The 138529-nt window shown below is 48.9% G+C and overlaps 5 protein-coding genes across 5 annotated transcripts; 3 read left to right on the plus strand and 2 right to left on the minus strand.

Annotated features, from left to right (window-relative positions):
• Positions 1 to 15358: 15358 nt before the first annotated feature.
• FZD9 (frizzled class receptor 9) lies at positions 15359 to 17729 on the plus strand. Its single transcript, XM_026110916.2, has one exon. It carries the CDS (start codon positions 15466 to 15468, stop codon positions 17215 to 17217), a length of 1752 nt encoding a protein of 583 aa, XP_025966701.2. The 5' UTR covers positions 15359 to 15465; the 3' UTR covers positions 17218 to 17729.
• A 7147-nt stretch (positions 17730 to 24876) lies between these two features.
• BAZ1B (bromodomain adjacent to zinc finger domain 1B) lies at positions 24877 to 80327 on the minus strand. Its single transcript, XM_026110915.2, has 19 exons — positions 80038 to 80327; positions 73375 to 73491; positions 71090 to 71234; positions 69976 to 70174; positions 65251 to 65372; positions 64120 to 64317; positions 60340 to 62035; positions 55029 to 55167; positions 54385 to 54515; positions 49862 to 49973; positions 42183 to 42281; positions 41579 to 41756; positions 40361 to 40546; positions 35728 to 35875; positions 33979 to 34126; positions 31987 to 32105; positions 29139 to 29290; positions 27338 to 27441; positions 24877 to 26703 (listed from the first exon to the last, which is right to left on the minus strand). The coding sequence occupies exons 1-19, from the start codon at positions 80148 to 80150 to the stop codon at positions 26337 to 26339; spliced, it is 4473 nt and encodes a 1490-aa protein (XP_025966700.2). The 5' UTR covers positions 80151 to 80327; the 3' UTR covers positions 24877 to 26336.
• A 29881-nt stretch (positions 80328 to 110208) lies between these two features.
• LOC135330342 (fibrinogen-like protein 1-like protein) lies at positions 110209 to 114856 on the plus strand. The gene is made up of 4 exons (XM_064523500.1): positions 110209 to 110266; positions 111973 to 112116; positions 113190 to 113498; positions 113650 to 114856. Exons 1-4 carry the CDS (start codon positions 110263 to 110265, stop codon positions 114276 to 114278), a joined length of 1086 nt encoding a protein of 361 aa, XP_064379570.1. The 5' UTR covers positions 110209 to 110262; the 3' UTR covers positions 114279 to 114856.
• A 1434-nt stretch (positions 114857 to 116290) lies between these two features.
• On the minus strand, positions 116291 to 118946 carry LOC112989632 (fibrinogen-like protein 1-like protein). The gene is made up of 3 exons (XM_064523502.1): positions 118854 to 118946; positions 118076 to 118189; positions 116291 to 117349 (listed from the first exon to the last, which is right to left on the minus strand). Exons 1-3 carry the CDS (start codon positions 118855 to 118857, stop codon positions 116715 to 116717), a joined length of 753 nt encoding a protein of 250 aa, XP_064379572.1. The 5' UTR covers positions 118858 to 118946; the 3' UTR covers positions 116291 to 116714.
• A 3190-nt stretch (positions 118947 to 122136) lies between these two features.
• LOC112989633 (fibrinogen-like protein 1-like protein) lies at positions 122137 to 126762 on the plus strand. Its single transcript, XM_064523501.1, has 4 exons — positions 122137 to 122255; positions 123594 to 123737; positions 124731 to 124793; positions 125627 to 126762. Exons 1-4 carry the CDS (start codon positions 122252 to 122254, stop codon positions 126253 to 126255), a joined length of 840 nt encoding a protein of 279 aa, XP_064379571.1. The 5' UTR covers positions 122137 to 122251; the 3' UTR covers positions 126256 to 126762.
• Positions 126763 to 138529: the final 11767 nt, after the last annotated feature.

A 138529-nucleotide genomic window follows, 5' to 3' on the forward strand; every position in this document is an offset into this window, starting at 1 on the left:
CTCCACTCAGCAGTTAGCTCATGAGAAGGCACAGAAACGCCGTTGGAGCCAGACCCACTTATGCTTTGGTGGACCCTAGGGACCTCTCCTCCATCACTAGTTCATGTTTTGGCTATGAAGTTCCCTCATCTTCCTTGTAGGCCAGTTGGTGGGAGTTTTAGATAAGATGCTGCTTTGAGTCAACAGGACACTAAGGACGAGGCCCTTAACAGGGAAGGAGATACAGAAGGACCTGTGCATTGAGGAATGGCGGGACCTGGCCCTCTGCTCGGCCGGGGGCGAGTGCATCCGACCATTTCAGGCAGAAGTTGTCTCACAGAAGAGTGCTTTGGGCAGCGGGCTGCTTCCCTTTCAAGGAGCTCATAACCTGGTTGTTGATCTAGGCCGCTCTGCTGTGCCAGTCCAAGCCCAGGAGCTGCAGGAGTGAGTGATGCTCCACAGGGCACCAGGGAACACCGGGCTTTGCGCTGGCATCGTCCTCCGCCTTGCTGCAGAGCTAACTATCCTTGCCCTCTGCTGATGTCACCAGAGAAGCAGGCATGTGAAGTTCCTAGACTTTTTTTTTGTGTTTTTTTTCCTCTTCTTCAAGCTTTTGGGAAAGGGCAAATCAGTCTTAATCTGTGCTTTCCAAGGCCCGTGCTGGTCTGCTCCCCCTGCCCTTTCCACGCGCTCCTCTTGACCAGTTCTCCCCAGTTTCTCCCTCCCTGCTCCCCCATTGAGGATTATCCTCTAGCAGAAGGCCACGTGGGAGTCACATCAAGCAGAAAGGAAGGTTCAGGGAGCAGTTTGGGTTTGTAGTCGAGAAGGCTGTGGAGTGGGTGGGGAAGAAGGAGGATCTGAATTAGATTTTTAAAATAGGACTGAAAGTTAAGGCTGGAATCCTTCCCCAACCCTGGAATAACAAGTGCTTGACGCACTGCCTGGCTTGGCTGATCGTAGGGGAAAGAAAGATTTACAGCAGTACCTTCGAGCAGCAGGGTAGGAGAGGGAAGAAATGCCAGAACTTCCCGAGCGTTTAGTGGCACAGAGCAAACCTTGTGTTAGCCGGGGCTGGCTTCGGAGGTTCCTGCATTCATTTGTCAAAGGGCTGATCCCGCTGGGAATTACTTGCTCCAGCCAAGAGCATGGAGGTAATTAAGACTGGACCTAATGTACCTACATATAACGGTCTTGGAGCGGTGTTTGGGAAGGGCAGGCTCACAGTCACAAGGCAATTACAGTCACCTCTATCATAGCTGTTTCTTGGAAGGACTAACAGGAAAGTGTGGCATGCCAAAGAGACCAGGGGAAATCGCAGAGGCTTTCCAGGCAGCTTTGGGCCTTCGTTCTTGGTCTCTTGCTTCCTTGCCTGCCTCAGGTCTTGGTAGGAGGACCGGCTCCTTCAGGAAAGCCTCAGGGAGTGCTAAAACCGGTTCTCAGCGAGTGTTGCCAGCGCTGGGGGCTCCGAGTCCTGGTAGTGGTGAGAGGCGGTGAGCAGCGGTGCAGAGGGAACGGCCAAGGTGTCTGAGCCCTTCACAGCCCGGTCGGGGAGGGACACAGGTCCAGCATCCCTCAGGGTCAGGGGCGGCTGGGGAGCTGGACAAAACGTTAGAAATCTGTGAGCTGCAAGGTGAAGTGCAGGGGCTGAGGAAGAAGGTGGCACGGTTGCTTGGGAACAGCTTGATTTTTCCATGCCATCACGTTTTCCTGTTTTAAAGCACTTGCGGGGAAGGTGGAAAATGTGGAGGCCAAAAGGGGATAGAGGGTGGAAGGGGAGGGGAGGGAGGACAGCAAATATCCTGCTTCCTCAGGATATTTGGGGTGCTAAATGATTTCTGCAACCAAGGAGAGTCCAGTCTGGCCATCCTTTGTAGCACAGGGAGGGTGAAGGTGTCCCCTGCTGAATCCGTGCGTGGGTTTTGGGTGGCAGAGGGAGGCACGAGTGGAAAGCAGTGCTGCAGCCCGCAGCAGAGAGGCGGCTGGACCAGGGCCCTGAGCAGCCCTGCGAGACCAGAGCCCCGGCTGGCTCGACACAGGCATGAGAAAGCCAGGCTGGAAGGAGGACGTGCCGCTGCACTTCGAGCAGCTCACATGGCCCAGCGTGCCCCATCCCCTGGCGCAGGACCCACGCGGGTCCCCGTCCCCCTGTGCGTGCCGCGATGGATTGGGGAACTGCCAGGCCATGCAGCACGGGGTTGGGTTCAGGTCTAATGTGCTGCTCCCCACATCCCCTGGGCCTCGGGTCAGCAGTGAGCTTCCAGGTGGAGAAGAGGGACTATCTTTCTATCTTGCTCCTGCTGGCATGGGCATTTGGGCCTCACGCAGGCCTGGCCCTAGGAAGCAAGATGCTTTGCTGGGCAACAGCCCTTCTGCGAGAGCAGCCATCGCCCATCCATCTCCACTGAGCATCTGATGCAAACACCCAAAATCCTGCTTGGGCATCTCATTGCTGCTCCTGGGGGGTTGCGGCAAAACCAGTTCCTGCTGGGAGCTGGGTGCAAAGTGGCTCATACCCATCCCAGAGGCCACCCTCTTCCCCTGGCATGGCTGGACATGGCTTGCAGGCAGTTGTGGCAGTGCCGTGGGCTGTGCAGTCACTTGGGCAGCTCCAGCTCCCAGAGCCTGTGCCACCTGCCTGGAGCCACATTTGTTTTCCAGTTCTGCTTCCCAGAAGTATCAAGTGCTGCTGGGACCTGCTGACTTTGCCTGTCATCATCAGCTCCAGGACACATCCCTGCCCTTATTTCTTTGACCTTTGGACAGAGCAAAAAGGTTACAGATGGAGAAGGAAAAAAAAGAGCTCTCAGGCTGGGTAGAAACCTCTTTTCCCCATTGCTGGTGCCTCTAGGAGCATTTGGAAAAGCCAGTCTGAGCAGGCGTGGGAAAGGGCTGGCAAAGCTCCTGCCTTTCCCAGGACCAGGCCTGACCAGCCTGTGCTAGCCAAGGTGTGGGAAGCACCCTGGATCAAGGCTAAGGGCAGAAACACTTAGGCTGAATATCAGGAGAAGTCTCGAGTCATTTTTCACTCTCTGCGTATACTTCCATGAACTTCTTTTGCTAAGATCTTTCAGTAGAGCGAGGGATCTCCCTGTCTGTAATCCTTTCACTCTTTCCTCTTCTCTCCTTTTTTATTTCCATGGCACCCTCCATCTCTTCTCGGATGGGAGCTGTGACCTCGAGCTGGGCAGCAGCTCTCCTGGCAGAAGTGAGCATTTCACACCGGTTGGCAAGAGCCCTCAGCACCCAGGGGCCCTTGGCCAGCCCCATGCTGGGACAGGGGTGTCTCCAGTACACTTACCTCTCCGGGACATTCCCCACCCCAGGGCATCTGCATCTCCTCCAGTGCTTATGATGTTCACTTGGATGGTTGGTGCCATTTACAGATGGGAGAGCAGAGGCACAAGGGGGGGCCAGCTCGGGCAGGCAGCAGTGGTGGGGACAGAGAAGAGCCATCCCCCAGCCTGCTTCCAGCACGGGAACGGGCTGGATCAGTGCGGGAGGGCAAGCCACACACGGTGCCTGTGCCGTGTTGCTCTCCCACGTGGTAGTCAAGCCTCACGGACTCGGTGATGAGTCAGAGGGTACTTTTCCTTAAATTAGGAATCATGCCCAATTGCCAGCAGTTGCCAGATTGGGGTCAAAGCCTTCCCTTCTTCTAACCTTTAAAGAAAGGTTGTTGGAGAGATGAAGGGAGGAGGGATCCCCCAAAAGATGATTTGTTTCTCATGAGCTATATTTAGGCATCGCTGGCAGAACCCAGACCTTCTGAGTTCTGTTAAATAAATGTGGGAGTTTTGTGTTTCTTTTTCCAGAGGAGAACAGGATTAGTAAGTAAATAGTATTTGGTTTAACATACCTGAGGGTTTCCATTCCAAGTTCCTGACTTGAGTGCTTGATGCTACGGGGAGAATATGTGTCCTAAGGAGGCACTGCCCCATCTTGTGAAAATATTTTTGGAAAGGAAAAGAGGTCTGATTACCACCACCACCACCCCACGCACACTGTGCTTTTGTTAAACTTCATGTTCTTGAGTATTTTCATAAATTTTTGCATATTAGGACATTTTTAAGCTGGAGGTATGACACACTGCTGCCAGTCCGTTAACAAAGTCTTTCCCAGGTGTGTTGTATGCTCCCAGGCTCTCCCTGGGCCTGGTTGCAAGTGCCGGTGCTTCCAGGAGGGACGGGGAGGGGGTCAGCATGGCTGTGTGGGGCTCCGGGTGGCTGGGCCATGGGGCAGCGCTTGCTTGGGGGTCCGGCTAAGGTGACAGGGGATGGCGAAGGAGCACGTTCACCTCACTGTTGCAGAACACAGTTGATTCATCTTGAACTTCATTCTTCGCTGCTTTGGATTCACCAAGCCTAAACCCTGTCCCACGGGGGTAAGTCTGACTGCTTGGATCAGGTCAGGATTTCTCAGAGAAGTGTTTCCAGTGGGCTACGGCTGCTGCCAACGGGTGCTTATGCAGGCGATTGGTGTTTGTTGATCACTCATGAGTGCAAGAGCTTGTCTGACCAGACATGATAAGGACCAAAGTGACAGATTACGACAGCAAAACAGTCTCTTTGACGTAAAGTCCAAACGCCCTCAGGCATTGCAAGGCAGCAGCCGAGAAGGGCTCTGATTTCAGCATGAATGGAGCAGAAAATCCGTTGCCCCAAAGTCTGCAAAATTCAGTGTCCCTCCACTCAGCTCTGCCTGGCGAGGTGGGAAGCCGGGACGGTGCTGGCTGTCCCTGGCCTTCCAGAATTACCCTGGGGTAATTCAGGTCCTTGTTGCAGCAGCTCATCTGCAGCTCTCTTCCAAGGACAACGTGATAAAGATCAGGTGCTGCTTTTTCCCCACGTACCACCGGGGGAGATCACAACGGGAAACCGTTGAATGACTGTGGCACCCTGCTAAGGGGATTAAAGACACAACTGAAGAACTTCCCCCTGGAACTGCTTCGCTGGACAGATTAGAGATTGTGCTCTCATAGCACACTCCACATGGAGAAGAGAAGATGAGGGAAGTATTGAAGGAAAAAACAGGCCAGGGAGGAGGATGTTAGTATGAGCTAATTTGTCAAAAGCAAGAAGTGACCCAACAGTGCATAGGGACCATCAGAAAGAGGACTGTGACCTGAACATGGGGTGATTTGGGTCCTGGAAAGAGAAGAAGAAGAAAAGCAGCAGTGTTCCCCAGTGCTGAAGAACTGTCCCGTAACAAGGTTGGGGGGGGAATGATGACATCTCAGATAAATGTGAATATTCAAGTGGAGATCGCAAGGATGAGAGGATTTCAGTCTCAGCTGCTGCCGTTTAGCTCACTAGTCTCAATCTGAACCTTGCTGAAGAAGTTAAAGCCAGCTCTAAAGTACTGGGAGGAAGGGTCGAAACTCCTCCCAGACCACCCCTGCCTCGTGGCCGTGCCTGCGAGAGGCGGGTGCTGCCCTTGCTCCCCAACGCGGCCGCGCAATTTGGAGGAAGGCCTTTGCCTCCAGCCACCACAGGTATGTTGAAATTTGCCGTGAGCACAAGGAGGAGTTTGATCAAAGCACAGCAGGCATTTCGGGCATGTGCACATGGGGCTGGCGAAAGGCCCTGCGCTTACGGGACGCCCAAGGGAGGTTGCAAGGGCTCTGCAGGGACAGAAAGTTGATGTCTCACTGGACACCTGTTTGACTTAGTGATCAAAGGGGCAGTTTGGCCCTTTCAGTAGTAAGTTAAAAAAACATTTCCAGCAATTTACAGTCCTTGCTGCTGTCTCCTCTCCTGGGAGCAGCACCATGCGGGCTTGGGCTTGGCTCTGCAGTGGCCTGACCCTCGTCTCCTTCCTCCTGCTTAGCTGGGAGAACTTTTGTCGTGGCCCTGCTCTGTTCCAGCCCCGCTGTCCTGCCCGTGGGCCCATGCATGGCCGGCTTTTATGATGCAGATTTTCTTGGCGCACGGCTCTGTGCAGAGAGGGCAAAGCGACCCACGCACGCACGGAGGGCAGGGAGCTGCAAGCCGTGCCAGCCGCAGGAGCAGGCTGGGGACATGGGAAGAGCAAGCTTCCCAATGGGAAGATGACCATGATGGCACTGGCCTTGGCGACAACAGGTCTGGCAGCAGCTGGCCAGGACAGGTAGATGCTTCCACACTTTCCCAACTGTTGGGAGGTTTCTACTCTGGCTGAGCAGAGGTGCTTCTGGCCAGGCTTCATGCCATGGGAGCTGCCCTGGCGCTACACTGGGTGCTCACTGGGGCCCTGGGGACTCGAGCCACCTCATGGACTGGATTTGCTTGGGTGCCACTTGGAGAGACATGAAACCTCGGTGCAGACCTGGGGTAGCATCCTGTTAAAGAGGGTGACAGGCGGGTGCTTGCTGCAGCCTGGCTGGGACAGAGGAGTCCCCGAGCGCTGGTGGCGTGTGGCTGTTTGGTGGCTTTGCCATGGTGGGTGACCCGGCCTGGCTTAGGCAGCCAGTGCAGCATCTGCTGTCCTCGGCTCTGTGAAGAGCTCGGCCGGAGGACAGAGCCAGCACGGGCATCCTGATGGCACCAGGATCGGTTGGTGGGAGCTGCGGAAGCAAGGATGGTCTTGGGGACCAGCGGAAGGGAGGGACACCTCGGATGGCCTGGACTGCTGCTTGGGCAGGGGGGAATGGGCAGCACCCCAGCACAGGGGAGCCTGGCCATGGGGCTGGGAGGCAGTGGGGCAGGGTTATCCCAGCCCCATGGCCGGGGTGCTCCCATGGTGGACCGAGCAGGCGTTGGCGTGCCGTGGCCTGGCGTGCTCCCCGGTGCCCTGCTCTGCCCCGCAGCACGGAGCGGTGGCGGGGGCCGCAGGGCTCGGCCCCAACCCATGTCCTGCCAGGCTCCAGGCTGCTCTGTGGTTCTCCTCTTCTTCTCTGTATTGTATTTATTTATTTATACGGAGAATGTAATAAAACTCCAGCAGGAAACGGAGGCGATTCCCTGCCATTCCCCGCAAGCTGGCCCGGGGACGGGATGAACAAGGAGGTGCTTTGTGCAGCGGAGGCCTGCCTGCCAGCGCCGGGTTGCGTGCGGGGCCGAGGGGCCCAGAGCTGGGCGAAGAAAGAGCCGTGTGTGTGCACGCACCGGGGCCGGTGCCGGCACGGGGGCGTGGGGAGCATGTGGCGTCCCAGTGCCGCGGCGCTGGGAGCTGGGGCATCCCAGAGGCTGCAGCTTCATGTTGGCAAAACGGCCATGTCCGAGCACCGGCACAGGTAGCGGGGCTGGGAATGAAAGGGCTTCTGTGCTAGCTTGGGCTGTCATCGGGGGAGTGTGCCAGTGCCACAGAGCAAACTGCAAACGCAGCGCTCCTCCTCTGCCCTGTCTCAGGCGAGCGGGAAGTGTGGGGAGGGCTGAAGGTCAGCTGGGGGGCAGGCATTCTCCCCTGTTTTTCTTCCCAAGGCTCAGCCAGCCAGGAGGGAGCTCCAGGCTTTCCCTGTCTCAGCGAGGCAGTGACTGTGAGCTGCTGCTGTTGCCATCAGTAGGGTTCAGAGTGAACACCAGCTGATGAGGCCTACCTCTGTCCTGTCCTCCCCCAAGCAGCCAAGCACAGGGACTGCTGAGGTGTGTGGAGCGGGCTTGGGGCTGGTCAGGGCTTGGTCTGGCTTTCCCCACAATGGAGACTAGATAAGGTTGAGGTTCCCAGGGCCGGAGATGCGGGTCCCAGGCCTGCTGTGAAGGCTACAAGCAGCCAGTCAGGCTGCCGGCATGGCCCAGTGTTATCAGCAGCACTCGCCAGCTAAAAATACTGTGTCCAGGAAAGGGAGCAGGGGGAGATGGCGGGGGAACTGCGTAACGCCCGGACCGCACAGACGTATGCCATCCCCGCACAGACGTATGCCATCCCCGCACAGACGTATGCCATCCTCCCGGGGCCCCCAGGAGCCCAGGGCTGTGCCCAGCGCCACGTGCCAGCTGCTTTACAGCCGTGGGGGGCAATGACTGTGCTAACGGGGGCTTCAGGCCCCGGGGAACCTGTTGCCAGGGAAATGGGCCGGTCAGAAGTAGGGCTGTTTGCCTCGCTGCCGTCCCGTCGTGCTCTGGAAGGAGGTTGCTGCTGACGGCACGGCCTGCCCTCCTCAGCAAGGCACGGCGGAGCTGGGGAGCCGTCTCTGGTGGGGATAAATCTCGTCCCTCCATCCCTATTCCCTCCTGGGGACAAGAGCGGGATGTGCACGCCACCCCTTGAGGGAGACATCAGCGCGGGGCCAAGGACGCCTGGATCTGCAGCCATGGGTTGCTCGGAGACGGAGGAGATGAGGAGGGAACAGCTCCACGCTGTGTTCCCCATCCTGCAGGGCCCTGTCCCCACAGCAGGCACTCCTGTACGGCTGTGCGATGCCCGAACCCCGCTGCGTCCCTTGGTGGGACGAGGCCAGCGGGGCAGCGTGACCATGGCCACGAGGTTGGGATCATTTGCACCAAAATCGGGGCCAAGCCTTGGGGCCGCGCAGCCTTGGTGGCACGTGCCGAGGCTGGAGGGCAGCACCGGGTGCCCTTTTCTGCACGTTTTGCCAACAACAGATCTTGGAGTTGCCAAGAGAATGGCCTTGACACCCTCCAAGTCCCATGGACAGTGCCAGCCCGTGGGGACACTGGCGTCACCCAACAGCTGGGGGTGGCCAGGGCACCCAACAGAAGGTGTGGAGGTGCCGGGAGGTGCCGGTGGCTGTGCAGTCGCCCAGGACCCCCGTCGCAGCGGTCCCCAGCCGGCGTGTGCGGCCGCAGGAGCAGCCTGCACAGAGGCCCCATTCACCGCCCCGCGGGCTGCCCGCGCCTCCCGCCAGCGCTCCAGCAGCACCTTTTATTGCCCGGAGCCGCACAATCGCCCTTTCAGGCAGGGGAATGCAAACACGGAGCCGGCGGGGAACAGCCGACCGCATTTTCCAGCCGGGGAGGGAGCGGAGGCTCCTCTCGCAAGGTGTGGGCGCGCAGGACGGCCAGCGCGGGCGGACACGTGGGGCACGGCCGCAGGCACCCTCGCCTTGTCCGCCCCGGCCAGCCTGCTCCGTCTCGGGTTTAGGAAAAAGCACTGGTTTGCCTGGGATCGCTCGGTGCCCGGAGACGTTTATAAGGGAATGGTGCCTTTTGATCTTCTCGACTGCAGCTCTTGCAGCTGCTAGGATTACCAAAACCACACGGCAAAGGGAAAGGGGGGGGGAAAACCCCAATCCTCCAGGCAGTGTCTTTGCAAAACCCCCCCCAGCGCAGCGTTACGGAGAAGCCAACGCTGCTGCCCAAGACCAGGCAGGTTGTGTCCAGCGTGGGCCAAGTTCATGCTGGCTGATCGGGCAGGGACGGCCTCCTGCTCGCCGCAGCATCTGCCACGCTACGGGCAGCACTTCGGGCCGAGGAGCACACGTGGGCAGAGGCATTTGGAAAGATGCCTCCTTCCCTAGGATGGGGGATCAGGTCAGTCCCTGACCCTCAGCTGGGAAGACATGGACTGGGGGGGTCCGTAGCTCCTCAGGGATCCCACCTACCATGCCCGCTGCCCACACACCGGTTCTGCCGTGCCCGCGATGCCCTTCCTGAAATGGGTTGCCTGCCCGGTGACACGCGGTTCAAACAGTCCCGTGGAGCCATAAAAATAGCTGCAGCTTAGGTGTATGATTAGTGTGGCTGTTAATTCCCCCCGCTGGGGTTCTCGTTGAGTTGCTATAATTAATGCCTGAGTCAGGGAAGAAACGGCTTTTCTCTTCCGCTCGCCCTGGCTGCCAGCTGGGGTTGAGGCAGGGCCAGCGCTGCGACGGCCCCTCCGGCTAGCCCATCTCCTCCTGCCGGTGTCAGGTTCCTCCGCCCGTTTGTTTGGTGTCTGTCCCCGAAAATCCTCCTCTTCCCACGGCACGCAGCTGCACGCCCACGGCAGGGAGCCCAGCGCTGAGCTGGGCCTGGTCATGGTGGCCACCAGGGCACAGAGCCCTTAGCTTGCCCCACGGCATGTCCCGGTCAAGGGCACGTGCATCGCGTGGGAGCGCGCTTGGTGGGTGGGAAGGGTTTTGGCCTGAGGAGCATTCATGGCCATCAACACTGGTGCATGGGAGGGGACATGGGCATGAGCATGCCAGGCCCTGGTGGGCCCAGGGGCAGATGCCTGGGAGATGTCTCCTGCGGGAGGCAAGTGGCTACTCTTTGGGGCATGCTGGTGCCAGGCGCAGCTGGCCGGGCTGGGTGTCCCCCCACTGCGGTCACGCACGATACCTGCTATGGCAGGCGGCCTGGGAGGAGATGGTCCCAGGATGGACCCCTCCACCTGCTCGCCTGCCCATCCGGCCCTGGTGCCGGCATCCCTTTGAAACCGACCCAGCTGGCCTTTCGCGCCAGCTATTCCTGTGAAATTCTTCGGGAAGGAAAATTATCTCCCCAGATTCCTGCTGGGCTCTGCCTTTGCCCTCCCTCTGGGACTGGCATGGTGTGTCCCTCTGAGCCGAGGGTCAGTCCTGGGCATGGCCGGTGGCTGTCCTTGCTCTTCGGGCTTTATCTCTCTGCCACGGCCCCGGTCTGGGAACCTGGCACTGGGCAGAGCCAGGATTGCTGAAGGTCCACAGCCTTGTCTTGGCAGAGCAGACCCCACCGGGGAAGGCAGGGGCTGCATGGAGCCAGCATGTGGTCCCTCATCTCCCTGCACCACGGTCCCACCTGCCCCTTGCCCAGACACGATGGTACGGCACCCATGGCTCCCTCTCCAGCTCCATCCCCCCCATGCCAGCAGAAGCTGGCTCCATCGCTGGTGCCAAGGGGAGTCTCCCAGACCCTGTGACCCCAGGGAGGATCCATGCTGGGTGGGGGCATCTCGCAGCTTCTCTTTGCACCCAGGCAGCAGCGGGAGGGCTTTTTCTCAACCCATGGCCTTCCTGCTCTCCTTCCCCCCCTCTCCTTGCCGAGGATCTCGCACAGGTTTGCAAGCACTGTTGACGGGAAGAAAGGAAATGGGGCAAAGCTGCTGCCAGGAACCACAGGCTCCCAGGCTCCTGTGATACGGCCTCGCGCTCATCTGGCTCCACCGGCCTGGATGCTTCCCGGGCAGGTTTTCTGTGCAGCCTCTGTGATTTCTTTATTCGAGCTATTGATATTGGATTCCTAGCCCAGGGACACTTCCAAAGCCATAAATCTGCTGTGTTGCTCTACCTGGTGTTCTTGTTTTCACTGCAAGGCTTCCAGACCTGCTGGAGATCTCGGCTTCTGTGCATGGCTGTGCCGCCGGCTGTCCCAGCCGCAGCGGACATGGTGCTCCCAGCCGCGCTGTCCCCTCCTCGGCCGCCGCAGCAGGCCACTGCACCGCCCTGAGCGGGAGCCATGCTGTGGGGCAGTGCTGCAGAGCTGTGCCATGCAACACTGTGCCAGTACAACCGGCAGGTAGGTTGCTCACCACGGGGCACAGCGGGTTGCTGTTGACCAACATCACACCGGGAGAGGAAGACTTGGCCAAGGGCTTCGATGCCGGCAGCACTCCCTGCTACCCACCCGTCCCCAAGCACATCAGGCCTGGACTGAGCGGCCACCACCACGGATGGGACAAGGCTGTGGCTCTGGGAAGGGCTCCTTGGGTCCTCTGTTGTCCCCACTGGTGGTCCCCAACCCTTTAGGCCCATTGGGCAGGATGTGGACACCCCACGAAGTGTCAAAGAGGGGTCAAGGAGGGTGTTGGGGGTGGGAAGGAGTCCCCCAGGATGCCACCCCATGGCGCAGGGTGGAGGTGAGGGAGGGCTGCTCCTCTGCGCTAGAAGGAGCCCCTTGACTCTGAAAATCCACGTGTTGCTCTTGGCTGGCTTGCGGCACCTCCTGCCAAGACCAACAGTTTTACATATTAAAGCAAAATTAAATTAAAAGACATTTATTTGTGCATTTGCCTCCCGTTAACCCTTCGTGGCTCCAGCAGTGGGCTCTGGGGCTGTGGGGGCAACCACTGGAGCCAGCTCATGGCTCCCAGTCACACCAGGGCAAGCCGGGACAGTGGGGCACAGCCGAGGCCTCCATCTCCGCGGCTGGGCGCCGGCGGGTGAGAGGCACAGCGCTGTGACGGGGCCATTCCCCGGGCACCCCGAGCTGGGGGAGCCGGGAGGGCGCTGCGAGGCTGGCGTGCTCAGGCGGAGGGGAGGCCAGGCGGGCAGCAAGCGGGGGCTGCCTGAATTTTCCCTTGGTGCAGCCCTGCTGGATAAATACACGGGAGAAGCCAACATCAACGGAACGGGAGGCCGGCTCGGGCAGGATAAAAGCATCTTTGAGAGCTGCGAGTTGGGGCAGAAGTGGTGGGTGCTGGGTGCCAGCTGCTCCTTCTTCTCTCTCGCCCACGCTGAAGCCCCACTGCCCATGGGGCTGAGCACCACGGCACAGAGGAGGTGCTGGCACTGTGAGATCCCTCCCAGCTTCTGCCCATGGGCTCCGTTGCACCCGTTGCCCACCCAGAGCCTTTGCTGTGTGGTTGGAGCTCTTTTCTGAGACATTCGGGTGTTTCTGGGTTATACTTCCAAGCTTTTCTCAGCAAACATGTCTCCAAAAAGAAAATTCCAATTCACTTTGGTCCCGGGATGCCAGGTGCTGGGCTTTAGGGTGGCGAGCTGCCCCTGGAGTGGTGGCAATGGCAGCCCTCGCCCCACGCAAGACGCACAGCCTGGTGACAGGGCCCCATCCTGGAGCGGGATGGATGGGAGGATGGCGTGAGGGATTAAGGACAGGTCTCAGCACCCCAGTGCACAGATGCCACCCCTATCCCAGCTGTGGCTGAGGCACCCTGGCAGCACGGCTGCATCCGTGGGGACTTGCGGATGGTGGCAGAGGGCTGGGGTGGGGGGGGGGGTTGTTTGTGGATACCCTGAGGACATGATGGTTCCATGCGGGGATGGGAGTGGAGATGTTCATCCCAAAGTCTGTCCCCGAAGCAGCTCTGGTCACCCTGCTCTGCCCCAGCGATGGCTGCATTTCGGAGGCAGGCGGGGTGTGCGTGCCCTTGAACTCAGGGCAAGGTTGTCACTCACTGCCTGTGAGCGAGATGTGTTGGTCTTCAGCACCGAGGGGACAGAGAAGCAAGGGCAAAGCTGCTGCAGCGCGGCAAGAAACTCCACCAGCCTGGAACCCTGGGGAGCCCACCCTGGGCAGGGCTGTGGCCCGGAGAAGCATGGTGAACGTGGCACGCAGCCAGAGGAGCTGTCGGGGCGGTTAGATGAGCATGAACCACAAGAACATCCACTCTTTGGTGTGCCCCCAGCACGGCTCGCCTCACCTAGGGCTCAGATTCCCCCAAACCTGGTCGCTGTCGCATGTCACCTGGGTGCGTGGGAAGGCGGTTTCTGGGAGCATCCCGCGTTGGCGGCTGGCCGGGACAAAGCCCCTGTGACCGAGTACCCCAAATAGCACTTTTCCCTAAGCGTTATCTCCCGTGGCACCAGAGCCAGGCGAGCAGGCAGCCTGCGATACAAGGAAATTCCAGCGCGACTGCTTATCTTGTACGCTGTTATAATAACTGATAAGCAGCTCCCATGGAATTTCCTTATATCACAGAATTGGGTATGTTTAAATAATATATGGCTTGAGTGTCTGTATGGGGCTGGCGATTAGGAGCCGTGTTGACAGCCTGTTATGTTGTTACTAAATAAATAACAGGGCTCAGGCCGGCCTGCAGGAATGCTTGGGAACAGCGCTGCACCCACACCTAAAGGCGCCGGCCGTGGGCCCCGACGGCGCCCTACGCGGGGTGCTGTGGCCGCACAGCCCGGCCCTGTCCCTGGCAAGGTGTCCCGGGCACCGCGTCCCGGTTCCCCTGGCTGCGCTGGCCCCGCGTGCCCTGTCGGCCGGCCCCTGCCCCGGGACAAGGCCTTGCGCTCCCGGAGGGGCACGGGGGAGGCCTGGTCCCCAGGCCCGCCACCCCCTCGATGGCTGCTCCGCCTGCACCCACCCCAAATGTGCGCCGGGCATGGAGCATCCTGCTGTGGTGTCTTGTGGGGGGAAAACACAGGAACCCCCCCCCCCCGCCCAGGTGCTGTGGGTCACCCAGCCACCTGCGCCACACGCGTAACGCTGCCCCGAAGCGCCCCGCCAGCGCGCCCCACTGAAGGAGCTGCTGCCGCTGCCCCGCGCTGCTTCCCACCCGCCATTTCGACCAGGGTTTGGGGCCGCAGGGCTGACCCCACGGGCCGGGCCCAGGGGCGGCGGTGTGGCCCTCTCCGAGGGGCCCCGAGCCCCGGCAGCAGCGCGGGGGCCTGCGTGTGTGGGGCTGGGCTGGGAGGGGGGCGTGGGGGGTGTGGGTGTGGGGCTGTGAGTGGGGGGGGGTGGTACATAGGGGTGTTGGGGTGAGGGGTGTGAGAGAGGGGGTGCCTGGGTGTGTGTGTGGCGGGGGGGGATGTCTGAGGGGACATGTGTGCATGGGGGGGTGTTGGTGTGTGCCCCCACATTTGTGTGTGAGTGGCGTTGGGGCAGTGCGTGTGTGTGTGTATGGGTGTGGGGGGGGTGCCTGTGTGCACCCCCCGCCCATGTGAGTGTGCGAGAGGCCATGGGTGTGTGTGCGTGCGTGTGTGTGTGTGTGAAGGGTATGGGAGTCCTCGTGTGAGAGTTGTGTACATGTGCCTCCACACCTGTGTGTGAGCGGCGTGTGTGTGTGTGTGAAGAGGGGCTCTGTGTGTGTATGTGCATGTGAGGGAGGCTCTGTGTGTGTGTGTATGTGTGTATCTCTGTGTGAAGGAGGGCTCTGTGTGTGTGCATGCACACGTGTGTGTGAGCATGTGCGCACGTGTGTGTGTGTGTGTGTGTGCGCACACGGAGGGCTCTGTGTGTGTGTGTGTGTGTGTGTGTGTGTGTGTGTCAAGAGGGGCTCTGTGTGCGCATGGGTGTGTATGTGCACCTGACGGAGGCTCTGTGTGTGTGTGTGCAGGTGTGAGTGTGTGAAGAGGGGCTCTGTGTGTGCGTGTGCGTGCGTGTGCGAGCACATGCATGCGTGTGTGTGTGTGTATGTATGTGCGTGTGTGTGCACGTGTCTCTGTGTGTGCGTGTGCGTGTGTGTGTGTGTGCGTCTGTGCGTGTGTGTGTGTGTGTGTGCGTGTGTGTGCATGTGCGTGTGTGCGTGTGCGTGTGTGTGTGCATGTGCTGCGTGTGTCTGTGTGTGCGTGTGTGTGTGCATGTGCTGCGTGCCCCCAGCGCGGCACCGCCCCGCCCGGCCCGGCGCTGGGCCCGCCCGCGGCCCGCCCCGGGGGTGTCGCCGGGCGCCGACTGCGGCGGCGGCGGCGGCGGCCGGCGCTGTGCCGCTGCCCGCGCTCCGCGGCGCCGCGCTCCGCTCCGCCGGGCTCGGGCTCGCATGGCGCGCGGCGCGGCGCGGCGCGGCCGGGCCGCCGGCGGGGGGAGCCGCCGCGGCGCCGCGCCGCCGCAGCCAGCGCCCGCCCCGGGGGCGGCGGGGCGGCCCTAGGCGCGGGCGGCGGCGGGGCGGGCGGGCCCCGCCATGGCGGCGCTGTAGCCGCGCCGAGCGGAGCCGAGCGGCGCCGAGGCGGGCGGCGGGGCGCCGGCCATGGCCGCGCTGCGCCTGCGGCTCGCCCTCTCGCTGCTGTGGCAGCTGGCGGCGGCGGGCCGCGGCCTGGAGATCGGCGCCTACGACGCGGAGCGCGGCCGGGCGGCGCGCTGCCAGCCCATCGACATCCCCATGTGCCAGGGCATCGGCTACAACCTCACCCGCATGCCCAACTTCATGGGCCACGAGAACCAGCGCGAGGCCGCCCTCAAGCTGCACGAGTTCGCCCCGCTGGTGGAGTACGGCTGCCACGTCCACCTGCGCTTCTTCCTCTGCTCCCTCTACGCGCCCATGTGCACCGACCAGGTGAGCACCAGCATCCACGCCTGCCGCCCCATGTGCGAGCAGGCCCGCCACAAGTGCGTCCCCATCATGGAGCAGTTCAACTTCGGCTGGCCGGAGTCGCTCGACTGCGGCAAGCTGCCCACCAAGAACGACCCCAACGCTCTGTGCATGGAGGCCCCCGAGAACGCCTCGGCCGGCGAGCCCCACAAGGGCCAGGGCATGCTGCCCGTGGCGCCCCGGCCCTGGCCGGCGGGCGCCGCCGAGGGTCGGGGACCCAACGGCCTGGGGGCCTGCGACAACCCCGAGAAGTTCCAGTACGTGGAGAAGAGCCTCTCCTGTGCACCCAAGTGCTCCCCCGGGGTGGACGTCTACTGGTCCCGGGAAGACAAAGACTTTGCCTTCATCTGGATGGCCGTGTGGTCGACCCTGTGCTTCGTCTCCACCGCCTTCACGGTGCTCACCTTCCTGCTCGACCCGCATCGCTTCCAGTACCCGGAGAGACCCATCATTTTCCTCTCCATGTGCTACAACGTTTACTCTGTGGCCTTCATCATCCGCTCGGTGGCAGGGGCCGAGAACATCGCCTGTGACCGGGAGAACGGGGAGTTGTATATCATCCAGGAGGGGCTGGAGAGCACGGGCTGCACCATCGTGTTCCTCATCCTCTACTACTTTGGCATGGCCAGCTCGCTCTGGTGGGTTATCCTGACTCTCACTTGGTTCCTAGCTGCTGGGAAGAAGTGGGGACATGAGGCTATTGAAGCCCACAGCAGCTACTTCCACATGGCCGCCTGGGGCATCCCAGCCATGAAGACCATTGTCATCCTCACCATGAGGAAGGTGGCAGGGGACGAGCTCACGGGGCTGTGCTATGTGGGGAGCATGGATGTCAGCGCCCTGACTGGCTTCGTCCTCATCCCGCTCTCCTGCTACCTGGTCATCGGCACCTCCTTCATCCTTACGGGCTTCGTTGCCCTCTTCCACATCCGGAAGATCATGAAGACGGGAGGCACCAATACAGAGAAGCTGGAGAAGCTGATGGTGAAGATCGGGGTCTTCTCTATTCTCTACACTGTCCCGGCCACCTGTGTCATCGTCTGCTACTTCTACGAGCGGCTGAACATGGATTACTGGAACCTCAGGGCCCTGGAGCGTGGCTGCGTGCCCCTGCCTGGCAGGCGCGCCGCCAACTGCTCCTTGGAGGCCTCGGTGCCCACGGTGGCTGTCTTTATGCTAAAGATTTTCATGTCCCTGGTGGTGGGTATCACCAGCGGAGTGTGGGTCTGGAGCTCCAAGACGCTGCAGACCTGGCAGAGCCTGTGCAACAGAAAGCTGGGCATGAGGACTAGGGGGAAGCCGTGCAGCGGGGTCACCTGCAGCGGAGTGCACTGTCACTACAAAGCCCCCACGGTCATGCTGCATATGACCAAAACAGACCCTTATCTGGACAACCCGACGCACGTCTAGAGCGGGGTCTGCCTCTCCCTGGGGACGACGCGCCGGGAGAGCAAGTGTGACGGGTAAGGGACTAGGAGAGCGTGGCGAGAGCCTCCCGGGACTGGGGAGCGGCCCCAGCGAGCGGGGGCTGCTCTGGAGCGGGGCTGGCCCGCGGCGGGGGGCTGCCGCGAGGCGCGGGGAAGGGGCGCGAGCGGAGAGCGACCGGCAGGAGGGTGAACGCACACTGGTTTGGGGGTTACGAGCCCCGCGGGGCCCGGAGGGAGCTCCCCCGGCACCGCTCGACCCTGACAAGTAGCTGCTTTTTCCTAGAGATTGTTTTGTTGTTGTTGCTGTTGCCAAATTCAGTGACTGTCCTCCTGCTTTCTTTTGGGGGTTGGTGGGGGGGGATGGAGGGGCAGGAAGGGGAATAATCCAGTACGTGTTTATTTAATTCTGTAATTTATTTTAGATTTTTTTTTTTTAATCATTAGCTGCAAGGAATGGAAAAAAAAACCCAATAAACCCTGGATGTGTTATTTCAACTGAGGCTCGTGCTGTTTGGAGGAGTCGGAGAGCAGCCGCGCAGGTGCCCCCCCAGCTCAGAGGGTGCTGCACCGGGGTGGGGGGGAGCGAGGCAGATGGGTTTGGGACGGTGCCGGCTGCGCAGGGCAGCAGTAAGGGGCTCGTCCCAGTTCGGGGTGCTTTCGTGCCGGTGCAGGACGTGGAGGGGGCCAGGCGAGCGTGTCCCCTCTGCCGGGTGTCAGGGCTCGGCCCCGTCAGCTCCGTGGCTCCGTGGTTTTGGCGCCCGGCTCACCCCCCCGCCGGCCGCGGGAGGCAGGTTTTCGTGCCGAGCGTCCAGCTAACGAATAATCTTTTCCACTCCGCTCTCCGTAGGTGATTTGTGGCGGTCCCTCGTGTCGCTGGCGCCTCGGTGCCCCCCGCCGCGCGAGGGGGGAGCTCGGCGCTTGGACACGGAGCGGGGAGCGAGCGGGACGGTGCCAGCGGGGCCGTGGCCAGGCAGGGCGGTGTCCGGGGAGCCCGCCGCAGGCCGGGAACTGGGATGATGGGCTGAGCGGTGCTGGACCTTGCCGGAGGGAGAGAGGGCTCAGCTCTCGGCTTTGATGTCTCCAAACAGAGGCCCGAGGTGCGGGTAATGGAAACTTTTGGGCAGCTTTATTTATCCCCCGCTCCGGTTACAATCCCATCTCGCCTTCCCCATTGTCCGCAGGGAAACTCAAGCCTCGGCTGGTGCTTCCCGGGGGCTGGCAGGGAGGGAGCCGGCGCTGGCCTCGCCGTGGGCCGACGGTGCGGCGTGTGGCCCCCCCGGGGGCTCCCGCGCGCCCTGGGGCTGCCGCTGCACCCAGCGAGCACAGCGCTGCCTGCCCGCTCCGGGGGCTCTCCCGGTGCCCTTGCCCGGCTGCTCTGCGGCGACTTTGGTGACACTGGCCACTGCCCCGAATCGTAGCCAAGAAACCGGGGTGTGGGAAAAGCTTGTCTCCGCGTTGCTCCAGGTCTGCTTCGCTCTTTTGTCTGGTCTTCCCTTGGGAGCTCTCTGTAACGGGCTTCCCGGTGCTGGGGGGCAGGACGGGCCCCGGGGTGGGCCGGGGGCTGTGGCCAGGCCCCCGCAGGCAAGGGCAAGGCCCGCCTGGGTCCCAGGGCTGCCGGCGGGCTCTGGGGCCTGGCTTTGTGGCTCTGTCTGGAGCTGCGGCCTTGGCACAGAGGGGTCCAAACTGATGGGGTCGGTGGCCTACAGCACCAGAGCAGGCATGGCGGACAACATCCGGGCGTGCCCGTCACCTAATTGCCTGTCAATTAGCCAGCACAGGCTGGGGTGGTGCTGGGCCTCCCGTCCCTCCCCCCGGGAAGGGGCAGGGGAGTAACGAGCCACCGAGAGACCCTCGTTACACCACCTGCGTTAGCAGCCTCCATCAGTCCCCACCGGGCAGAGCTGCTGTTGGCACCAGCCGCTGGTGAAGGCCTCCCGGAGCAGAGACCAGGTGGCTGTGGGCGCAGAGTGACCACAACCTCCTTTTGGGGCTGCGGGGACGGGCGCCGGAGGCATGGCACGGCTCAGGGCTCGCTTGGGTGGCCGGCCGTGTCCCCTCCAAACACAGAGCCCCTGGGCCTGGGGTGGTGCCCTCCACCCCAACCATGGTCCCCCCCAAGTGCAGAGCAGGGCCTGCCTGTCCCATGTCACCCTGTGGCTGCTGCTGCTGCCTTGCCCGCGGGAAAGCCAAGGGCTCGGTTTGGCCAGGCCAGGTTTTCATGCACCTTCAGCTTCCACCTGGCCTTGTCTCCTTCAACCGGTCGCTTGGGCCGCGTGAGCTGGCCCAGTTTGAAGGGGAAGGTCCAGCTGGCCCCCTGCTCCCTCAGCCACCAGCTTCTGGGCATCCTCAAGCACATGGGCAGCCGCCGGGCCAGGCCCACGGGCATCCTGATCTGTCCATCCCCGCTCACTAGCCGTCCTGTAGCCTTGCGGCTCACAACCGCGGGGCTGGAAGAGGCGGCGAGAGAGCTGCTGGACCTTCCCCAGCTGGGCCGACGGAGCTGAGAGCACCCCGGGGCCGTGGCTCCTGCTGGTGTCCTGGGCCGGGCGAGTGCCACGGGCCCCGTGGCGTGGTGCGGATCGCCGGCTGCCACCCCCGGCCACCCATGACCCGGGTGCCACCGGGGACGCGGCAGGCAGGAAGGGCCGGGGGAGCGAGGCGGCGGCAGGGGAAGGGTTAAGCTGCCTTGCGCCGGCTGCTGAGCTGAGCGCGGCTTTGTGCACCAGCTCCGCTCTGCTGTGATTGATGTTGCAAGGGCCTTTAATCCACCCGCCCCATCCGCCCCCCGCCGCTGCCCTCGGGGGTGCTGGGACACCGGGAGAAGTCAAGCGACTGATCTGAGAAAACATCCGCATCCCATGGGAGGCCGCGCGGTCGAAGCGAGCGGGAGCTGCACTCTGCCAAGAGCCGCTCACGCCACGCTTAACCCGGCTGCCGCCCGCCGGGGCCCCGCGCTCGAGGGCCCAGCAATGGGAGGCCGTGGACGCGCGTGGCCAGACGTCCGAGCCCGCGAGCCCTGCTCCGCCGGCCAGGAGGGGACACCTGCATGGGCGCGCGTTGGCACGTGAGCCCAGGTGGCCCTTGGATGGCCGGTGGGGACAGCAAGGTGAGGACAGCAAGGCGAGCGTACTGGGGCAGGCACGGGGGACGGTGCATCCGACACGCCAGCGATGCTGCTCCGGATGCTAGGCCGGTCCCCATGTGCAGGATGCGACCTGGTGGCCTTTGCCAAAAGCCGATGTGCTCACAGTGTCCTCTGCAGAGGGGACAAATGGTGCTGGGCGTTTACCTTGCCCTGGCGGGGTGTATGGCAGGGTATCAGCACCCTCTGGCCCCTTGGGCCACTGCCCAGGGCCTGCAGGTGGGCACCCAGCTCCCTGTCCCCGTGACCAAGAGTGGTGGGTGTCACCTGGCCAGTGGCTCCCGTAGCCAGCGCCACCCTCCCGCCAAGCAGCGCCCGCTTGCCCAATGTACCCCCCGTCTCCCCGTGCCATGGGTGATATCTGGGTGCTGCCTGAGCGTGGCTCTGCTCAAGGGCCAGCGCTGGTGACGCCGGGGGACCGGCCAGGTTGCGTGGCCACGTGGCTGCACCCTCGTTGGCTGAGCCGAGCGTGTGGGTCCCCCTGCTCCGGGGCTGGGAGGGGAGGTAGGGAGCCCCTCGTGGGCTCCTCCTGGCCTGCCCCGGGGAGGTTTATTTGGGCAGATAAAAGGGGCACGACCTGGGGCAGGAGAGTCAATACTGGCTCCGGGGACAAGCTCCAAAGTTCAGTGCGTGGGGCCGGGTTGTCCCGGGGAGCTCTGCGTGGCACAGGGCAGGGGGACACGCGGCGGAGGGCACCTTGTAATCATGTTTATAATGCCCCAATACCCCTCTGGAGCACTGCCCACGGGTCGGGGGCCTGTGTACCGGCCTTTTTACGGGTTCCCCGCGTGGCTGGCTCCCACCTCTGCCAGGCAGGGCCCAGACCGCACAGCGCTGCTGACACGGGAGGGACGGGCCACCACTGGGGCCAGCCCAGCAGCAAGGAGAGCAGAGGCTGTGCTGGGCCCTGTGACCTGGCCACCTTGTGTCCCGCAGGCCCTGCCAGGCCCCCCCCCCCCGCCCAAGGCTGCTCGGGGCCTGGTATGGGGGAGCCTTGTGGGGCTAAGCCCCGAGGCAACTCGGTGCACCTTCCGCCTCCCTCCACCCCCTAGAATGAAGGTGATGCTGGGGGAGCCCGGGACGGAGATGGCACCAGCCCGTTGTCCTGGCTCCCCCGGGCGGCTGGTGGAGTTGACCTGCCCTCGAGCAACCCCTGCACAGGCCAAGCAACTTGCTGCCTCTCAAGCAGTCACCCAGATAAGCAGGTCCCGCCGGGCCCCAGCTATCGGGCAGCGTTTGGGGCCTGCTGGCGTCCTACCACCTCGCGCTATCAGCCCGGCAGCCCCGCTGGCTCCGCTGGAGGAAGCCAGCTCTCCCGGCCCTGCCGTGCCGGGCCGTGAAGGGCCCGGAGGGGCTTGGGGCAGCCAGCCCCGCTGTGAGCACAGAGCGTCCCGGCAGAGCCGGCCCCGGACCGGGGGTGCCCCTCTGTCCTGCCCTGTGCCGAGGGCACCTCCTGGCCCAGCATCGCAGCAGCTTTCAGCACCTCATGGGCCGCTCCGGTGGCACGGCCCCTCTCAAAGTGCCACCAGGTTCTGCCACATCCGTGCCCCTGTTGCCCGGCTCACGCTGGGGAGGGCCAGCCGTTCCCTGCTACGCTCACACCACCGAGCTTGTCCCAGACCCAGCACAACGTCTCCCCTCCATCCTAATTGGAGCAATCCTCAAAAACGCAGCCAAAATCCAGCAGCCGAGAGCACCAGCCCGGCCGCTGCAGCACAGACTGTGCACCAGCGCACACAGCCGCTGCTAAGCCCCTGGCTGGGCCGAGCAGCCCTCCCGCAGGGTCTGCCCCAGCTTGCCCTCACCAAGGCTAGCAGACGTACCCTGCCCGGGCAGGATTTGGGCCCGGTGACCCAGAAGCCTGTTTTTAAAGGGCCACCAGGCCAGCTGAGCAGGACTCCACGCAGCCATGTTGCTGCCGAGGTGGCCTTCCCGGGTGGTCACAGCCTCTGCAGACACCCATCACCAGTGCAATAAAAACAGCAACAAGGAGGCCGGAAAGAAGACCACAGAGGCTGAATGTGGGCTGCTGCCGGGGTACGAGCTGATTCGGGATGCCCCGAGGCCTTGGTCCAGCTGGCTCCGTGCGGAAGACAAGCCTCGCACTCCAGCCATTCACTCACGCACTGCGCTGGAGACGTTACTTCCCTCGCTGGAAAGATCCCTCCAGGTTTTCAGCAGCAGAAGGAAATCTGTTCTGCTCTGGGAATGTGCTAAAAATCCCAAGTCACCAAGAACATTAATTGGTTGATGTTAATCATTAAGCCGTGAAGAAGCCAAAGGGGGGGACCCAGCCACAGAAGCAGTGGTTGCTGGTGGCTGGTCCTGGCAGCTTTGTTGTCCTCCTCCTCAGGTCAGGTCAGAGGGCCAGAAAATAGAGGTGCGCCCAGCATGGGTTTGTCACATCAGCCCCACCAAAGTGGCAAGTGCAGCTGGATCCCACTATGACCCGCCGGCCCGCAGTGCCAACAGTCTGGGCTCTCAAGCAGCAAGGCCACTGCTGCCAGCCAGCCCCGCGCACTCGCCTGCGAGAAGTGGGGTGGCTATTTATAGCCCTTGCACAGGACACCAATGCCATGCAGGGGCTGCTATAAAAAGCAAGTCTCAGAAAAGGTCTCGGAGCAGATGCTGGTGTGAGGTCTCCAAGCTGAAGGCTGGAAACATCCCAGCTTGAGTCACGCTCTGATTCACCCAGGTCCTGTTGCATGCCCAGCAAGCAAAAACTCAGTTGTGGCTAGGGGATGAGGCTGCTCTGGGAGGAGGAGTGTTTGTCCATGGTGTTTCAGGGGCTGTGACACCATCACAGACCCAGCACCATGCATACCAGGCATCCCGGGAGACCAAGCCCAGCGAACACCCTGGGACCATCCTCCCACCTTGCAAGCAGTTAAGCTTTGCCCTGTTACACAGAGATTTTCATCACAGGATGCAAATGCAGTCAGAGACTGGTAAGAACTGCTAGACCCACAGGAACAGATGCACCTTGGGTCAGCTCCAGGAGTGCTGCCCAGCTCGGTTTCTGTGCAAGAACTATAAAGATACTTGGGAAAGTATCACAGTCCTGGCACTGTTAAAAACGCAGACATTAAACTTTGGCCAATACACTAGTTCCATCAGTGACTGGTTGCACATCACTATCGGTCTGTCCCTCCCAAATCGGTGCTGCCTTGGCCTGGCTTTGGGGCTCGGTACATTAGTGTCCCTGTTACACTGTTAGAGACCAGCACAGTCTGGGAGTTGTGCTCTTGGGAGACACAGCGCGACCAGTCCTCGCTGCTCTCTGAACTGAAGCAAACAAGTCTGCGATTGCAAAATACACATTGACAAAACTAGGGAGGAAGTTTTGATGGTCATCCAGCCAAGTGGCACTGAGGTGAAAGAGCAAAGACATTTCAACTGCCCCCATCGCTCCTTCATATTCCCTTCAGGAGAGCAACCCAGAGCACCACCCTGCAGTCGAGAAGTGGTGCATGTTGTGGCAGGAGCAGGGCAAGTGTCACGCTGGCAGTCCAAGGGAGGCAAGGGATCAAGAAGGGTGACCAGCTCAAGGGTTGCTCCCTCATGCTGGTCAACCTCCACTGTCCAGGGGCAGGAAGAGCAGAGCCCCTTTGTCTCTGGGGAAGACGATGGCCAGGGCCAAGCTTGGAGCATGGAACACGCACGTCCATGTCAGCAGCCACCTTCTACCCAACAAGGCTTAGGAGAGGTGTTGGGTGAAAGCAGCCCTGCTGCGGAGCCGATTACAGCAGTGTAATGCAGCGGCCCACGCAGTGAGCAGCCACACTACCTGGCACCACGAGCAGCACGCCCCAGGGGCTGGTATAACCAACCCTGAGCAAAGCTTGGCTTAAAGAGTGTTCTTCACAGAGCTGCAAGATGCCTGAACCCAGACTCACCGTTCCTCTGATGCCTTGCTTTGTGGCCCCGTTCTCCCTCAAGAAATCAGGCAGTGACATCCCTGACACAGGCTCGGAGGAAGGGAGAGCCCTGCAAGTGGCAAGGTGTCCCAGCCAGTCCTGCACAAAGAGAGAGCACCGCAAAGGATCTGCTGTAAGCTGATTTTACAAACACAAGTACATAATGTTTATTTTTCAGTTTTCCAATTTATTACAAGTACAGCCCTTAGCAGAAACCCCCTCCCCCCACAAATGACATTTATTTTTAAAAAATGTACAGTTCCAAAGGTTTCACCATGTAGGACCTGCAGAAAATGTTCTATATTAATGGGACAAAACAAAGCCTCTGAAGGGGACGTGCGAAATACAAATGTCAGTGCTATTCTGTGGGGCAGGGAGTTGGGGCTGGGGAGAGAAGAGGGAAGTGGCTGGAAAACTGAAATAGTCTTTTCAGCCAATAACAGTCCAGAACTGAAACAGATGCCTGGAATCGTTAAATAATTAAAAAGTCCATGAAACCAGGTTGCAATTTAATTGATTTTTTTTTTTAATTCGAAAATCACAGGAGCTGCAACAGCGGTTTTTTTATTTTCTGTTTTTAAAAAAAAAAAAAATTGGATGGAACAGCCTTGTTATCCTTTTGTTCCAAATTAAAGATCTATATAATAATAAAAAGTTCAAACCCTGATTGTATGATCAAAACGTGTCATGACAGAGAGGGAGAAGTGATTAAAAAACATCTTTTCTTCGAGAAAAGTCAGTATCTTGAGCGGCAGAACCCACGGCTGGGGTCACGACAGAGCAGCTTCATACTCTTCCCAGCAAGACTGGGCTTCCCTGCTGGCTGGCCGGTGTGAGATGGTCCTTGCTGTGCTGAAGGAGGGCGAGGGAGGTGAGTTAGGGAAGGTATTACTATAAAAGGAGATAAGAGCATGGCTAGAGAGGGACTGGGAGACCCCCATCACCAAGTCTCCCTGTGTAACTCCAGCTACTGAGAGGAAAATGAGTGTTTGAGAGGGGGAAAATATAAAGCAAACACGATTTCATATAAACTGTACATGTGCCAAAGCAAGACAATGGTATCTTACAGATGTTCTTTATACAGGATCACTGCTAGAAACAAGCCACTTTTAATAACTAGAAAATTAATTTAAAAAGTTACACAGAGCATGTTTCTGCCACTCCCTTTGCCCTGGACTTCCCTACAGGGCGTGCAGAAAACCATGCCTTCAATATGCCTCTGGCACTCGGTTCATCCACTCAAAGGGCTACATGATCGTGTGCTGTTAAAGGTGAGCAGGAAAACCAACTGTCTGCTCTTTGCCATGTACAAGTGAAGTGCTGAACTCAGAAGAAGTCTCTCTTCAGAGCACAACCTCCAGAGATCGCTCCCCCAGAAGAGAGAGCGAGGAAAAAAGCAAGAGCACCTTGAAGCCAATTGTATTATGATGCTGGTGAAAGCTTTATCTCCATAAATGTAAGTGCTTGCTCGCCCTATGCAGCCCTTCATTGGGGGCTCAAAATTAACACCATATAAATATATACATACAAGAACTAGCAGCCCATTGGCCTGATCGCACCCAGTCCTTCTGTGAAGCAATATGATCCCTCCCCATGCCAGCTCAAGGCTGGTTTCACATCACAGGCAGCAGACAGCAGAGGTCCCACCATGCTCCAGCGCTGGTTGTTCACAGGGAGGGGAGGAAGCGGCTCGTTCCGAGGAAGCCAACGGTGCCCAAACGGGAGTAGGCATCATGCTCCCTGCCCAGCCAGGCTTTGGCCAGGCCTTCCCCTCGCCCTCCCACCTTCCCCTCCTAGCAGGACAGTCTCATAAGAGCTTTGTCTACTTTGCAGGAAGCAGCAAGTCATCTCTGCTCACTCAGTGAATGTCCAAATACTTCAGGAAATTGCAGAAAAATTAGAACTAGGATGGGCCAAAGGAAAGGCTGGATTAATAGAGAAGTGCCTGCTGCTTCCTAACTCCCTCCAGACAGCCCATCCTGCTGCCCAGCAGCACCAGAAGACCTGCTCCAGCTCTGACTCTCCCCCTAACCTCCCCATCTCTCATTTCTTCCTCTTCCGCCCCCGGGAATGTTCAAGGGACTCTGGCTCACTGTCCCCTTCCTGTTCCTCCAGTCCCTGGCACGTGGCAGAGAGCTTCCTGCGTTTCCTCCGTGCATATGTGTGGCCAGGCAGATGTTTGTGCACCATGTCGATCAAACACTGTTCTGTCTTCTCCAGGCAGGACAGTACGTGACTCCCGTTCTGGTTGTAGCGCTCAGCATTGGAGAACACCTGTTTGATGTCAGAGAGGAACTCTTGCACCGAGCGGTAGTTGCCACAAGAACACTTGCTCTGCATAGTCTGGAAGTCCATAGGGTTGCTGATGACCTCAAAGTAATCTTCAGCTTCCTCCGTGGTCACTGGCTCCCTGCCGAAGGAAGGGCCACAAAGATAGGAGGAAAATGACCGTCAGGCCCTGCCAACTACACAGTTCAGAGCTGTAGAGAAGTGTGAATCACCCCCCCCCACCCCCTTTGCACAAGCAGTAGCCCTAGCCTGCACATCCCAGCAGTGCTGTAATAAAATCAAGTATCCTGACAATGCCTAAGATGGGTTAAGCCCAGAGGTGGCCAGCAGCACCGATGGCAGGAAGGCCACCAGCCTGTCCTTCTGCTCAGAAAGCTGGCATGAGCACAGGGACCGGCACCGGCAGGTCAGAGCTATGTTCTTTCAGTCATGCAGCTTGGGGAGCATTCTGCACACCCTGAGGGCTGCAGAAAGCACTGATCCCATCCTCCCCTCTTCAGCCCATGGCCCACCACCCTTGCTGTTACGCTACCTCAAAAGAGCCCCGCTTCCTAAGCTCAGCAGAGAACTGAGAGCGTGGTGGTTTCTACTGGAGCAGATTTGCTCCCTTCCTTCCCTTCTGTAACTTGCTTTTGAAGCCCAGGTCTCTCAGCCAGTAAGTGGATCCAGCGGGCCCACAGCATGGCCAGCCCACCTCCACACACAGCCTGGGGACAGCCCAGCACACACAGAGAAGGAGGTTGATCTGCCCTCACCTGAAGGGCCAGCTAAAGCGATACTTGATCAATTTGCTGAGGATTTCCTCACATTTCTGCAATTCCAGGCTTTGGCGACGTGCCGTCTTCTTCGTTTGAAGGACCTGGCCACACAAAGGAGGGATGCTGTTAAAAGGAGGGGAATCACTATAGGGCTTAGTGTTCAGCAAACAGTTCCTAGGCCAAAGAAGCTGGTTCCTAGCAGTTTTCTTTTTCAATCCTCTCACTTACAAGCTAGTGTCTCAAGGGGTGGGGAGAAGTAGTACTGCTGCAAAAACAAAGTTTAAGTCTTTCAAACGCAGCCCTCCCTCCCAGTAATCAAGGGCAAACTGCCGCGGGACCTTTGATGGTAACAGCCAAGGCATGCTGCGGCAGCTTGAGTTACAGAATGGGAACCCCATTCAGAAGCTCTGACGGGAATAGTTTACATGCAGCCTGTCTTTTCTCCGGGGGCAGCAAGCTTTTTCAAGATAGGTTCAAAGGCAACATGGTCAAAACAAGCAGCCAAAGAATAAATGACAGCAAATGGAGTGTGTAAATTCCCTCTCCCTTCTCTGAGCCCCTGGCGGACAGCACGCGAGAGGCAGAGGGAGAAAGCACTTGTGCTGCCGTATCAACAGGCCCACTGCAGAGACTACCACGCCTTTTTAAACACCAAACAGCTGCTGATGCCTTGAGTGCTGCTGTCCTGGAGAAATACAAAAGCAGAACACAAGGTCAGCCACTTGCCTAGGGATCTGCCCAGGGTCAGCCCCCACTAGGGGGGCATCCATCCCAGCTCTGACCACACAGCTTGAGAGGCATCGCTGCTTGTGATACGTCAGATGACAGGAAGACTCCACAACACAGGGCACTACTGAGCCAGCTCTGTTTTTTCCCAGAGCACAGAAAAAGTGGAAGAGCTCTGGCAGAGCCCTCTTTCCCAGGTCAGTGTTTTGTCAAAGTTCCTGAGCCAGCTGCTCCAAGAAGACTGTTCCCACTTGAATATCCCTCTAAGTTGGCTGTGGCAGCCCATGCTCGACTTGCTCATTTGGTTGGCCTCCAATTTGTAACACAGACCAGCTAAAAGGACACTGCAGAACCACTAACCAGCCCACACACCCTACGCAAGAAGCAAAGGCTGTGATCAAGGGCAACCAAGAAAAGTGACAGGATACACCAGCAGCGCTATTAGTGCTGACCAGACACATGGCAGACCTAGCAGAAGCTTGTGACGTCGCCATGGAGTATCCTCACGTATCCCCTGTGGTGTGTCCCTCTCCAGGACAAATAGCACAGAACTCTGCAGCTCCACCCCGCCTAGCACGCACGCACAAGATTGCTCTGTTCATGAGCATAAGGTTTTATTCTTTAAATGTCAAGTGAAACCTAAACCAGCTGAATTATGTCCTGGAGGTTGGGGAGTGAGCGTACGGACAACAACTGTCAGAAAACGGCCAAGGCTGGAGAGCAATGGTCCTGCATTGCTGGCATTCTCTGACTGTCCAGGACCCCCTCAGCCCCCCACCTCTCTGCAGAGACATATGGATACTATTTAAAACCCTTTAACAAGCTGCAGGCTGCCTGCTAATCAAGCAGGACAATGTGTGAAAGCGGCTGGGGAAAGATGCCTAGCATATCTGCGCTCCGTTTGCGCCGGGCCCTTAAGGATATGCCTCCTTTGTTAACCGACCTCAGCCCAGCATGGGTTTCACAATACAATTCAGGGTATTTCTCCGGGAAGGGGAGGGAGGAAGTGTGACACCTGTTTCGTTTATAACTCATGATGTGAGCAGCCTCCTGGGAGCAATTTGGCTCTTACCAGCTCATCAATGTCTGCTCCGTTGACAGGTGCAGCCCGCTGCCGGGGTCCCCTGGCAGAGTGCAGTGACTGCTTCTTCCTTTGGTGCCTTCCCTGCCTCGAGGAGTACATGGTTGTGCTCTGCTTGCCCCGGGCTGGCTTTCTGGGTCTCACTGAAACATATAAGCCATGGGCTTAGAGGAATGGGTTAACTTGGAAGGGAAGTGCAGGGATGTTTCTCAACTGCACAAATCAAATCAAAGACAGAGAAAGTAGGTAGCATTAGCTTCACCTCTTCTTACTTGGTTGTGGGAAGCTGACTCAAGCAACACTACCTCTCTGAGGCAGGGAGCACTGTCTGCACACACACACACACACACAGACCCACGCTCGAAGAGTCAAATACAAAACACAGACCTTCTAGATCCAATACCTGAAGCAGAGATCACGAGTCCTTTGCCCAGCCATGTACACCAGACTGACCCACAGCACAGAAGAGCTAGTGAACCCAAAGATGACTGGAATGACCCAGCCTCTTGTCAGTCCCTCCTCACTCAGCACATGCTCATGTCAGCTGTGCTGCTGATACTCTCTCCAGATGAGATATGCGAGTAAACACCTCCTGTCCAAAAAAAGGCCATTGCTGTCTGGCAACAGCCTTCTGTTCAAGAGTGATCGCACATACCAGCCTACAGTGCTGGCAGATCCTCTACTTTTGGAGAGATCTGGAGGCTTCTGGCTACTCTGCCACAGTTGAAGCTTGCTTGCTCTCTGTGTCATAATAGAAAGCCCCTCAGCCTGCAGAATAAAGTGATGAAATCCAGACATATCAAGACTTGAGGCAGGGTGGGGAAAGTAATGTGGGGACATAATTAAGTCCTGAACATAACTGCAACATCCTTTCTGAAAGCACTGGAAGCAGCAACCTGCACAAGTACTCCAGTTTCCTGCTGTCCACTTGCTCCTCACCAGTTCGCGGATGGGTGCTTTTCCAAGCATTTACAAGTGGCCCACACAGTGGGATAAGCCAGTTGTTAAGCCCCCCTGAAGAGCAAACTGTGCAGAGGGAGTGTCGAGTTACTGCAGCAGGGAGCTGCTCCATGTGCTGCAAGTGGGAAACAATGGAATTTTATTTGCCAGGACTGAGGCTGCTGCATTATGCTCCGCAGAAATGCTTTTGCCCGTTTTTCAGTCTCCTGTCAGGGTTTTAAACTGATGGAAATGCAAATGTGCTGACGAACTCTCTTAAGTTTCTCTCATGACCCCCCGGAACTGGGGGAATACGTTGGTCTTCTTCCCCAGCCACGCTCCTTCCACCTGGTCACGAGCGCTTAAGCAAGCCGCATCCAGCGAGCTGTAGCACTTTCATTTGTGGCTTCTAATCCAGCCCTGTCCAATAAATCATCTTGCCAGGCTCCCCTGCAGGAGGAGTGTGTGTCAGGGCAGTGGGACGTCTGTCTGCTGTCACTCCTGCTTGTGTGTCAAGCGGGTGGCATGTGCTGAATGTTTGACAATCCAACATTCTAGGTTATATCCCTCAGGATAAACGCCACGAGGATTAATGGGACTTCTCTACTAAAACAAAAGTTTTCCACAATGACCTTTCCACACTAATGCTCTTTAAAACCAGGGGTTGCATTTAGTGCTTTATTTTTAGTGACTGTAACCCTCTTTTGCTATTGTTTGGAAACCTTGGCTTTGCTCCTGACTTGGCCACTCAATATGGGCTGAACACACTCCAAGTGTGGACATGGATATGCTGCAGAACAACAAGCAGCATATATAGCCAGGGTATCAGTGAACATCCCTGAAACTAGAAAAAAAAGTAGGGGAATCCAGACTGACAGTCTTGGATGGAAACCCTTGAAAGAACATGGGAAAAACCTTCAGGTCTCAGTCTCTGAATTCCACCATCTGCCCTGGTAAAGACAGCCTAAAGCTAATTTAATGCCAATCAAGGACATTTTGACAGAAAGCAAATGCTGCCTGTGTGCAATCTCAAGATTGATCTTTTCAGTGCATTAAGCTACCCCAAATGACATAGAGTCAAATTCCCCTAAAAAAAGTGAATACAGATACCAGAAAGTGATAAGTAGTTATACTGTATCTTGGGGTGGAGAAACATCCATTTTGAGTCTAGAAAATGCTGGTTTATTCCATTCAGCTGCTCAGGAATGAGTCAACTATGTATTCTGAGTGGTCTCTGTATGCAGACAAAGGGTGCTGGCAGTCCAGGTCATGTTACACCTTGAGTACTGTGCCTTCCCACAGGAATGGAAAGACAAAGTCCTAGTTCTACTAATTGCAAATGCCACTTTTCTAGCCAAATTGCTAGAATGCCACTTTTCTAGCCAAATCGCTAGAAACCCTCCATTTAAGAGGTTATGAGCTGGTGGGAAGGGAAAGAGTGAGGAGAGGGGGCAGTGGTTAAAGCTTTGGAAAGATCTATTAACAGTGCCCAGTTTACCAACAAACTCTGAAGGCACAGAGACTACCAATACCAATAACTAATAACGCTGTTCCCTAACCCTTCCCTGCTGCAGCCTCTGCTGACTGCCTGGCAGCAGTCTTAACGGTCTCAGCAGCAGCCCCAGGGTAGCGACTGGTCAGCGAGCAGGAGGTGATTGCAGTTTCAATCTCTGCTAGTGCTGTCTCAGTCACAGAAGAAAGATATGAAGACAATTCATTCCAGCTACCCAGATATATATCAGGCGACCACAGCATTCCCTTGTGAAATCTCCCACTGATTCAAAGTAAGAACCTGTTCTGTGAGAGGGAAAGCGCAAGCCTGAAATCGGATCAGTACTCTGGACAGTGAAGGCAGAGCCTTAACATTTTCTATTACTTTCCTGCATGGTCAAAGGCTTACATTTCAGTCCAGCAACTTCATAATCTTCCTCCTCCTCTTCTTCCTCCTCAGCATCTTGTTCATCAGAAGCTTCCTCACCTTCTTCAGCTTCATCTTCAGCAGAATCCTCTGCATAGTTCCTAGAGCAAGGCATGTAAACACATATGCTGTACCAGAGCCTGGGTGTCAGAGGCCCTGGGAGTTTCTCTGTTCTGTTTGTTCACAGAGACTTGCTGACCACCTCACTGTAAAATAAACATTGAGTTTCAAACTGAAGCAATCTAGTGTATTCCAGAGAGTATCACGTTGTGGGTATGGCTAAAAGGGCACTTCCCAGACTATCATCTGGAATATCTGGGTTGAAATCCCCAACAGCTGAACTTGTGCAGTAGAAGAGCATTTTTTCCTGTTCTAGACACCCTGGCCATGTGATAATGGTGACTGCTGTGCAATAATTCCTCACTGAGAGGAAGTGCTGTTATTTTAGCTAGGTCTAAAGGCCTGGTCCAAGGAGTTTCAGAACTGGGATTTCTCTGTTTCTGCTGGAATGCTTCCCCATTCATCCCCTTCCACTGTCATGCCACTTGTGCGTGTGCTGTAGGAAACAGAGCTCATTTAGTGTTGTTTGAAACTAAGCTTCTACTTATTACTGAGCAGAGCATCAATTCAGGCTTCTTATGTACAGATGTCAGAAACCACAAAGATTCCCAGCCCAGGACAGTTCCAATTTTCTGCATGTGTCCGTTAAAGTACTCAAAATATAACAGAAACAGGAAAACAAAGTAGCATGTAGAGGCAGAAGGGGACAAAGGCAAAACTGTTGTGGCTGTCCCAGTCCTCTGTCCTGCAGAAAGACAGTTTTGAGCACTAAATGGAATAAGCACAAGCTCCTACAGCACAGAGGGCAAAAGCGTTCCAAGGCCAACACTTTCTTCCTGCCTCAGCTAGGAAGACAAGAGCACAAGGCAGATAAGACAGGTGTTACCCCACCTGATGGCTCTCATCCAGGAGCCAAACAGCTTGCAGGTGACTCTGCCACATCAAAGTAACTATGATCTCAGGCTAGAACAGCTGCGTTGAAGCCCCGTCATTTTTGTACAAGCCTCATGAACTCTTTTAGACAGTGCCCAGTGAGTAACTAATACTTTTAAGGCCATACACCACCTGCATATTACAAGCTAGTACACCTCTTATTGTGCCTCCGCTCTAGAAGGGAGGATCTGTTGACTGCTTACGCTTCAGACGCCATTTGATAGCCTCACCTTCCTGACAAGCAGGTAGATGCGGCACTGAGTTGCAATTAGCAGAGGACATACATTACCCACTGTGAGCAGAAAAATATATTTTGTATAAATTTAACTTCCAGCCTGCAATTCACAATACAGTTCAACCTTCTTGCTGTCAGAATGCAAATACTGAATTTGGCTGCATTCTGCTGCAACTTTCATTTCTCCTCAAATCATGCTCTCTCTGTGCCTTTATAAAGGTTCCTGCCTTATTAAGGTGCCAATGCCTATCAGGTCCGAACAACTAGCAGAGTGGCATTTCATAACCTGCTCTTTTGTAGCAGAGTCAGGACTAAGCAACAGCCTGGAGTAATATCTGCTTTAACGTCACAAGGACACAGCAGTAACTTAACTCAGTGGAATACAGCAAGACCTGCAGTGCTACCAACTACATTCCCAAGAAAAAGCAACCCAACTCACTGCTCAGTCAAACAAAACAGCAGCCCTTAGCACACAGGACTTTGGTTGATGTTTTGTGTGTGTGTTTTCACTGCTGCACTGAAGTTATTTATTAAAACCCCTGAAGTTGTCATGGGTCAGTACTACACCGGTGCGCTAAACTTACAGCCTGAAAAAATTGCTTGTCTATTGTTCAAGTGCCATTGAGTTAACTTGGCTATTTCAATTCTGTAAAAGCAGCTCTGTTTATGGCTTTTTTGTCTCATTGTGAAAGTATGGATAGAACTCTGCATCTGCAATAGCTCAAAAGGAATGGAGGGTCACTCACCTGCCCCGTGAGCTGCGTCTGGCAGTAGAAGGCTGACAAGCTGGGCACTGCCATTCACCATCTGGTATCTCATAGAGCGCCGGTCTCAGACAAAACAGGTGGAAGGCTTTGTTACACTCGTCACACAGGATCAGCTTGTCATCCTCACCTAAGAGAGGACAACTTATTTGTAACCGAGTGTCTCGGCCTTGCTCAACCTGAGAAGCAGAAGCTGCCGCAGCACTGGAGGTCAGGACAAAGGAAGAGAATGATGCAAAGTGCCTTCTGATGGCAGAGACTCTTCCTTCTCAGTCCTACTACTGCTGCAAAAACCAGCAGCATTTTAAATTCCCACACAGCAAAATCCCCGATCCCCAAAGCAAAGCGAAGTCCACAACCCTGCAGGGATTTCCTTTGAGACAGAAACCTGCGAAATGGGTTCCACTCGGGCTAAATCCCAGATGAAACACAGGACAAGAGATGTTTGCTGCAGAGATGCTCGGGACCCTAGCAAGAAGTTACAAATGCAGCTATTCTGATTCTAGCCTCAAGCTGGTCAACCTGCACAGCATCCCCCTTCTACTCAAGGTAGCAAGGCCACAGAAAACCAGTATGCAGCAGAGCTAGTCTCTCTGTGCTCTTCACTGATGCAGGGGAAAAAGGAAATAGTTCTGAACCAGCTACTTCATCTATTAAAAGAAAGTGCTGGTTTTCCCAGCATGTCTCTTTCTCTGACAACTCAGTTTGCTAGATCTGTGAAACTATAATCTATTAGTCTCAGGTGAACCCCCTCTTACATTTGCCTGGAATACCATCTTGACAGCATACAAGGAAGTTTTTGCATTGATTTGGAAGAAAGATGTTACACATATTCAGCCCTCATTTCTTTAAAGAGGTGAACAGCACAGCCTTTTGGTAAACAAAAGTGGCCCAGAATTCCCCCAGAGGTCGGTCTGTCCTCATTTCCCATTAGTGTTCCCACAAATAGAAAATGAGACAAAAAACACATGATGAGGAAGTTTGTGCTACCAAGCTCTTCTCTCCAGGCTTTCATCTGGAAGGAGATGTTATGATAGAACGATTACTAGAAGTCTGTTACTGGTTGCTTCTACTTACCCCTCCACCTAAAACCCTCTAAAACCCTTCATCATATAGTGCATAAAAAGAAGATGGCCTCTTGTTACTGGCTGGTTACTTCCCCAGCTCTACCAGAGCAGCAGCAGATGGCATAGAGCCTCTTCTCTCTGCTCTCCCACAAAAGTTTGCTTCTTCCCGCTCATCAAGCAGTTCTGCTCCCACTCTTGCCTCAAACTAGCATCATCCCACCTTGCTCTCTCCCCTTCAGTCACAGAGTGTTAAGCTCTGCAACCTCCTCTTGTTTGTTCCTTTTGTAAGAGATAGGATTAACTCACAAGGCTCAGAGACCCCAAGACGATTCCAACCCAAAAATGCAACCAGGAAACGGATAGTGGCATAAATGTACCCAGAAGGATTTGAAGATGACTTGTGTCCAAGTACCCTAAATATCCAGGGAACAGCAGCTCTGCAATGTTCTGCAAGACTGTGAATTGGTTTCATAAGAATGGTTCATTGCAGTCAGGGCCAAATGCTTCTGTGAGATCAGTGCTTCTGACTGTGTAAATCCTGATGCTCAAACCTCAAAATATAGCCAAAGACAGAGTGGCAGACTACAAGGGCATGTTGCCTAAGCAGGGCATGGAGAGGTGACAGTGTCCACCTGTTACGTAGGCTTGGGGCAGGAATGCATACCTTTCTTGCGACACACTTTGCATCTTGCATTCTCTGCCGACATATCCCACTTGATACAGGCATCCAGCATCCCGAGCAGCACATGCATACGGGAGAAGGTCTGGGCCTCACGGATTGCTGTCTTCCACTTCTCCATGGCCGAAGCAACCTGCAGACAGACCTAACAGCTTACAACGAAGCATACAGACACAGCTTGCCAGAGTCTGAAGATGTTTTTATGTCATTTAACTGGGCCCTTAACAACCAAAACTCAACTGCTGTACTTCTTTCTTTCTATATAGCCTCAGTCTTATTTGTGGTTTACCCTTTAACCAGCCTCATCGGTCCAGACAGCTCGTTCGTAACACTACAGCTTTTTTGCACTTCATGGCCAGGCTGAAACAACCTATGAGAACTCCACTACATTCTTTACTCAGAAAGTCTAACCCAAATACTTGTCAGTCTAAGAAAATAAAAGGCAGAAATTTAGCACTGCAAAATGTAGGACGAAAGTTAGGAGACAGCTGGCCGCACCATTTGACTGTGGTTGGTTAGAGCAGCCTGTACTGCCCTCCAGTGGGTACTGGAGAGACACTCAAGTCCATCAGCGAGATCTGCACACGCTTGGTCCTCCAAGCTGTTCAGCTGGCAAAGGGGACTGTGACATTAGCTGCAACTAGACTTGACAGGCAAAACATTCTGAGCCCCAGATATGAAACTAGCCCCCTTTCTGAGACATGATGACCTCAACACATGTGAAATCCCAGATTTAGCTGCAAGTGAGGATGAAAAGCATTAAACATGAGATTTGCATGAAGGCGACTGCTGGAGTCTACATATAGCTACATGTGAAATCTCCAATTCAGCTCTGGAGGTGTAGAAACAAAGTTACGGTAAATCGGAAATGCACCAGAACAGAGAAGTAATCCAGGGCCACCGCATGTTCAACGAAAACATTAATCCTTTGCTTTACAACAATGAGGTGATGGCCTAGACATGACAGGGACATAATAGGACTCAAGTTAATGTTCTTCTACCCCAGGAGAGTGAAAAAACAAACAGTGAAGTGTCAGATGGGAAAAACTCAACTCTGCAGCTGACAGCAATTCGAGAGCCAAACAAAACCCAGGGTTTTTGCAGAGTTGCACATTCCCCTCCCACTGAATTTGAGGAATCGCAGTGTATATTAGATGCTTGGAAAAACACACAAAGTGTTCTATATCCTTGCTGTCAATATCCTTGCTGTCATTGCTAGCGTGGAACCTGGAGCTGGAGACATCCAAGACAAATGGAAACCTGCACTGCATGTTGTGGCAGATTACATGGCCTTGTGCTATTTTTTTGCAGAACATTGTTGAGGTGCTTCACATACTGTGTAATTGATTTTCCAAGTAACTGTTCCATGGTTTTTGCTGTTAACATACTGGATAACTGCTGGGCCAAGATAAATCTGCAAAAGCTGTTGGCAAGTTTTGCTTAGATTTTTCTCCCCAAGTCTGTGGAATTTAACAGATTTTTAGCCTTGCTTCCCAAGCATCATGAGACTGTGGCATTTTAGCAATAACATTATCAAGGGAGTTCAGATTGCCAACCAGGCAAAACAGGAGACTGAAAGAAGCTACTTGAATACTCTCCTGACTAGAGAGGAGCGGTCTAGCAGGGAAAACAAAACAAGGAAACAAAAATATACCAAAGGTGGCAGTCCCAGTCACATTTCAACTCCAGTGTGACCAAAAATGTCTGCTTTGGTAAGGAGGGACAAAACTCGAGCTAGGAAGCCTCTCATCTGGTATCCTAAGACTACAGAGATCCCTCTGAACCACTGAAACTCTAATTTCTTGGTTGTGAAGCTGTGCTTTGAAACATTGTCTGCAATCAGGGACTTGTGCAGTCCAGTGCTATAAGTGAAAATCGGGCCCTCAGCCTTTTCCCTTGCAAACATCTCTGACCAGCAACAGGGATGGACAACCTGCCCGTGCTCTCTGACTGTGTTCAGGCAGTTGTGCTACATATCATGCTGCAGAGGACATATAGCTAATTTCCCATCCTATTCTGCGATATTCCAGAGTTCTAATACTACAAGGCAACATTTTCATAAAAACAGAGGCAAAAGAATGGTTTTTCAGAGAGAGCCATATGCCAGGTCGGCAACGCAATCTTTTGCCGCTCAGCAGCGTGATCTCCAACTATGTAGCTGAGCCAGCAGAAACCCTTAGTATAGACAATTATGTCAGCATACGGGTGCCTACTAAGCCATAACTTGTTTCTCCCAGGGAGAATGAGACAGAACCATACTGCAAGGCTGCAACTTTGCAGGTATAGTCTGCAAGCACACTAAGTGTGTTTTGCCAATACGGCTATGCTATATTTTACCTGCTATGCACTCTTAGTGCACGTCTGGCTCTAAAAGACTTCATAATGCTTGGCCTATGCAGGAGATTTGTTTTTAAAAGCCAAACAGTCAGGTTTCCTTATCAGATAAATATATCTAAAATTTGGGCTGCTCTTTCAAGGTCATCTGAAAAGATTTCCCCCTTTGGCAAAAAGAAAGCATATTCTAGACAAACTTAGGTCAAAAAAACCCCATGAATTTAAACATTCCTTGTACTACCATGTATGTCTAGGAAACTCTGAGCCAGATAAAGAAGGCACTGCGCTACATAAAAAAAAAAAAAAATGCTCCAGAGACATAGGCACAACACAAAAGCCAGCGCTCGGTAAGGAGATCTGCAACACCACAGTCAATTAGACTGCCGTGCTCTGTCAATGCTGAAATCTATGTCCATACCCCTATAAGCCTAAGCTGTATATCAAAGTTTTTCTAATATTACCTAATTTGTCTAATGTGACTACAAAGAATTTCAAAAGCATTTATGTTTACATGTCCAGCAACATTCAGAAATCCTACTGCCCCAGCTGGTTTTCAGAGGAAGAAAGTACAAATTAAGATGTTCCAGTCACAACGAACACTTTCAACTATATTAACCTGGTTTGAAAACAGGATGTCCAAATCTCTCATTTCCAGTTCTGATGAGATCAGGGTCAGCCAAGTTCAACACATGCTGGAGTGAAGTGTGTTAGACAAACCTGGCTTTGCTATAATGAATGATGCTCTGTAACCATGCCCCTCTGTAGGAGGGCAATGCTCTAAGGTGGAATGGAGAAACCAATCAAACACTCATGATCAAAAGTGGCTCACGTTTCAGGCAGATAAAAGCTTAGTTTTGAAATCTGATATAGCTTTAGCATTAGTAGGGAAGTAACCAGTGCTCAAATAGGAAGTTTGTACTGCTAAATTGCTATCCATTTAGTTATCATAGTAAAGCTGATATTATTTTCAAGTGTGAACAGTTATACCGGTAAGACATACTTCTGAAAGCAAGGTAAGATCTAGTGTTGCTGTAGATATATGAAATATGGTGATCCAGAGAAATGTGATTCTGTCCCAGAGAAAACTGATTTTTACAGCTTTATTTTCTGCTGATAGCTTTTAGGATAAGATAGTGTCCCATTCCCAGTGGGCTATGGACTGGAGGGTTCAAAATCTATTTTTAAAAGAGCTCATAAAATTCAAGTACAGAAAGACAAATGAGTGAAAATTTCTAGTGCCTCTAATTATCCTGCTAATGTGGCAATGTCACAACCTAACAAAGAGTTGATGCTCAAATGACAAGGGTCTAGCATATGCTGACAAGAGCTTAACCCCCCTCCCCCCTCTGCCCCAAGCCCCCTAAACAAAAAAACCCAAACCCACATCAATCAAGCATCTACTCTTTCTTTTCAAAGTTGGAAATTTCAAATACATCTGTTGATCCAGTTCTGGTCTTGCTACTTTTACTGAAGTCAGTGGTCAATCAGGGCAGGGCACTTTGAAGGCAAAGGAAAAAAAAGAATCATATCATGCGTCACTAACATCCTATTCAACTTGGTATATAGAAAATACCCTAAGCATCAGTGTTCCTCTTGGGATGAAACACTGTTGCAACTCAACTACCTGTTGTACTCTACCAAAACCTCTGCAGCTCTTCTCCATGCCTTCTGAGCTTTGATTTGGGACACACACAACAAAGCTTTTCTACTGCAGGAACACACAACTCAGATGTCCAGACAAACTGTATGCAACCCACAGTTTAGCATCCTCTGTGGGCATCACTATCCAGATGATTTGTGTCCTCTTGAACACCACCTATCTTTATCTGAACCTTACTCCCTCGCAGTCCCCAAAACCTCTACAAGTCTCTCTTCCTCTTTATGGATAAAAGGCGTTAAGAATAATTTGTCACTGATTTTACTAGTCAGTACTCTCCAATGGATACAATTTCTTCTGTTAAGTTCTCTAAAAATGTTCCTTATAAAAAGCTTTTATTCAAGTATCCAACTTGTGTAAGGAACTGCACAAAATGAAATACACCACCTCATTTCCTGCTTAAAGAGAGAAAATTAACTGTAACGTCACAGCGTGATTTTTATTTTGACACTATCTTTACTCTTCAAAATAGCTGGGGAACATCTGGCCCCATATCCCCAAATCGATCGCATTCAAAACTTGGAATGGGGAAAAGCTATGTAGCATTTAGTACTAGATGAAATGTACTGTCCCTGCCCAAAGAAGAGTTATATTATAGGACTAAAATGGAGCCCTGAAGACCAATACCTTAGCTTCTTCTGCCATTTTCTTTTCTTCATCTACCTCCTCAGCCTTGGCAATGCAGTCCTCTCCTTGATGTTTCCTTCTCTTCTGCTTGGGAGCCATGAAGCCTTGCAGAAACTTCTTAATAACACCAGCTTGGAGTGCAACCACACACTCTCCAAAATCCTTCAAGCTCTCCAGTGAGTATATCTGTTAGGAAGAGCATATGACCATGTAACAGTTGAACATCACCTTCCACTCTGTTTTAGGTAAGCCTGTCCTGCAAATGGATACATCTGATGCTTAATGTATTATTGCTATCCACCATATTCCACATATAGTTATGAATTCAATTCAGCATATTGCTGCTCTTTCTGCTAGAGCTAACACACTGCTGATGATCATGCATAGCACTTTAATGTTTATGTCAGTTCAGAAAAAAAACCATGATGCGTTAAAAAAAAAATCCATGATGACCAAGCACTAAGCAATTCTTCCTTCAGTCACTTCACTTTTCCTCTCCTTCTCTTAAAATTATGGTCTCATCTACACAGGAAAGTCACCACAGTGACTGAGATGGAGATTAACAGAACATGAACCGCTCCAAACCAGAAAACGTTGCCCTTTGGTAGGAGGAGCATACACTAACCAAAGGAGTGTACGCTCTACCTGTACCCTGCAGGTTTATCCCTTCTTAAAGGCATTCAGTGCACCAAGGCTGCTCAGGTGAATTAGGCTGAAGTAGCTAGAACACTGAAAATTCATACTTTAGTTCACTGCACAACAGCTTCCTTGGGCTGACAAAACCATGAACAGAACACCCTTTAGCTCCTGGAAGTGGAGTGCAATCATTACCCTGAGCCTAAAGTGGTTTGAATTTATGGAAAACCCCAAAATGGAAAACTGCTGTCTCGTCACAAAACATGCTGGCTCTGACACAGAAGCTGAAAGTCAGCTACAAAGAGCTCTGCTAAGGCTCAGTAAAGAAGTCTGCCATCAGATGTGGGAGGCAGGACATGCAAGACACCTAGCTCCAAAGCTATGACCCACCTATACCAAAAGGATCTTAAGCCAGCAGCTACGTAATCTTGAAATACCAATTTGGAAAGAGGACATGCACAAGAAAAAACTACTGATTTTCCCAATCCTCTCATTTGAGGAGAACCAAAGACTCAAGAGCTTCCACAAAAGGTATCAACTCATGTTTTGTCTTTCTTGGTACTACTTTGCCTCTTCACTCACTCTGGCTTCAAATTCTGGTGTCACATCAACATATCCCAGCCCTCCTTTCTGCAGCCGGGTTGCAACCTCAATTAGATCACTTCGGAGGTAGTTCAGCAGTTCCTGGTTACCATCACAGGATTTAAGGCCCAGGTTCTGTTTCCGAGCCAAATGGATAGAATGTGTGATGTCCTGATACCTGCAAAATCAAGAACAACCTTTGAACACGTGCAGGCCAGTGCCTTGTGTGTTGTGAGGACACTGGGGCAACAACAGCATCCAGTGTGATCTGCATGCTCCACTAGTGCAGAATATTCTTTGAAAATACCCCAAAAAGTATGCAGTAGTCCTGCCTCAGTGGATGAAACAACATTGCCTTTGTTTCCAGTTGCAAGGAGCAATTAAAAAACTGACAGAACCTCTTCACAGTTTAGACCATTACTGATCAAAAACTTCCAGTTATTGTCTAAAAAGAATAATTTCTCATTCTAAATAACTTCTCCTCTCCAGCACATGCACAAAGCAAAGCATGGAACATGTGCCCCAGGAATGGAAAGACTTGCTATGAAGTGGATATACTTTGACTTTGAAAAGGCACATAGAAGAAAAGAAACAGCGGGCTCACTTTTTCTGCAGACGCTCCTTTAGTTGACTCTCTCTTACTCCTTGTGAGTGCAGGCAATCCAGCAGCTCATCCAACTCCTTCTGACTGTCACAGAGAAACCTGAAAGATATAACATGCACCAACATCAGCTCAAGTTTATCTGTGGCAGAACAGATTTTCCTCCTAAATTGTTCACAAATACTAGCAGGCAGGGATGACAACTAACCTATATCCCAACACCATGGAGCAAGGTGAAACACTTCTAGTTATGCTGGTATAAGAATTTTGACTAAGACTGGCTTCATTTCAAGGTCCCCAAATGCAGCCAAATTCAGAGTAAGAAAAATAGAAGCAAAATAAACACAGAACTGATTTACAGATTTCCCCCCAATAAGTCTATTAAAACATTGGCATTTGAGTTTAGTCATCTACCCTAGGGATTAGATTCATTAAATTGTAGTCATCTTAAGTAATCTGAATATCATTTTTAATGCAATAGAAAAAGATTGGCATGTTATATACTGCATAGCATGGCAATTTCATCATTCTTTCTGCAGAGCCTTCAACTTATTTCATTAACCCAAGAAGTCCTTAGATTAAAAAAGGGTATGTCCTAGTTTATACCATAATTGCTGAAGTTGTAGATTTGTGCCTGTGAAGGCTATGACCTCTGCCAGTGCAGAAGCTCTCATTTGTAAGAAGCTAGCATCAACTTGAAGCTCAAATGAAGTATGTGAAAACCATATTCATTAGCTTTAAACCTTTTTCCTCAGAAAGCCTTTAAGGAGAGCAATGGTAGTCTGCCATTATTTGAATCTAAAAGGGCAGAACTTTTGAAGACTTCTCTACACAAGGCACTACAAGCAATTCCAGAGTACAATTCAATACGATCTACCTACTGTCTTTAACGCTGGGCTGTAGATTTAAACTAGCTTTAAGACAGTCTCGAATTTTGCACTTTTCCTACCAATGTTTTCTATAATGCCATGGAGCTTTGTCACCTGGGAGGGAGGGAGGCAGAATTCAGCTTGAGCTTCAGAGTTCATTTATATAAACTGATGCTGATTATATAACTTCTAGAAGAGAATTGCTCCTTAAAAAGGGAAGTGAGGGAATGGCAAAATTGACCCTAAATGGAAACTGCAAGGAACCACTATGTGATCCTTATGGGCCAAAGTGAAGACTCCAGACCTAATTTTAATTCTTGGGCACAAGCTCAGGAGAGCCAAGCAAAAGCTAAAGAAAGATTCTGTCCTAGCTCCTCTTAGAATAACAGTATTTGGAATATTTTCCTTTTCCAGCAGAAATACTAAGTGAAACATATCTAAAATCTAAACTATTTCAGAGGTCTGATGTGCTCAAATTAGAGGAATGGGCTTACTTTGCATTTATTTAGTAAATTAATTACACTAATAAAACAGGATTAATTGTTTAAAAACTAGGAATTAAAGGAAGAATTGTTTCTTGCCACACCTGCTTCAGCATACTTCAACGCTGCAGAGCACCCTCACTTTGCACACAGATATCTAATCTTTTAGCCATCTGTATCCTCTGCACACCCTCCCTAGGACAAATAGGACAGAGCAGCTCCAAACATCTTTCACTCACTAGAGCCTAGTATAGGCACTTCAGAAGTGGCAGGGATTGAGGACTGGTCATGGGATCCAACAGACATTCACACAAACTCATTACAACCCTAGAGTCAAGCAGCAATACAACTTGTGTCTTTTTCTTATAGATGCTACTTATGCTGACTAACTAGCGTTCCTACGTTCACTGAAAGGTCTACAAACAGACTACTGCAAGGTCTGGCATTTCTAAGTTTACTAGACTTCTCCTAAATAAAGAGAAATTTCTCTAGAATATTTGGTATCAAATTAGTTTCCAAAATCTTGGGACAAACCTCAGTATTGATCCTAAAACATTATTTCAAGCATGAAAAATCTGTCACAATATGGGAATTGCATAAACTGAACCTCAAAACAGTTGCCCTGCAGATACCCAGTAGCGGACTACTCAGGCATGTTGAGAAGGTTGTCTAGGTCAGAATGAAACAGCATTAATCGCTGCTGGTGGAACACCAAGGAATCCAGGTGGAAAATAGCTGAGAAGACATTGCCTGAGCTTTCTCAGCTTTCCCCACTGCTGCAAACATAAAGATAGAATTGCCAGCACTGTTTTGTCCTATTGTAAAAATGAAAGGCCACTGGAAAGAGTTAAGGTATGGTGCTTGGATTCACCAGTGTTATGTGATTTGGGGAAGAAAACACAGGCTGCTGGCCAGGTTTAGAGTGAGAAAGCAGGTATCATCCTTGAAAGAAAGCTAGAGGGAAGTTCTAGTACAAATTGGTTCCCACTGAAAAGGAAATGGGAAGCGGATGGGAGAGCATCTACAACCAGCACATGGGTCTTGCCAGCTCTCCTTGGGAGCAAGAACTGGGACTTGAGGGAGTGGGAACTGTTCTATATCAGCTTGAACTCAAATGTGTGACATTAGTTTGACTGGCAGCACCTTGCTGCTCTGTGCAGCCACAGCTCCTGGTTCTCAATCCAGTTCCATGGGCTCCCTACTACCTGAAGGAACCACCCACGCTTCCAACTAGGGTCTCAACCGGCATGAGACTGGGAGCATGGATGTGATAAAACAGTGCTGGCATTTTAAATGGGGAGAGGCAATAGGGTCATTAGCTTGCGGGGCTTGGTAAGAAGGAGCAGAAAATAACTGGTGCCATTCATGTGGCCTGACACAGAGCTTATGCACACTAAAATTATCCAAAGTGATGGGAAAAGAAACCTGTGGGAGAGCTGAGACCTTACTGTCACGCTCAGATGGAGGACTTCAAATTGATCTTATAGTGGGAATGCCTGCATCCCTAAACAACAACCAAGATTTTTTTCTCACAATTCTGGCAGCACAAGCCAGCAGACTGGTCAGCAATCATAACAGATGGAACAACTGACACAAGCATCGAGTCAAAGGAGCTATCAGCATTCACTCATGTTGAATATTCCTTCCTGTTCTCAGGCTATAGACTGTGAGGGACAGAAAGAAAGGTATAAAACCTGGACTGCAGACTAGGGAATGAAGAAATCAAGAGGACAACATCTAGAGGAGCCCAGGATCAGTACCTGCTCTGGAGGGTTGGTGGCAAACAGGGGAACTCCATCTGTAGAATATAGGCGTGAGAATGGAGTCTTTCAGCACTCACTCATGGTTAACTCAAATTGTCTGCTGAGGGGACTCGCCATATCATGGTGTATTCCTAATAGATGAAGAACAACGGGAGTTACTCTGTAGAGATGCCACTATTTCCAAAATTCAACTGCTTTCTGGCCAGGATGAGTGAGAAGTCTGCATACTGCAAAGGTTTTGGTTAACCTGTGGTTCTTGCAGGAAAGACAAGTACGTACATAGCTTATAAAGCACTACAGTATGGACAAAAGATTTTTTTCAGGGACCACGTACGTGCCCAGAAGGTTTTAATGGGGAGTTTTTTTAATAAGCATCAACATTGGTGAAAGTGATGAACAATGTTAGAAATGGGACTGGCACATCTGTCTGGAGAAGACAGGAGCTAAGACAAATAACCAAGGATTTATCATTCTGACAGACAGAACATCTAGCCCTCTTCTTTTTGAAGGCAAAGTACTGAAAGCAGAACCACTTCCATGAGATACAGCTTCTGTAGCTCTTGGCAGAGGAATGGAATCTTTCTCCCTCTTATCTGTGAGCTCCCATCCTCAAGGAAAAAAGGGGCAGGACCGTGAAATACAACTATTTATGGGGTTAACTCGGTAGTCACTTCCAAGACTTATAGATCTTGGGTAAAGGGTAAAAACAGGCTAAAGCCAAAGATGTTCTACTGTCACCGTGAAGCTACTCTTAATCTCACCTTAGATGTACAACTAGGAAAAAGAAACAGATGGAAGGAGTTAAAGCAGAACACAAAGAAATGAAATTTCCTAAGCACCACATGCTAACACTTTTGAGTTACAGCTGAACCAGCTCTGGTATCCAAACAATAAGGGTGTAGCTATCCTATGACTTCAGTGTGATCTTAGAGCTTCTCAGGGTGTGCAAGGACAATGTGCAAAAAGCGGCCAAGGAGGAGACTCTTCTGTAACTATCTATTGCTTGTGGGAGTCCTTGAGACTGGAGACATCAATGGCAATGGCCATAGAGCAAAATATTGTAATAGGAACACAGATTTCCTCAGACAGAAGTTCTGGTTACTGGCTATCCTCTGAAATACCATATCTCTGTTTGTCCCTTTTTTCTTTTCCTTTTTTTTCCCCCCCTTGGTGGAAGCTTACCTGTGAATGCTGATAGCTGTCAGACAGGTATTTAGCAAACAGGCTCTTTGCAGTTCTAAAGCTTTAAAGAAAAGTCTTTCAGCTGAAGACACTTACTGCTTATCTGTAGGAACGGCTTAAGGAGGCCCTGTCAGTTTGGAGAAAGTCATGCAGACAGCACAGAAGAAGGCTAAGTTAGAAGTGGTTATCTTTGAAAAGTGGCTGTTGTGCCTCCTGCTCACTTTAAGAGCATGAAAGCCCAAGTATGGCTCAGATCCTTCACTTGCATTGCTTTACCTTGACATCCTAACACGGCCAACTTCCTTGGGAGAACAACGCACAGGGGCATGATACTCTCTTCCAGTAAAAATCAGCAGTGATTGTTAGCAGTCCTTCCCAAGTCCCAAGATGGAAAGAAATCAAAGACCATGTGGCATAAGAGCCAGGCCAAAAAACAAAAACAACAACAAAAAAAACCCTATACAGTTCAGTATCTTATTTCTGAATGGCAGAAGGGCAGAGCAGGCATGTAGTGACATTTTCTCAACCTGCCCATGCAGATTTCAGCATGTATTGTTTGAGAACTTTGTGTCACGACTAGAATCTTTGTGCTTAATACTCGATAAACTTTTTTCAGTGATTTGTCCAACTGGTGTTCTGATCCTGTACAGATCTGAAGATCCACAGCAGCTGGTAGCAGTGAGCTGCACGTACCAACTGCAGGATGTGAAGTACTTTCCTTTCTCTCTCAAAACTGCCATTTGCTAGTTTAATTTGCTGACCCCTTGTTTTTGCATTGAGAGAAAATACTCTTTCTTTAGGAGACTTCTCCTTTCCTCTCTAGCATTACAGACCTTCTCATCCCATTGAACACAAAAGTGACTCATTACTTCTGTAATTTGTTTCCTATTTCTTAACCAATTATTCACTCATGAGATATTCCCTCTTATCCAAGGCAGTTTAGCTTCTCTCAGGTCCTGTAGCAACAGATCTAATAAAACAGATTTTTCCTCAAGGAAAAAAAAATTGCTTTGCCTTCACTTTGTACTTTGGTTTATGTTCTTTATCTCCTTCATTTAGGTCTGTTAAAAAACAATCATTGTTTTTAAGCAGGCCTTTTTTCTTTTAACTTCTTTACCCTGACATGAACCATACTGACATTGTTTTTGTTGTTTTATTTCCAAGTTTCCTCAAATCTTTTTTTCAAACATAAGAGGCACTTGCTTTGAACAACTAGTATGGAAACTTCAAGACAATCTTCTTTGAAAGCATTTTAGGCCTCTGGCTGCAACTTCCATGGGTTCCCCCCCGCTTCTTTTTAGAAATCATCTTAATTTTTTATGTAGCTCTCATTTTCAAAATAAGCATGACTGTAGCAAATCTGTTGTCTCTTGTGCTCTTGTGAGAATACTGGATCTAAGCACATTATGGTCACTTCTTACAAAGCAACTCTTCAATAATAAAATATAATCCAGTCTTGAGAGTGTACTGGACCTGATTCAAAGAGCTGCTTCTCCTCTTCTGGGTTTTGTGACTAGTTACTCTATTAAGCACTCCCACCTTTTTAACCTCTCTGATCTCTCTCAGTCTGTCATTGAGAGTTGCCAACTTGATCAAGCTATTCAAATATCAAATGTGATGTTCTTCCATCTTAGCCCTGGAATTCCAAATCACAGGAAGTGTTGCTTAACTCATCTGATTTGACTGCACTGTTCTCAATTTATAGCATCATCCACCATTAATATAAGCTACCTTTTCCCTTATATAATTTGTCCTTCTGGTGCACATCTTGCCATCTCTGCTAAATGAAGACCAAGTATTAGAACAGGTAGTTAGAGAGAACAAAGAGGATTTCCCTGTGGATCTTACCGTCCTCTTCCTCTAACACCTCCAGTTTAAACACCCACTCCTTAAGAATACCTGATTGGTATGAATTTTGAATTTTGGCCATGTGACGAGATGTGCAAAAGACTAGACTGAGGAAGGGGTTGAGGTCTGGCATGGCAATGTTAGACAGGGTGAGGGCATGCAGAAGAAACTGCTGTCTCCCAAGACTTGCTGGCAGTGAAAGAGTATGGGTAGAGCAATCCAAAGAATCAGCACTCAATGCTGATCGCTTAGATGAGTCAAGAGGTCCACAGATTTCAGTCTCTGACACTTCTTGGTTGCAGAAGCAGGAATGTTTTTAGTAAAGTAGCTCTGACTTATTGTGGCAGCAGTGGAACTATGTTTTGGAGCTAAGCTTACAACTGGTGATATTTAGCAAAGATGCTGTAATCCCACTTTGTTTGTCAGCAGCGGAAAACTCTGTGGAAGAGCCAGTGCTAACAGGGGAGCTGCAGAAATGAGTACTTTGTGACAGTTACTTTTTGGAATTATCTAAATGTAGAGTCCCTCATAGGCAGTCTAGTAAGTAAAGCTATAGCAAATTTTTCTGGCACAGGGACACTGTCGATCACTCCTTACCATGTACAGCAATGGTCCACATAGGGAATTTTCTTTAAAGAGAAGAGACACCGGTAGGGCCAATCACTGGAGTGAGTCATAACCAGATTTGCTTGAAGGTACAGAATTTAGATTTGATTCATTTAGTTAAAAGACATGTTGGTGGCTACTGCTTGGCATAAGGGAGGAATTACAGACATAACAGGCTGTCTACATAGAAGAGTAATTTTGCTAAGCTATAATAACTATCAGTAGCTACACAAATCGATTCCACGGTGTAGTGTTATAGGAGAACAAATAGACACCACCACAGTCCATTTTGAAACCTAGGAAGAAAGAAGACACTGAGGAAGAGTGGGAGGACGGCTCTGTATGTCTCACGTACCACAAGGACATACAGGGCACAGACCTGACTCCAAAGATCTCAATGAAGACTTCAATTTCATGTGCTCAGGGACCACATGTGCCACAACTCAGATCTGCTGAGATGAGACATGAAAAAAACTAGACACTGCTAGCTAGGTCATGGCTTTTTGTTGTCATTGTTGTTTTGTTTATCGGTACATAAAAAAAGCCCACAGCAATTACAAAAGAATTAACATTTCTTGAGTATAAAAAAACCAATACATCAAAGCAGTTTTCCTAGGTTAATTTACATTGGCTTTAAGTCAGATTAATTAGGCTGACTAGAATGGTTCTACTGACTCTTAGATCAGCTGCCCTATTACCCATTCACTACCAGTAATGGTATCAATAATAGAGGCCCAGCAGGCTGCTCAATGAAGTTATGTACTGAAAGAGTAATAGGATTCAAGGTGGCCATCAGGTATCAGGAGGAATAGAAAGTACATGTTCAAGAGATATTACTGATTATTCTGTACTGCATCAAATGAAATCTCTATATAGTTTCCTTGAGCTCTATATGCTTTTGAGTACTTCACAGCTATAAAAGCATGTATTACCACAAGTTCTGTCCCTGTTTGGGTGTAGTGGTCTCTGCAGGAATGTCTGCAACATGCACAGACCTATGAAGTATGCTCACTCTGCCATCCGTGGCTGTGCTCTTCCGCTTATCTGTAAAAGAAAGGCACAAGCTCAAATGTATTTTCACTCACATTTCTCCTCAATCAGCATTTTTATTTTGCAAAAACTAAACTGTCTCCAGTTAAAGTGTTTATATTCATCATGTAGTTCAGCAGTCTGTCAGAGAAGACTAATCTAGCATTACTTCGCTAAACTCAACATAGTATATCCATTTACAGAAACATCAAAAGAAACATCAAAAAGATAATCTTTAAAGAAAATACTACTGCATCGTAAATGTACATACACAAAATTAAAGAATTGCTACTATATCAAATACATGCAACTAATTTCATTCTTCAGCTATATACTGACAAAGTACTCTTAGATTTGTATGTGTTATAAATAGAATTAATTTGCATTTCTGAGCATCTTCCCCCCCAAAAAAACTTGAATACCAGTAAATTGTTAGTGGATATTTTAATATAGCGCCTATTATTCCAAGTGTGTATTTCTACACTGCAAAAAAATCCATGCAGCAGTTCCTGCTTGTCACACAGCTAAGGATTCATATACGAAATTAACTGTTTAAAGAAAGCATCTCCCTCCTCCTCCACTTCTTAAATGTCTTTCATGTTATAGGATTTCCAGCTGTCATATCCCTTACTCTGGAACATTGGTTAGTCCTAGAGCAATCATTTAGAAGAAAGTAACTGGAAGCTGTTGTTTGTTTTTTTTAAAAAATAAATAATGCACAATATATACGTGTTTGCATGCGTGTGTGTGTGTGTGCGCGCGTGCATGCACTTGTGCACCCATCATTGTGGGGTGGGGGTAAATCAATTAAAAGCAACTAGAGGGCCATGGTGTACCCTAACAAAGATCTAACCCTACAATCACAAAAGAACTTCTTTGATAACAACTGCATTTTTGCAGTTCTGACCAGAGAAAAGGTAACAGTGAATATTCTTAGTGGAAGAGAAGTAAACCAGAGGTAGCTAACAGGGTGTCCTGTCAACAGCTAAAGGAAACCTGTAAGCATTGTGAAAGGGACATTTATGCCAAGAAAAGCATTTCCTCTACAGGGAATTATTTAAATCCAGAAAACATAAGAGCTGGGTGAATGAAATTCAGTTCAACTTCTGCAGTACTGCAATAAAGATTTTCTCTGAAGGCAAATGGCAGCAATTCTCTCTCCATACCTTGTGGTCATAATACGGCTCCTTCAAATACCCTGCCTTTCAGCAGTCCAGCTTTGGCCGTTGTAAAGAGCAATATCTGTAACAGTATAAGCTGTTGCCAGAACAGAGAGAATGTAGACTATTCTCTTTAAGACAACATGAAAGTACTTTGAATTTCCCTTCAGTTCAGAGTCCAAAAAAAGAAAAGAAAAAAGAAAAACCCACAACTCCAGATCACTTCATTAGAACCACAAGTGACCTAAAGGGTAACCTCTTATTCTGCTCTGAACTGTGGCTTGGGCAGCACAGATTTGCCTTTTCCTTTTTTGCCAGGGAGAGCCTACACATGGATCACCAGCTGGTAACTGCGGCTGGCAAAGGCAGGCAGTCATCCCACGCAAATGGGCATGTCCCCAACGAAGTAAACCTGCCTCTCCTCAAGCCTAATGCGTTCAGCACTCTGAAAAGTAGATGTGGAGGTTGACCCACAGCATTGGCACCTTCATCTTGAAGGGCAGGTAAATCGCCTGTTATCTCCTTCTTCAGGTACGTGCTAAAGTGAACTCACTGCAGGCAACTGGCAAGCAGGCTCTGCTCTGCAGGGCTGGATAGAAGGGGCACCAGCTGCAGCGATTGTATGATATAGGTAACAGATCTAAAGCTTGCCTAAAGCTTGGCATCAAATCTAGCTACCATATTGAGGGCACGACATTTAACAAAATCAGCAGCTTGTGCTACACTGCTGCCTTTAGATCTCACATGCTGTGTCAAACACTTTGGAGAATAAAGTTGCCTCAAAAAATGAATATTGATCTAGGAAAAAAGTAGAGCAATTCAATGCATGAGGCAGACTTCTAAACTTAAGCAGGAGTAAAATCCATGGCAGATAGAGGGTAAGGAACAAAACTTCACCAAAAGTGCTGTTCAAATGGTAGCTGGGTGTTTCAGCGCATCGAAAAGTGAAAATCAGTCACATTGGTTAAAAGATGCTGCCTCCACACTGATGCAAAGCAAACAGCAATATATAATTTATGGAGACATGAAACAGTCTTGCGCTACTCTCCTTGCTATTGAAGCCTTGAGTTCCTCATGCAGTTTTGGAAACTCCACTTCAGAAGAGATAATGGATCAGCTGGAGAGAGTTTAACTTGACCAGAGGGGTCTTAAAAACTGTAAGCTATGGAAAACAATTAGAGAGGCTGGCATACAATAGAGGGACTACAGACTTGGGGGAGAGGGAGTAGGGAAATGAGGGTGGATGTAACTACTCATAAATATGTAGGAGGGTGATGGCAGAGAAAGGAAGCAAATCAGTTTTCCCAGGTCTGCAAGGAAGAAGTTCAGAGAGTTGAATGCAGCCGATGACTGCTTAGGCTAGACATTAAGGAAGATCAGAACAGACAAGTACAAGACTGACTGCTTAGCAGGGATGCACTCTCTGCTGTTGAAGAACTTCAAGCTTAGGTTGCTCAAAAGCCTGCCAAGGATGTTTATATCTAGCGTTCCTCTTGCTTTGGACAGAAAGGACCCTTCCGGCCCTGCTTTCTAGGATGCTAGGCTCCTAACGCAGGCTTAAGTGCTGTGTGCTCTACTGATGCAAGTTTTGAAAGAAGCTCACCAGCTTGTTACAGAGAATCTCCCTGCAGTTGCTCAAGGAGACAGCTTTGCCTGTCAATGCAGTGGATACAACCACAAGGCAATGCAAAATAGCATAATGCTGTTAACAAACTAGCGTCACACAAAATATATGCATCACCTCACCTGTCATCACAAATGGCTATGGGAGAGATTGGAAAGTTTATTAGCTTATAGAACTTGTAGCTACACCTTTTAGTGAGGTCTCAGTCACACTGTGCTTGTAACTCTACCTGGAGTTCATTAATCTTCTGTGAAAAGGAAGCTGCAAGTCCAGCACACACATACACACAGGCATTTACCCCAGCCTGCACAACGTACACACATAGCTGCACAATTAGAAGGAGACAGATCCAACAGTCTGACATAAGTTTAAACAAAGGCTCATGAAATTTCAAAAGGAAGAAATCCTGCTGAAATCTTGCGTAGTAGCTGGGTAAATACTTAGACAGCACTTGAAGAATTAATAATTGCCGGAAACAAGTTGATACATAGCAACATGACTGGTCAATATTTGAACAAATTCACACAATAAAAAAATATCCGTTGAAGGCTGCTGAATGATACCGCCTCTGGTTCAACAATTCCACAAGATGCAAGTGGCTGGAAAGATACACACTAGAAGAAGTATCACTATATGTTTGCTGTGGTCTACTCTTCCAGAGATGTCTACTCTGACTGTTGTCTAAGACAGACTACCAAGTGAGGGCCCTCTGATTTAACTTAGTGCAACCTCTTCTGTGCAGTATTGCTGTAGGCGGACTCAATGTGAACCTATGATGTTTCAAACGCAGCAAAGGAACAGCACTGAAATTGCAACTGTAATCAGATTACAGCATGGTCTTCTGTAACACAGAAGCATTAAGTTTACCTCCCCGCAAAAGGATTTTTGTATATGTTTATGTTCTGCTTGCAGTGCTTGACCACCCAGCCTCCAAGTCCCCAAGGCAAAACTACAGAAGAGGTACTAGACTTCCAGCTAGTCATTGCACCTCATCTGCACATTTAGTACAAGGTGAAGAGCAGGCTGAAAGGACACGAGCGAAGGGGATGTCTGCCAAAATGGCCTCAACCAACACAGACATCTAGAAGACCGCCCTGCTTGACACAATTTAGTGCTAGGGACTATGGGAAGGTGCTGAAAAGGCCTTGAGATCTCTACAGTATGAAAGCATCTGGTGAGCAGCTCAGCTTATTGCACCTCCACAGCAAAAGCAGCATACTTGTCCTCTGTGGCAAGTACATTAATCTGGAAGTTCCCCCACCGATAGAGTGTTAGCATTATGATGGATATCCTCACTCACTGCAGTAGATAACTGATCACTTGTCTAAGAAGTCTGGCACATTGTACCCCAGAAGGTATGTAGTAAATAGTATGGTTACTCCACAGCTGACACCACATTGACTGCTTTAAAGTGAGGAATGATCTTATCCCATGTCCCTTATGTGTCTCAAGATCTGCGGCAGCAGCAAGATCATCACGAGTGTTAAGCTCTTCTGCACACAGGTTTCCTGAGTTTACAGCAGACTCAGATTGGAGGACCCACAGTAAGACATTCAGACTAACCAGCTCTCTCTCACATTCATGAACTCATCCTAACAGTCAGATAGCAAAGGAAGTACACAAATAAGCTAGCTGATCATACCTACTGGGCTGTAGTCCTTTTTTGCATCCTCCTTCTTCTGATGGGGAAGGATGAATCTGTAGTCTATGCTGTCATGTACCCAGCCTTTTTCAATGAACAAGCCAGGAACCTCATCTGAAAACAGCCAATACCTGTAAAGAACACATATACATTAACAGGTACCCGTCTCCACTTCTGACTACAGTCACACACCATCCAGCTTTATTTGCATAAGGTGTGTCTGTGGGGGGGGGAAAAAAACCTGTGTGCTTGACTCAATAAAAAGTGAGTTTACATCATTAGTACAACCACAATTCAGAAACAGGAGAAGTCTTCATTATAATCCATTCTAAGAGCATTCCTATGCAACGAACACAAAAAGCGGAAGACAGTAAGTAGACTCTTGAGTACTGATGCAAGCACTTGAAGCTCCACTGGCTAGCAGATACTGACCTCCATGGGAAGGCCAGAAAAACCTGATCTGTAAACCAGTGAAGGGTTATTATACTCTAGATAAACTAAAAACTCACTTCTGCTCTCCTCCACAGTTGAAAGCTGACACGGAGTATTCTAAATAACCTGAATTATAAATACTTCTCGGGGGCTGCTCTCTAAGAAAGCCCCATACCAGAGATCCGGGGGCAGGGGACGATTGCCTTTCCTACCTGTTATGATTACGATCAGTACCAATTGGGGTCCTGCGCATCACCAGCTTTGCTTTGGCAATTCCATCCTGGAAAGTTTTCTCAGCTGCAGCCTTATGCTTCCGGATTCTTTCTTCCTCTGCTTCTTTCTCCATTTTTACTGTTGGAATTAGCACAGAGAAGCGATAGTCTTCTTTTACTGTATCTAGAGATCAATATTCTCTTATTTTATTAGATTGTGTGTGGGGGGGAGGAAATGTAATAATTTATTCATGACTATGGTTAATATTCTTTTAGCACAGCCATCCATCCTTTATCTCATCTTCCACCCACCATTCTAGAAGAAAAATCACCAAAAATGAGGAAAAAAAAGTCAAGGCATAAGGATGAACTGGGCTGGGAAAAGGGGAAAGTTTGGATGACAGTGGACTGGAGAAATTGTTCCTCATTATAGATCAATGAAGTGGTATCCATCATTTTTCAACCCCATATAGTAAAGAGCTGAAGGTCTTTCTTAAACTACAGCACAATGTACCACAAGGACAGTTCAAACTTTGGGAACAGCCCAGATATGACAGCATGGAAGTCAGCATGGATGATCGATACCTGCATTTCCATGATTGCAGCTGTGGGGAATGCTGTCCCCAGAAGCTTACCTACTAAATGAACAGATTTGTGGCACACTGCTCAACTGTGCCAGCTTCCAGACAGGAACGTCTCACACTAGTGACAAAAGGTCACATATCCTAACTCCTCATGGAGTTACATGCATGCAGACATGTTATCATGTGGGAGAACCTTATGAGTGAGGTGGGACAGGACAGGTAAAAGCTAGCATATAAAGGTCTCATGCTGGCTGTCTGAAGGAGAAATCTAACTTCTTGCTAGGACTTTTCCCAGGGCTACTACTTACTCTTTCTCTTGCAGCCATTTTCTGTATCAAGATAGGTTTGATAATAGTTGACTAGTAAATACCTGGTAAGTCTCTGAAGTCCTGCCAATGTAACCAATCCTGACTGATTAGAAGAGAAATGCTGAAAAACAGACCCTTGCATTTGTTACAACAGCTTTATATACCAACTTTTATGTAATAATATAGCAACAATGTAACAACTTAAGTACAGCATGGGAAAATTGTTCTATTAAACCACACCTGCAGGCCATCTATAAGCAGGTGCAAAACCTGTATGTTCGTAATTGCCAGCTCCTCCCTAAACTTATCCCTACATTAAGGTACTGAAATTAGAACAAGTAGTAACAACCATTCTCATGGGACTGAATGCTGTCTATCACCGACATCTGAGCACTTCAAACTGCAACAGGAGGCCCATACTACAGGAAGTACTGTTCTCACCTTTTACGAGAGAGGAAACGGAGAGATGAAGTGATTTCCCCGTGATTTCTCTTCTTGGCTCCTTCTCAAGGCTTGTTAAGGTCATTCGATTTCCCCACTCATACTGCCTTTCTTTTTTTTTTTTTTGATGGTGTTTTTATTTGGTGGTGATTTTGGCCAGGATATAGTTGAGTGTTCTTAAATGAATTGCTCGCTTTAGCGATCTGATCTTTGGAATTTCATTAATCCTTACTATTAGGTTGCACAGAAGAATGGGTAAGGGAGAGAAGAGACAGAAATGCACTGGAGCAGTACGCCTCTACCAAAACCAAGAAAAATGAAAAACAATCCTCTCTTAAGCTGACAAAAGAGATCTCTTCCATAGGGGGCCAAATGACATAATGAGGACCTCCTGGCTGACGGCAACAGCTTGAACCTCAAACAGATCATGCATGAAGAGAAAGCAAGGAGTTAGTTTGGAGGGAAAAAAAAAAAAAAAAAAAAGCTTTCACCTGCATTATTGCTATTGCTGCTGAAAACTAGTCTCAAGAAGCACAGCCTGGTGCTATCAGAATTGCTATAGAGTTATGATGAACAGTTTGTAAGATGGTGTAAAGCTATGAAAGTTTTACACAGTCACATACTTAGGGAAAAGAGGATCGAGGCAAAACTAACTCAGTGAACTTCCTAAGCAGAAATTTACCCCACATCCGTAACACCCTTTTTACAGACATTTCAAAGCCAGACAAACAATAGCCCTTGACTTGCTTTACTATAAAGGTTTAAGCCTAACCAGAGCTACAATACAACAGCATCTCTTCACACAGAATGGCAAGGTGGGAGAAACAGCACAGAGGAAAAAAAAAACCCACCATACTTTCTGGGTACAAATTAAGCTGCAAAGAACACAGAAACATCATCTACATGAGTGTCAATGACCTTGGAGAAGGAATCAGAGATAGTATTCTGGAAACAGTACTAGTAAGGCACCCTTGGCTTTCATGGTCAAGAGGTCTTGAAGAAACCCACCATTCTAGCCAGGATATTAAACCAGTTCCAATCATATTCTAAATTCGCACTGCTTGTTTTCATGCTTTTCTCTGTAAAATTTCCAATTTTGTATTCAATTTTTCCAGAACCCACACCCCCTACATTAAGCATGGCTGATGGTAAGAGTACTCTGCGATTCTAGCAAGCACAAAGTACACTTTCTTCCTCACCACCCTCCCTTCAAGAGCAAAGAATCCAGTCAAAACAAGCCACACTGCCAGCAAACTCTTGAATGCCTACAACATGAGACACAGGTCTTTTTCCTATCCAACTGCAAAGATCAGTTGTAGCAGGTATTATCAAGTGCCAGAATAAGAAATGAAGGGAAGAATACAAACTTCCTTTTTCTCACGTGCCCAAATTGCTTGGTCAAGATGGGAACAACAACAACTAAAAAACAACTTAAACTCCCTGCCTGCCTGTCATTTTCATTTATGACTGCAAGCTAGTCTTGGTTGGTACTCTCCTCTCTAGCAGGCCTCTTTTAGGCATACAAACTTCCATTTCTCCATTCTCCTCCAACAGATTTGCAGGAAATATCCTATTGCTTCATGGAGTGATAAGGCAAAGAACAATTAGCAAGCGCGAGAATAACATGGCAATGGAAGCGACGAGGCTTTTACTGTCAGGAAAACAGATATTAACTTCCTGTATTGATACATGACTAGCATTAACTACAAAAGAAGTCAAGAAAGAACAAAAAAATATATTTATGCTTTCTTACACTGGGTTCTTCTCTGAGAATAGCTTGGAAGAATTGGCCACAAACTTTGTAGGTTTAACTGAAAAGAGGTTAGCGCTCTAAGTGTTACTGATACTACCAGAGTGGTGACAACGGCATCCTCTGACTGTGATATATACGCACACATACATACATATACATATATTACACACCAGCTGAACCACTGCACAATCAGTGTTTTGTCAGCAACTGCTCTGTTACTCCCCCAGAGATGTTGTTATCCAAAGAAAATGCAAATGAAATGGCCTGAAAGCCTGTACACAGAAAAAGGGCCACCAAAAGCCCTGTCATAGAACTGTCTTGTAGGCTATTGCTAACTGTGGTTTTCTGTTTTTCTGAACTGTTTCTAATATACCGAAACCACATCAGCCCCCAAGCCTGAAGTCCTGAACAGACTAGTTCAGAGCTGCTAACCCTGCAGCCCTAACTACTGCACTCATTGACATCCACCAAGATCTGCTAATGTATTTATGCCTTGGTATCAGCTGCTTAACAGATAAAATGAGGTTTGGGTGGCTGAAATGTTAGGGTTTGCTATGTGGAAAGGAAGCAATACAAGTTCAAACCTTAATGGAAGGCTGAATCCTTCCTTCCCTGCCAGAGACATCTCTTTTTCCTTGTGGAGTCCCCCGAAATCGCATTTCCACAGCACCCAAAACAAATGATTTGTAATCATCTCCATCAACTCAATGTTTCTCTCCTTCCTATTTGAACTTGCTGTCAAACAACTGGAGAACTATGCGAATCAGGGCCTAGAGACAATCCAGCTACAGCACATTAAATACTTGGTACTTTGTTTTTCTGGAGAAATAGTACAGCACACCAGATCTTCAGCTACTCCAGCATGGAAGGGGAATCAGGACAGCACCAAAAGGAAATCAGTCAGTGAGAAGCCAGTTGTATGAAATGCAACCAGAAAACTCAGGAATAGTAAGAATTTCCTCTTTGCTTTAGTTTGGGTGTGGTAAATACAGCTCACGGCACAGGACAGCAAGGAACCAGCTCACAGAAAAAAAAGATTCAGGTCTGGGCAAAAGGAAGCAGGTCAGACACTAGTAAAAATCAAGAATCTTGCACTGTAGTATTAATAAGGGGCTCCTGGACAGATGGAAACTAATCTGTGGTGGGAACAGCGCAAGATATGGCACAAGTAAACAAGCATCTACCAAACACCCTTTGGATGAGAATCAAGTGAACAAAGTTTTACCTGCTTTAGAGATTTTTGATACTTCTGAGACTCACTGCTCTTAACATAATATCTGAAAAGTCTAATTATTTTTAATGTGAGGCATGGCTCTAACCACTCCACTCCCTGAGGAGCCTTAGGGAAGTCCACGTTACTTAGCTATTCTGGGTCTCCCTGAACAAATACTTCCAGATTCCAGCTAAGGCACAGAAGCCAGGCTTCATGTGGGAAGCTTTTCCCTCAACTGTTTCAGAAGGGAAATAACAACCTAGATGAGTTATACTGTCCGTTTCCATATGCCCAGTACCCACATTTACAATGAAAACAACCCCCTGTAGTGTAATTCTGTCAAAGTGTTCTGTGCTTCATGTTGCATATTCCTTAGCAAAAAGCACCACACATGCAGAGGCATACACAATTTGGTAATAAAATTGGTGACTTGAAGAGGTCTGAGTGAACAGTTTATATTTATAAGCTTCCATAACTAGTTCTTTAAAATGAGAAACTAGAAACTGAAATTTATAGCCCATGCCCTCCTCTGGCAAGAGGGCTGCTAGTATCAATCTGACTGCGTGCATAGCAGCAGGGCCAGCAGTAGCTGCAGGAACTTATTGTTGGTCAGGAAATATCTCCTCTGTACATAAAAGGGGCAAGAGATATTTGGGCACGGACAAACATGGTTTCCTGCCCCCAAAACATTTTGTTCTCCAGCTTTCCTGAGCCTGACAGAATTAGAAAGTCCCTGTGCAGAAGATGCCCACAGATACAAAATAGAAAACTGTTATTGCTTTTTTTTTCCTAACATTCTCAATTTTGAGCCACCATAGGAACATCTAAAAATCTTTCCCAAGCTGTCATTCATAAAGCCCTACAGCAGCTGAACCATACTCCTCTAGCCAGGAAATTCCTTGAACCCAGTTAACACTCCTGGAAATAGACTTGTCAGTTTTCACCATTAGTTCATTTATTCTCACCTACTCCGTGACACACAAATGCTCTGCTGCCCTGGTAATTTTCTTACCTCTCATTTGTCTTTCTTGTTGCTCCCTCTCTTTCTTGGCTTGGATGGCAAGAAGGCGTCTGCTCTTCACAGCACTGATCATATCATCAGCTTCTATTTCTACCCGGTGCTCTATTTTCACAATCTCATTTTTTTTCTTTTCATTTCTTCCCATTGTATTCTCATCCTTCCCATTCTCCTTGTTCTTGGCCACCATTTCTTTTCGCTTCTGTTTTTCTGCTCTCTTCTTGTCGTTCTCTTCTTTCAGGACAGCGAGGCGCTCCTTCCATAGCTCAGCTGATGTCTGCTGCTTGGCCTCCACATGGTCCTGCACTGAATAAGTCATTAGAATCCGGTGGCATAGTGCTGCCAGTATCTGCAGTTTCTCTTCAGGAGTCAGCTCAAAGAACTCCGATGTCTCCAGTTTCTCCAAAAATTCATCCTGTACTTCATTATCCTCAAAATTTGCTGAATCCTTGCTTTCGTCTACATTATCCGAGACCTCGCTTTCCTCCTGCACATCTGACTTGCGTAAACATAGGCGGACCAACTCAGAAGCAGAATGCAAAGTAAGTGGTATTTCGGAAAGCTTCATTCCCAATTCGGCATAATCTTCAGCTATTTCATCTTGCAGCAGGGTCTGCAGAAGAATGACCAGTACCCGGTTCAAGTAAAGAAAGCCACCTTTCTCTGCACAAAGCGCTTCCATCAGAGAAACTGCTGTAATAGGATACTGAGCATCTGGCATCAATAACCCCGAATAACAGCTCAGGAATTCTACCACCATGGCTACATCCCCAAAGAGAGTATTAGGAAGACCTTCTGGAGTATCAACCAGTTTAAAACTAGGCAAGGTCTTCCCTTTAATATCCTGGTCCTCAAATCTTTTCTGTTTTTCCAGTTTTTCTTTCATCTCCTTCTCCTTCCGCTCCTTCGCTCTCTCCTTCAGTTTCTCTTTCAGCTTCTCCCTTTTCTTCTTCAGATATTCCTTTCGCTGCTCCTCTGTCATGGTGGCCCATTTCTTCCTGTGCTCTAGAAGCTCATAGCGTTTCTGTACTATTCCTCGCAAATCTTCAGGGAGACGGGCACGATCCTCGTTTGAGAGTAACCTGGCTGTTTTGGAGATTATGCAGGAAAGGGCGCTTTTTTTGTCTTCCCGGTCTTTGTTTTCTTTGTAATAGGCAATGAGATGGAGTGCTGCAGGAGGCAGATGTTTCTGGGGTTTGCTGGAAGACCTAGGGGTGCCTCCTGAATTTCTGGGAGCCCTGGACACCTTAGTGGTACCTTTTGCCATGTCCAGTAGTGTCATTTGTTTCATCTTCATCTTTGGAGTCTTCAAGCCTTTTCTAGGAGACTTTGATTTCCCAGATGATTTCTGCCCATTTAAAACCCTTTTGCCTCTCTGCTTTTTGTCGAGGGATTTGTTGCTGCCCTTTCCCAATCGGCTCCTCTTTGGAATGTGAAAGTTAGAGCCAAGTTTACCAGGTGACACTATTTTCATCACCTCTTCCAACTCTTCTTTGGGACATTTTGAGTTCTTAGAGTTTTTCACTTTGAGTGGAGACCCAATAATAGATTTCTCCAAATGTACATGACACCACAGAGTAGGGCTCAGTGGCTGACCCAGGGATGATCCATCAGCTTTGGATTTCTTGGAAGGTTTTCTGTCCGGTGATCCAGAGCTCTTCCTCTTGGTTGATGGGTTGAGAGTCATATACTAAAATTAAAGAAAGAATAATTTTATATTAATATTTGAAGGTAAAGAAAGTGATGGATAACGGGAATCTACTTCTTACATCAAATTTGAGCAGTCTGGTTTCAGTCCTGATGAGGATTCAATTCTCAAGTAATGTCACTGAATATCTGATTGTTTTTAAATAAACCACCTGTTAGCCTACTTTCAGCATAAAAAAGGTTGACTCAGAGCCAAACAGAGACTGACTTCAGAAGTATCTCAGCACCTCAAATTCAGGTTCAGAGTGCATCCAGAATATTAATTCATTTCAAAAAGTGAAAAATAAAGTATAGTATACTTGCAGAAATATAGTCTTTAGGTTATGAATAAAATTACCAGAAATTAGGAGCCGAAAAAGTTAAGATTATTAGCAATAAAAAAAAATCTGCAGCAGAAAGCATAGTAAAAAAATGCAGCCATCAAAGAAGTACTTACTTACAAACAGATATACGCAATGTGATCAAGTTAAGATTGTCATAGAAATATTTCTGTCTTCTGGATTTTCACTGTTAGAGGCTTTACCCCCTGATTTAAGAGCCTTCATTACTCCGACAGAGAAATCTATACTGAAGATAGGCATACTATCTGAATCTACTGTCTGTTTAACTTCACTCTGCAAAAATTCTGTGTTGACATTTTTGCTGAAGAGAATTATTTAAGCTGAAAACATTCAGCACTGATATGAATCATGATAATTACAAATATTAGATCTACAGCTTATACCATATATTAAACTGTCACATGTACAAAGTTATTTTACCAGAACACTAATTCTAGATTACTAAATTCTTCAGCCACTTCTCACTGTTTAAAATTCAATGCAAATTCAAGCGGAAAATGTGCCATGGAAAGTGCCAGCCCTAAACATAAAGCTAAGCTTATAGAAGTCACACCTGAAATGTTACAGGTGCATATTTTTTCTTCTACTGCAAGCATGCCTCCATCTACCAGTGCTCTGAATAAAAGAAAAGTTGACCACCACCACAAAATACCTTCTAGTAAGAGAGTGACCCCAAACACTATAGCAGGGTAAACACACTCATGTATGAAGAATTAAGTTTTTGCTTTAAGCAAATTTACAAATTTGCAGAAAAGCCCATGGAAGCATGAGAAAAAGTGATATATCAGATACTTCTGTTCTAGTTTTACAACAAAACTTGACAAACGTTGAGTCCACGTGAAAGCGAGTTTACTAAATGGGGGGGGGGAAAAAAAAAAGTGCTTTCTACACCGAAAGATGGGATTCTAAAACAGCAGAACGGTATGGCATTTACTCCTTTAACAGCATATTTGGATGATCACTACAAAGGGCGGGGGACAAAAGTGTCCCAGCTATTTAGAGCATTAAGTACAAAGATTTGCAGTATCTGCCATGCAGTTATCCAAGCAGTTCTGAAATTGATGGAAATCACACAGTGGAATTTATGCACAGAACAAGATTAGGTTCCTATATACAATGTGCACAAATAAATAAAAAATAGGAGCATCTTTTGGGTCCAAGATGTGATCCACAGTTGTGCTTCAATTTTTAGTGATCTGATACACGATCCAAAACAAGCGACACCATTTGTTGCAATTTACTTGTGCGTATATTTTTATAATTAACTTAATTCGTAGAGCATCCAGCCATCTCTCAATCCAGCACCACAGATGAAGCAAGTATCAAAGTCAGAGACATCCAGCTCTTCCAGTGTGACCATGAAAACGGTCCAATAATTGATATTACCAAGTAAGGACTATAGCTCTTCTATTTGTCTCACATAAGGAAATCCTGACTGTTATTTGGAGAGAAGTAATGAAATCACCAGTGGAAAAGCTAAGAAAACACTGTCACATTACATTGCAGCTCATAGTTTCAAAATGGATCACCATTTCAGATATTTAAGTTGTTTAACCTCACAAAGAGTCACTTTTCAAAAGAGCAGACTTCCCTGCTCTGCATCTCTCTGAATTAATCTAAGCTCAAGAGCACCAAAACCCAACTGGCCCACAAAAGTCTTAGCCAAGACTGCTTTCTCACCTATTCCCCACCATTAAATCCAGAAGATATTTATAGGAATTCTTACCTTATGTGGATCAAGTAGGAAGTCACTAAATTTACTGGGGAGAGAGTATTTCTTCACTAACTCATCCTCCACTACCCACGGGGCATTCTCGCCGGTGCCAGCTCGTAGCGCATTATGACGGATGAAGTACCTCAGGATCTCCTTGTTGGGAGGACGCTCTGTACGGACTAAGCTATCTGCTGGTACATTACTGATGATCTTGTAGACAATATAAAAAGACAGACTGTTAATATTCAACTTTTAGTGACATTATAGATGCATGTTATATAGCAAAAAGGAGCAAGGACCATTACAATGCTTCAGGTCTGCAAACTCTCTACTCTTTCAAAGCTCTCTTGCAAAAAAAAAAAAAAAAAAACAAAAAAAAACCACAAAAAAAACAAACAAAGCAAATAGAACTTGCAATTGACATATGTAAGACAGGTTGGTAGAAGATTCAGTTAGCCAAAAAGGTTACCAAAAAACATTAATTTATGTTGCAGTTTTCTTGACAAAGTGTTTGTAGTATTGTTGCTTTATTTGGCAACAATAGAAACTTCTGATCTTCCCTTGGCACCTGCTTGCTACTAACTTAACATATTAGTGTTAGGTTTTTTTTCTCCTGAGACCAGAGGAGTAGCTCTGCAAGCTGTACTCATTAAGTTGAGGTCAGCACTGCCTTTCTATCAAATTAGCAAACAGATGACAAAAAGCATGTAGCAGTACTGCAGCCACACAGAGCTTCCTGAAGAGCAATTACTCATGACTCTTAGAGAATTTCAGTTAGAACGAGAGCAGCAGCTCCTGGTCATAATTACTAATCTACCTCTGACCAACCTTCATTAACTGCCTGACCAGAGATTAGCAAGTTAACAGTGACAACTCTCACACTAACCATATCATTGTGACTCAGCTTCCCTGGGAAGTGTCAGGAAATTGTCAGGTGTTTCTATAGTGCAAAACAATTACTTGTAGAAATAGCCAAGCTAATCAGCCTAGCAGACAACTGCACAAATGCAGGAAACCCACTTCCAATCCCTTGACTCTTTCAGAAAGTCCTATGTTGTGCTGTGTAAACATACTGATGGTGATTATTTAAATCAAACTTATATGCTCATGTTATACCAGAAAGGACTCAAGCAGTCACCTCACCTTATCTTCGTTTTTCAGCTTCACATCATATTTGTGTGGCAGGAATTTAGGTGGAACCCACTTCTTTTCTTCCTTCTTCAAAGAAGTAGGAAGCTTCCGAGGAGACCTACGTGCTCGATCATCTGATAAACCAAGGTAAGATATTAGGTGTCTTAGTGTTAAGGGCTACAAAAGTTAAATCCACATCGCGACTGGAGCAAAATCTCCCCCAGTTGCTATGCATAGAGTATTTGGTTAAACTAGAACATCAGGAAAGATTCCCGAATCCGGTTTTAGAAACATTCTAATGACGCAGGCTGGGAACAGAGTCCCCACAAAGGTCTGAAGTAGAAGGTAACACCAATCTTTAAGGAGTAGAAAGGACCAGTTGAACTATTTAAACCCATCTTTTTATGGAAAGAAAGCGGCAACTAGCTATACGAACAGAGAAAATTTCTACGAGGTTCATAGAGGAAAAAGGTTTTTAATCACCTAAATCTCCCTAAGCAGATTATTGGTTATTTAAACAATCCAGAGTTGTCTGCTATAGCACATCTGAAATAATTCTTAATGAAAATAACTTTTCAAATCATTTAACTTCAGTGGCTCTAAAGTGTCATACAATTATTACAAGTGCCTTACTATTATTAGCCCCTGTGCACATGAGCTAGTTAAGCTGCAGATTTTAAGCTTACTTAGACAAGCTTGGGTTTTTTATTCTTAAGATAGAAGTAACCAAAAGGAGTACAAGGGGATCATTTGACAGCAAATATTGAGTCTATTATTTCTATATTCAGGCCGCAAATATTAATCGCCTATAAAAAAAGAACAAGCTTACTGAAGACACTGATCCTCAAACCTTTATGTTTGTGGGTATAACTTAAAGAAAACACTAAAGTAAGCATGATGGATGGAAATAATTATTTACTAAGTGTACACAGAATGCAAGCCATAAGATGCTAGACCTAAGTCCAACATCATTTTAAAATATATATACATCAGCCACTTAAAAGGCATTAAAGCAAATCTCTCAAAGCAGATCTCTTATAGACCTTGAAGTGTCTTGTAAGCAACTTCCACTGTGCTGTTAAGCAGAAAAACATAGTATACAGTATGTATGTGTGTGTGCGTGTGTATTTTTTTATATATATATATGTATGTATGTGTGTATATACACACATACATACACACACGTGCGTAAGTCCTACACAGTTTAAGTCCTACAGCATTTAAGCTTCAGCAGCAGCAGCTCTGGCTTCCAGAATGATGAGAGCAATGGATTTCTTTGATAGAAGTTATTTCACGTCATTAATATCTGTCAAAATTTTAAAACTGGGAACAGCTCCTCGAACAGAAAGGAGAAAAACTGATGTGGCAGACTGCTAAGTAGGCCACCAAGGAGGAAGTACCACAGTTAAAAGCATGACAGTGGTCCTTTCCTTTTTAAAGCAGAGAAACATATGAATAATTTCAACATATTTCTACCTACGACATAACCAAATGATAACAAAATTAGTCTTCAAGTAAGGTCAACACACTTTATAGCTTAAATAAAGTTCTAACACCCCTCCCTCCCCCAAATCAGCAGTCTCAGGTAGGTAAGCAATCACAGATGCCACAGGCTGCGTGCACCATACGCATAATTGTGCAGTTAGGTTCCACATTAATGCTATATTCTAGATAACATGGAAGTTTCTGTTCCAAGCATCACTCTTTATGGAAGTTTTGCATTGAAGTCAAAGATCCTGAATTTCGTAACAAGAGCTACAGTGCACGTGAGAGGAGACTAACCCTCTCATTGCAAGTCAGGCTGAGAGTTAACTTTTGCCTGCTTTTGTTCCACATTTCTTTTAAAAAATCTTGGTACATTAACAAATATTATACTATGTTTTTCTGCTCAACAGCACAATGGAAGTTGCTTACAGGATACTCCAAGGCCTATAAGACATCGGCTTTGAGAGATTTACTTTAATGCCTTTTAAGTGGCTGAGTGTTACCTTTACTGGATTTGAGTGCCTTCCATGGCAGGTTTACATTTAAGAAATAACAATGTGTTGCTTAGACTTAAAGGACACGAGTTATAAAGCCACCTCTGTGATAGGCTAGTGACCTGTCCTTTAGCAACGATTTACTTCTTAGATTCTAGAAATAGGGATGACCATATTGAATTCCATTAAACAGCAACTTGATATCTGATAAAAAAACAAAAACAAAAACTATGCATTCTTTTCTGAAATTATTTTTATAAAACATATGCTTCAAGTAAATTTTTGGTTGCATTGTACTATAACAAAACTTACATTAACTACACCACTGGAACCTCATAAAGCATCCAAATGATGTTGCTCCTTCTGTTCACCGATTGTTTTGGATTTTCCAAAGCAGTATTAATTCCAATTACAGCTCAAGCTGTAGAACCTGCCTTCAGTAGCTGACCATCAATGTGCAGGAAAAACTAGCCTTTTCTCTCACTTCTGCAGATTTTCCAGAGTTCACTCCCTAAGCAACTAAAAATACAAAGCCACTTCAGACTGCACATATGATGCAATAACTCTTGTATAAAGCCTTACTCTTAATTTCTGAAGCACAGTAGACTATAAACCCAAGAGACTGAAGTTCTTCTCCCTCTCTTTGCCTCTTTCCTCCTCCAAAAAACCCCAGCAAGTTTGACCCAAGTGCTGCGTTATTAAAAATGCTAAGGTTAGCTCTGCCCCCGTGTGTGTGCACAGAAAGATGCAGCTTTTTACATCACACTTTCATATACAAGGTCTGCTATTTCTTTTAAATACTTCTTATGCACTGACCTCAACCCGTATTACAGTGGCCAAGCATACAACTTATTAGAAAGAAAAAGCCAAAGAAATAAGTGCAACTAGGTGACCTCCAGATACTGCGTACAATCTCCTGCAGGCGCATTCAGAGTCTGAACCCACTAAACAAAGGTTTTTAATGCCATTAAGTCTTTGCTACTTCTTCTGTAGTATGCTGTATTCATATACCAAATGTTACAAAGTTATTTTAATGGACTCTGGAATATAGACAGTACTAGATAACGAGTTTTTACATCTATAAACCATGTTCTATTATAATCAAGGATATAAAAGCATTAGCAATAAAATATCCTCTGAATAAATGCACACACAAGGGAAAGAGCTAAAAGAATCTGAGTGCTTACTGCTTTAACGGATAATCTTATGACTCAGCTGCTAACACCTTTGATTTGAAAAGTGTTGAGGTTTATCTTTTCAGGAAAGAGAAACAACTGAACACAGGTCAGACAATCAGCTGAGTCAGAGCCTGAACACTGTGTAGGAATGTCCTCCTCCAAGAAGCTACGTTGCTCTTCAGCAGGCCATAATGCAATTTCAGGACGACTACAGCTGAACACAGCTTGTAAGGAGTCTGTACCGCACTGAACAAAATATTATGGAAGTTTTTCAAAACATCCAAAAGCAAAGATGCTGCTGTAAGTTTGGCCAATGATCACTTTTAAAATAAAAGTTATTTTCCGTGCCTTTTATGAGGTAGTTCAAGAGAACTATCACCTAATAAGAAGATTAGCATGTGTTAGTCTCCGTCCAAGCACTATTATTGTTTTAAAGGATGGGTTTAGGGTCAGAATGTTTCCTGCAATTCTGTTTTTCTTCCCTGGTAATACGGACTACTGCATGAAATCAAAGCAGTTTATAACATTTTCCAGTAAATAAAATCATCAACTGTTTTTGATTTGAAGTTTGGGACTAGAGCTTGAAAGACCTTGTATTCCAGTCCTGACTTTGCTATTAGTTTCCTGGACTGCTTTTTGAGTTTCTTCTTCTGTAATATAGAGGCCATACACACCTTCCTCAGATGTTAGAGTGGCTGTTTACAAATGTAAGCAGCTCATTACATCCATGTGCCTTTAAGTTCAGTTATTCAGCTTAGAACTATGCTTAGTCTTTTCTAAGCACTTTTGAAAAAGTCTCTTTTAAGGAATTTTGCAATTCCCCCCCACACTTTTTTTTTTTTTTTTTAAATTGCACAGTACATGAAACTAGTCAGTTTTTTCTTTTGACAGTGCCTTCTCAGAGTCAAAAGAAAAAAAGCCTTGGATGTCCAGCGTTTTGTACTGCAGTAAGGAGGAACAGATATGAAAAAGGGGAACAGTGTTTCAAAGCATGCCTTATTTTGAACCCTTCAAAAAAAATTTTTTTAAATACATATTTCTGCATGAATTTTTTCCTTTCAGCATTTGAAAATTGGAAAGGTGGGGGAAATCAAAATAAAAACCTGTTTTCAATGTCATTTGGGGAGATGAAAGAAAATGACAGCTTGTCTCTGACTGCAGAACCACAAGCTTTGAACTGGGGATGTTTGTTCTGAGGATGAGGTAGGGATATCATAGCAGAACTTAATGATTCCACATAAACTTTTTCCAGTTTTTCTTTTTTCTTTCCTTTCCCCCCCCCCCTTTTTTTTTTAAATATATGCTCAGTATACCTTCAAAGCTTATAAGTTTCCACCCATAGCTTTCAGTATTATGCCTTAAAACCACAATACATTTTCTGCTTTAAAACAAGCAAGTCAGCAGCACTAATGAGACTGAAACTCCACTATTGACAATGAAAATTTCAGGATCATAATTACATATATTCTTTAAATATCACACACAACATTCACAGCCCAGGCCCAAGATGTACATGAATTCAAATAATTATTCACTCAGTTCCAGCAGTTATCTATTTGGCATGCCGTCTCACTACTTACTCATACTTTCCCTCCTGTTGTCATCCTCCTTCAGGATAGATTCCTTCTGGTTGTCCTGGGCTACCTGGCTGGAGTTCTCTTTGTCACTGGATGGGGAGTCACAAGCTCCATCAGATTTCTTTTCAGAGGCCTCTTCATCTACTTTCTCTAGGGGATGTATTTTTAAAACTTTCACAGGCAACATTTTCTCCTTACCAACCTGTGTGAAAAAAAATTGATGAAAACTAAATTTAGCAAGGAACATGAACTAATAAGCTTTAGCACTGAGAGGAGGGGAAAAAAACAAACCCCCCCAAAACAAAAAACCCCACACAAATTAACTAAAAAGATCCACAAACTGTGGTTTGACAAAACACTTAATTGATATCCTCCCTGAGAGGAATCCACTGTCTCTCTTATCAAAGGATTACAGGATTTCTTTCTACTACTCCTACCTGGAAGTTCTGTACGAATTAAGAAATGGAGAACTGCCCACCCGCAAGTTTTTCCAGTGTTTAACAAGGCCACATTCTCAGCCTAAAGAAAGCGTGTGTGGGCAAGATGCAAAGTGCTATCTTAGTAGTTCCAGTTTAGAGAATCAGTCCTAAACAGTCTCCCAGCAGGGAACTTTTCATAAAGCTTTCCCTTATTTTTAGCAAGCTTGAGCTTTCCCCCATCAGTTCAAGTTTTGGAAGGATTTTTCTGATCATTAGAGCTTTCCAAGCAGCAGACTTCAAGCTGTGTCAGTTTAACACTGCTAGTCCTTCTGAGGACTACTACAGAATAAATACATATATATAAACATATATTTTTTTATTTTCATTAATTGCTTAAAAATTATACACACTGACACACACACACATTTAAACAGCTCTAACAAATACATCGCCATTTCCCTCCAAGTCAGTCCCTTTACATCGGTACAGGTCATAAACATGCCTTTGCTTATGGAACATCTTTCTATTTAACTACTTGAAAAACAGGTGCTGTCACTAGCATTCCCCAGAACTGATATTCTCACCATCTTTCAGCTAGCGTAAGTGGCCAACATATTTTTCCCCCCTTCTTTTGCCTTTAGATATGCAAGAGTGGCTTTGTGCAAAAGCATGGGAAATAATGGAAAACAGATCCTTACCTCAAAGTCACACTCTTCTCCCACTGCAAATTTGGTCATGATCTCCAGCCAAGCGGCATCCACCAACTTTTCCAAAGATACGGTGTTGTGGTGGACTATCTCCAGTACCAGCTTCTCATACCAGATGGGGAACTCCTCCTTCAAGCTGAGCAAGGACACGAAAAGTTTTCATTATTCAGGAAATAAAAGCCAAAACGCAAAGTAGCTTTCCATTTTACAATTTCAAGAACATTAACAGCCAAGACAATGTTCAAGGCAGATGCCACATTACAATGCCAAGGTCCAAAGGCTTTTTGGTGTACCTCCTTCCTCCCCCACCCCAAAGCGCTCGCTAGCATGCCAGTACAAATTGACTTGCACTCATCCTTCCCAGAAGGAACAGCGTAAAGCATTCCGGGCAGAGTAGCTTTGCTGGTAAACCCTCTCTTGCTGGTTATTGCCTCCCCATTAGTAGTTAAATATATACTGAGAGGATGTCATTATCATGGAGCTTGTTATTTTAGGATCTTTCCTTCTAATACTAATGCAACGCTGATGAACATTTAGCCTTTCTTTCTTCCCAAACTCTGGGCTTACAGACTCCTAATATAGTAGGGTAGGCTTCCACAATCAAATTATCTTCTAGAGAAAAATATTTTGTGTGTTTTACCAGTTGCATGATCTTAAAACTTTTCATTCAAACAAGAGAAAGAACTGTTGCAAGTTTACTTGATTTATTTCTTTTATAAAAAGATCAGGTCAAGTAGCCCAATGAGGTTTAAGAAATACTATATAAAGTTTTTCAGCCAAAAAGTGAAATCCATTTCAAGTTACTGAAAGAAGGAAACTCTTTTAGCTTCCCAAACTAAGGGATTTATTGCTGACGGATCAGCTGTATTTGCTATTCTGCAATTGCCATGAACAAATTTATCCCTATAACAAACTGCCTAAATGAACTTTTTTTATTCAGATTGGTGACAGGTATTAAAGTGGCCAGTAAACTCCCTGGGAAGCTTATAATCCTGTTTCAAAGGGACAAGTCCAAAACTGCATTTCACAGAATCTTTTTGTCACATTTAGAGAGACTATAGCTAAACTGGGTTATTGAGAAATCTGTCGTTAATATTCAATTTACGTTTCTGAATGTTTTCAGAAGCGGCCAACCAATCTAGCATCACTACCCAAAAGAAAGCGACGCTAAACTAGTATACTTGGACTCGGTTACTTCAAGATTACATGCTTATAGAGCCAGCTAGATACCCTTCCCTCAAACAAGGATGCTAGTAAAGAAGGACTGAACACAATAATACTTCAAGCCTCACAGAAATTAGGACCATTAGGAAATATATTTCTTGTTTCTTTCTTTAAGCGTGTAATTAACCCCATGTTTTGGGCAATTTCTCCTTAAGCTAAGGGCTATTAATTTCCTTGCCGATGAATCAGAAATCTGTGTTTTTCATGAAGGAAAGACAGCAGAAAATGTAATCTCTTAGGTAGTACTTATGACAGTCTCCCCAGTTAAATCAAGGAACAAAAGTCATAGAAATCCATGGCGCCAATTCATAGAGCAGAGAAACACCTCATTTGTTTGGCATCAATTCCTAATGTTCAGTAATCGTTAAATAAGGTATACATGTTAGTTCAGCCAAGAACTTGCACCTTTGAAGAAAACTCTTTTTACAGCAGAGAGCAAACTGGACCTCAACAAAGGCTTCAGGCCCTACCCTGTGTGCTAGAGGTGGAGGTCAGGGACACACCAACCAGGGAGAAACAGTGGTGGTCTGAACACAGTAATTACTCTTGCCGTTTTCCCTTTGTTCTTTACTGTTTCAAGTGGAGCAGATTCCCAAACTCTCACTCCAAAATACTTGTTGCATGTAGTACAATGACACCACCAATACCAGTGCAGATCTGAGAATAATATTTACAGCTGTAGACCTCACTGACGTGAAACCCTCCAGTGGCTTGTCCTTGTATTTCTACTTTACTTCAAGATTTTTTTTCCCCTCTGAAAAATTCCCATTACTTAGAGAGGTTTAAAATTGGCCAAGTACCATATGCTGAACTATTTCAGTTAAAGTAACATGAAGATACGGAACACTAAATAAGTACATTACTCAAATGCATTAGTGATGGCCTCAAATTTGGACTTAATTTGCTTTCAACTCCAGAATCCCCAGATCTACTTACAGCCAGTTAAAAGCTACTTCCCTCCTAACTAGCAATCACATATATCATTCCCAAGGCCCCTCTTCTGCCCCAATGCCTAGAGACAGACACATACCAACTTCTTCACTGATACTTACAGCTCAGCAACTTCCTGCTCCTCCTCCCAAGCTTCTTTGTGCGTCAGCTGGCTGCTTCCTGTGCTTTTGCACGTCCATATTCGTTCGCTGTATCTCTCTAACCGTGCTTCATACTCTCTGTAGAAGCAGCAGCTCAGGAAAACAGGATTTATGGAGTAGAGAGCATAGCCAAAGTAGCACAAGACAATCAAATTCAATTAAATTCTTACTATTTGCATGCACAAAAGCTGAGAAACATTACAGGATGGTTTGACCCTGCATCTGCCATGGAGATGCTGCATTAAATCCAGTAGGATGAGCTGGAGCTTTCTGCAGCTGAAGTGCCTGTCCTGTTCTGTACTGGCAGGACACAAGATGCCCTGCCACTCTCAATTCAGCTAAACTGCACCAGGCAAACACATATGGCTGAAAGCTTCTTGGTTTTGCTGAGCTACTTTTCAGCTTTCCAGAGCGGATTCACTGAAAAACAGTACAAACAATATGACAGGCACAAGGAGCAGACAGGGTAAGGACTGCTTAAGCATCTCTGCTTCTGAATGCCCCAAACCAACTGTTGGAGAGCCATCTAATGTAACGTGCCACTGCTCTAATATCATAGGAGGGCATTATAAATATAAGATGCAAAGTCTCAGTCTATCCAGTGCCTCTAATCCTTTTGAGGGGGGAAAACAACACCACAAAAACGTGAAATTAAAATCACAAGAAAGTATGCCTTTCCTTTATTTTGCATCAAGAGCACTCTCCTAAGTTAGTACAGAATTAGTATCTTTCTGATCAACTACATTACCTACTTCCCATGTCATAATCAGCCTCAAGTTTAAGTTACTCTGGCCATTAATAGCTGCAAAGGCAATTTGCTGTAGCACAGACAGCAGTGCAAATTACAGCACTGGCTACTCTGCAGTGAGCATCCATGTCCATGCTCTGCTCATTCTACCTGGAAAGTAATTATCTGACAGTGAAAACAAATATAAGGTACCTTATACTTTCTATGGATAGAAAGTGTACAGTGGCAATTATCAGAAAAGCTAACACAGTGCAGATCTATCAGTTAATCCCATGGCAGCCTGCTTAAGCTGCCCTACCCTTACCAGGGATATTTTAAGTGGAGAAATTATATCAGAAAGGCAAGAAAAGCATCTTTCCCTTCACCTTCAGTGCATTTTTCAAAAGAAAATAAAGCACAAAGCATACTTGTAATAACTACAGAGGCTCAGCCCTCTGCCACAGAAGTGCTGATTATGAAAGAGAGCACACCACAGGAACAGATTACCCTACCCTCCTCTGAAAGAAAAGTTACCAGCCACAGCAATCACTCATCTTATTCTGAGCATACTTTGTTTTTCAAGAAAATTTTAGTGTGACTGAAGTTTTTTTTAGATTTCTATTAGGAAGCCAAGTCACAGTTCCAATAAACCCAGTCTTCATGGACATTTCTCCACTAGTCCTTAGCTAACACACAGCTACACTATGAACACCAACAAACAGATGTGTCATATCCACAGCAACCGGTGCTATGCAAAAAAATAAACTAGAAATAGGGTAATCTTCAGAGAAATTTGCCATTGCTGATGGCTTAGAATTCCCTCTGCCTGGAACATGTTTTAAAACTGAGAAAAAAATCTGCAGTTTTACAAGTTTCGACAGCATGGCATGTGGAGTGTCCCACTCTCAGACTGGATGATACATCCATCCAACTGGACAGTCCTCCAATAAGTTTTGAGCCCTCTGGCCAACTTTTATCCCTCTTAAATCTGAGAATTCAAAGATTAAGTTATTACTAATTTTCTATATTTTTTGTCAAAGTCTGCTGTGAGCTTGATAGGTCAATCTTAAATGAATGCTACGACAAATGAAATGCCAGAACTCAACTGTTCTGTATCCTATTTCTCAACAGCCAGCTGACCAACCAGACACTAGTATCTCCTAGCTAGCCCCACTGCTTTTCTTTCACAGTAGACAGGAACCTAAACCAAAAAGCAACATCAGTCTTCAGTTTCATGCACTGACCCCATCTTCACATTATCCTGGGCTTTTCTTCTGCAAGTCCATAGACACCACTGAGATACTAAGGACTCTCAGCTGCCATAACACATAAGTGCTAAAAATTGATTTTTTAAGGGACCAGCTATTTCCATTAAAAAAAATAAACTTTCATATTCTAACTAAATATTTGAGATATGCCAGGGGAAGAAAAATACAGTTTTCTTTCCTACTACATTTACCAGCTCTTTGTTCTCTCTAGTTCTGCAAAGAGACTCCTTTCCTTTCACAAGCAGGAAGGAGAACAAATAAATGCACAGCTCCAGTTGATAAATACAAATTTTTTTCTAACACTGTTTCCCATATAGGCAGGAAGATCCACAACAATTTTCCCGAGAGTTCTCCTTGTACATACATGTGAGAACAAACTCAATCCCACCATATCACAACTCTCTGTTTTTAAGATCAACACCAATTTTTAAACCAGCAGGTATAGCATTTTCCCCTTCCAGCTCAGCTCTGGCTCTCAAATGCAATTTAATTCCACCTACAGCTGGTCAGCTCTCATCTAACACTGACCCCTGGCCACATTCTTTAACTAGCACTCCAGATTCAGGCCCACCATGTCTACCCTGCCTTTGTGCCCCTGTGGGCCATGCTAGAAAGCCCCCAAACTAGGTTCTGCTTTGAAATTCTGGGGTGAGGACAAAGAGAAAAAGGCAGGAGAATGCTGCTGCAAGCTTACTATATCTCAAGCTTAATCACTGCACATGCGCTGTTTAGTCCTTTCCATTTAAATTGGAAACAAACCCAGTATATTTCAGATGATACAACGGGTCCAATTTAGGACCCAGGTCTTACTGCTGTGCCATAACCAACCACACTTTCAATGAACAGCACGCAGTTGGGCCTCCCACTTCCACAAACTCCCAACACAAGAAGAAATAAAAAAATCTGAATATTAGCTACTCATAAACTTCCTCCCAACAGCCATGAATAACATGCATGTTAAATTAAACAGATGACTACCCTCTGTGTAACAGTTAAACAAATGTTGTGTATTATATCACACAGAAAATCCCACAGACTTCGAAAGCCAGCAAACAAAGTTAATTTTTTTTTAATTTAAAGGGACCCTTTTAAAGAAAAATGTTTAAAAGTAAACAAGTCAACCACTGCACATGAAGACTATTAACTGGATACACAGCTTACTCATTTCTGGGGCACCATCAGTATCTCCGTAAGTAGTATCAACTTTGAAACATCTTTAAAGTATCTTAATTGTTTCCACTTGTATTAGCTAAAAAGTTAAACTTACCACAAAGTACCTATGTAAAATACTACTTCTTAGGTGGGTGGCCAAGCTCTCAGAGTGACATGACCATGTTTCAGTGCTGCCACGTGTAGTCTTTGACACAGATTTTAATTGGCTGTCATTACACATGAAGATGTGAACTGTAGTCTTTAACTTACACACAAAACGCAGCCTGACTTTTCCTCACGTTTTCTGTGCTGTTTGCCATACAAGAACACTAACTATAGTAATCTCACACACTAAGCAAAGCTTATTTGTCAAGCAGAGAACAAGTTTTGTAGTTTCAATAGACATTAAACTCTCAGTACACGCACCACACACAGTTCCCTTTCCCACATGCATACATGAAACAATCTGGATAAGCCTGTATCACACATGAAGCAGACAGCATTTACTTTACACCTCACACAATTGCAGGAGTGGATCCTACAGAGCTCCAGCAAAGATGAATCTATTTCTGACTTTGCCCAGTGATTCATCCATCCCCACACCCACACAATTAACAAGGCTCATTCCAAGTCAGAGACCAGAAGCCTAAGGCTTCTCTACAACGCAAGGGACTCTACACTGCATGGGTTCTCTTAAGAGGTTTTTAGGGGATTTGGCTGTAGAAGGAAGCCATGCAAAACGACAAACAAACATCAGAGCAAAATAGACACTCAAGTTCTGTTGACCAGTCTCTCCTCCTGTCCCCTACTTTCAGACACTTTCCAAATACATGCCCACAGGGCAGATGCCTCTCCTCATATTTGTTATACAATAACCCAATTTCCATTTTTTATTCAACTTAATCTACCACTGCAAGTCATTAAGAAAAAAAAATAGTCTAAAGAACTTTTATATGTCTTTCAAATACCTCCTTCATAGCTGTGTGGTATATGGACCTGCACACCCTTAGAGCAAGGGTCAATCAATAGTTTTTCAACAGGGAAAGAAATGAAGTTCAAAAGCAGGTCATATTCTGCCAGGCCTTAGCATGAATTAAACCAAAAGCTGGTTTGAGTAAAGACTCTGGTACTTCTTGACATGTCCCCCTCTGCATGCTATTTGGATTTACAAATGTCATTTCTTTGCATTATCTAGGATAAACAGAAGTGACCAAAAACCCCCCAAAGCTTCTTTAGGTTTCATCTCTCACAGTTGTCTCTCTACAACCTACTGACTCATTTGCAATTTTCGGTTCCAGTTTTTGCCTTGCTTATATTAGGAGGAAAAAAAAAAAAATCAAGATCGAAACCCAACATTACCTACCCAACATTACTCACTTTTTAGTTTCATGATGTACGTTTGCAGACATGAGTTTTCTGGAACATGCTAGGCGGTCAGCCTCCCACTACACCCAATACAATACTTTCCACAAGAGAAGAACATCTCTCTAGAATCTTTCTTAGTGTTTGCATATGCTTCCTCTTTCATTCTTATTCTGTGTCTAATGCCATGCTCTCTTCATGCTGAAGAACCTTTATTTTTTTCCTTGCTGCTAATATCATCTGGGCATCTGCAGAAACATGTCCTCCATCTACTCATGGATCCACAAGAGTCAAACAGATCAGTATTCTCAGAAGTTGTCCCTCAACTCCTCCATGCTGTTCCTAAAAGGTAGACTAATCCTAAAGCCACATCTTTTAGAAAAGTAGTAGTTAGAGTTAAACTCATTCTTTCTGATCACTCATCGTTCCTTGCAGAGGAGGGGAACAGATTTCTCTCTGGTCAGTTGGATGACTGAGCTCCTTTCAGTTTGCGTACATCACAACATCAGGATTTTCAGTCACAAACTGAATTTTCTAATTTGAAATAAGTTTAGAAGGTGAATATCTGTCTTTAAACAGACACCCTATCCAATCTCATTTTACTGAGCTGAATCCATTAGTAATGCCTATCTGCATTCAAATGCACATTTCCTCTTCAAAAGCTACCTAATCCTTCCTAGGGGCTTTAACTGGCTGTTCTTCATACTGAAGTAACAAGACACTCTCAATTGCAAGAGCCTGTATAAGTTCTGGAGTCCCTTTGTTTTGCCTGCTGACAAGATCTCTGAGGTATGTTTCTATATTTATGCATTTCCACCACAGTTTCAGCCCTTCCTTTAGCCCTCACTTTCTCAGATTTTGATTCTTATATTATGGATGACACAGCAGGGTCCTGAAGTAGTAGTTTGTATGTTACAGTGCAAAATAACTCCTGCTCCTTCATCGTACACAGAGAACCTGTATGGTAATTCTGTCTACGTAGCTGCACATCTCCTATAATGGTTATCTGATTTGCCCACATCCACTTCCTGTCTCTCAAGTGTCACATGCTGAATCTCCTGGAATCACAAAAAACATCTTTCATGCAAAAGCAATCCAAAAGAAAATACATTAAGGCTGAAAACCTAGGTCCTCCACAGGCAAGCTGCTTCTATTACCTATTTGATTCTCTTCCTCATTGTGGGAGTCTCCAATTTCTGCATTGCCCCTTATGCGAGGAATACACTCCCCACACAAATCTGTGCTTCAGATACTTTCAAGAACTGTTTCTGCTTCAGTCATGTTAATAAATCGATATCTACTAACCTTTGCTGAATAAGCGGACAGCTATAGCTGCTTGCAGCATTTACCTGTTAATTTCTTTTTATGGTAACAACGTCTCAAAGCGCTACTGCTCTGCACAGGGTTAATCAGGCTGTTCCGATTTGCCTTATACTTGCTTTTCATCTGTTGTTTAACCGCATCTTAGATTAGCCTAGAAACTTGTCAGGGAGCAACCGTCCTCCTACACCATCGCTGAACGCAGAGGAAAAGTCAAAACATGTTTACCTAACGGTCCCTGCGCTGAGGCAGACGCACCGGCCGCGGCCGGCCTCGGCCCCGGAACACCGGGCTCCCGCAGCCGGGCGGCACCGGGCTCCCTCTCTCCGGGAACCGGCGCGTTTAACCCCTGGAGGCGCCGCCGGACCCCGCCCGAGCGCCCCGCTGCCCGGTGGGCCCGGGACCGCTTTGTCTGCACAGCCCCAGCCTCGGCCCCGAGCCCACGGGGACGCCGGGCTCGGCACTGCCTCGCTGCCAGCAGCCGCAAGCGGCCGGCACCGCCGCCTCGCCCGGGCGCTCTCCGGGGCAGAAAGGGCCGCTGCGCAGCCCGGTCCGCGCCAGGCAGCGGCGGGGCCCGGTCCGCCCGGCGGAGCGCTGACAACGGCGGGGGCTGCCGCCGCGGGGGCCCCGCAGGCAGCGCTTGGCCCCGCCGGCCGCTGACAGCGGCACCGCCGGAGCGCTCCTCCCGCCGCCGTGTCACGGCGCCCCGGCCGGGGCCGCGGCCCCGACCCCGACCCCGACCCCTCCCCCGGCGCGGGCCCCGCCGCCCCCCAGACCCGCGGGCCGAGCGGATACTCGCGGGTGCGGAAGGCCTCCTGCGTGTGGGGGATGATGAACCGCTCCCCCAGCTCCCCCGGCGGCAGCGGCTTGGCCAGCGGGAAGGGCTTGCGGCCCAGCAGCGGCGCCATGGCGGGACACGCGGGGGGCCCGGCCGAAGCCGGTGGATTCTCACAACGACCCCGGCGGCGGCGGCGGGACCCGGGCGGGACGATTGAAAAATGGCGGGAGATTCCCCTCCCCCTCCCGAGCGGGCGGCGGGCCGAGTCTCGCTGCGCGCACCCGAACCTGCCTCCCGCCCCGCAAGGCCCACCCCAGCTGCCTGGCTCTGGGAGCCTATTGGAAGACGGCCGGCGCTGCCAGCGTCTGACTGGCTAAGCCGTTCATCAATCGCGCCGCCTTGCCCCGCCCGCCGATGGAGCAAGCTCGCTTGCACCGCGCGCAAGGTGAGAGGTCATGTTATGTAAGTGGCAGAGAGCGCGACTCCATTTTGTGTCCCCGTTACGTGCCCCGCCCCTTCCCCGCGGTAGCCAATCGGGGCGCGCCCCCGCCCCTCACCCTTCGTCCATCCGGGTATCGCGGCAGGGCCGCGCGCCGGGCTTTGTCCTCCGCGGTTCGGCTCGTGTCCCCCTCTCCCCCGCCTCTTCAAAGGGAGTCGCGCCGCGCGGCATTGTGGGAGCGTGGCGGGCTGGGGAGGGGGAGTGGGGCTGCCGTGCCTGGGGAGCGCGGCGGGAGCTGGCGGCAGGTCCGCTGCGCGGGCGGGAAGGGGGCGGGAGGCAGGTGTCCGGCCTAGGCCGCTTCCGGAGCCTCCTGGGTCTCGCTGCTCGGCTCCGTGGGGGAGCGAGGCGGCGCCTGCGGCGGGCCGGGGCCTCCGGGGGGCCGGTGAGGAGCGGGGGCGGCGCGGCCGGTCGTGTCGTGAGCGTGTTAACGCTGGACGGCGCACCGGGCTCGTCCGCCTGAGCGGGCTCGTCTCGGGGGCCCGGCTCCGCGGGCTGGCTTTAATAGCGGCCGAGGAAGCTCCCCTTTTTCCGGGGGCGGCGGTTCACTCCGATGCCTGTAAGCCGAGGTACCAGCTGCCGAGGTACCAGCTGCCGATGTACGCGGCAAACGCCGTGCCGACTGCTGCCATGATCCTGAGCACGGTGAAACGAGACTCCCAGACGTCCCGTTGGGCTGCTGCCTCTGTGAAAGGAAAACAAGCCGAAAGGTTGAGAGTCCTCTCTCTTTCTCTTCTCTCCCCCAAGAAGTGGTGTGTGCAGAGTGTATGTGCTGTCAGTGTTTAGTAGGGACGCTAGTCATTGATACTCTTTTCTCAAAGGGGATGGCTGACAGGCTGCCTGCCAAAAGCTGTCATGTCAAAAATCAGCCTAGGAGTGTGCCTTGTGCTCCCTTTTCCTCCTTCCTCAGTGATTAGGAATGCACATGACTGTTTAAACAGAGGTGTTTCAATTAAAGAAGTATAGTCTAGTGATCTTGGATCTTTGCTGCTTCATGGCCTTGCTGAACGTGTCTGCTTTGTTTAGCCCTGCTATGGTTACTTTGGGACAAAGAAGCCCCAAGTGACCACTTAGAACTACACAGGTTAAATTCAACTCTTCGAACTGCCTGTAAAGTTAGGTACAGCCGTTACACAACCTGGGGCATCAATGCTGTATTTTTCCATTATGAATCTCTACTGAGCAACTAGGATTATATAAACAAAGGAGATGCTGGTTTATCACAGTATCTTCATCTAGCAGTGAAGAGGGTGCAACAACAGCAAGCTTCCCCTCATCTCCACATTGCCAGCCATCAGTGGAAGCGTTTGGAGATGTAACTGCTCCGTGAGAATGCATGAGCAGCCGAAGCTCTAACCAGGTCCTGAAGTACTGAACCTCTCCACTTCCTATGGCAAACAGTCTCAGTCTTACTGGCTTAGTTTTTGGCAACCTGACTAGTCAAGCCCCAGGGCTTGACAGGGCAAATGCATGAAAAGTGGGGTAATACATGATGCAGGTTCATCAAGAGTAAATTTGATTGTTTTAAAGTTAACTGACTCTCTTAAAACAGTATATAAGAATCATGATGTAGGTAAGGAACTAGCTAAGAAGATGACAAGTTCTCATGTTTGTCTCCAACACTTGCAATTCTCACTGGCAGAAAATATTTGATAGACACAGGTATCTATCTTGGGGAGGAGAAGAGTTCATGAGGTATTTGTTCTAGAACACATTTATTATGTTATTACACTGCAAGGTTGGGAGAGGCTGTCAGTACACAGAAGGATCAGACTATCAGAGGTACAGGATGATCTTGAGGAGTTTCATTCAACAGAAATGTAATAGAGTGCAAACTTGTGAACTGAAGGAATTTCTAAGCAGAAAGTTCATTAGCTGGAAATAACAGGAAGAAGAAAGTCTACATGCCTTTGTGTGTCACAGCATGACTAGGGGCCATTAATGTATCTAGCCATTAAAAAGCCAAATATGAGCTTAAGTTGTTCTGGATGAGGTATTTCCATAAAGCAGCATTTGTGCCACTGTATGTTGCACTGCTGTGCTTTTTTGTGGAGCCCCATTCTCGTTGCCAGGTACAAGAATGATGAGCTGGAATCAGTGCAAAGGAGGGTTAGTAGAAGAACAGAGAACCAATTTTACAAGAGGAAACTAAAACAATGGAGCTGGAAGTTTGCCAAATATTGCAGCGTTAAGGTACGGTCAGAGACCATGACAATTCTTCCTTAGCTGACCCTTACCTATTCATTTTTAAGTCCAGAGATTATGCTGTTGGACATCAAGCAGCTGCCTTGTATAATCCAGCCAAAGTAATTCAACACCATCTTTCTGAGTATCTATGCAGTTGCTCTTGCTTCAGTCACCTACTGAGTGAGTGCAGCCTTCAGTAAGGCATAACACCTCAGCTTCATCCTGTTGTCAGCTAGCTTCCTTCCTGTGGCTGTAGCTGTCATAAGGTGGCTGCCTCTGCTGTACCTAGTACTTCCTTAGTTGCACGGTGCTCTCATGGGTGTGATGGGTGCTGTGTTTTCTCTCAATGACTCAGCCCTGGACTGCAGAAAGGGACACTATTTGAAGTGGCCTGCTTGAGGACAGTTCCATGTAGCGTGCAAAGTGGTATCATGCCTCTGAGATGATCTGGAGGGAAGCCTGACAGCCCTTCAGGGATTTCTCTGGAAACCAAGCTCTTGCTTCCTTACAACACCAGTAGTTTTAAAAAGCTGAGGCTGAGCACAAAGAAAAATAAGTAAATTCCAGCGCCTCACAAGAGCCCATTCTTTTCCATTTAGCAATCTCCTAAAAGATCTAGAGAAAGTCCATATCCATGTGTTTCAGACCATCAGAGGCATTCCCTTGCATGATTTTTGCTTGAATTGACTTCATTTCCAAGGAGGTGACTAGAAAGACAAGTTCTTTCCTCAGCTAGAGTGAGCAGATGTGACTCACACAGGGCAAATACATCACTCAGCTGTGAGCAGATGCTCTCTCTCCTGCTGTAAAGGGGGCTGATCTCTGAGCAACAGTGAAAGTCATGGACCAGGCATACGCAGAGCACCTCTACTTGCCAAACATCCAAGTGGCCAGAGGGATACAATTAACATTGGATTTAAAATGTCAACCTTGTTTATTCAGTTTATTTAACATGCTGAACCAGAGCTCAAAATGTAATCCCAATTTTAGCAGCAAGTGGCTGGTAGGTTGTGGGCCTGGATAGATTTAGGGATGCCTGTTTCCACATACCTCTAAGAGGAGTGTGGTTCTGTTTTTCCTGTTTAGCTTTGTAGTGGGCCTGCACATCATCTGAAGGTAAGAGGGCTGTTGACTGCTTCCCTCAGTCTGCAAAGCCTAGTTCTAATCAAAAGCAGGTTTCCATGTTGGCCAGTTTTTCAGCAGGTTAACTCTACAGTCACTGTAAAAAGCAGTTAGTATGCATAGGGATTTGCTTCCCAGACTGCCATTTCTCCTAGCCAAGTTCTCATGTTTGTCTCCAACACTTGCAATTCTCACTGGCAGAAAATATTTGATAAACACAGGTATCTACTCCAAGCGTTCAGACATTCCCCTCTGTAGATGCTTGCTCTTGTGCCCCGGCACAGTCTGGGGCTTAACTAACCCCACTGCAGAGTGCCAGAGCACTCTCTGCTGATAGAATTTATTCTGCACTTCATTTCCTTTCTGAGAAAACTTCCAATCATCATAAAGCCATCAAGCCAAATGTTCCCTCATTTTCAAGGTCAACACCACCTTGTATTCATCTGCACATTATCCCTGAAGTAGTACAGGGCATCTATCCAGAGGCTGAAGGAACAGATACCCCCTCAGAGAAGCTACAAAACCCTTTGTGTTGGTAGGCTACACCATGTCTCTGAGAGTCTGTGACATGATCTTTTGCAATCCTCTAGGTGCAAGAGTGCACCCCATTATCTTGCTGCATTTCAGAGAGTCTTCCTGGTTACTGTCAGTCATGGAAAGACAATTCTCCTTCCAATTCCTGCGGTGCCAGTTCCCCATTTACTCAAGTGAAATGAAGACACACCATTTCCTTTTGTGTACTCCAGAGGATATGCTTAGCAAGTGTTTTAGCTCCTCAAACACTCTTAAAAGCTTTGAAATTGTATTTTAACCCCATATGAAACCACACTAACAGCTCTCCCGTATTTTCCTTGCACTCTGCATAGTGACCTTCCTGCAGACCTTCACATCCCTGAAGCCAATGCACGAGCAGAGCTTGCTGTTGTTCTTTTTTCTTATTTTAGTTATCTACCAAAACTGAACACTGTTTCAAAATCTGCCCACAGTAATTTCCAAGTTCCTTAGTAATCAAGACATTTCCATCTAAAGTCCTTGTAGATGATGTTTCACATGCCTAACCCAAACACGTTTCAAATATACAAAATTTGAATGGCTATTTGGGGTGATGGTTGTGATCTTCGACACCTCCCTCACCTCACTCCCGTTATTGCAGCAGGGAGAATGAAGAGCCTCCTGTCTGTTCACAACTGCGGTAATTCCACTGCTGCTTCCAACAAGAGCTGTAGTTCAAGAAAAACCTATTGGGTATGCAGCCAGGATGTCAGCAGCCTCATGTTCAAGGGAGGTCCTGCAATAACTAACAGGGGGTGTGAGCTGGGTGGAAGCTGCAGGTCCACACCCTGCAGTTTCCAGGTTTCAGGGATAACAGCAGACTCAGCCTCTGTACCTCCCTCCTTGCATTCTCAGCCCAGAAATGTTCAGTGCAATGCTGCTGCTCATGCTGAAGTGCTACAGCAGGCAGCCAGCACTTTGGAGCTTTAGTCAAACAGAGTCTTAAAGACCAGAAGGATCTTTGCCAGTCCCCACATTTTTGTGTAGGAATGATGGCCTCCAGGTAGCCACTTCAAGGAAGTAGGATCCCATCACCTGAATCCTGTTTCTCCAAGGCAGCATGTCAAAGTGGGTCAGAAGACCAGGTACCTGGAAGACCCATTACTATTTATGAGCTCCTATAAATGATGCCACGTGCTTCCCGGAACAAAGGAAAGCCTGTGATAGCCAAGAAATCATTCCCACCAGTTTAACAGCTAGCAAGGGAGTACCAAAATCACATCCCACCCAGAGAATCCTCTCAGCTGAAGGATTTTGGAGGCTAAAGTGTTCTTATGATAATTATCACATATCATTGTCCTGTTCTTGCTCTTCCCTAGGGACTCACTCATGGCAGCTGTCAGAGAAAGGATACTGGGCTTGACATACCGTTGTTCTGACTTAGTTCAACTGTTCTTATGTTTAAAGGGGCCTGGCACTGAGATGAGAAGGGAAAGTGCCCTTTATTAGTAATATCTGTAACACCTCCTGTCTTCAGGCTGTACAAAAGACACAGCAATGGAATGGTATCAAACTGCCTTCTCATGCCCATCCTGCCTTCTCTTCTTACATTTACCCTTTCATGATCCCCTACACCACCGCACCCCCTATCCTTCCCCACACCTGGAGGCTTCTGCTTTACTGCTTCTGATGCCTGGCAGGTAGCTTTCCTGATGGCCAGTTTAGCTCCTGGCTGGCCTGGAACGAAGATCTCCACCTCTAGTTCCCCCTTCTTCATCTACTTCTCCTCCAGCAGGGCTTGCTTGCTGCTCTGTTTGCTCCTCTAACAGGGCTGCTGAGGGAAGATACCCTGGAGCAGGCTCTCCATCAGCCTCCAGGCCCCTGCCTCACCCTCCTTTCTGGGCTGCATGACAGCACCCACCAGGGCAGCAGGGGCTTTGTGGCTGTACTTCACTTCCTTCAAGATTTCGCACACCTTAGCTTAGATCTCAAAATCTTTTAGGCTTTTCTGTGCAGATTCCTGGAGTGTAGGGGAATATTCTGACACCTGTCCTCATCCATGTCTTCCCTCTTTGCATGGGCTCTCCTTCCTTCTGCCCCCCGTATCCCAAAGGATCACATTGCATTTCCAGTTCCCCAGGTCATAGTACCAGGCTCTGCTCCACTGTGCAGGAGGCCAGCTGCCTCTTGCCCTGGGCCCTCCCTGCCTTTGTGGCACCATGAGTCCACACACATGCAGGCACATGCATTCAGCGCGTCTGCTGTGTTACAGAGAGCTGCAGTGGGCAATCCTCATGCACATGCCCCTGCACACATACAAGCACGCAGACCTAAAGGCCCCCAGCCACCAGGCAGGAAGCAGCTCAGTGCTTCAGCCCAGAGGAAACTAAATTCCACTAGGGCCAAACATACCCTGTTCTAATGTTTCAATCCATTTAAACACGGATATAAAATGAGTAGAACTAACAGCAGGATTAATTCCCTGCCTAGGTCCACACATGAGAGCTGGTCAACATAGTGGAAAAGCTCAATAATGAGACCATCCCGCAGATAAACCTTGGGCATTGTCTGAGGGTGAAGGTAAAGGAATCTTGTCCCGAGTGTAGACCTGGGTGTCTGCGGTGGGAAAGCAGCTTTGCCTGGGGGCACAAAATAATGTGGCCTGCTGGAGATTGGTGTGAGGCCCAGCGAGGCCCCCAAGGGCTCCCGGCCAGGACCCAGGGCTGGGCCCAGTGGGCACTGGGAGGAGCAGGCAGAGATGCCTCCCCCGGCTGGGTGTGCGGGTGGGCAAGGAGGGAGGAGGTGGCTCCAACGTCCTCTGTGGAGCAGCAGGTGAGGCCTGCAGCTGCCCACAGGATGCAGCACCTGGCGCACAGGTGGGGCGCCCCACTGGGCCCCGGGAGTCCCACCGCCCACCTGCCCATCCCCAGACATGCCTGGCACCCTCGCCGCTGGCAGGTCCTCCCTCAGGCCACTGCAGGCAGCTCTCTGCACCTGGAGGGCGCCATCGGGGCGGCCGGGGCAGAAGATGGCCGTGTGCAGCTCCAGCGAGGTCTGGCCGCTGGGGTCAGCACTGCGGAAGACGTCGCAGAGCAAGGCCTCCAGCGCCTGCCGGGCCGTCGCCTCCTCGGTGGGCCGCGGCTCCACCACGATGCCAACCAGGGCACCAGGGGCACCGCAGAGCTGCTCCCGCAAGGCCCCCAGTGCCGCCCGCAGCCGCCGGGCCTCCGTCTCCAGCGCCGTGGGCCGGCAGAGGAAGAAGATGAGCTGGGCGGCCAGGGGGCCACCGGCGGTGAGGGACAGTGCCTCGTGGGCGAGGGTGGTGCGGGCAGCACAGGCGCACTGCGGCACCCACGTCTCCCCGGCCAGCAGCAGCACCTGGGTGTGCCGCACCACGGCCTGGCAGTCGCCCTCGGGGTTGGGGGCCATGGGGGCCGCGGGCTGCCCCTGCCGCTCCATGGCGGTGCGCGGCCCACCGCCGTGTCACAATCCCCGCGGAGCACCGCTCCTGTGGAGTTATTCCATAGATGCTGTCGTGCACTGGTGGACTCAGGTGGCAGCCCTCGGGGCGGGGGAAACTCCCCAGGCTGGCGTGGGGCCAGAGCTCAGGTGGGAGCAACGCCTGCTCTCGGCTTGCTCCCGTGGGTGCCCAGGGACCCGGTGCAAGCTGCTGGGGCGCTGGGCACGTCGACACAATTGCTAAAGGTTTTCTGGTCTCATATCAAGACATCCAATTTGGGCAAACATCCGGAGGTGCCGGCTTTGCCCACCCTGTGCAGTGTGATGACGCTTGGCAGGTGCCCAAGAGAGAAATGCCCTTTTAGTGTCTGGAGTGAGGGCTGGTCAGCAGAACCTTGTGCTTCAAAACGGCTGTGTTTTTAGCAGCTCCATCTGGGTAGGCTTGTTAAAGGAGAGTATAAATCCTTCCTCACCCATGAGAGTGTAACTTAGGGCCTGGGATCTCTACTAACCAACCAGGCAGGTTGGTCACAATACACATACAGAGCTCCGTCTGCAGTTATTACTTCACTTTTGGCATCTTCTGTCTTGGCAGGGCTTCTCTGTCAATCGTAGCATTTTTACTTTCACTTTTTGTATGGTGTGCATTGATTGTATTAAAAAGAAGGGAAAGAAGATCGATTTGATGTGTGTACTTTGGCAGCAAGTGGACCTCTAGCAGTCCGGAGCAGGACTGTAGTCCTCCAGCTGCCGATGGAGGGAGGGAATCCAGGATTTGGGACAAGGAATGCGAGTTAGGACAGTTGAACATTAGATCTTCTTCACCCACACAGGGTTTGTCATCTGAGGGTCTCAAAGCCAGCTCAGTGTCCTTTGGTAATGTCATATGCAAGCTAGAGGGGAGAGCTACCATTGCTTCGTACACACAAACATGGTCAGGGCTGTCAGTGACTTACAGTCTGATTCTCTCTCCCCAGTGGACCTGGAGCAGGCTTGTCCTGGTGCCCTCCCTGAAGAGATATTTCCATGTTACTGTTCTTATGCTGCCAGTGGCTCAGGGCTTTGGGAGGTACTGACTGCCGCATGGCAGGAATTGGTGCTTTGCTGCAACCATTCCATAGCTACAGCTGGACTGTGCATGTGGAAGAAGGCAGTTTTGTTGCTGTTCGTATCATCACTTCCCAGGATGAGAGATGCCCAGATGATCCAGAGCCCTCTGCATTTCCCCACACTCCAACACGCTGCAGCTCCATGCAAGGAGCCTGATGGAAGTGGCAGGTGCTCATCACGCATTGGGCAGCTTGGGCTGACACCTATTCTGGGCTTTGGTATTTTTTGGAGACCTGCTGAAGAGTTCCCCCAGCATTAGCATGTCACTGGAGGGTAGGGGAGTTTCTTGCATAGGTTTTTTTGCTCCATGCCAGTCTTTGGTGGGGCAGGGTTTCCTTGTGCTGTGCTGGTGCTCGGCAGCTTTGTGGCCAGCACCATTAACTAGCAGCTTTCTGAGCTCTTGACAGCTATTGAGTTAATTAAACTTTACGTTCTCCCTTTGGACTGAACGAACTAAAACCTATTCCAGTTTGATGGAGATTTTTCAGTGCTGTTCGCTTATAGGCTAGTTTGCAGGAACACAGAGGCCTTTTCCCCTCACTTTAGCGATATGAAAAGACCCTAGAGAGTAAGTAACTTGCAGCTAACTTCCAGGGATATAATGCAGAGGATGATTAATCAGATATATTGCTGTAGATCTATTTTACCTGTTTTAAACTGCTGCAGGCACTGCCTCATTGATCACTCCCATTTCTTTTCTCATGCTGTGACCCCAGACTTCAGCTATAACCCAGGTTATCAGAATGTGTTGGTTTTATGTCCCTACAAATATGTATAGCATGAAAACTTTTATTGCTTCTTAAATAAAAATATGCAGCTTTTGCATTTGACATAAAAGTCTTCATAGCAAATGTCTCTGTGGAAAAACAGGACAGACTCAGGACTCAGATGATACCCATATTTTCATGACTTTTCCAATCACCTTTGGTCCTTAGTGTTCCTTTTTATGTACAGATTACATATGTTTTAATCCTGAAGCTGTCCTAAAATGTGGTTGAAGCTTACTAAGAAGTATCATTTACTTCAAGGTGAGTCAGAACAGCTAATAAGAACATGAGAACAACAGTACCAAGTCAGGGCCCAGGTCTCTATCCTGTCTCCAACCATGGAAGCTACAGTCTCCTCTGAAGTCTATGCCAGGCAAACTGGTAAAAACTGAAACACACAGGAAAGAATATCATAGATAAATACGGGGAAGAGCCCAGCTTTTGCAAAGAGAGGTCATGCCTCACAGAGCTGGAAGTGCCCTTTCAAGGACTCAAAAATCGTGTGGACAAAGGAGTTGTGGCTGTAACAAATATGTCTGCCAGCATTCATCCCAAAGACTCTTACAGAAATTCAGCTGATAAGGAGGAATGTCCTCATATGAACAAATAACTCATTAGAAAAAAAAAGAACAAGTGAAATAATGGTGAATTTTCTCATTGGAAAGGGAGAACAGAGGTCTGTAAACTCACAAGTGGAAAGAAGAAGGCTAATAAGGACTCATTTTCCATCGTAGGGCAGAAGATGTGGGCAAGTGTATACTGATGCTCCCCAACCCATGGCCTCTGCCCCCAGACTCCTGCCACATGCCAGTGAGTGCTGAGGTGCTCACAGAGCACTTGATCTAGGAAGGGAAGCACACTGGGGGGCATTTTTGGTAGTTTTTGGTAGTTAATTTGGTAGATTTTTGGTAGTTAATGCGTCAAGACCCCTCCTGGCCCCATCCATCACCTTTAGAGCTCCTTCCAAGGTCTGAGACACTGCCCAGCCTGGTCCCAAGCCCAGGTCACAGGGTATTTGTTTAATTGAGGTGTTCGTAATCTCAGTAACAGATGTTTTTGCATTGAGTGTCCCTGTAATGTATCCATTAACATACCGAGCATAATGTCAGTTGACATACATAAATCAGCCGTATTTTTCACCATATTTTTAAATTATTGTTTAATGGGCTAGAGATAGAGGTGATACTGTAACATAGAGCTAATTAACAGAATAAAAGTGCCTACCAGTGTGTGCAGCTTACAAATGCATATACATATACATCCTGTGCATGGTGTAGGGATTGAACAGCATGTTTGCAGAAAGGAGAAGATAAATATCTGACAACAGAAATCAGGTGTGTCCTGGATACTGTTTCTGTAGTGCCAGAGATGGGCATCCGGGGTGTGCAGATGGCTCTGCTGGAAGCTTATTTGGCAGTAGGTGATTAGGAGTACAAAGCTCATCTCCTGTTATTTTCCTGTGCAAATGCCATGTTATACAGCAAGTAATGACTTCACGGGGTTACTTAAAAGGAGAAATGCAGTCACAGAATGGGTATTTTGCTGGCTTCTCTTTACCTCTTCTTTAGCTGGCAGTCTATATGGGGTTGCTAGAAATGGTTTCTCTCTCCTCCCCCTGCATTGATCATCTTGGTATCTTTAACCTTACTTCTACATTTTAACAAAAGTTGGACTTGTCCTTCCTACACATAAAGGCACGTCACTGTCCTGCTCTGCTTGGCTTAGTCTCAGGACTGTCCCCTCCAAGTTCAGCCATTTATCTAGAGCCTCCTTGTCTGCTTCTGAGATACATCTTCTGTTCAGGTTTGTCCCTACAAACACCCCTCCTTGATCCTCATTTCTCACTCAGCTCCTGTGTCCTACCTCAGTGCTGCCAAGAAACCCCCATGCCCATCCTGCTTGGTGAGTAGCCCTATGGGGCAGGGGCAGGACCCACTCTGGTGGGCTAGCTGCGCTTCCCACTGTTACTCCTGCCATGCCAAACAAGCCAGGATCGTGAGGAGCAGAAGAGCCTGGTTCCCCACAGCGAACTCTGGCTGTCTTCTCTCCTGCTCTGTCTCTTGGTCTCCCCCAGTTTCACCTCTTTTTTCTTCTCATGTTGAGTTAGCTGATGCATGAGCCTGGTGTGGCAGGGACCAGGTCAGTCCTGGGAAGCACAGCGCTGGTGTCATAAGTGATGCTTTGGGAACACTGCTAATGCCTCCATAGTTTTTTACTCCAAGTAGGGATCTTCCCCTAATTTCCACACGCATTAATAGACCACAGAATTCATATTCTGAGAAGTCTGAATGAAAGGCAATCAGTGTTTCTTAAGTGGGAACATCTCTTGAGGTTTAGCACTGATGGTCTCAAATGAGCTATCATTTCCCTAAATTAGAATGAATAGAGGCACATGCATGAGAGCAAACACGTTCTGCAATAATAAACTTGAATCCCTTTGGCATTAATCCAGTTTTCTTCAGGAAGCCTGACCCGCTGAAAAGAGCCTATAGCTAGATTAGGGAAGAGCTTACAGTTGAAAAAAGTTCATTCCTTGTCAGGTATTTGAACTTGCACCATGAAGGCAGTCAGATTTAGAAGCTGTTAATAGATAATTAGCAAGTACCAGAAGAAATGTCTATGTCATATCGTCTGATATATCTATATGTCAGACCTGTGTATGTCGGATCATCAGCTAAACACAGATGTCTGAAGTTTTTTATTGGTCACATGTGCTGTTGTTCTTATTTACTGCTGCTACTAGAACTGACATTTAATGCCATAAATCTAGTGGTGAGTTTCAGAAGTGCTGTTGAGGATTCCCATTATTTCTGTAAGGTGTTATTAGCAGCTATTTTAAAAGCATAGGCAAAGTGGGTATCACAGACAATGAAAAGGATTTCACGATGCTTCCCATAAGACTCAGTTTCATCAGTTGTAGCTTTGTCAGACTTAGCTACTTGGACTGAAATTCCCTGTATTTAGTGCTTGCCTCATTGGGCTGCAGGAGAAGGAGAGGAGAAGAAAAAGTGGAATTTAATAAAAATGAAGAGGCAGTTTGGATTTTGGGGGGCAGGCACAGACCTCACAGAAGCCAGGGCGCTACCAGGGAGCAGCGCAGGCTGGGGAGGGGGTGTTTGGCCGAAGGGTGAGGGTGAGTGATCCTGGCCCAGCTGCAGGCTCGAACACTGCACGGCTGCTTGAGGGGTCCAGCTACAGCGTCCAGTGTGGGGCCAGTGCTGCTGGCTGTGGGGAGGGTGACAGGGGGGCCGTGGGAGCCGATGAGCCCAAGGCCGGTGCCCGGGCAAGTAGCCAAAGGAGAGCCTGAGGCAGGGTGATGGGCCAGGGCAAGACCACTGGTGATGGGTGGGAGGGTGAGCTGTGCATCTCCCTCCATCTAGCACTGGGCTAACCTACGTGGGCTGTCAGTGCCGCCGTCCCTCTGAGGCAAACCTGCAGGCTCTGAGGTGTGGGCAGCCCATCCAGCATTCAAGCAGAGCTGTTTGGCAGAAGGTCTGGTTTTTTTCCATTAATTTTTCAAGCTAGGGAAGGATGTGCAAGACACTACGCTAAAGCTGCAGTGAGATGGCAGTGTTAAGAACTCAAGAGACAGGCAAATACCACAGTGAAGGGTGTCTATTCCCTCCCAGTTGAGTCTCCAGGGCCTTTAGTTACATGATGGCCTGTTAATTTTTGCATAAGAGCAAACATGTTGTACTCAGTGCTGGGAACTGTGCTTTGCTAGTGCACACGCTGAACACAGTGGTGGCTGCAGAACTGTCAATTGCCCTAGCGACTTGCACTGTAGCTGCTTTTGAGTGACCCAAAAGTTGTATTTCTCTTCTTTGGGCAGTACCTGATACTGCAGTAGCATCTTAGCCACCTGGCCTCTGAATTACTCCAGATGGTTTTCTGGGGCTTCAAATATTTAGTTTCCCAGCTGCCCAGGAGATGGCAGTCCTGTACTTGGACAATGTGCACGAATGGCACCAGACGGCACCAGCGAGTTCTTGAAGGTAAGTATGAGGCTTGGAAGGAAGAGGAGGCTTGGGGAGGGGTGGGCTATGTGTGCACTTATGGACAGTCAGTCCTGCACCATTAGATACCAAAGTGATAAACTGGGGATGTGAGCCATCAGCAATGAAGACAGTGTGTCCCAAGCAGAGAAGTTTTCCTGGATAGCTACTCAATGACACAAACCTCAGCAATGGCATGGAGCTACTGTCAAGGAGATGCCACCAGGGAGGACCTGGAGATGGGAAGGCTGTACACCTTCAGCTCCTCAAAGTCTGAAAGCCTTAATGACAGCCAGCTAAAGCTTCCCTGCAAGAATCGAGCACATGGCAATGAAGCCTAATCATTGTCCACCTCTTCCCAATGGGAGCCAAGTCTGGCGCCTTTAAGCTTCATGCAGTGAATGCAGAAGGGAATCTTCCCTTCCTGTTCTCACTGACAGCCCCCGTCAGCCCTACCAGGAGCCCCACATGTCCCTGTGCTCCCCATTTCCAGCCCTCAGGTTTCCCCTTGGGCTCCATACTTCCTCATCTGCACCAGTGTCCCCAGGTCACCCTTGTCCTGCCAGAGACTCTGCATCCCCCTTCCTGCCAGGCTCGGGGGCTGTGCCGCTCTCTCCATCTCCCTTCCCTCATTTCTTGCCCTTTGGTCCAGGAGAGGCAACGTTCATGGTGGAGCAGTTTTCTGCTCAAGGGAAGAACAGCAGAGCTGAGTGAGAGGTACAGTTGCAAGAAGGGTGCCAGGACCAATCCTTGATGCACAGACCTTTACAGAGGTGGCTGGAAATAACCAGCAACAACTTGGGATCTAATTCTGGGTTATTGCAAACTTGTCCTTGTCATTACAGATTAGGAGGTGTTCACAATGACTTACACTTGGGATGTTCAGGGACGAGACAAATGGCACATTTTTGATTGTTAAATGAAAATTGATCTGTTTGCTAAACAAAAAGTTGAGCCTGTCAAGGAAATCTCACCTCTCTCTCAGCCATGGACAAGCAACAAATGTGTCAGGCAGTACCAGCTCCTTGGGCAGAAGTCAATGTGTAGTACCTCCTGGGTGCCTGTTCTGGGCTGCGACTTCAAAATTCTTGTTCCATTCATTGTTCTCCTAGTTTCTTTCATAGTCTGAAAGATGTTCATCAGTGTTAGGATTAGTGATTTGGTGCTGCACAGGATACCTGGCAGGAGATTTCAGATTATAGATGTACTGCAAATAGAGCAAATAAATCCAGAGACAGTTGGGCCCAAAAGGAATCAACCAAAAAGAGCATTTTCTCAAATGAGAACCTTTTCCCTGGCATGAGAAACCAGCTAGGGAAAGATCTGACCTTAAAAGCAAGAAAACAAACTTCTCAGGATATTTGTAGGTTAGAAAGAGACCTTTGTAGCTGGAAATGCTGTCACGACACTCTGCTCAGCACTCCAAAGAAGAACAATGTTTGCAATCACATTGAAGAGCTATAAACTCCTTTGAGAAATGTGGCCCCTTCATCCCTTTTCTCTTTAAAATCGCATAAGCAATTCTAAAAATCCCCCTATTGAAATTCAGTTCTTCAACAGATGCTCTGTAGTCTTTATCCTTTAAACTTTGCAAATGTTTATGGTTATGTAACATTGCACTGAAGTTACCAGTCATTTCTTGATCACTTTTTCACTTAAAGATGGAAAACGTTGTTGTTCTTCAAATGTTTGCAACCCTAAGAACTTCTTTTCAAATATTTCTTTGTGAATGTTTTATATAGAAGACCAGCACTTCTATACAATAACTGTCAGATGCCATCCCTGTATAAACAAGGAAATAGCTTCATGTACAAATGCAGATCCAGAAACCTCAGACTGATCACTATAGACAACCCTTTTAGAATGAACTATTCACGTTATCTGGGGAATTAATTTATTATCCCACAGTTCCTTCACAACCTCAGGACTGTCTGCTCTCCTGGACTGGCCAGTTCTTCCTCCGTTGGCTCTTGAAGGCTGACGGCTGTTTAAGAATCACTGGCAGTTAAAAAGGCTGTTTTAAAGCTGAAATATGCCTATATAGGAAATAGAAGTGTGTGGACTCATTTGTAACATACTTTTCACTCTGTTAAACCCTGGTGGAACTAAGGGGATTTATCTGAGAAAATGAGCTAAATGCAAGAAAGAGATAAAACTGCCTCTTTAAGGATGTTCTCAGATTTTCCCTCTACAGAGACAAAAGCAGAAGATTTACAAGTCTGGCACACACACGACTGGAGAGCGAGTCTGGGAACTGGTGACCCATGGGAGCGAGGAGCCAGAGGAAGGTGTGAGAGGTGATGTGGGCGCTTGCCCCGGGGCAGCTGGTCTTGCAGGGGCTGCCAGCAGTGCGTGCTGACCCCGCTCATGGCCAGGCTCTACAGAGATGAGGGATCTCCCCCGGGTTTGTGCCGTGCCACCCTGCTCCACGGGCCTGAGGGGACCTGGGGAGAGGCAGCTTTGGTGGTGTTCCTGGCAGCTTCCATCGTCGGGGTTTGACTTGGAGACACTGAATTTGCCAGTCTTGGGACCATGAACAACTGCATTAAGGTAACCCAATTAGATGTTATCCGTTTTCAGATTTTAATTAGATTTTAGATTTTAGTTATATTTTTGTTAGATTTTTGTTAGATTTTATCTGATTTTATCTGTTTGCAAGGCCCTTCCTTGGGTCACTTACTTACCCCCTTCCTTGACAAACCCTACATTGCACAGGATCCCTGGATGCTTCAGCACAGCATCCTGCTGATCTATCAGCTGTTCTTGGGATCTGTGTTAATACTATTTCATCTTGTGTTTTGGGCATGAGCAATGATGAGTGTTTGTTCCTCAGTCAGCTTCTCCATCCCTCCCACAACTACACGGACCTCACAGTTCCCCTTGCCTGGTCTTCTTCCAGGCTGGCAACCCATTTACTGTCCTTTACATCCTTGTCACCCTCTTCTGACATGTCTTCAGGGCCTATTTGACATGGAGGGACAAAAGCAGCCCCGCAGTCCTGAGGGTGCTGGCGGCTTGCTGGGGACAGTCTCAGGGCAGGCTGGGAAGTTTGTGACATGGAGACTAGGGTCACAAAGGCGGCAGGAACTGGAGCTTCAGGCAAAGAAGAGGGGGCAGGAACTGTGGAATGCAGAGGGGCACCCGTGGGCAGAGCAGAGCCCTGCCAGCGTGGACATGCGGCCCTGGAAGGAGAGCTGGATCACTTTGAACACAGAGGAGGATGAGTTGGGAGCAGTGGCACAGGGCAGGGGAGCTCTGCCAGGCCCGGGGCAGCTGCAGGGCAGCTGTGTGGCGCTGGCCATGATGCTGCAGGCCAGGAGGCCAAGCCTGGTGTGGCTGGGAGGCCTCAGGCACCAGGCTGTCACCCAGCACATGCGCCCTGGGCTGTGCAGCACAGGTGCTAGCAAAGGAGCTGGGCCAGCAGAGCAGCCCCTGGCACTGCAAAGAGTCAGCTTGCACATGGGCCCGCTGCGAGGCTCCTGCCCAGGCCCCATGGACACAGCAGCAGAGCTGGACTGCAGCACACACCCATGGCCAGAAGCTGCAAGGATGCCTCCATGGATGTGGTGCTCCAGAGGCAGCTTACTCTGGCCTGGCCCCTCCAGCTCCTGCTGCAGATGATCTTTCGCAGCCGGCATCTCCGAGGGCAGCACATCCCACCTGGGCCCAGGGAAGGCCACAGACATGCCTGCCTCTGCCTGAAGCTGCTCCACCAGCCTGTGGCGAGTGCTGGCACCTGGGGCTGGATGCTGGGGGGCTTGGAGCTGGCCCTGCAGCTGGTGGGGTGGGAGCAGGCAGGGCAGCTGCTGGAAGCTGCACTGCACCACAGGCTACTCAGGGCTGCTGCGGGCCAGGCAGCACCGAGTCCCCAGGCCCTGCCACGGGAGAGCAGCTCTCTGCACAACCCAGGGCTCCCCAGCCCAGCTGCGGAGATAGGTAGGAGAAGCAGGGCTCAGATAAGAGCTGCGTTTCTCCCTCTTGACCTGTCGCATGGCATGTTGTTCTGGCACAGACTGCTAACACCAGGCTGGGAATGGACTGGGTATGGCAGGAATCGGGGTAGAGGGGGGTAGAGGAGCTCTGTGACCTCTACATAGCCCCACATTGTCAAGAAAAAGGTTGCAGCTTTAATTTGGTAGAGGACAATAAGTGCTTCCTGAGCCCACCAGGCTCCAGCAATGAGCCACTGGTTTTCCCTGCAGGCAAGATGGACAGACAGGGAAGAAGTGGGCAGGCCCATAGCACAGCCCTTCAGTAGCAAGGCTGACACATGCTCTGGGTGATGCCACCACTCTCATGGGCACTTCAGCTTGACATAGGGTCCTGACCTGGCTCAGCACCTGGGAGTGCTGTGTATAGCACTTGGTGCTTTCCCTGAACTTGCGTGCTGCAGCAGAAACATCTGCTGGGCTGTGAGTCTTGCCTTTGCAAAGGGATGTTTTGTCTTCCTGAAATGGGGATGTGATCGAATGAAATCAGTGCGCAGAAGTGAGGCAGGGGGAGGAGGTTCAACAGGCCAAATGGCTCTGCCCACAAAAAGCCAGATTCCTACAACCACTTTCAGAGCTTGTCTCAGTGCAGGGCTTTGCTTAACTGTGCACTGAAACAAAATGGGGTGTCTTTCTCTGGTTTGTACCCCAGCTGCTCAAAAGTGGAGGACATTCAGGTCCTTCTGGGGGTCACTTGGCCTGTTACTCCCAAGATACAGGCAGCGGAAGTTGCTGTGGGCATCTTTCAGAGGACATTTCAACTCTTCTCTGTATGTCTCTTATTTGCCCTCTCTTCTCCTGCCCTGTGACTCTCTGCAAAGAAGCCATTTGTTTTGGGGGCATTTTCCTTCACTAGCAGAAGTCAGTTCTGCCACGAATGCTCCAAAGTCAGGATGAACCTGAGTTATGATCCCGCATGCAACTTAGGCCATATAGGTCTTCATGCACCTTTCAAGAAGATGCTCAGCCTTGTTCTCACCTGTACCCTGGGCTGGTGTCAGCAACCAAAATCTGGGCTTGTCATGAACATGTTAAGCTGCCTTGGCGTGGGCCCTTAGCAGCCTGCTCTGAGCTGGTGGCAGAGCGTATGCAGGAGCCTTTCAGACAGGTCCTGGGGGCTCCATCTGGTTTGCCACAGGTGCCAGCACCTGCTGGACTATGCAGTGCCCAGGTCTGCACCAGCTCGCTGGGCACTGCGCGAGGCAGGAGCTGTGCTTGGCTTCCTGCCTGCATGCCAGGAAGGTGCGTGGCAGGGCCAGGCAAGGATGCAGGCCATGCTGCCCTGAGACATCGTTCCTGCTGTGGTCCGGCTGGCCAGTTGCAGAACTAGTCGGTACAAGGGCTTTGTGTTTCTGCAGGAGGCCACCGGTGCTGCTGCATGCCGCTGGGAGTGCTGCTGGGGTTGCTGAGTGCCGGCGGGCTGGTGTACTGTGGCAGCGCCGTCCTGTAGGCACCCATGGGTGAGTGGTGTCGGAGTGGTCCTGCTATGGCCAAGGAGTCTGCTCTGGAGCTCATAGCTCTTTGCGTGTGGCCACTCCTGAGGAAACCTTTCCACACCTTCCTTCCACCCCAGACAGGCTCCATGCTGATGCCTGCATTTGCTGGCAAGGAGTTCCTCATCTGACCCACCAGTGCTGCTGCTGGAGCGGTATCTCCCACAGGGGCAGTTTGAAACCACAGTAATTAAAGAAGGACCTGAGAGCAGGACACAGGCCTCGAACCACCGGCTGAGGCTGCCGTCGTGCTCTCCCAGTAGATGCTTGCTGGGAGGGCAAGGTGAGGCAGTGAGGGCTTCCTCAATATTTCACATCCAGAGCTGTGAGCAGCCAGTGGCCTCATGTCTTGCAGAGAAGAAAGCCAGAGCTGATTAACTGTAGAATCAAGAGAGCCAAAGAAGAGGGGACTTCAGGGAGGATTTAGTTAGCAGTGGCCCAGATACATCAAACTGTCTTCTGCATAAAGCAATATCCCATTAGAGCTCCTCTTTGCGTAACACAGCTTATGTTGCTTATCCTATTAGATGACTCACACTGCTTTGATATATTCCGAGGAGAGTGTGCTAAACTTTCTGTCACAGCTTTCCCCAACTTCAGTCAGTTGCCTCTCCCATGGAGATGGCCGTCTGCCTGGAGGTGAGGTGACATCCGTGTCCCTGCCAGGCAGGCAGCAGCCCACGAGCCCACGGTGGGGCTGGCAGAGCAGCACCTTCCAGCGAGGCACCCTTCAGAGAGTCAAAGGGCTCACTGGAAAAGTATAGCTTGCAAGGATCCGGCTGTGGGATAACCCTGACCCCACCGCGTGCCACAGTTCTCGCAAGGCTGTTGGTGGATACTCTTCCTCAAAACAGTACCGGCATGGCCAACATCTTCCCAGCTTGGCAGCAAGCACTGCGTGAGTCCAGGCTCATACCACAGGCGGTGGGTTCAGATCCCATGGAGAACCTACAAATGCTGTTTCTCTTTGCTTCTAGTGGCAAGACATACCTCAGCTTTGCGCACTGTACCCCTCCTCTTCCCTACAATGCTGGACAGGCCCACTGGGGAAGCAAGGAAGGCCAAATTTGTCTCCTGAATTCCTCCAGGTCCAGACCACTTCATAGATATCCTTACACACCTTCTCTGCCTTCCCCATACTGCACATCAAAAATGACCAGCTGCATAATTATCCTTTAGGCTTATGATCCCGGGCATGTTATCAGCTCCCTATAGAGCCACCCAAGACCTGAAGATAGTGTAGATGGTAGATTTAGTGATGGGCTTTCTCATGCCTACCATGACTCCTGTCACAGCTGGCTGCTTCCTCCGCTCCCTGACAGCAACGTGGCAAGGTGCAGTCCGTGTCCCACAAGTCTGCCCTCCTTGCACAGGGAAGACAGCTGTTTCCCAATGGGTTTGTCCCCTTTCTGTGTGGTCTCTAGGCCCAGGATGCATTTGCATTGCTTTTGAAGTACAGGAGGAGAAGGAGAAGGGAGGGAGTGGAGGAAATCACAGGCAATAGTCTTTGGGGCTGGTGGTGCCCATGTCATACGGAGGACTCCTGGCCCCACTCCTCTGGGGCGCCTCTCCATCCACCAGAGCCCCAGGGGCCCGTTTAGCACAGCCTCTGAAAGCAGTTGCTGTGCCCTTCAGCTGCCTGAGCGAGCCCTCTGCTGAACCCCAGGCTGCGATGGGGGCTCCTCAAGTGTGTCACAGCACGGGGGACAGGAACAGCCTCTGCTCTGGGGCCATCGCAGCCAGGGCAGGAAATGCTGGGTTTAAATCACAGCCGGGGAGATGCAATCGGAGGTATGAACGGGGAATCCAGGCAGGCGGGATTCTGAAGTGCTGGGAGAGTTGGATGGATAGCCTGAGTATATACCGGGTATATAATACAGTGGTATTAAACAGGGCAGAAACACGTCCCTGACATCCCCTCAGCTAACGTGCTTGGGCAGAGATGGAGCCCTGGACGGACCTGGCCCAGGCCTGCTCTGGAACCAGAGAGTGCTGATGCGCCTGCACTGCTCAGCTTCTGCCTCAAGGTTTTCCTCCTGCTGCATCCCCCGGACAAGCCTGGTTTGGGGAATCATAGCCTGCTGCCCAATTCATGCTGTAGGCCGATAGGCACAGACACTGCTTCTGTTGGGTTGCTCTAACCAGAAGACACAGAGGGGACTTTCCCGAACTGCCTCCTGGATTTAGGTTTTTCTTAAACAGCTTTGGGGGGGAAAAAAAGGGTGCTCAGGGTCTTTTAAGAAAAGTGATCTTGAACTTTGCTCATTAGCCAGCAGATTTCACAGATTTTCTTGCCTTTGAGGAGCTGACAATGAAAGATGGTGACTAATCTCTTTTCAAAACTAAGTCTCATCCCTTCTAATATATGCTTTTTAAATCTCCAGGTCCTGCATCCCAGACCCAGCTTCTCCAGGAAAATAAAGAGAGCTGGACAACAGTCCAGCTTAACACAGTGTCTGTGTGCCTGGACCATGTTCTCATGCCAACAGTCATGCTGAAGCAGGGCAGGCTGCACGCAGCATTCCCTTTGAACAAATGTATTCAGGGGATAGCACTATTCCTGGTATCAAAGGTGCCAATCCTTTGCTGCTATTTTAAGGGAGACTGCAGTACACAGACATCTTGGGTACATATATATGTACTTATATATTTTTCAATCTTCATTTCACTGTCAGATCCAAGAGCACCATCCCCATGACCAGATTCAGATAACTCCTAAGTGCTTGGGGGCTGGCAGCACAGCGAGGCTTGCGGCCCGTGCAGTTGCGTGGCCCAAAGACAGGCTACAGCAGTCAGCAAAAAAGCACGGCTCCGCTGTGGCAGTAGAGCTTGCAGACGTGAGCAATGGGCAAACCCACCAAATAAGATCAGCCTCCACCCTCTCAGAGCCATGGCTGGAAAATAGCTCCTTACAACAGGCCATTGCCAAGGGGAAACCCTGCCTTGGGGTCAGTCGCAGCTGAGTTTGCAGCTGTGGGGTGTCCAGCAGGTTCTATAGTCTCTTTTGTACCTACATATGGACAAGAGGGAGGTAGTTTTGGCCACCTGTGAACCTAGAGGTAAGCTTTGCACCCAGATACAGCACCTTTCTCTTGGCATGCAAAGGTCTGTGTGAGAAGGTGCTGATCTTGCAGAGTTTAACTTAAGTGGAATGAATGCAGAATTTACCCAAGCTGTTTCACATGTCCTCTTCCCCCTCTTGTTTGATCCCTACTTGTTAAGAATTTGCTCTAGTTTAAAAGAAGTGCTTTATATAGGCTGGTGAGTAGGCAGGAAAGCTCCTGCAAAGGCAATGGGTTTCTCTAACCAGGGAACTGAGAGATGCAAAGGAGATGCTCACCCTAGGGCCATGTGACACAGCTCTCTTGCTTTAGCACTCCATGTTGGCCAAGAGGAGACAAAGTTAAGCTGCTATTTAACTGTTTTTCACCTTTTGGGGAAGCTTGGTGGCCCCAGGTGTGACAGACATGGTGCTTCTTCCTGGCACACTGTCAGTGCTTCTGCTAAAGCTTTTCTTCAGTTCCCCTGGGACCAGCGGCACACACTGAAGTTGCCTCTCCGTATGCTGCAAGCAGAGCTGGCCTGGCCCAGCAGACCCCAGCACGAGCTGGCATTGCCGCAGAGCAGCTCTAGCAGAGCAGCTGCAAATAGCGACATGCTCCAAGGAGGCAGTCCTGCGGGCAAGACTCTGCACAGAGCACCCGTGGGCACTCCCACTGCCCCTAGATCCCTGGGCCAACCTAACCAGAGCCTCTCCCAGGCCACCCACCACCTCTTGCCACTGCCAGACCATGATCCTGGGCCAAACTGCAGCTTGCTCCACCCATGGGGTGGCCCACAGCACTGATAAAACCATCTACAGCACCTTCAGCCCAGGGTCAAATGCAGCAAGCCAGGAGGAGGATGCACCAGCCCAGAGAGGCAAGGAACACGCATAGTATAGGGAAGGCTGGGAGAAGGAGCCTGTGGGCCTGGAGGGAACCAGGGGGCTCTTGAGATGCAGGAATGAGGATGAGGCAGTAACAGCCACAATCAGGGCTTGGCTGAGCCCTTGCAGAAGAGCAGAGCTGTAATCTTAGCCAATTTATTAGGACAGGGTAGAAAGAAAAGTCAAGGTATTTCATGAGACAAGTAGCCTTGACTCCAAAATATTTCCTATCTATGAGCAAAGGGAAGGGAAGAGAACACTGTAATCGAATGCTGCAGCACTGTAAAAGCAAATGATGTTTTGCTAAACTGATAAAACTTGGCATTCATGTCACTGTGGGGCCACATGTACTACGAGTGCATATGAAAACTCACTGGCTTGAAACTAAAAGGCTGTTAAAAGTGCCTCTTTGGAGGATGGCCCCAGGACGATATCTGTATCATCTTATTCCTTCCATGTCCGGGTTGGGAATATGGGGGATTTGTCTTTTGGCAGAACTGCCTTTGAATTTTATTAGTACAGCTGGTAAGCTCAAACATCCTTGTGTTTTGCCCTTCTAAACTCAGCTCTTTGCAATGTCCTTGCATGTACTCTGTCAAGGGCAGGCGCTCACAAATCTGACCAAACGGATGGCTTGGCACATAGCTTGGGGAGAGCACAGCCCAAGTGTGGATGTCAAGGATGCTGACAATGTACTGAAGCTTAGCAGAACCACTGCACTATTATTTTAAACACTGTGTGCAGCATGTCAAAACCCTGCAAAGTCAGAAGTGGTCAGAGACACATGGGAGTAGCAGCCCGGCAGGGGAGCTGGCTGTTGCTGAGATGCAGAGCACAGGCTCCTGGGATGGCCTGGGGCCAGGCTAGGCTTAGGCAGGGGAGGAGAAGGGGGTAAATAACTTCATGTGAGTGTGCCAGGAAGCACAGGCCATCTACGGCCTCTCGGAGCGTGGCAGAACCTGCCCATCCCAGGGCATTGTGTGGGGCTCCTCCAAGCTTCTCCACCCTGATTCAGCTCCAACTGACTCATGTCTGCTCCATCTCATGCCCAAACTCCTCCTTGACCAGGAGACCAGGACTTCCCTTTGGGTCTCAGTGGCTGTGGGAGCTTGGTCTCCTCTAAACAGCCTAGTATGAGTGCACAGTTTCATCTTCTACCTCTCCATTCTTTTCCTAATTCTCCTGCCCAACCCTGGGGGCTGCAGAGCTTATCTAACCTTTGTCCGATAATATAAATAAGGAAAAGAATTGGAGAATTTGTCTAATATTTTGAATTTTAACTCCAATAGGATTTTTTCTCCTAGAACAGCCCTTGCCACACTCTTCAGTCCTGTGCCAATACTTCCTTTCAAGATCTGTGTTCACACCTGTCCCTCTGGTAATGACTATCCACAATATGTGTAGTTAGACACTGTGGATTCCTTGTATTCGCTTTCTCCCTGAGAATTTGCATTACTGGACTATACAATTGCAGGACACAAATTAGTCATTAGATCAGCAATAAACCCCCATACCCAAATGGGGTTCCTTAGAATCCAGGCCCTTCCCAGGATGAAATTTCATGGACAAGACTCCAAATGCCAGACCAGTGACTCTCCTTCCCCATCAGGGAAGATTAAGTGTTAAACCATCACAATGGTTTAAATGAACGGCATGGAGGTACCACCTCTGTTGGTTGACGTCTCCCTGGAAGACAGATGCAGTGCATAAAAGCACTTAGTTTCATTCTTTGCTTGCTAATCAGTTTGTCTGTGGCAATAAATTCCAGATTTTGAAAGATGGAGAATAATGAGAGATATTTCCCTCAGTCCTCTTCCTTCCCAGCCCTGTTATTCTCAGTCCAGATGTTTCAGAGCCAGCTATTTTTTGTTTTTAAGCCTGGGTTTTCCTGAAGGCTGGTTACCAACTTATACATTGTTGAGTCCTGCAAGAAGTCCCCTACCATTTCTGTCATGTGAAGAACAGATCTCTGAAGGCACATGCAAGTGGAGCACATGAAAGGTGGTCAAAGACTCTTGTCCCCCTTCACCATCTGGCAGCCAGCCTGGCCGGCCAGGTGGCCTTGGACTGCCCCTCTGAGCTGTGAAATGGGACCTGAGCCATATGCACTTGCAGCTTAGCCCTCCAGCCCTGGTGCATCACTGACTTCCCGCAGTGCTCCCTATGCTGAGCACTCCCCAGAGCTGCTGGACTGCAGAGGAAGTCCCATTGCTTGCACCAACCCATGGCATCAAGGTCTCCTGCCTGCCCTCCCTGGGCTGTGTCCCCAAACTGCCACCCATGGACAAACTGTGCCTTCACAGTCTGTCACCATCAACCCAGGGCACTGCACTGAGCACAGGTCCCTCCTCCAGACCCAGGCAGGATCTGAGGAGGCTGAGGGCCTCAGCTGTGCAGAGGAGAAGGCTAGCTGGAGGAGCTGCCTGTCTTCCAGTGCTGTGCCCACACATGGTTTCTGTTAGTGCCCAAATACAGAGCAGGATCACAGACCCATGGGGAATGCTACTGGACAGTGTCTGCCCTCATAGTGTTATGTTCTCCTGTGGAACAGTAAACACCACCACCATTTCTCATCACCTAGACCCTTCTTTAGCTACCTACCCTCTGGTGTCCCTAATATCTTCCTTGTCCCTGTGGTTTCCAATTGTGCAATAACAGGCAGGAATTCAGCCGCAGATACCTGAGGGATTTGCTATGGAAGACACAAAGGCAATGTCCAGAGTCACTGCTTCTTTTCTGCCAGGCTCAGCTGCTTTCTCTCACGAAGGAGAAAGCATCCACCTAGCACCACTCGGGTACACTGGAAAATGGAGTCTTGGAGATGCAACCCTGGTAAGGCTGGGCTGCTGGGGGGCCCTGTGTCCAGAACCTCTCACTCTGGCAGCCGATTAGGGGATCATTTCACGTTCTTGGGTTCAGTGGCTGCTGGACTGGCTTCCCTTAACCTGTGGTGGCCGTTTGCAGAGCGAGCTCCCAGACTTCAGCTCACCCCTGCCTCCAGCCAGCTGCTGGAGGCAGCAGATGGCATCACTGCACAACAGATGCCTGCTGCTCGCCATCATCCGTGCTGTGATCGAGAGGATTGTATCTCTTGGTCAACATTTAATAGCCATTAAATTCCTCCTAATTAAGCAATTTCTTTCACAATGACAGGTTTACACACAGGTCCAGTGCTTATGTATTTCCACTTTCCACATCATGTCTCCAGTGCATTTTAGGAGGAAACTAGCCAGTTCCCACACTGTGCAGGCAGGTTCACATGCAGCTACATCGTACCTCCTGTGTCTCACTTTGTCCTTGAGGGCTCGCAGGAGGACAAATGACATTCTCTGAAGGTGGGAAGAGCCACCCAGACATATGAAGGTGCCATACTGGGTCCCTGGGGTAGAGAACAAGGCATAATTCCTGCTTGTGTGTGGATGCAACTCGGTTCAGCTTCTGGCAGTGTTGGGAAGTCTGACTCTTGGTGCCTGTTTCTCAGCAGGTCCCACCAGTATAGCACAATCATTTAATTCAGCTGATGCTGCTTCTCACCTCTGGCAGCTCATTCATCCCCAGGCAGACCAGGCCTGTCATCCTCTCCATGATATGGACAGTCCTGCCCTTTGCCAGCCCTGGAAGTCCCCTGGCCCCAGACAGCCACAGGGAAGGGTCTCTGCCTGCTGCACAATCATGACACATTTCTGTCTCATAGTTCAGACAAAGAGCACCCAGCAGAAGGCCCCTTCGCCCATTCCTGCCTCCCAGCTGTTACTGAGGGCTGCAGGGTCAGGTTATCTGCCACGTTGGGCAATCAGTGTTGCTTCCCATGACATCTCCTGATGTACCGCTTGGCATTTCTTTGCTCCCTGCACAGCATCATGATCAGAACTAGGAGGGGAAACAGGGTAGGATGTGCTTCAGGAGCCTTGCTCACCTGCTCAGGGTTGAAACATAACCACATGAAACAGGTACTGGAAAGACACAGTGGCTAGTGGTGACCTTGAGTTTTTAACAGGGGAACAGGCCAGTAGCCTCCCAGTTCAATGGTCAGATGTGACTCCGGGTTTTTTGTATGGAAGCACTTGGATTCAGTGAGCCATGGCTGGAGGCAGAGTCCCAGCTTTTGCTGACTTTTTTTGCATTTACATGGCAGATTTTAATTAATCCCACACTTCAGAGCACTGTTGTGGGCAGAGGTCAGGAAGATCCTTTTCACTAGCTCCACCCCCTCTGCATGCAGATTTTGGGTCTGGAGGCAGTTTTCCAGGGGCAGGGGGTCGTTACTAACTTCCTCTGCTCACCAGCAAACACATCGCCTGCTGCTGCAGGGATTTAGGAAAGCAGTAGACACTCTCCTGCTCACTCTTCCCCAAGCACAAATGGTCTTTTTCCTGAGTGGTCTCATTTACTTGAGGCGCTGGGATGTGTTCACGAGTCGGGTGAACTCTTCTGGATTATACAGTACCTGCATGGGTGTCAGGCAACACGATGGGAAGGGGGACATGGCCAGCCACTGACCTGGTCTTGCCTGACAAGTGGAAAGCAAAGATATTGTAACAGTCCTGGATGAAAGAGAAAACAGAGGCAGATTAGCCATGCTGCTATCACTGAAAGGCAGGGGCTGCCTTTTGACAGCACCTAGGCACTGCTGGAAACCCTACAAATGCTTCACTAGAAATGTCACAGAAGAGGAGAAGCGAGTCCCCCTTCAAGCTCCCATCCCAGCACAGGCAAAAGAGATGGAGCAAATTTTCCCAGCAGCACAAGGAAAGGGTGACGATGGGAGGAAAGTTCACCAAAATTTGTGCAAAAGCAGAAGCACAAATACACCATAAATACACCAGAACATACATATAAATGAAGCAAAACTGGCTTCTCAGTTAGGATTCAGAAAGCAGCAAAGTATTCATAAATGGTGCTTTTTAGCACCTTAACTTGCATGCATGGAATCCAGCCACAGAGCAAGAGGAAGTTCCGCTGTGAATGAGACGGCCACTCTCTCCTTGCCAGCATGGAGACAGAGTGCATCAGTCATTCAAGGATTTCATTGTTCTCCACAATCAGATAATATTAGATTCTTGAGTCTGATCTTCCCGACAGTAATATTTGATTTAAGAAACTTAATCCTCGTTTATAATTCTGTAAATAGGAGGACAAAGAGACACATACATTGCAGTAAAATTTTACTGGTGTGTGTAAATCCATGAAAGCATAGATATAATTTTTTCCTTTACTCAAGATATGATCTGAGGTTTCTTCTCGGAAAATCAAACACTGGTGAAACCTCACAGCTGGGTGACAAACACTTCCCCTATTGCAGATGTTCTCAAAGTCAATAAGGAAATACAAGAAACAGGAAAAGTCAAGTGGGGAGGTGAGAGATTTCCGTAGAAAAACAAACATCTGCAAACACTGTGGAGAACATCTTGCTAGTAGCATGCCCTGGCTGTTCAATAAACCCCAGGCGGGACGGCCAGCAGGCAGATGTGGCAGGATAGAGTCCCCGCAGTTGGAGGAAGATGCTTCTTGTTTGCTCAGCGCCTAAGGTCCACATGTGCAGCAGGACAATTGCTCAGATGCCGCCCCTGCTCTGATCTTGCGCCCAGCAAGGGCTGTCGAGGCTGTGGCTGTTGTGGGCTGGCGTTTTATTTGCATGAGGGCAGTTTCTCACTGCCATGAATCTGCCTTAAGGCTAGCCACATCCGGATCAGCTCGGGGGACAGAGCAGCGCAGGGGGAGCTCTGGAACTGGGACCCCCTCAGCTGCACAGAGACCCAGGGATTCCTTTGGATAATCAGACTTTCTGTGGTTTGCAGAAATAATCACCAGTGAAATACCTGAAAGATGTTTTACAAAGCATGAGCAAGCCCCTGCCAGCACCAGTGGTGTGGAGCAGAGTTCCCCGATTTCATATTACACAAGCTAGAGTGGATGCTGGCCCTGACAGGCTAATTTGCACTGGTTCCTGGGAGATGGCTGGCACTGCAGACAAGCCGCTTGCCTGCACAGCACCTCCAGGCCCTGTGGCAGTGTCCGCAGGAGGCCGAGCCTGCAATTGTACCAGCGATTGACTTCCACCGAATTTGTTGCCTCAGCACAGAGCAGATGCATGAAGGTGCTGTCCCCTGGCGAAGGAGAACAGGCACAATGTCTGCTCAGCTCACACCTTTTTGCGGGCTCCACCAAAGACAGCTGCTGATTTTATTCAGTCACTTTTCAAATGTAAGACTTTGGAAAACATTTTTTTCAGTGTTTTGTCAATCATAGCTCTAAGTTAGCTTGGACAAAAAGTTTCATTCGTCAACAGAGGTTATAGCAGGGGCCTCACTCAGTGATTGCTGGTGGCACATGTCTTTCCCATGCACAGGAGAAACCACAAACCGCACTATTTCTGTGTGCTCCCACCCAAAGGTTGCCTCCAACAATGGAAGAGGCAGGTGGTTTTCTGAGCATCAAGTGCTTCCTGGAGCGATTTCTGCTTTCCTCTGAGACGGAGATAGAAATAGAGCGCTTTGTGTTTCAAATGATCCAGTCCAAACAGCCCAGTTCCTGACATGAGCCCTGGAAATAACAGGTTGGGTGGTTGCTGCTGTTGGTCTGATTCTGCTTTGCACCCGTGTTGGACCACTATTGAGCCATGCAGTGTGTTTGTTCCAGAAGAAAGTGAAGATGTCACTGGGGTCTTCTGCAGGGCTGGTTTGGTGCATCCCACTCCTGTCTGCCTCAGGGTCGACCAGCAAGAGTGACCCCAGAACCTACTCAGCCTTGCAACGGTCGGAGTGGGCTGCAGAGAGAGTGGGGCTGTGTGTTTGCAGTTTTACCTTTCAAGGGTTGTGCCCAGCAGAAACAAAAAGAAGGAGGCCAGATAACATCTCTGAATGCCAGTTGGTGTCAGATCCATGAAAAGTCCTGCTTGACACATGGGGGACTGCATGTATGGGTTCTTCTAAGGAATTATCTGCCACTCCAGGGCTGTATTTGCTCAGCTCCTGATAAGGGCTCTTATCAGAGCAGAATAACATCCCTGCTTCTGGGAAGTCAATTCAGGATATAGCCCTAGAGCTGGCAGGACATTAACGCACCCCAAGATGAAAATGGGGCACGACCTCTGGGAGCAGTCTTGGCTGTGCTCCTCCCCTGGCAGAGGGCAACTATAAATCTTGTGACTCAAAGCCTATCTGAGACAGCTTTCTGCTCTTCCAAGTGTCCCTGTGGAAGCAACATGGGTGAGTGTGAGCATGGGGCGTGGGGCAGGGTGGGCTCCTGGGCCCATGAGCCCCCAGGAGCAGTGATAGGGGAGTGGGTGTGCTGGGTCCCTCCATCCTGGCAGAGCCATCCGTTTGCTCCTGTAGCTAGAGGGCTTTCCACAGAGGCAGACGATGACACAGGCCATAGTGCAGAGAAGACTCCAGGTCTGTGCTGCTTCCCTGGGGGTTCAAGTGGGACACGCGAGTCACTGAGTCTGCCCTCAGTACAGCCCCACAGGTCCCTGGGCAGCTTTATTGCAGAGGAGAGCTCAGGAGGGGTACGACAAGGGAAGGGGGAACTGTGTGCTGCCCTGTCCCACTGCAGGAGAGCGGGGGAGCAGAGGTGGGTCAGAACAGGCCTCCAGCCATGCCTGTTTGACGTAGCACTGAATCAGGTGCCGAGGGTCCACATGCCACTTCAGCAAGGCTGACTGAGTCGCTGCCAAGCTGAGTGCGTTCGGAAGTGGGCTGGCATCTGTCCTCCAGCTGAGGGTGTTAACAGAGCCATGGCCACGTGTACCCATGGTCTGACACCACAGCCAGGGACTGTGCTCAGAGGGTAGAGCAGACATGTCCTAACTGTCCTGCAGACCCAGGTCACCAGGCCAGTCTGACTTTAGAGCCGGGAGCTCTCAGCACCTCATACTGCTGTGAGCACAGCTGGAAGAGCTTCAGACTTGAGCTAGACACAAAGGCCCAGACAAAACAAGAGCAGGTCTCTGCAAACAGAGCCCACCCAGGCTGAGGCTGCCACTGAAATAAGGGCTGTACTTATGTGATGGAGGGCAAAATCTGCAGGAAAAACGTCAGAGTGGCCTTTCCCCATGCAAATTTGTCAGTGGACATAGAAAAGATGTTGAATAAAGAATAATCCCAGCAGCATTCCAGCAGCACAAACCTCTCTTCTGCCAGGAAAAGGCAGGTTCATGTCTAGCAGATAGCCACTGCTCTTTATTTCTAGCCCTGCAGAGTCATCATTCTCTGTGTGTGTGTGTTAAAAATAGAAGACTGAATTTACGGTGTTTGAAAAACTTAGACCAACTGCTTCCAAAAGCTATCAGGGTCCATCATTGTGGTGTGTCCAAAATAGAGGCACTGTTGAAAAAGTAATCCTCCTCCAGGTGTTTTGCAATCCAAGAACGCTGTAATCCTCCAGGGGTACAGCTTTGAAGCCATATTTAAATCAATGCTCACTTTTTAACTGAATAATTATTCAGATTATTATAATTAAATGGAATCAACATTGTTCTTTTTATTTAATTATGATTTATTTTTTATTCGAATTTCCCAGAGTGTGATGGAAAGTCTCAAGAAATACCATCTAGCTGTTTAGTGAGCTGAGGGGCAAAAAATAATAAACAGGATTTCTGTTAAAGGTCGTGATTGATGATAAACACTTTGGCCAGGTTTCTTCTGGTCTGCAAAGGAAGCTCTCATGTTTGGCTGACTTTGCTCCACAAATTTCTTGAGCATCTTGGTCCCTGGTAGGACATCTGGGGAAAGAAAGAAGTCCAGCTACAAAATTCATGTCAGAAAGGCAACCTCTATACCACCATCATGGGCCTGGGGCAACAGGCACTGTGTGGGGATGCTGAGGTGTTACGAGACTGCTCACCACCCAGTGCATGTTTTACACCTGCAGTGGGTCTTCCTGTTTCACTCCTGTCCTGTCCTCCATCCCCCAGGTGCCCAGCGCGCTTCCCTCCTGTTCCTTGCCTGTGTGTTGGCTCTGCCTGCCCCACTTCTCACCGAGACCATCCAAAACCTATCCCTCTTCAAGCGATCTGTCTCGAATACCACCGCACTTCGTCTGACCACGTTTGTGAATGGTAGGTATATGGAAAGTCTCCACGTATGCCAGCAGCACGCTGCTAGGACTACCGCAGAGTAAGTACCCTGCTGCCGGGGAGGGCTTCATCCGACCTGGTGCTCCCCTGCGCTGTCAGCAGAGACCTGGCAGCCGGAGAGGGGGATGTACGCCCAGGGCACGAGTCACCTGCTCTTTCTCAAATTTCCTGTTAGGATGATGAGAGTTGGCCCTGAAAGGAGGTGGGCTCTGAGGCTGTCTGGGCAAGTAGCTCAGACGTCTGTTTGGAGTAAGGGGGAACCGGTTGAGAAGCAACACAAACTGCCACGAACCGTCATCTAAATTCAGGCCAAGTCTCAGTAGAGCCTCCACTTGCAGAAATGGCACTGTTGTCTCCTTTTAGCTGTCCCACCCCTGCCTGACTGCCATGTCAGGTGAAGAAGGATATCACTCACAGCTATTTCTAATCCTTTGTTGGTGCAAGGAATCATAGAGGATTTGTTAGGTTTCCCCCATTGAGCCGAGGCTGTCCTTCCCCACATATTCCCTGCCCTGGGTGAAGACAGGAGGGACATGTACTGGGCAGGATGAAGGAGAAGAAAGGAAATGTTCCCATGCCAGCAGGTCCCCCAGTTTCTCCAGCAATTTTGCCTGTCCCATGGCTGAGAACTAGAAAAATGGTCTTTTCTTAAACATACTCATCTGAGGATATTTTGCCAGACTCACCATTCCCTGCCTCACCCTTGTTCCCAGTGTATTCACACTCCCAGGAGAGTGAAGCATAGATTCTGCAGGGCTAGAAGAAGGACATCTAAAGCCTGCTTGCCTGAGGGAACACATGTCAACCCCATGCTCAGTCTCTGGGGCCACATTAAAACAAAACCAGTTGGAAATTGAAACTCCAGCAGACAAAGGCTCCTAGCCACCTTCCTCTGCCAGGAGCAAGATCGGAGGTGTAACGGCCCTACGTCTTACTGCATGGACTCCACTCCTTGAGCCAGACAGCACTTTCTGATGGGGGGCGTGGGGCGGCTTTCTTTGGTGCCCTCTGCCATTTCTAAATCTTCTCCCTACCTGTTGGTTTGCATGTTCCAGGTCAGGTCCGGCTGGTGAATGGCTCCAACCAGTGCTCTGGACGGGTGGAGATTTGGTACCGTGACGCTTGGGGGACGGTGTGTGATGATGCCTGGGACCTGAAGGATGCCTCTGTCGTGTGTAGGCAAGTGGGCTGTGGAGCTGCAATATCAGCCCCAAGTTCTGCTCATTTTGGGAGAGGATCTGGGTCTATCTGGCTGGACGATGTTAACTGCACTGGAAAGGAGCAGTTCCTCACTGAGTGTAAGCTGAAGGCATGGGGAGAACACAACTGTGGTCATAACGAGGATGCAGGTGTTGTGTGCTCAGGTGAGGATGGTGTTTGCAGTACCCTGTGCTCTTTAAGCCACCAGTTTTCATTTACACCTTGATCTTGCAGAACTAGCTACAGGAGGACTACGGGATGTCCTCTGTCCTGTTGCACAGGCTCTTATTAAATTCCCACTCTCTCTTGCATTAGGTTGGCCCAAGGACTGCAGTGAGGTCCCCGCTGGCAGCCCCAGTGGCATCTACATCATCCAGCCCGCAGGACTCCACCACCTCGTGGTGTACTGTGAAATGAATGTGACAGACGGGGGCTGGACGGTCATCCAGAGGAACCGCTACAACACAGAGATCACCTGGGCCGAATCCTGGAGCACCTACAAGTACGGCTTTGGGGACGTGCAGAGTGACTACTGGCTAGGCACCGAGTACATCTATCAGATTGCCAAGCAAAAGGTCTACCAGGTCAAGTTTGTCATCCAGGACGCCACAAACGCAACCAAGTTTGCAGACTACAATCTCTTCAGTCTGGAAGATGAATCCCATGGCTACCAGTTGAGATTGGGCTCCTACACAGGGACTGCAGGGGATGCCATGGCCTCAAACAGTCCCACCACTCTGCACGACAACATGAAGTTCTCTGCTAAAGACCGGGATCAGGACACTTCCACTGGGAACTGTGCCTCCAGCAGTGGGGGTGGGTGGTGGTACTCAGCGTGTTATTCTGTACGGTTGAACGTCAAGGGTGGCATAACATGGGGTGGCCTGTGTAATGGGAACTGCAAAGCCTCTCTCATCCTCATCAAACCAGCTCCCTATTGTTAGCACTTCTTCCATGCCTGTCTGCATTGGGCACATGGCCAGACCAGTGCTCTGCTGGGCTGCTCTTTCCTGCCTTGGCGTGGAGTGGGTGAAAGTGAGGGAGAGCCTGGTTTATCAAGAGATTCTCTTCTGCTTCTTCTGCAGAGTTCCTCTGCTTTCCTTTCTGAGTTCTTCCTCTTTGGGCTGTTATCATTTTAACTGTATTATAATCAATCTAATACATTGCAAAACTTGTTTGTCTGGAACTTGTATGTCTGTTCTGGAGAGTAAAATGTGCTTAGCAACATAATTCCTGGATGGGTTTCCGCAGGCATACCCAGAGAAAAAGGTCCCTATTCTTAGCTGTATAATGAATCAGGCCCTTTCTCTTCAGGGCTTCTGCCACCCTCTCATTAGCTGGGGTTGAGGGAAGGATAAAGCTTCCTTATTTCTTAGTAAAGCTGAGCCTTGAACTAACCCCATGTTCACTAGCTGAAAATGTGGCCTCTAGACCTACACCTGGAGAGGTGTTTTTGCCCATGCTGGGTCTCTGTTCAGTGGTTGTTAAAGCCTTAAATAAAATCCCATTTCTGAGCAACACCTCCCACTTGCAAATATCTATTCCAGGTCTCTGATGTGGCTGATATGTGCCTGAGCAGCCGTAGTAGGGCAGCGGCCGGCTTCTTCACACAACAAAGTGCGTGGGATTGCAGGGAAGTAATCAAATAGGGAATTAATTTAAAAGACACATCTACATTTATATAAATTCCTCAACAGAACGCTACAAGTTTTTGATATTGGAGAAGCTTTAGGGAAGGACAGGTAACTCTGAGTGATTGGCACCACATCCAAGGTTGACTTTTTCTTCCTTTAGGCCCAAGGAAGTTCAAAACGACCTTTCTAAGAGAGTAGCTTTGCCCCAGAGCTGTGCTCCTCAACAACCACACAAACCCGGGGTTGAGGGGGGCAAATGGGACAGGGCTGTGCTTGTCCGGGCTGCTGCTGGCATCTCTTGCAGTCATGCCTGGATGTCCGCACTGGCCCGGGTTGCTCAGCAGCCCGTGGCCGGCTCTGCACACGCAAGACGGGCCAGCCAGCTCTCTCCCCCCGGGGTGGGCCAGCCAGGCTCCCTCCTGTCCCCGCCTGCCCCCGGCCAGCCAGCTCCCCGCTGGTCCAGGCCGCTCAAACATGCCCCGCGGGGAAGCGGGCTGCAGGACCAGCTGCCCTGGGGGGAGGCCGAGCCGCGCTGCCACCGCCAGAACTGCTGCCGGGATGGAGTAAAGGCTGGGGCAGCGTGTGAGGCCCCGTGGGGGCTGCCAGCGGGGCGCCGGGCAGCCTTGGCACCGCGCTGCTGGGGGCTGCCCCTGCCCAGCCAGGGGAGCGCTCCCAGCCAGCTCCCCCCTCCCCGGCATGGAGCCCCCCCGGCCCCGGGGAGCTGCTCTGCCCCGAGGCTGGGCCCGAGGCCTGCCCTGAGTGACTGCCCCACGGTGCCTGCCCCCCACTTGGCACCTCCTGCCCCCGCTGCCCCATGGGGGATGCCCCAGGCCAAGGGCTGAGTGCTGTGGGGCCTGCCCCAAGGCTTCCCCTACTGTCTCTGGGACTCCATCAGCACCACTTGCCCCATGGCTTCAGAGCCTGGGGCCTGACCCCCCCCCCCCCCGGCACCCACCGCCCAGCCCCAGGCTTCTGAGGGACCTAGGAGCCAGCCCTGGGGATGGAGCCCCCACAGCACGGGCCCCGCTGGGCAACCCGACCACCCTCCCCAGGCCAAGTCTCCTCAGGGGCACCCTCCACCCCCCAAACGCGGAGGTCCCTCAGGGGCACCCTGACCCCCTGGCCCTCACTGCAGGGTCGGATTAGGCCTCCAACCCCCCCCCGCCACGGTGCAGAGCGGGGCAAGACGAGGGACCCACCAGCAGGAACCAGTGCGAACACATCGCCCTCCCCAGCCCCATCTGCCACCCCTGCGCCCCGGCAGAGCCACCCCCCCTCCATGCGTATGCACCGTGCCGCCGCAGCAGATAGACACAGGGGCAGAAGAGTCTGCTCGAGTTTATTACACCTGATTTCTCCCACCGTGGATAGCAGAGCTGTCAGGCTTACAGGGCTCAGGGAGGGAGCAGGGCCTGAGCAAAAGCAGGGAATATGCTGATTACACAGGGAAGGGAACTTGTGCTGTCTCCCCTTCCCCCAGAACAGGAGTGGGGGCACCCACCCCAGACTAGTGCCTGTATTCCAGTGCTGGCCAGCATCATGGCACTGGGCAAAGCCGCCTGTGCAGACAGGGCTCAGGGTGATTGCTGCGTGAACCCCAGAGCCGCTGTGTTTCACTCTGGTGACAATGCGGGAGCTGCGAGCAGTGCATGATTTGCACCAGTGCTGGCACAAGGCTGTTGGCAGGCGCCGGAACAGGGCACTGTGTTGGGGTGGTGGCCAAGCTCCCAGGGCTCTCCAGCCCGGTCAGCACACGTCTGTGGGTTTGACCAGGATGAGGGAAGATTTGCAGTCACCGCTAGTGCAGATTCCTGGCCACAGGATGTAGCTTTTGGCATTGAGCAGGATGTTCTGACACTTATCATACCACCAGCCCCCATAGCTGCTGGCGCAGTTCCTGCTGGCCTGGTCCTGGTCCCTGTCACTGGTGCTGAACTTCATGTTGTCATGTATGCCCCCATATCTGGTGTGGTAGGTGGTCATATAGTCCTCCCCCTCACTAGAAAATCTGCCCAGCCTCAGAGGGTACCCGCTGGCCTCGCTCTCTACGCTGAAGATGTCATACTCAGCATAATGGGTGACATTGGATTTATTCTGCACGACGAAGCGGACCTTGTAGGTGTTCTGCTGTGTGAGCAGGTGCAGGTACTCGGTGCCCAGCCAGTAATCTGCCCTCACGTTCCCAAAGCCGTACTTGTAGGTGGTCCAAGTCTCCGTCCACGTGATCTCGGTGTTGTAAGTATTCCTCTGGATGACAGTCCAGCCCTTGCCTTCGGTGTCCATGTCGCACCAAACCACCCGCGGGGGAGACCCTGCTGGCTGGATGACATAGACCCCACTGGGGCTGCTGCTATGAAGGTGGCTGCAGTCTGCAGGGAGCCCTGCAACAGCAAATCAGACATGAGGGACCACTCTTGGCAAAAGCTTTAATAAGCTATTCTAGCATAGCTGTGCTGATGCTGCTGATGCTGGATTTCACTGGGCACTCTGCACCCTTCCTGTGGAATAGGGTGGGAATGCCTCTGCCAGGAAGCTGTTCCTGAAAATACTGCTGGGGACAGGTTCATCAAGGGAGAAAAACTCAGCAGAAACATAGGCATTTGGCTTTCAAAGGAATATGCAGAGAACAGATTTCCTGGAGACTAGGGAGGCTCCTGCAGCGTTGTGCGCTCTAGAGCATGTTTTTTGTGCACCCAGGATGGGAGCTTCGCTGTGTCTGGGCAGCAGGTGCACTGCCACCACAGCAAGGAGGTCTGGATACTGGTCCTGCTCTGCCACTGGCCTGCTGGATCTCCTTAGGCACGTGACTTCCCCTCTCTCCTCTGTGTCCTTGACCGTGAAGAGAGGACATAGGCTCTGATCTCTGCACTGAGATGCTCGGAGGCTGGTGATAACAGCCAGGTATTATCTGACCTTGCAGCTTAGATTTAAATGCAGAGATCTGCTGTCTCTCACTGGCTCTCAGCATGGAGACACTTCCGCACAGCACCTAGGATCCTGACCCTACTCAGGAGTGGGCAGAGCAACTGCACGACAAACCTGATGGCTGTAGCTGTGCTGTGCAGATCACAGAGAGAAAAGCCCCCCGCGCTGGTGTCTGTACTCACCGCTCTGGAATCCTGCAGCAGACACTGCTGGGCTCGTGTAGAGGAAAAGCATCACCACCACCACGGACCGGAGGGCAAGGCCCCCATACAGCAGGTGCATCCCAGCCTGGAGCCCTGGGGAGGAAAGGACCCAGCACCATGAGGATCCCTGGGGCAGTCCCTGCTCCTCCATCCCCTGCCAATAGCCCCCCAGGGAACTCTGAGCAAGGGAGATGGGAGGGGATGGGCAGGAGCAGAGGGCTCCCTCGGTGTTGGAAATGCAGCTTTGGTGCAGGGTCTGCCTCTGCAGGGCTGAAGCACAGCAAGAAAAGGCTTTGTTGCCCTCCTGATCCACTCCTTCCCTGCACCACAGAGCAAGCTGCAGTCATATTTTCTCATGTTTCTCCTAAATTGTATGGTTTTTTTTCCTAAATGGATAGAAGCAAAAGGGTTTTTTTACAGGAAGGAACAAATACTGTGTTAAAGACATTCAGGGCAAATAGTTCAAAGAACTGCAGCTGAGTTTGGCATATAAAGCTGGTGATCCAGATGAAGAGCATGCAGTTCACATGGATGCAGGAAACAACTGAGCAGTGGCATCACAGAATTTGCAAGAAATGGCTTGGTGGAAAGAGAAAGACTGAGACAGGCACTGGACATCCTCGTCAGCACAGGCTCCCATGCTCCCCTGCCACTGTCATCTTACCTTACTCTTCTACTTGCGCCTTCTACATGGGGCAGGACTTAGCCCACAGCTGTGAGCACTGAAAAACAAGCCATTAGGAAGATCAGAACTCACCCATCACCACAGTGCTGCTGAGCGGATGCCGGGAACCTGAGCAGTGTGTGCCGCTGCTCTGAACTCCATACCGGGATCTGTCCCTTTATAGCTGTGCTCATCTCCATACACACCCACCTTGTGTTAGGATCTTAGTCCCCTTGTTTGCATGGAAAAAACATCACTATGTGCACATCTGATGGCCTCTCTGTGCTCTCTTTGTTCAAGATAGCACAAATATATCATAAGTTTCTTTCCGAGAAATATAAAAATATTCAAAACCTCCCAGCTGTGGGGCATTTATCAACTGCAAACAACTGGACCTGCCCAGGAATTAAGCCTTCCTGGGGCTTGACCAGCTGCTGCAGGGCAATAAAGGAGTAAAAGGAGGGGGGAAAGTCAAACAGGAAGGAAGAAAAGCGGGTCCTAAGAGCTGGTTCTTTCATCTGGAGATTAGTGACTTTAAAAGCTACCAGCAATGGTTTGTTAGTAGTTGCCGATGAGCAGCACATCATGATCTTTTTGTGATGGCCTGAGCTCTTGGGCTCTTTCTCTGCACATAGAAACCAAGAAGTCAGCCCCAAACCTGGGGTGCAGACACTTGCCCCTTGTTCATCCTCTCTGTAAAGTCTGAGGGCTGAAGGCAGCAGCCTGCCATGCAGGACATCCCCTAATTGGATGGTGGGGGAGGCTCTAGGTGCCTATGCCATACCCTTTCCCCTGCACTTCCCCTCTTTGGCCTGTATGTTCTGTTGGGAAGAAGTAGGCTAAGGAAGGCTCTGTTGACCTCCTGCCCTTACTGAATGTGGGATGGGCACTGCCCCAGCAGCCTGGTCCAGGATGGATGCTGTTTGGGAGAGCATCTTAAATGCACACTCAGGGCCAGTTCTTGAACCAACATTTATGACTACAGCTGTTGGGACCACATGTGTCAGGGGAGGTTTAATTCGTGTCAGGCACCACCTCAGGATGTTTTGGCAAGCCCTTCCAAGAGCTGTGTTGATATGTCTCCTCCTTGTTCCCCTCTTCTTCCTATGCCTCTTTTCATACAGTGCACAGTGAGCCATCAGCAGCTCCTCACTTGCTGCCTGCTGGATGACCCCGCCAGACCCACCTTTTGGCTCTCCTGTTTGGCTATTTTGTGTTCCTGGCGTGTCACTAGCAGCGTGCTTTTATTTGCCTATAGTACAGTTTATTTTCTCTAAAGTGACGCTTCCTTTAGCAGCAACTACCATCAGCATACACTACCACACACATGCCTGCTGTGAGGGTAGAGAAGGAGCAAGGGGAAAGATGTCTGTCATTATAAACACAGGAGGCTCAGTCCCAGTCCTCTTGCAGGCTGTCCTCTGCCGCTGAGCCTCGTTCAGTAATTCAGCTCCACTTCCCGTGTTTGTGTCACCTTGGCTGTCCTTGCTGAGCAGGAAGACTTGCCACGGAGTCCCTGCTGCATGGACCTCTTTTATGGCTATCAAATGAAGGTGGCAGAAACCAGTAGGCCCTGCCCGAGGACACACTGAAGGATGTGCAGGCAGGACCATCCCAGTGGTCGCTGGAGTCACATGCGGTGACAGGTTGGGATTTCAATCATGGCTTGGCACCCTGAACTTTGGGCCTGACACTTAGTGCATGGGTCAGCGTCAGCTGCCAGCCCTCTGCCCATGCATGGCTTGAAGTCAGAGGAAATATGGGTTTTGGTTCTGCATAGGGTAGGAATGAAGGGACTAAGAAGGTATCATTTATCTTTCTTGAACTTGGATGCCAGAAGTATATCAATGTCCCAAAGTTGCCTATCAAGGGTTTCTGTGAAACACTTGTGCAGAGAAAGCTGCTCCATTGAAAGCAAACTGCTGAGGAGCATTCTTGGACCAGCTCATTCATTGTTACCCAACAGCAAGAAGAAAGAAGAAATATTATTGCAAGCAAAGGTGGCAAGAATCATTTTTTTCTGTGAATATATTTGTAATTTTGGAACCGGTAGTTCTACAACGGGGTGCTGTAGGGCAGGGGAATATGTGTCCTTTGATGAAAAACATTCCCCACACTGTAATCAAAAGAAACTCGTTTAATCTTGGAGTAATCCAGTGCAAAGGCTCAAGCAGGGAACAGCGAGGTTAGTGACGCCTGTGGTGAGGCCCGTGCGGGCACAGGGACCTTCACCACCACCTGCCGGTCTCCTGGAGGACAGCAGAGGCGGCAGTGCCACCTCAGGATGAAGGCGATGGGGGACGACTAGCAAGTTTCAGTATCAGCCTTCCCATAGGAGAGAGATGCAGATGTGCAAATGGGTGCCCCAGACTTTCTTATGGCCAGTGAAGGGAGACACTCTAACAAGACAGTAGTTGTCATCTCAAACCATCAGTATTTCACCACAGCTCTAAATCAGTGTAACTGATTTATAAACCAACATCATTATAGTTGTTTCACTGTCTGGTTCACATTCCCTTCTCATTCATGTACCAGTTGCGAGGCTGGCTTCAGACTGTACAGCACCCAATGTCTGTTAAGCATTTACTCTGCTTAACACACAGCCACCTTGTTAATTCAGTTTGCAACCAGCTCTGTGATCAGGACTGTTCTCCAGGACACCCTGGAACCGCAAGGTCAGAGTTAGCTCCCTGAGCAGACCCCTCAGTTTTGTGCGGCCCCAGCAAGGGAGCCCCAGCTGCAGGAGGGCTCCAGGACCTGCCAGGCACTGCGGCACCTCCGCATGCGTGCCCGGGTCTGCTGTGCAGGACCTGTGGGATGTGCTGCCCTGTGGGAGATGACTGTGTTCACTGCTGTGGTCCTCGATAACACGTACTAGGAAAAACTGCTGGGGGAACCCAGATCAAGCTGAGCGTTTGCATCAGTATGGAGAGTCACGGCTGGGGAGGAGGCCTCACGGCTGAGCTAGCATGGGAGGTTTGCCGGTGGGCAACGCAACATGAGAGAGGAAGACTGCATCTAGGGTGGTGAGTGAGACTTGGCAGGTCTGACCATGTCAGAGAGGACAAACCCTAAAGGGTCTCTACAGGGGATCTCCTGCACAGCCCAGGTCAGAGAATGTCACTGTAGGGCTTGGTGTCGAATCCAGTAAGTAATAACAAACCCAATAAAATCCCTGTCAGAAGTGTGGGTTAAGTAAATTTCTCAGTTTGATGGAATTTCTTATCAACATCAAACACTATTTGCTGGCATTTTGTTAGGATTTCTTATCACAGACAAGCAACAGCTGGTGTGTGAACAGAGAATCTTACAGATGGAGGGCAAATAAACCATAAATTTCCAGCGCTGATGCTGACTGGAGGAAGAGTGCTGTGGTTTGGGGCAGCTGGCCCCACCTCACCTGCCAAACCCTATAACTGCAGGACTGGCCACCGCGCAGCCAGGCCAAACCTGCCCGGCTTCCCGATCCGCAGGGTCCCCGCGGAGACAGCATGGGTGAGTGCGGGCTGGCGGGATGGGATGGGAAGGCACCGTGCCGCTCTGCACCGCTCTGCATGGCTGCTGGGTGCTGAGCAGCTCTGCTTCCTCTCCCTGCAATTTGTCTTCTCCAGGGCTCCCTCCCACCAGGTTTCTGTCACTGGCACTGCAGCTTTACTTTTCCCACCGACTGTTTCTGACCTTAGGACTGGGGATGACCCCATTCCTGCCTTACCTCCCCCCAGTTCTCTGTGGCAGTCCTGCTCCTTACACTCTCTCCTCCATACCTGGGCACAGTCAAAAACATCCTGCACCATGTGCTGTTTTAAAGGCAACATTAATTCAGCTTATATTTGTGTCAGAGCCCAGAGTACTGAATGGTGTATTTCAAAAAATCAAAATGGAAGCTAATTAATGTATTAATTATCCATCATCCTCAGGGCACCAAAGTTGGGTGGGCAAGTTGTAGACACAAATCTATGGAGCTGACCATGAACGAACTATTGAGGAACCTCCTGATCTGGTATAGTCCAAAGGAGTGAAATTGCTCATATTTCAAATACTGGCAGAAATGATCCTTATTTCTTAAAGTGTTATGACGCAGATTTCAGCTGAGATGCGCTGACTTCAGGTATTTCCCTGTAGAAGCCACGTTTTTTTGACACATAACAGGGTTTTGTGCTTTATTAGTGCTGTTGGCTTTGTGCAGCATGCTCGCATCCCATGCCTTCAGCTCCCTGGCATTATTGTGCAATGGTCAATTTTCAGTCTGTCTGACATTGTGTTGAGAGGGTGCAGTTCTGGGACAACCATAAGTGAAGCCACTGACACTCAGGGTACCACCAGCATGGTTTTGGCCACGACAGTTCCCTTCTATCCCATGATCCTAGGTCCCGTACCTCCTTTATCACTGCTGTAGTATCTGCTGTCTACCTTACAGTAAGAGAAGCACCTACAAATCCGCACACTGTCCTATACCAGTAGAATGCATTTTTCTCGAGATGCACATACTGATGCCCACTTCACACCTAAATTCTGGGATTCAGGGCCCCTTGCTTTTGCCATATCACAATCAGAGAGAATGACCCTGCTCTTGGAAGCAGACTTAGACTTGTAGGTTGCGGTTACAATCTTGGCTAAAATGTTTCTCCCTGGAGATGTATGCTTTTCAGAATGATTATTTTTGGAATTTATTTTTATATTTCTGCTGCTCAACAAAGCAAAGGCATAATTAATGCTGTAGTTCTGTCTACTCCATAAGTATTTTTAAATTTCTATTGAATTTAGTGAGCCAGTTCTCCTTCCACAGGAAGGGAAGGCTTGCATTTCCAGATTCACCCTGTCTTCTCTCTCCAGCTGCTCAGCACTCCCATCTCCTGTTCTTCACCTGTGTGCTGGCCCTCCTAGCCCCTCTTCTTGCTGTGGACATTGAAAACCTGAACATATTAAATGGAAGCTTAGATGAAATCATTAATCTCCCTCCAGAGGAGCTCAACTCGGGTATGTCTTTTCTCTTTTACATTCCTATGCTCTGTTCATTCAAACAGCAGAAGCCCTCTACCCTCTGCGGAGAGAGGGAGACATGGAAAATAATGTCAGGGAAGGGCAGTCACACTCAGAAATAACAGAAACCTGATCAAAACTTCCTCCAGTTTCCAATCTGCTCCAAATATAATATTTGGGAGTTCAACATTCCTTGTCATTGACAAGACTGTATGTAATAGCTTTGTCTAGAGAGTTATAAATATTCAAAGGAAGGCCTTTTCTCTTGCTATCTGTAATCCATCTAAAATTCTGAAAGTTCAAAGAAAATTTGCATAAGTGATCAACCAAAATGCTTTCTGAAGATAGAACATAGGTAAATGATACAATAAACTGGTCACATCACTGACAGGGCATCTGCTTGAGGCTCTCAGGGAAAGCTATTTCATGAAACAAAGTGCTGTGATTTCTCTCTAAGGAGAGCATTGTTATCTTGAGAATAACATGTTTTGAACTCCCTTTCCTTTCTGAAGGTTTCTGAAGTTCTTTACAAATTGAACAAATATATGAATCTCTTCAACCACCTTTGAGAAACAATGCTAGTTTACAGCAGCATCACTCAACAGTTTAATCTTGGTCTGATCCCACACACAGTGTTTCCTTCTCAGTCCCTGCTCTCTAGAAATACCTCCCAGTTCTCATCACTGCTACTCTGATATGCAGTCTACTCCATGCAGTCCTGTAAGGCCATAACGGTGAGCAGACCGAGCAGGCAGCCTCTTGATGATTCATCCCCTGCATTGTTATCCTTCTTAGTATCCTATCCCCTCACAGCATTTACAACCAAAAGATGCACTATAAGAAGAAAAATCAGCCAAGTGGAGCCATTGAAGGGCCCCACAGAAAACTTGGTGCTAGAAACAACAGCCTCTGGAGGCTGGAGTTACCTCTATATTGCAATGTGCACGGCTGCTCACCTCACCACTGATACTCTCTGTTTTTTCCATGCAGATCAAGATGGAGAAAACAAGTGGCAGAGCAGATCCAATGAACTTCGGCAGGCAGAGCACCGCAGTAAGAATCTCTGTCACCCTCCAAGGGAATGGCACCATGCCTGAGAGGCCTAGGCAACAGGAATGGTCAAGTTGTGGTGGGTGGGCAGTGAACCTGGGGATAACTCAGGTCAGCTCTTGTGGGGCAAGATTGGATGTGGTCTTCTACAATGCATGCTATGCCCACTGAGATGTCACTCATTATTCGTGATAGCTTCACACTAAACAGTGCCTTAGGAGATCCCAAAGGTCTTTGCAACCTTCCCATATGTGCCACATGTCCTCCTCTCTGCCGTGAAGCTCTGTACAGGGCAAGCAGAGGATATGCCTTCTGAGCAATACTCACAGGGATTTCTCAGTTGGCCATAGGGTTCAATGCCAAGAGAATGTGGTTTTCCCCTTGCCAGCCCAAGGGATGCAGTGGATCCTAGGGCTGCAGGAGCAGCTCTGATTTACTGTTAGGGCCACACTGATTCTAAAGTAGCAACCAGCCTGATTTTCTCATTCAACCTTCTGCATAAGTAAGTTAGAATAGCTTCACTAGGCCAAGCTTGGAACCTTGTAACATTATGAAGGAGGGGAAATATCTGAACATTTTGAAAGGCTGAGCCCAGAAAGAGAAGCAAATTTTATGATTATGCATTCAAAATATATGCATTTTCTTTTAATTGCTGTATTTCCTATGCAGAGATTTTCTGCTTCTAAACTTAAAGCAGGTAACACAGTGGTAACCTTTTTACAACTCTGGCAAAATCCCATATCTTATCATTTTCTATAAATCACTCTCATAGAGCCAGACAAGCAGCTTGGGATGTTATTGTGTCTCTTGGTTCTCCGTGTTCTCTCCTGCGCTAGGTTGGCCCAAGGACTGCAGTGAGGTCCCCGCTGGCAGCCCCAGTGGCATCTACATCATCCAGCCCGCAGGACTCCACCACCTCGTGGTGTACTGTGAAATGAATGTAACAAATGGAGGCTGGACGGTCATCCAGAGGAACCGCTACAACACAGAGATCACCTGGGCTGAATCCTGGAGCACCTACAAGTACGGCTTTGGGGACGTGCAGAGTGACTACTGGCTAGGCACCGAGTACATCTATCAGATTGCCAAGCAGAAGGTCTACCAGGTCAAGTTTGTCATCCAGGACGCCACAAACGCAACCAAGTTTGCAGACTACAATCTCTTCAGTCTGGAAGATGTGTCCCAAGGTTACCGGTTGAGGCTGGGAACTTACACAGGAACTGCAGGGGATGCCATGACTTCAACCAGTTCTTCCACTGTACATGACAACATGAAGTTCTCTGCTAAAGATCAGGATCAGGACACTTCCACTGGGAACTGTGCCTCCAGCAGTGGGGGTGGGTGGTGGTACTCAGCGTGTTATTCTGTACGGTTGAACGTCAAGGGTGGCATAACATGGGGTGGCCTGTGCAATGGGAACTGCAAAGCCTCTCTCATCCTCATCAAACCAGCTTCCTACTGCTAGTTGCATTTTCCTTTCCTATCTGTCCAACCTGAAGCTAAACCTAGCTGTGCAAAGAGATGGAAAAGGCAAATTATGTCATAGCCAAACCTGTTGTCCTAGTGGATCTTTTCTGAGGGTAGTCATATCACAGTTACCAAAGAAACTAAATCACTTTCCCCTTCTCCCTCCTGTAAATTTCCTGCACTCCTCAACTGGGCCTTTATCCTTTTGCTTAGAGCCAGATCATTTTAATTATGTTAATAATCAGAACAGTCATTTGCAAAATCTGGGGTTTCTGGATCTGTAGTGTCCTTCAGATAAAATGTGAAACTGTCAAACACCAATGGATGTATCTGGTGGTGTAAATTAATATACATCCTTGACTTCAGGCAAACAACATAATTTTCACTTGCTGAAGATCTGGCTCAAGTTACTAATATGCAGAGTCAAATTCCCAATCTTTGTACCTCTTGCATTTCAGGCTTAGTAGTTGTTAAATATGCAAATAAATCTGTATTCCAAAAACTATCGCAACTGTAAATGTCTATTTCAAACCTTTCATATATTCACACAGGTTAATGTGTTAGAAGGTTTCTACCACTGAAGTATAGCTTTCCTCGAGGACAGGCATCTGGGATTGAAAGGCAAAAGCAATAAATAAGGAAAACTTGAAATACTGCATGTAGACTTCTGCATTTACACATGTTAGTTTTGTGCAAGAGTAGGAAACATCAAAAGGTTTTCACTTTTCTTAGCAACAGCTAAAAGTATTCAGCTCACATTGAGCTTTCACAAGTGACAGCATCTACTCAATGCCACTGCTAAGGTACAAGGACAAGTTTTGCTGTAAACGTTATTTACTGTCAAAAGACTCTCTTCAGTACCTAACAGTTATTTTCCAATTCTAGAGGTGTGTTTGAAAAGGGCAGGGGTACATCTGAGCTTGTCACTTCAAGATCTCTTTATAGTCAGGGGACCTACTTGCTATAAGCAGTGGAGCCTCAGTCATGACACATTTCATCCTTAAGCTGACAAGTAGATATGTTGGATGAATTCCTCCCTTTCTTTCCACGGACTACAAAGGAAGTTGGGCACAAACACCTTGGATGCTGATACGTGCATTGTAGATGTTTGCATTCAAACAGAAAAATTGCAGGGCAAGAGCGAAGCACCCTTTATTCCCAGGTCTTTGGGAATATCACTCCCAGATGAAGCATTTTGGCTCAGCACATCCAAAATGAGCCATTGTCACAGTGCTCAAGTCTTCTTTTTCGTTTTCCTAAAACTTTGCTGGATTCAGCTTGAGTACATAAATAGTGTTCTGTCTCCTGAAACTGCTGGTTTTAGTCTGTAAACCACTTGCCAAAAAATTTACTCAGACACAATCTGACATCTGTTTTCCTGAGCCTCCAAAGAGGTTTTTAGGGCCTTTGTCAGTTTTCTGTGCAAGAAAAAAACTTGGAAAGTATCAGAATGAATCAGAGTGGAACAGGCCATTGAAACAACCATCTCCCGTAAGAGGCAGTCTGTTAGCTGTTACACACACAGCCTTGGAGCTGGTCTACACTACCCTGACCCTAAGGGATCATTACAGTTGAGTCATTTTACTTAGCTTGCCCAAGGCCTTGGCTAACACTTGAATCTTTTCCTCACCCTTCCCTTTGCCTAGACTGTGCTCCTGTAAACGTCTGTGTGCTGGGGAGAGGCCTTATACCACTGTCCTCAGAAACTCCAACTGCGTGAGTTCCCTTTCCTTCAAAGGCTTTGGAAGAAATGGAGGGCTGTTGTTCTTGTGGAGCTGAACACCCAGAAAGGAACAGCCAACAGCGAGTAAACGTCTGTCCTCTGCTGTCGGCAAAATGAGCAGAACAGCACAGAGCCAGGCTCTCCTCCTGCCTCCAGCCGCTGCTGCGGGAGCGCGAAGGGGGGACAGCACATCACACAAACCCTTTCTGTGCCAGCAAGAAACACCACCAGGTTCCTCACTCCTCCACCGCCGAGTCGAGCCTAGATGTGAGAGCCTGCAGGCTCCGTCTCTCCAGGAATGGGAAGCACAGACTGCACCAGACCCTGCCTCCCACTTACGTGTGTTGTGCTGAAAAATGGGTGAACCCACCTCTTCGCTTCCTGGCCACAAAACCTGGGCAAATCAGGGGTGGGTGAGCTTTGTCTGCCTGCACAGGCCCCTGACTGCACAAGCAGTGCTCCGTTACGCAGAGGCCTCTCATGACTTAACTCGTGGGCACAGATTTCCTCTGCCAAACTTTAGAGATACCCTGCCAACAGAGAGCAACATCTTGTCTTACAAACCAGAACAGATGATGGCTGTTAATGTCCTGTGTCCAGAAATGGGAAGAGACTGTAAATAAAGAGCATATGGGTATCCCTCTGGGAAAGCCAAGGGAATCCAACCGGCAGAGATGGGAAGGAATAGTAAGTTAGGAGTTTGTATAAATCCTGCTGTGAAACCTGAAGGAGCACAGTGTACCATCCCTCTGAATACATCTTATCGTCTTTTCACCTTCAGAATAAAGGATTTGGTGAGCCATGAGATGTAATTAGACTCAAACTATACATGTAAGATTTACAGCAGCTTTCAGGGAGTTCATTTGCGTTCAAAATGATTGGCCCACCAGAAAACTGGTAGAAAATTGTCTTTCACGAAAACGAAAAAAGAGCTGAAAAAATACAAGCATTCGGCCATTATCTAAAGCTGAAATTGTGAAATAAGGGGAAATTCAATAGTAAATGTCAAAGAGAAATCAAACCCGTAAGACCAAGTCCATACCCAGCCTGGCCGAGGAAAGCAGCAGGCATCTGCTGTACGGTGGTGCCATCTGCCGCCTTCAGCAGCCAGCGGGGAGCAGAGGTGGGCTGGAGTCCGGGAACTCGCTCCGCAAACAGCCGCAGCAGGCTACGGGAAGGCAGTCCGGCAGCCGCTGAACTGGAGATCATGGAATGACCCCCAGACCGGCTGCAGGAGGGAGAGGTGTCACTGACCATAGGGCTGCAGGTACGTTTTGTGCAGGGCCCAGCTGACTGGATGAGCTCTTCAGCACCAGCTGGTGCTTACCAAGGAGCTGCAACTCTCCCCTCCCTCTCCTGGGGAAAATATTCCCGTTCCCAGGAGATTTATGTCTAAATTTGAACAACATAACGATCAGATACCTGTGTGAACTTTGGCAAATCAGTAAATTAGTCGTTTGATCACTGCTTATAAAGCAGTATACATGGTAAGAATTAGATCTTCACCAAGAATATAATGAAAACAAGTAAATTAATGCTTCCTAAGCTTAATAAAGCAAGTTATTCAGTTAAAACTTACCACGGATGGGCTTAGGAAAAAAGCAGTTAGCCTGAAGAGCAAACAGAGCTGCCACATCATCTGCTATAAGAAGAGCAAGTGAGAGGGGATGTATCCACAATAAGTGGATGTATCACAAGCTGGAGAAAGCCATGAACAAGGTAAAAATCTTTGCAACCATGCAAAGCAGTTGGCTGGCCTGTGACTCTGGGTGGGATAGTGACAGAAAGGATCAATCAGATGGCAATGAAGGTTTTAGTTTAAAAGACCAAGATTTCCGGAAGGAAAGTAACTGCATGCTTGCAAGGGAACCACTCTTTAACAGAGAGCAAGCCTCACAGTCCACAGTTACAGCAGTATAGCTACAAAAGCCATACCTGAAGCATGTTAGGGAAGAAGCAAACAATTGCTTAGAGTTGGATAAAAAATCCTTCAGCTTCCTAATACAATGCTGGTTTTACAAGGACTTTTTTCTGATACATTATAACATATACAGCATTATGGTTGGCTTTTGTCCTAAGCTATAAAGGCATTTGGTTACTTTCTGACTGGATACAGGATAATACTAGGAGGATAACTGACAGTTCATTACAGACATCATCTAAACATGCTCTGCTTTTGGGTCTAATTGAATGAGATAATACAAGCTAAGTGTGCTAAGCATGATGAGCTGTTTTGTTTGTCTGCAGTTTGGAAAGGCAAATGTGTTGCTACCAATTAATTTGAATGAAAGCAGTAAGTCTGGGCCTCATTGAGCTCAGCAGTGGAAAAAATTACTACTGCTGTGGATCTATACAATGCATTGAGGAAAAGTGCTTTGCTACAGCAGGTCATGTAACACCAGATATGTTACGTAAATGTTCCAGGTGTGACTATCCTGAGCACGGATAGAAACAGTCCTAAATACCCTGCGACAGGACTGCTCAAGAGAGCCACAGGCTTTGGTGTTACTGTTGAACCATGGCTCTGCAGTCTCTATGCAGTCTCTATACAGCTTTTTTTTTTTTTAACTTTACTTATTTCTTTAAAAATTTGTCATTTTTATCAAATCAAAATGCTACTTGAGGAGATAATTTCCCATCTTTGGTTGCCAGTCTGCAAACACGACTTCTCGTACTTACTGTGGTCCTGTTGAACTCTGTATTGCACACGCTACTGCTGCTGCTCTGAGCCTCGCTGAACATGTGTACAATGAACGAATACACTGCTTCAACATGTCAAAGATCACTATAGCACCGACTTGAGTTTTGAGTGTTACATGGGACAGTACTCAGGAGCCCCATTCAACTCTCATTACTCTTCTCAGCAATGTGCAGAAGAGTGATAGCACTTGGGCATGGCACTTCTGCAAGCATAACTCCTCGTGAGCTTCACTGCCTTCTCTGCAGTGACGTATGACTACATGAGGGAGAGGCGATTCACGAGCAGGGGGAACTAAGAGTGCGGAGAAGGAAGTTTCAGGCTTTGCCGTCCATGCAGTTTGTGTCCTTAAGTGCCTAGGGGCACTCATCTCCTACGCCAGGGCCAGAATGACTTTGAAGAGATGACAGCACAGAGGGAAGGCTCCATCCTGTCTTTGCAAACTGAAAACTATACAGAGATTTCAAAGAGTCATAAAAGTTGAAAGTGAAAAAGACTTAGTGGCTCCCATAGTTCATCCCTCTGGCACTCCAGAGACTGCTCCTTACAGACAGCAGATTTTTCTGCTGTATCAACCGGTGCCTTGGTTTGCAGGCAGGCACCGCTGCACACCTGGCTCCCACTGCTTATTGCAGGGTGACTTCCACAGTCACCAGCCTGCAGAAAAGGGAAGCAGGAGGTATCCATTTGTGTCCTAATATTCTCTTGGCAGGAGGATGTGACCTGGAAATCCTCAAGCCAAAACTGGGCAGGGGAGGCATCCCCTCCTCAGAAAGGTCTGCACAACCCCTTGTTCCTGTGCCTGGGCTTTCTAACAGCACATCCAGAAAACTGCCTGGCCTTTCCAGGAGCTGAAGCCTACTAAAGTCTGTAGGCTTAATACAGTTCATGCATAATTAACACATCCTAGGAAGAAGATATTTTACATCTTCAGGGATTTTAAGAATGTGCATTAGAGATTTCATTTGTGAAGGGGACTTAGATCTGAACTAGCAGGACAGAACAAAGCGAGGAAGCCCAGGAAGGGCTCAGAAGAGCTCTGACACCAGGTATTGGCAGGTAAGTAAACAGAGCAACCTTTGGACTGAAGTGTATCAGGACTCCACAATGCAGCTCAGAAAAACTGGAAGACTTCAAGCCAGATCTATCATCTCTACCAAAAATCATTTAGACCATCTACCCACCACCGCAAAGCAGTGTTTCCCACAAAAATTATGTTTTTACATTTTCCTGGAAGAATCAATATTTTCCTTTCTTTGAGGGAAAAAGCACATTGGCAGATCCCATCCATTTTCATTTCCAGCCCTGGGACATTAATATGCTACAAATGTCTACAACACCATGTGAATTGTAGAGTGTCTTTGGCTTGAGAGATGAGAGCTGTCTTCCTCATAAATGGAGAAATACAGGTTAACAAATAAAAACTGGTGAAAACAAACCTCTTATCATCTTATTATGCTTATGTGGAATTTTTTTACATTAAAGTTTCACCAGCTCTGCCAGTCTGCCTTTTAGAAAGTGGTATTTCTCTCCCTGCCTCCCACCACCTCCTATTCAAGTCCTGCTCTCAGTGAGTAATGAGGCATATGACAGGAAAGAACAGGCAGCTGCCAGCTCAGAACGAAGGCTGTACCCAGTGTAGGAGATAACAACTTAAATAAAATGATCTCAGCTATCAAACTTGGGAATTTCTTGGTGCATTTAGAAATCTTTTTTTGGCTAACTGTCTTGCCTTAAGATAGATTTTGGAGACCCTCGATTAAAGTGACTTGCTTCTAATGTCTTTCCCATCAGGAACACAACGGAGGTGTACAAGTAATGCACTGCTGCTACAGTGAAAGGCAACATCTTGCTTCTCGGAGAAGCAGCAGCACCCAGTCTCCACTGCATTGCAATCAGCATGTTCATCCTCTAACACAGAAAAGGAAATACCAGTGCACAGTACACCCTTGCAGTGAGTCTCCTGAGCTAAATGCAGAAAAGTCCATTTTGTGCCAGGCCCTCTCACCACCAGTAAGCAATGTGACTTTTGTCAAGTGATATCCTGCTCTTTCAGCAAACTCTTGAGGCTGTTGTGCACAGACCTGAAGTCTCTTCCGTTCTCCCCGCAGAGACCCAGCCAACTTGTCCTGTGATCACAGAGATCCAGTGCAGCAAGCCAGCCCTGTCTGGAGACGCTCCATGCTTCTGGGCAAGTGAGCTAGCAGCCATTACCAATATTAAATGCACTTAAAAAGCAAAGGCAACATAACAAACAATGATTTAAGATATCTTGACTTCGATTGCTTACATTTCTCCTGGTCTCCAGAGGGTGCTCTTGTCTCAGGGTTTGCCAGGCAGCCTTTAGTTGTGAGGGAAGTGTTGCTGGGCAGCAATACAGCAAGGAGATCCCAGAAATATTGCTTAAAAATTCAAGCTGCAGGTTACATATTTTTTCCAGGTTTGCTGCTCTGTCCTGCCACTGCTAAAAGCACTGAAATGCAATTACCTTGTTGGTGCAGGGCCCACACTCATGAGAGTGTGAGGGAGATCTTCCAAGGAGGAAAATCCCAAGAATCTCATTGCATGGATATACACCAGAAAAATCTTTTCCAGGGCAGAGGGAATATGATCAGCTCTCTCTGTACTAGGTTTTCCCAACCCTTTTCGAAGGATTTAGTTATCTGGAATGCCACTATCTCTTTTGCAAAAGAAAGAAACTGGTACTCTACCTCCCCCCAAAAGCTTTTGCTACTTTCTTTCAGTATCCATGATCCGATCTGGTTCCTTCTTTCTGCCCATCTCATTTCTGAAAGCAATGCCTTTGCCTCCTCTACTTTCTCTGAAGATGACCTCTCTCAGCATCTCAGGGTCCCATCAGATCTCCTCCGAACAACCTCCCAGGGTCCCTCTCTCTCTCATAGCATCTGAACAGCACAGTTCGGACTGGGACACAGAAAGCGCCGTCCCTTGTCTGATCACCACTCAGAGCTTCCACAGCACATGTAATAAGTATGTTTCCAAGCCACTTTGTAACTTCTGCTTGTGTTAAACACACAGAAATACTACCCAGAGGGGGCCGGGGCTGGGGGCTGAGACCGCACCTGGGGGATGCCTATAACCCTGCGTTAGTAGATACGATTAAGCAGATACAATCTGTGGGTCAGTTCGAGGGGCAAGGAAGTCTTAGTGACTTCCTTTTATTCTGGCTTGGGGGCCACCCACTTACTGGCTCCCCTTGAGGTATTTATGGGAGCAGGGCCTTGGAGTAGGTGTTCAGTCAGAGGAACAGCCATTTCTTCATGGTCTGGGGTCTATCTGAGAGGCAGAGGAAGCAAAGATTACTGTGGATCAGCTCTCACCCTGGATCTGGCAGGGTAAAGGGTTAATACGGGGTTATCTCAGCCCCAGAGCTACTTCTCACTGTCTCTCTACAGCCTGCCCCTGCCATCCCCAGGGCCAGAAACAGGCAGATGGATGAATGTGGCTGACCTGACAGCAGGAAGGACAGCACTGCTTAACTTCTACCATCATGATGAGCAGGAGGTGATACCCTTCCCTACCTGGCTCAGGCACACAGAGGAACTGGCGCTTCCTCCTCTGGGAGAGCACACCCTTGGTCCTGACTCCTCCCAAGGCCACATCCACTGACGTCTGCGCAAAGAACTGCTTTTGGCACCTGGTAGAGCAGAAGGAGGCAGAGGGCGGTGTGATGCAGACGCCTAGCACCATGCATCTAGCCAGGCACTGGTCTTTACATGTGCCGTAGTGCTGCTGCGTGTGCAAGGATTCCTTTCCTGGGGTCTCCCTCAGTATGGGCTTGTGAGAAAACCCACCCTCCAGCCACGGCTGACATGACTGCTTGGTTTTCTTCGTGCGCTATAGCTGTGGAACAGAGAGATGTTTCCAGTTCCTGAATTTGCATTTTGTGGGTTGTCTCTCTCCTTCGTTTCGATGCAGTCCAGTCAAACCCTGCCCAGATTGATAAATCCAGCTCCACAGGTGCACACGCTCTCAGGTGAGCCAAGGCCAGCCTCATTTTACAGGCATCTGAAGTAGAGAAGCAACACACTGCAGGTAAGATACAGCAGCACTGCCACAATTAGGACTGTCACAAGCTGTGACATGTGGCAGTCCTCCCCAGCTGGGCTCACATGTAGAGGGAAGAGCCCTTGCAACAGCAGCTGGAGACAGAAATAGGGCCAGATCCCCCTGCTGAGTCACGCATCTTCAGATTTTACAATCAAAAGCTCCTGGTGATTCTTACAAAGCCATCCTCCTTTGCTTGGCAGTTTAGATTTCTCATTAATGCCGTATCTGATTTTCACTACTTGTAATTACAGGCTCTCGCTCTTTCTAGTAGGAATGCTCTGCTTTATCTGGACCCTTACAGCCGTGCATGTCCCAGCTGTCCCTGGAGCCCTTTCTGGTGATCTACAAAAATCCCCAGACTTTGGGGAACCCTTCCCCAGTGATTAACTCTTCTCCTCCCCAAACAGGGACCTCCAGATACTTCTGTCAGGAGATAAGCACAGGAGGGAGCAGTCCTGGGCCTGTTTTCTTCTGATTAGGTGAGAGGACTCATATTTATCATATCTGAGGAGGCCACATCAGATTACACTATCGGACCTCTAAAAATTTCCAGTGGGTAGGACCAGAGGCACAAAAAGCCACCGTTATTCCATACTAGACTGCCTAAAACTGGGGCATGGAGATTACCTTCTCACATGGTATTTTTCCACACCAAGGTAGAACTTGCCTTGGTTCCTGACAGGATAGACTCTTCAGTGATTTTGGAGCTTGCCATAAGATTGAGGCCTTAAATCTAACCCCTGTACCACAGCACCCACCTGACTCCAGTCAAGGTGACAAAACTGCACCAGTGCCTCCTGCTTCCACCTCCTTCAACATATCCTAATTAAGCTCTGGGATAGTAATTCTGACCTGATATCTGGTATACTTGGTGACGTTCTCTGGGCTACAGAAGATGATAAGAAACAGCCGAGCCCTTTCAGATAACAACTAGCACACAATACCTGGCTCTGAGCCATTTGGGGTGTCAATGACTATCAGGGAAAAGTTTCTGCTGCAGCAATCTGAGGATTCAACCTTCTCACATGAACTTTTTCACAAGATTGCAGATGACAATACCATTGTGGCACAGGCATCTGCTGTCATTTAGGGGTCCTCAGACCTTGAGGGGGGGTTACATCTCAGCAACACCTTTGCCTGGATTTCCCTTCTGCCACCACCTGTATCCTCACCTGCTGGCACCAAGAAGGTCCAGGTGTTCTCAGCAATTTGAGGATGGCCAAGACAGCTCCAAAGAGAACTGGGCAGAGTGAGCCCACAACAAAAGAGAGTTTTCAGACTCTTCCTCCGTTCCTCAAATGCCCTGACGAAGAGCTAATGATCCAATGAGCAAAATATACCATCACATCTCCAGCTTCCTTGACACTACTGGGGAGGAATGAAAACTGCTGTCTGCCACAGATGTGAGTGGCACCACCATTTCTGAGTTAAGGCTAAAGCCTTGCCAAAACTAGGCAAAAGAACATGCACTTTCTCTGAGAGCTATCTGCTTTGATGGTACTTCGGATCCTTATGGATGCTGGGGCCAAGAAAGAAATTTCAATCCTGGCCTGAATTAGTGCCACAAGGGAGAGAGATGCCTAACAGCAAATCACTGCCACTCACAGGACATATGACAAGACCACCAGCATGACACCATCTCCTCCATCCACACCTTCAAAGCAATAACAAGTGCAGGCACTTCTGACTGGACTGCATTCACATTTTATGTGTCAGCATCCTGCAACCCACTCCGTTAACATTAATCCAGTCCACTCTACTGGCCACTATTCAGTGTCTGGGATGGAGCTACCCTGCAGGAACTTCAGCCACATCTTGCTGGGATGTGGGCCTCAAAACTGTTTTCTAGGAAATACGTTTAGTCTGCATGAGCAGGGATAATGGGGTTCAGGAAGATATATCCCAGGCTATCTTCTCCTACAACTATACAGAGAGGATGGGTTGCTGCTGCCAGGGAGAGGTGTCAAAGCAGAGAGGCTCTAGAGATGGAGGAATGCCTTGCTGCTTTCCCCAGACATCCATATCCCTTCAGTTCAGCACTGAATACTGGGAGAAGTTCTGAAGGACCACAGCCTCCAGGGCACTGCTATCTGTACACATCCTAGGTAAGACAGAAAACAGCTTGCACTTCTTTTATACTGTAGTAGAAAGATAAGATAGAAATATATAATTTGCTTTTTTCCACACCTTTCATTAATCTGGAGCCAAAGAAAGTGCAAACACTTCTGCAGACCACACTTGCATGGGCCTGTGGGACAGATCTCTATGATCAGTGCAGACAGTTATGACAAGCTGGTGATGCCTCTGAATGTTTGGAAGGTTTCCATCAAGTGCTCACCAACTCCTGTCTGTGCAACAGGAGACTGATTGATTGTGAGCTTATCTGTGTGCTCTGTCTGAGTCCCCATGAGTGAGCTTTTCTTCTGGCATGCAGTGATCTAGGGACTTCTGAGCCAGAGGCTTTCCCTGTACTATCAATTTTAGTAGTTCCAGTCCTCCATCAATTTACCTAATTCCTTGCAGAGTCCATTTAGACTTCTAGTTTCACAACATTCTGAGATAAATTTACTTACCATTCTTTTGCCTGGTGCCCCTATATCTTGTGTTATGAGAAGTGCTGAACAACCATTCCCTAATCATTCTCTATTCATGCTGCATCATTTTATGCACCCCTAACATATACTACTTTCATAATCTCTTTTTCAAGATGTACAGTCATAGTCTATTCAGCCTTTTCTTGTTTGGAAGCCACCCCCCACCTCTGATCACCCAAGTTGCTCATGTCCATAACTTTTTCCAGTTCTTTCACATATTTTTTGAGCTCAGGAAACCAAAGCTGCACACAGCAGTGAGCATCCTCTGATTTATACAGTGGCAAGTGATGTTTTCTGTCATAAGTCTATTCCTTTCCTAGTAATCTTTAAAGCCTATTTACTTTTTTAATTGCCCCTGAACTTTCAGCTGATGTTTTCAGAGAATTACTTACCTTCAGATCTACCTCTTGAATGGTAATAACTACTTTAGATTCCATCACTGTGTGCAGTTAGGGATGTACTTCACTTTATTCTTATCAACACTGAATTTCATTTGCCATTTTATCACCCACTCACTCAGCATCTTGAAAGCCTTCTACAGCTTTTTCCGGTGACCTTTAGATTTGACTGCTCTAAATTATTATGCAATACCAGAAAATGTTGCCACCATGTTATTTACCTCTTTTTCTCCATCACTTATGAATATGCTGAAAAATCTAGCCCCCAGTACAGATACTCAGAGCATCCAACTGGTTATCTCTGCACATTTGAAAATTAACCAAGTAGTCTTATCTTTGCATCCTAACTTTGCCAGTTTTTGATCTGTGATAGCTCAGTGTCTTTGGAAGCAGTTTGTGATGGGTCTTTTTGAAAGCTTTTTCGAATTATATTATATTGATCGGATCACCATTTTCTGCATACACATTGTCTCCTTCTAAGAATCGTAACAGATTTCTGAGCCATGACTTTCCTCTATAAAGGCCGTATCAAATCTTCCTCAAGCTATTATATTTATCCATAAGTTTCCAATAATACCATGTTTATTACAGTTTCTACCAGCATGCTAGATGCAGGAATCAGACTTCCAACTCTGTAGATCCTTAGATTAGTGAATGATCCTTTTAAAAATCAACACCATCCGTGCCACTTTCCATTCCTTTGATATCCAACAGGTTACAGCCTGTTGTTAGCAGTTCAAAAATGTCCTAGTGGAGTTGGGTTATTGTTCTTGGTAGATGCTCTCGGA

The sequence above is a fragment of the Dromaius novaehollandiae genome, chromosome 19 (assembly GCF_036370855.1).
Source record: "Dromaius novaehollandiae isolate bDroNov1 chromosome 19, bDroNov1.hap1, whole genome shotgun sequence".
Taxonomy (NCBI): Eukaryota; Metazoa; Chordata; class Aves; order Casuariiformes; family Dromaiidae; genus Dromaius; species Dromaius novaehollandiae.

Excerpts from the sequence above, each read along its gene's own strand:
- BAZ1B (XM_026110915.2), bottom strand. The coding sequence starts at position 80,150 with ATGGCGCCGCTGCTGGGCCGCAAGCCCTTCCCGCTGGCCAAGCCGCTG. Across the intron at positions 64,318-65,250 it reads AGCTGAAAAACGAAGATAAG|ATCATCAGTAATGTACCAGC; the intron begins GTGAGGTGACTG and ends ATTGTCTACAAG. Across the intron at positions 32,106-33,978 it reads AGACGCAGCTCACGGGGCAG|GAACTATGCAGAGGATTCTG; the intron begins GTGAGTGACCCT and ends GCCTTGCTCTAG.
- LOC112989633 (XM_064523501.1), top strand. Across the intron at positions 123,738-124,730 it reads TCCAGAGGAGCTCAACTCGG|ATCAAGATGGAGAAAACAAG; the intron begins GTATGTCTTTTC and ends TTTTCCATGCAG. Across the intron at positions 124,794-125,626 it reads TCGGCAGGCAGAGCACCGCA|GTTGGCCCAAGGACTGCAGT; the intron begins GTAAGAATCTCT and ends CTCCTGCGCTAG.
- LOC112989632 (XM_064523502.1), bottom strand. Across the intron at positions 117,350-118,075 it reads TGCTGCAGGATTCCAGAGCG|GGCTCCCTGCAGACTGCAGC; the intron begins GTGAGTACAGAC and ends TTGCTGTTGCAG.
- FZD9 (XM_026110916.2), top strand. The coding sequence starts at position 15,466 with ATGGCCGCGCTGCGCCTGCGGCTCGCCCTCTCGCTGCTGTGGCAGCTG.
- LOC135330342 (XM_064523500.1), top strand. Across the intron at positions 112,117-113,189 it reads TCTGACCACGTTTGTGAATG|GTCAGGTCCGGCTGGTGAAT; the intron begins GTAGGTATATGG and ends TGCATGTTCCAG. Across the intron at positions 113,499-113,649 it reads TGCAGGTGTTGTGTGCTCAG|GTTGGCCCAAGGACTGCAGT; the intron begins GTGAGGATGGTG and ends CTCTTGCATTAG.